A 144,179-nucleotide genomic window follows, 5' to 3' on the forward strand; every position below is an offset into this window, starting at 1 on the left:
TGTGTTGGCATCTCTTGTCTGGAGGGGGGATGGGAGGATAGAGAGAGAGGGAAGCTGGCGAAATTGTCAGGAAAGGAGAGACTGAAAGGGCTGACTTAATAGGGGGAGAGCAAGTGGGAGTACGGAGTAAGATGTATGTAAACTTATATGTGACAGACTTGATTAGTAAACGTTCACTTGAAGCTTAATAAAAGTTAATAAAAAAAAAAAAAGAATTTGGGGTCTGCAACCCACTGCTCTCTTGCTCCCTCAGGGTTTCTCTGTTGTGTTTCCTGTCAGAGCAGTCATCAGTGGTAGCTGGGCACCATCTAGCTCTTCTGGTCTCAGGCTGCTGTAGTCTCTGGTACATGTGGCCCTTTCTGTCTCTTGGAAACCCTGGTAGCATAGCGGTTAAGTGCTACAGCTGCTAACTTAGAGGTTGGCAGTTCGAATCCGCCAGGTGCTCCTTGGAAACTCTATGGAGCAGTTCTACTCCACCCTATAGGGTCGCTATGAGTCGTAATCAGCTTGACGGCACTGGGTTTGGTTTTAGGTTTTCTGTCTCTTGGGCTCATAATTACCTTGTGTCCTTGGTGGACTTCATTCTCCTTTGATCCAGGTGGGTCGAGACCAATTGATGCATCTTAGATGGCCGCTTGTTAGCATTTAAGACCCCAGAGGCCACTCTCCACAGTGGGATGCAGAATGCTTTCTTAATAGCCTTTATTATGCCAATTGACTTAGATGTCCCCTGAAACCTCCGTCCTCAAACCCCCGCCTCTGCTACGCTGGCCTTCAAAGCATTCAGTTTATTCAGGAAACTTCTTTGCTTTTGCTTTAGTCCAGTTGCGCTGACCTCCCCTGTATTGTGTGTTGTCTTTCCCTTCACCTAAAGTAGTTCTTATCTACTACCTAATTAGTGAATACCCCTCTCCCACCCCCCTCCCTCCCCCCCGTCATAACTGTCAAAGAATGTTTTCTTGTCTGTTCAAACTATTTCTTGAGTTCCTATAATAGTGGTCTTATTTATCCTTTTCCAACTGACTAATTTCACTCAGCATAATGCCTTCCAGATTCCTCCATGTTATGAAATGTTTCACAGATTGATCACTGTTCTATATCAATGAATAGTATTCCATTGTGTGAATATACCATAATTTATTTATCCATTTATTCATGATGGGCACCTTGGTTGCTTCCATCTTTTTGCTATTGTAAACAGTGTGCTGGAATGAACATGGGTGTGCATATATCTGTTCATGTAAAGGCTCTTATTTCTCTAGGATATGTTCCGAGGAGAGGGATTGCTGGATCTTATGGTAGTTCTATTTCTAGCTTTTTAAGGAAGCGCCAAATCTATTTTCAAAGTGGTTGTACCATTTGACATTCCCACCAGCAGTGTATAGTGTTCTCCACAGGCTCTCCAACATTTATTGTTTTGTGTTTTTGGATTAATGCCAGCCTTGTTAGAGTGAGATGAAATCTCATTGTAGTTTTGATTTGCATTTCTCTAATGGCTAATGATCCTGCGCATTGCCTCATGCATCTGTTAGCTATATGAATGTCTTCTTTAGTGAAGTGTCTGTTCATATTTTTTGACCATTTTTTAATAGGATTATTTGCCTTTTTCTGGTTGAGTTTTTGCAGTATCATGTAGATTTTAGAGATCAGGTACTGATCGGAAATGTCATAGCTAAAAAGTTTTTCCCAGTCTGTAGGTAATCTTTTTACTCTTTTGGTGAAGTCTTTGGGAGAGCATAAATGTTTGATTTTTAGGAGCTCCCAGTTATCTAGCTTTTCTTCTGCATTGATAGTAATGTTTTGCATACTGTCTATGCCATGTATTAGGGCTCCTAATGTTGTCCCTATTTTTTCTTCCATGATCTTTATCATCTTAGATTTTATATTTAGGTCTTTTACCTATGTTGAGCTCGTTTTTGTGCATGGACTGAGGTACTGGTCTTGTTTCATTTTTTGCAGATGGATATCCAGTCATGCCAGCACCATTTGTTAAAAAGACTGTCTTTTCCCCATTTAACTGTTTTGGGGCCTTTGTCAAATATCAACTGCTCATATGTGGATGGATTTATGTCTTGATTCTCAATTCTGATCCATTGGTCTATGTGTCTGTTGTTGTACCAGTACCAGGCTACCAAAATAGACTACTTCGGCAGTATAATATGTTCTAAAATCAGGTAGACTAAGGCCTCCCACTTTGTTCTTCTTTTTCAGTAATGCTTTACTTATTCAGGGCCTCTTTCCCTTCCATAAGAAGTTGGTGATTTGTTTTTCCATCTCATTAAAGAATGTCGTTGGAATTTGGATCGGAATTGCATTAAATCTATAAATCGCTTTTGGTAGAATAACATTTTTATAATGTTAGTCTTCAATCCATGAGCAAGGTATGTTTTTCCACTTATGTAGGTCTCTTTTGGTTTCTTACAGAAGTGTTTTGTAGATTTCTTTGTATAAGTCTTTTACATCTCTGATAAGATTTATTCCTAAGTATTTTATCTTCTTGGGGGCTACCGTAAATGGTATTGATTTGGTGATTTCCTCTTCGATGTTCTTTTTGTTGGTGTAGAGGAATCCAACTGATTTTTGTATGTTTCTCTTGTATCCCGATACTCTGCTGAACACTTCTGTTAGTTTTAGTAGTTTTCTGGAGGATTCCTTAGGGTTTTCTGTGTATAAGATCATGTCATCTGCAAATAGAGATACTTTTACTTCTTCCTTGCCAATCTGGATGCCCTTTATTTCTTTATCTAGCCTACTTGCTCTGGTTAGCACCTCCAGCACAATGTTGAATAAGAGCAGGTATAAAGGACATTCTCATCTTGTTCCCATTCTCAAGGGAAATGCTTTCAGGCTCTCTCCATTTAGAATGATGTTGGCTATTGGCTTTGTATAAATGCCCTTTATTATATTGAGGAAATTTCCTTCTATTCCTATTTGGCTGAGAGTTTTTTTATCATGAATAGGTGTTGAACTTTGTCAAATGCCTTTTCTGCATCAATTGATAAAATCATGTGATTCTTGTTTGGATTACATTAATTGTTTTTCTAAGGCTGAACCATCCTTGCATACCTGGCTTGAATCCCACATGGTCATGGTGAATTATTTTTTGGATATTTTGTTGAATTCTATTGGCTAGAATTTTTTTTTTTTTTTTTTTTTTTGAGGATTTTTGCATCTAAGTTCATGAGCGATATAGGTCTTAATTTTCCTTTTTGGTGGTGTCTTTTCTTCTTTTTGGTATCAAGAATATGTTGACTTCATAGAATGAGTTTGGGAGTATTCCATCCTTTTCTATGTTCTGAAATACCTTCAGTAGTAGTGGTGTTAACTCTTCTCTGAAAGTTTGGTAGAACTCTGCAGTGAAGCCGTCCATGCCAGGGCTTTTTTTGTTGTTGTTGGGAATTTTTTTTGTTACCTTTTCAGTCTCTTCTTTTGTAATGGGTCTGTTTAGTTGTTCTACCTCTGTTCATGTTAGTTTAGATAGGTAGTGTGTTTCTAGGAATTCATCCATTTCTTCTAGGTTTTCAAATTTGGTAGAGTACTATTGTTCATAGTAATCTGATATGATTCTTTTAATTTCAGTTGGGTCTGTGGTAATATCACCCATCTTATTTCTTATTCAGGTTATTTGCTTCCTGTCCTGTTTTTCTTTTGTCAGTTTGGCCAACGGTTTATCAATTTTGTTGAGTTTTTCAAAGAACCAGCTTTTGGTCTTGTTAATTCTTTCAATTGCTTTTCTGTTTTCTATTTCATTTAGTTCTGCTCTAATTTTTATTATTTGTTTTCTTTTGGCGCCCTAGGGTTTCTTTTGTTACTTTCTATTTGTTCACGTTGTAGGGATAATTATTTGATTTTGGTGCTTCTTTTTGGATGTGTGCGTTTATTGATATAAATTGGCCACTGAGCACTGCTTTTACTGCGTCCCAAAGGTTCTTATAGGAAGTGCTTTCATTCTCATTGGATTCTATGAATTTCTTTATTCCATCCTTAATGCCTTCTATAATCCAGTCTTTTTTGAGCAGGGTATTGTTCAGTTTCCAAGTGTTTGATTTCTTTTCCCTGCTTTTTTTGTAATTTATTTCCACTTTTATGGCCTTATGGTCAGAGAAGATGCTTTGTTATATTATAATGTTTTGGATCCTGCTAAGGCTTGCTTTATGACCTAATATGTGGTCTATTCTAGAGAATGTTCCATGGGTACTGGAAAAGAAAGTATACTTTGTTGCTATTGGGTGGAGTGTTCTGTATATGTCTATGAGGTCAAGTTGGTTGATGGTGACATTTAGATCTCTCGTGTCTTCATTGAGCTTCTTTCTAATTTCTTCAGTTGCTTTATCTGTGTGTTCCTTGGCTTGTTCTGCATATTGCCTCATTTCCTTCATGATGTCTTGAAGAATTCTGCATATTAATCTTTTGTATTCTGCCTCTGGTAATTCCAGGAATGCACTTTCATCTAGAAGATCTCTTGGTTCTTTCTTCCGAGAGCTTGTTGAGGCAATCGTGGTCTGTTTATTTATATGACTTGATATCAATTGTTCTCTCCAAGCCATCTATAGGTTATTGTAGTAGTTTATTTTATGTTTGCTTACTGTGTTGTAGCTTCTTGCTTTGTTTTGTTTTGATATGCTCAAATGGGTTGCTTGAGTGAGCTAGCTTGATTATTTTCACCTTTGGAGTTCTGATGTCCTGTCCCCAGATAGCTAGAGGTGTTATCAGGTATGTCAGTCTAGGACTCCATTCAGTGTTCTTGTATGAATTCAGCTCAGGTGTCGAGGTAGCTGATCATCAAGTGTGTGGTACAGGTTCTGTCCTACAGTCTTAGAGGGGTAGGAGTGACTGGTGTAGGTACCAGTATCTGGCTGCAACAGGTGGTCACACTCTGAACAAGGCCAGGGCCTGAGAATCGTACCCCATGTGCCTCTAAGGAAAGCGTGTCCCTGATCCCTAGAGCGTACAGGTGTGTGGTTTCTGCAGACAGACCACGGGCACCCAGTGTTTTTTGTTGTAAGAACTCGGAGATATCAGTTATCCCTGAACCCCTGTCACAGGTGGCTGGGTGACCTGAGTGAAGCCACCAGGGCTTAGGCCCCTGATGTGGGTAGGTGAGGACCCTGTTTAATAGGCAAAGAAGTGTCAAACACCAAACGCCCAACTCTCTGCCACACAGCCGAAGTGGTTGGAGTCTGCCAACATGGGCCTATTTTCCTGAAATAGGCCCACACAGGTCCATGCAGAGGGGAAAGGTACTCAAAGTCCACGGACCATTTATGCCTGGACAGGAGCCACTTTGTCCTAAACTTGCCCCTTTAGTGGAGCTGGCAAATTATCTTTTCCCCCAATTGCAAATTTATTCCTTCTCCAAGTCCGGGAGAATGGCTTTAGGCACTCAACAGGGCCTACCTCAGGCCCAGGGAATTCAGCCATCAAATCTGACTTGGGGGTGGGGTAAAAACATATGAAAGTACTTAGCTTTGCCGAGAGTGCCGTTCTTCTCTGGTTCTGGAGGTGTGAGTAGGCTGTGTAGCTGGCTGCTTCTCCCAGAGGAAATTGCGGCCTAATGCTAGTACCAGCCGGATGCCACCACTCTGGGAACAATACCTGAGGGCTCCCCGCAATTCAGGTCTGATAATTCCTCTCTGCTTCTGAACCATCCCTTCCTCCCCTGCCCCTCAGTTCGTTTTCTAAGCTTGCCTTTGATGATCAGGGCTCCTAAAAAAAAGCTTGTCATAAATATACTCGTTTCACTTGTTTTTTCAGGTCTTTGTTGTAAAGAGGGCTTGCCAGAAGTGTCTGTCTATTCTGCCATCTTGACTCCACCTCCCCTCAACAAATATGTCTTGAGCATCTATTATGTACCGAAGTACTTGTTAAGTGGAGTCCTTGGGTGGTGCAAGTGGTTAACATGCTTGGCTGCTAACCAAAATGTTGGTGGTTCAAGACTCGAGTCTACCTAGAGGTGCCATGAAAGAAAAGCCTGGTGATGTATTTCTGAAAATTGACCATTGAAAATCTTATGGAGCACAGTTCTACTCTAATACACATGGGTTCACCATGAGTTGGAGTCAACTTGACCACAACTGGTTTTACTGTGCTAAGTGTTTGGGCTGTAATACTGAAAAATGTACAGTCCCTCTTTTGCCTAAAAAAAAAAAAATTTAAGAACTACAACACAAAAATTCAGCTCACTATTAGACTGTTATGACGAGCATCAAATTTGGTCTTTGGGATAGGGAAAGCTTCCTTGATGAAGAAACCATATCATGATACACGGATAATTATAATGATGGTAGAGAGATAAGTTGAAGTAGAGGGATATGAACAAGTTACTATAAGAATGGAGGAATCATCTATAAAATCTTTGCACAGTATCCTTCTGTGAGTCAAACTTGAGACAGAATAATCTGTTTAAAGATGCTGGCAAATGGCACGAGGGCAATAAAACATCATTACATTCGCCAGCTCCCAATGATCTCTGTCTTCCCTGGGACTTGAAGCAATCACTACAAGGCAGAAGGGAGACGTTCACAAAGTTAATGGTCTTTTCACAGGAATTACACAGCACAGTTGGAATAGCTATGTCAGGAAAAATGCAAAAGAGACCTCTGCATGGTGTGGAACATCTGTTTTAAAGACAAGTCACTTCAGGTAGTAATGGCAGAAGTAGTGTGGCATTTAAGATATCTAGGTCAATGGAGGCATTGGTGGCTCAACAGCAGAATTCTTGCCTTCCATATGGGAAACTTGGGTTGAATTTCTGACCAATACACCTCATTGCAGCTACCGCCTGTCTGTCAGGAGTGGCTTGAGTGCTACTAAAATGCTGAACAAGTTTTAGTGGAGCTTGCAGACTAAGATGGGCTGGGAAGAAAGACCTGGACACCTACTTTCCAATACCAGCCAATGAAAACCCTATGGATCACTTGTCGTTGTTCTTAGGTGCTGTCAAGCTGGTTCTGACTCTCAGCGACGCTATGTACCACAGAACGAAATACTGCCTGGTCGTGCGCCATCCTTACAATCACTGTTATGCCTGAGCCCATTGTTGTAGCCACTGTGTCAATCCATCTCTTTAAGGCTCTTCCTCTCTCCCGCTGACCCTGTACTTTACCAAGCATAATATCCTTCTCCTGGGCCTGACCCCTCCTGACAGCATGTTCAAAGTAGTTAAGATGCAGTCTCGCCATCCTTCCTTCTAAGGAGCTTTCCGGTTGTTCTTCTTCCAAGACATATTTGTTCACTCTTTTGGCAGTCAATATTTGTCACCAAAACTGCAATTCAAAGGCATCAATTCTTCTTCGGTCTTCCTTATTCATTGTCCTGCTTTAGCATACATATGAGGTGATTGAAAATACCATGGCTTGGGTCAGGTGCACCTAAGTCTTCAAGGTGACATCCCTGCTTTTCAACACTTTAAAGAGGTCCTTTGAAGCAGATTTGCCCAGAGCAATGCATCTTTTCATTTTTTAACTGCTTCCATGGGTGTTAATTGTGGATCCAAGTAAAATGAAATCCTTGACAACTTTAATCTTTTCTCTGTTTATCCTGATGTTGCTTATTGTTCAGTTGTGAGAATTTTTGTTTTCTTTATGTTGAGGAGAATTCCACACTGAAGGCTGTGGTGTTTGATTTTCATTAGTAAGTGCTTCAAGTACTCTTCATTTTCAGCAAGCAAAGTGGTGTCATCTACATAACCAAGGTTGTGAATGAGTCTTCCTCCAATCCTGATGCCCCATTCTTCTTCATATAGTCCGGCTTCTCGTATTATTTGCTCAGCATACAGATTGAATAGGTATGGTGAAAGAATACAGCCCTGGCGCACACCTTTCCCGACTTTAAACAACTCAGCATCCTCTTGTTCTGTCCAAACGAGTGCCTCTTGATCTATGTACAGTTTCCTCATGAGCACAATTAAGTGTTCTGGAATTCCCATTCTTCTTAATGTTATTCATAATTTGTTATGATCCACACAGTCGAATGCCTTTGCAAAGTCAATAAAACAGAGGTAAATATCATTCTGGTATTCTCTACTTTTAGCCAGGATCCATCTGACATATGCAATGATATCCGTGTCTCCACATCCTATTCTGAGTCTGGCCTGAATTCCTGGCAGTTCCCTGTCAATATACTCCTGCAGCCGCTTTTGAATGATCTTCAGCAAACTTTTGCTTGTGTGTGATATTAATGATATTGTTCGATGATTTCTGCATTCAGTTTGATCACCTTTCTTGGGAATAAGCATGAATGTGGATCTCTTCCAGTCGGTCGGCCTGGTAGCTGTTTTCCAAATTTCACGGCATAGACGAGAGAGAACTTTCAGCGTTGCATCACTTTGTTGAAACATCTCAGTTGATATACTGTCGATTCTAGGAGCCTTGTTTTTCATGAATACCTTCAGTGCAGATTGGACTTCTTCCTTCAGTACCATCGGTTCCTGATCATATGTTACCTCTTGAAATGTTTGACGGTTGACTAATTCTTTTTGGTATAATGGCTCTGTTTTCCTTCCACCTTCTTTTGATGCTTCCTGAATCATTTAATATTTTCCCCATAAAATCCTTCACTATTCCAACTCAAGGCTTGAATTTTTTCTTCAGGTGTTTCAGCTTGAGAAACGGTGAACGTGTTCTTCCCATTTCCTTTTCTATCTCCAGCTCTTCGCACATGTCATTATTAAACTTTATCTTCTTGAGTCGCCCTTTGAAATATTCCATTCCATTCTTTTAATTCAGCAGTTCTTCATTTTGCTTTAGCTGCTCCACATTGGAAAGCAAGTTTCAGAGTCTCCTCTGACATCCATCTTGGTCTTTTCTTTCTTTAGTGTGTTTAGTGACCTCTTGCTTTCTTCATGTATGATCTCCTTGATGCCATTCCACAACTTGTCTGGTCTTTTTTTTTTTTTTGGTCATTAGTGTTCAAGGTGTCAAATCTATTCTTCAGATGGTCTCTAATTTCAGGTGGGGTATACTGAAGGTCATGTTTTGGCTCCTGTGGATTTGCTCTGATTTTCTTCAGTTTCAACTTGAACTTGCACTTGAGCAATTGATGGTCTGTTCCACAGTCGGCCCCTTGCCTTGTTTTGAGCTTTTACATCATATCTTTCCACATATGTAGTCAATTTGATTCCTGTGTATGCCATCTGACAAGGCCCATATGTATACTCGCCATTTATGTTGTTTAAAAAAGGTATTTGCAGTGAAGAAGTCGTTGGTCTTACCAAATTCTATCATTTGATCTCCAGCATTGTTTCTGTCACCAAGGCCATATTTTCTGATTACCAATCCTTCTTCTTCGTTTCCAACTTTCCCGTTCCAATCACTATAGGCGGCATTTTGTTTCATGGGGTTGCCAGGAGTTGGACCAACTTGACGACAGTTAACAACAAAAAAGGTCAACTAAAGAAAACAAACTCTTTAGGTAAAACATAAGGCTTTATGATTGGAAGAGTTTTAAATGTATGGCACATTCCCATCTTGTCATTGTTTTAACATTATTCTCGTCTGTTTGCAGGCAATTTCCGTGAGTTATATGGAATCAAGAAATCAAACAGCTATTTCAAAATTCATTCTCCTGGGGCTTTCAGAAGATATGGACCTGCAGCCCCTCCTCTTTTGGCTATTTCTATGCATGTACCTGGTCTGTGTTATAGGAAACCTGCTTATCATTCTGGCCATTAGTTCAGACTCCCATCTCCACACTCCCATGTACTTCTTCCTCTCAAACCTGTCCTTCACTGACATCTGTTTCACCTCCACCACCATCCCCAAGATGCTGGTGACTATTCAGACACAGAGCAAAGTTATCACCTATGAAGGCTGCCTTACCCAGATGTATTTTTTCATGATTTTTGCTGAACTGGATGATTTGCTACTGACAGTGATGGCTTATGACCGGTTCGTGGCTGTCTGCCACCCTCTGCACTACATGGTCATCATGAACCCACTCCTCTGTGGTCTCCTGCTTCTGCTTTCTTGGTTAATCTGCCTGATATGCTCTTTGCTGCAAAGTTTGATGGTTTTGAGGGTCTCCTTCTGCAGAGAGACAGAAATCCCCCACTTCTGCTGTGAACTTGCTCAGATCCTCAAGCTTGCCTGCTCTGACACCCTTATCAACAACATCCTGTTATGCTTTGTAACTGGCCTGCTCGGTGTTATTCCCCTGACTGGGATACTCTTTTCTTATTCTAGAATTATTTCCTCAATAATGAGTATTTCATCTGCTAGAGGCAAATATAAAGCATTTTCCACTTGTGGGTCTCACCTCTCTGTTGTCTCCTTATTCTATGGTGTAGGCCTTGGGGTCTACTTCACCTCTGGAACGGTCCATCCCTCTAGAAAAAGTTCAATAGTCTCAGTGATGTACACTGTGGTCACCCCCATGCTGAATCCATTCATCTACAGCCTGAAGAATAGGGACATGAAGGGGGCTCTAAGGAAACTTTTCAGCAGAGGATCTTGCTCTCAGTGAGATAGCAAAAGTTAAGAATAGACAACAGAGATCCAAAGTGCCAGAAACAGGTGTCTTGAATATATAATCTGAAGAGGTAGAAAATAAATGTTGCTCATATTATGCTAGAAGAAAATATTCCTGAACAGAAGACAGACTTGAAGCAGCATGTCAAAAGTTTCATCATCTACCAAGGAAAATGAGTGATGCTGAACTAATACGTAATACTTCTTATGAAAATCTGCTATTCCAAAGATATGAACTCCTTCCTACAAACCTCAAGGGAAGAGAAAGCACTCAGTGAATGCAGCAAGGGAGAAGAGAGGACAAAAGCAACAACAAATAGTTCACATGTTATTGGTTCATCCATATCTCTCTTGAATATGTTCTAGCTTCTAAGACCATGCTTGCTGGACCACACTTTTCTCTGGTCTCTGTCTAAACACTGTGTAAACTTAAGTGTCTCATACTGGCTCTTCTCCCCCCCCCCAAAAAAATTGTACTTATCGAACCTTTCTTTGGTGGTTGCCATTGACCTATCCTGAGGATTTTCATATTAGACAACTTATTGTAGTTTCTACTTTAAGATAAAGAAAACTCTAGTCTTTGTCAGTTCATTTGAGTCAGCACACCTGAAATAGATACCCAAAGAAACCTGCTTGCTCTCTTCCCTGGCTAGTCATATTACCCTAAAATCTTCACATTCTTGGCTCCTTCTCACAGTTTAGGCTTCAAATCAAAACTGTCAACTCTTCAGAGAGGCCCAAGCTGAAAATCATCCTCCTAAACATTCCAGTTTTTATTCTTTTCATAGGACTTATAATATTTTGAGAGGAACAAAGCATCATGGCTCTGGGTTCAAATCCAACTTTATCATTCAGTAATGGTGCAATTTTGGACAGGCTATTTAACTTCTCTGTACCTCTCTGTAAATTTTTTTATTTAACTTCTCTGTACCTCTATGTAATTATTGTATGATAAGGATGGTGACACCTTTCCTGAAGAGTTCTGGGGGATTAAATGATCTAAAAGCTCAGAATACCATCTCTCATAATGTCATTGCTGTCAGCTGCCATCGAGCAGGCTCTGACTCAAAAAGCCCTAGTGGAGCAGTGGTTAAATGCTTGACGCTACCTGAAAGTTCAGTGGTTTAAACCCGCCAGCCACTCCATGTGGCAGTCTGCTTCTGTAAAGATTACAGCCTTGGAAACCCTATGGAGCAATTCTACTCTGTCCTATAGTGTAACTATGAGTTGAAATTCATTGACGGCAATGAGTTTTGGTTTTAGGCTCTGACTAATGAGAGCCCATGTATAGCAGAACAAAGTGTTACCTAGTCCTACACCATCTTCATGATATTTGATATGTTTGAGCCCATTGTTGTGGCTATTGTATCAATCCATCTTATTGAGTAGTTCCCTCATTTTTGCTGAACCTCTATCAAACATGATTTCCTTTTCTAGTAATTGGTTTTTCCTGATGACGAGTCTCAAGTAAGCAAGGTGAAGTTTTGTCATCCTCGCTTCTAAGGAGATTTCCAGCAGTATTTCTTCTAAGACTGATTTTCTTCTGGCAGTCCATGGTATATTCAATATTCTTTCCTAACACTACAATTCAAATGCATCATTCTTCTTTGTCTTCTTCGTTAATTGTCCAGCTTTCACATGCATTACCCCATTGCAGTCGAGTCAATTCCAACTCATAGCAACCCTATACGACAGAGTAGAACTGCCCCATGGGGTTTCCAAGGCTATAACCTTTACAGAAGCAGGTTGCCACATCTTTCTCTAAGAGCCACTGGTGCATTCGAATCACTGATCTTTCAGTTAGTAGCCAAGCATTTATGCCAACAGTGTTACTTTTTGCATGCATATGGACCTAACAAGCACTCAATATATATTAGCCATCATAATAATACCAATGAGGGCTGTCATCATGCTTACATCTTTGTTTACATCCTTTCCTTGCCCTATCCTCCTTCTTCTGCTTTACTTCTTTCCTAGACCATTGCTCCAAAAATCATTTAATAAGCACCCTTGCTTCTATGGAACTGGACCAGAGAAACCGAGTTTAGTTTGCCAAATAGCACAGAGCTACATAAAGAGAAAAACCAAGTTTCAACCTCAAGTTCAAATGTGTTGTTAGTAAGTGCTATTGAGTCAGTTGCAACTCACAGTAACCGTAGGTACAACAGAACGAAATACTGCCTGGTCCTGCACTATCCTCATAATTGTTGCTATATTTGAGTCCATTATTACAGCCACTTGTCAAACGATCTCACTAAAGGTGTTCCTGTTTTTCACAGACCCTCTGCTTTACCAAGTATGATGTCCTCCAGGGATTGGTCCTTCCCCATAACACGTCCAAAGTAAGTGAGACGAAGTCTTGCCATCCTTGCTTCTAAGAAGCATTCTGGGTGTATTTCTTCCAAACAGATGATTGAAAATACCCTGCCTTGGATCAGGTGCACCTTAGTCTTCAAACTGACATCTTTGCTTGTTGATACTTTAAAGAGGTCTTTTGCAGCAGGTTTGCCCAAAACAATACATCATTTGATTTCTTGTTTACTGCTTCTATGGGTGTTGAAACAAATGATTCAGAAAAAAAAGGTACACATATACATTATGAACCTAAGTAAATATTCAAATATATCCCTCTACTTGCTTTTTCCCTCCATCTCTCTTCTCTTTCTTCCCTTTGCTCCTTCTAGAAGTTCAAATATTAATTGATTGCCCATTGGATTTCACACATTTTACCAAGGTGTGAGGATGAAATAAAGAATAAGATATGGCCTTTTCCCTTCAAAATTATTTCTTGCCTTCAAAAGAATAAAATTATGAAATCTGTTTTTAGAGCTATGGTTATCAAACTTTGGAATGCTTCAGAATCATTTAAAGGGCTTGTCAATGATGACGTAGTTTATACCGTCACCACCATCAACCTGGGAGTACACTTAGGAAAGGTGGTGTTATGTCAGACACAAAGTACAAACTGAGTATGTAGCAGGGATTGCATCTGAGCTCAGATTATCTGATCGAGTTGATTCTCTTGACCTCTCTCTGTTAATGCCTCTGGAGAGTAAACAATCGACATCTCTAAATAGTCACTCAGATTTTATAATTTCCCTTAAAAATTTTAGTATCATCTTCTGAAAAAAGTCTTTGTCTCCTGGGTATTTCCACATCTGTCATCGAAGTTAGTATGTAGCAGGTAGAGGGCATCCAACCAGATCCATGCTTTGGATCTGAGGTAAAGAACAAAAAATGTTATCGATAAACCTAAGCTCAAAAAATTCCTCATGGAAATGTAAGTCAGCTGCATTAGTGATTGATTTTAAGAGAAGCTAGGCAACTACATCAACGAGATTCTCTCTTCCCCCAGTTATGTAATGGTTAAAAAGTTCTTTCCATGACATGATAGATGACATATCATTTGGGGGGGGGGAGACCAATTTCACCAATGAGGATATTTAAATGTCCAACAAGCACACAAAAATACTCTCAAAGTCATTATACATTATTATACAAAAACAAAACAAACTCATTGCCTTCGAGTCAATTCCAACCCATAGCTACTCTATAGGACAAAGTAGAGCTATCCCATAGAGTTTCCAAGGAGTAGCTGCTGGGTTTGCACTGCCAACCTTTTGGTTAGCAGTCAAACTCTTAGCCACTACTCCATCAGGGCTCCCATTATACATTGTTGTTTTGTTGTTGTTAGGTGCCATCAAGTCAGTTCCAACTCATAGTGACCCTAAGTACAACAGAAAGAAAAACCGTCCAGTCCTGCAATATCCTGACAATCACTGTTATGCTTGAGCCCACTGTTACAGTCACTGTGTCAGTCCATATCCTTGAGGGTCTTCCTCTTTTTCACTGACCCTCTAGTCTACCAAGCATGACGTCCTTCTCCAGGAACTGGTCGCTCCTGATAACATGTCCAAAGTATGTGAGATGTATTCTCACCATCCTCCCTCCTAATGACCATTCTGGCTGTACTTCTTCCAAGACAGATTTGTTCTTTCTTTTGGCAGTCCATGGTATATTTAATGTTCTACGTGAACATCATAATTCAAAGGAATCATTACTTTTTTGGTCTTCCTTATTCATTGTCCAGCTTTCACATGCATATGAGGCGATTGAAAACACCACCACTTGGGTCAGGTGCACCTTAGTCCTTAAAGTGACACCTTTGCTTTTTAACACTTTAAAGAGATCTTTCACAGCAGATACGCTCAACGCAGTGCATCGTTTGATTTCTTGACTGCTGCTTCCAAGATTGTGGATCCAAGTAAAATGAAATCTTTCACAACGTCAATGTTTACTCTAATTATCGTGATGATCCTTATTGGTCCAGTTGTGAGGATTTTTGTCTTATTTATGTTGAGATGTAATCCATATTAAAGGCTGTAGTTAGTCTTTGATCTTCATTCAGTAAGTGCCCTCTTCCCTTTCAGCAAGCAAAGTCGTGTCATCTGCATAATGCAGGTTGTTAATGAGTCTTCCTCCAGCCCTATGTACTGTTCTTCTTTATATAGTCAAGCTTCTTGGATTATTTTCTCAGCATATAGATTGAGAAAGTATGGTGAAAGGATACAACCCTAATGCATACCTTTCTTGACTTTACACCACACAATAACCTCTTGTTGTATTCAAATGACTGTCTCTTGGTCTATGTACAGGTTTCTCATGGACAAAATGAAGTGTTCCGGAATTTCCATTCTTCATAATGTTATCCATAATTCGTTATGATCCACACAGTGGAATACCTTTGCATACTCAATAAAAAACAGGTAAACATCTTTCTGGTATTCTCTTCTTTCAGCCATGATTCATCTGACATCAGCATTGATATTCCTTGTTCCACATCCTCTTCTGAATCTGGCTTGAATTTCTCACAGTTCCCTGTCGATATACTGCTGTAACCGCTTTTGAACGCTCTTCAGCAACATTTTACTTGTGTGTGATATTACAGATATTGTTTGATAATTTCTGCATTCTGTTGGATCCCCTTTCATTGGAATGAGTACACATATGGATCTCTTCCCGTTGGTTGGCCAGGTAGCTGTCTTCCAAATTTCTTGGCACAGACAAATGAGCACTTCCAGCACTGCATCTGCTTCTTGAAACATTTCAATTTCATATTACATCAGTGTCTGGAGGCTTGTTTTTCACCAATGCCTTTAGTGCAGCTTGGGTGTCTTCCTTCAGTGCCATTGTTCTTGATCATAAGCTAGCACTTGAAATGGTTGAATGTTGACCAAATGTTTTTGGTACACTGCCTCTGTGTATTCCTTCCATCTTCTTTTGATGCTTCCTGCATCGTTAAGTCTTTTCCCTATGGAATTCTTCAATATTACAACCTGAGGCTTGAATTTTTTCTTCAGTTCTTTCATCTTGAGAAATGCCGAGTATGTTCTAACCTTTTGGTTTTTATTTACAAGTCTTTGCATGTTTCATTATACTTTGTCTTCTAGAGTTACCCTTTGAAATCTTCCATTCAGCTCTTTTACTGAATCATTTCTTCCATTTGGTTCAGCTACTTGACATTCAAGAGAAAGTTTCAGAGTCTCTTCTGACATCATTTTGGTCTTTTCTTTCTTTCCTGTCTTTTTAATGGCCTCTTGCTTTCTTCATGTACGATATCCTTGATGTCATTCCACAACTCCTCTCATCTTCAGTCATTAGTGTTCAATGCGCCAATTTATTCTTGAGATGGTCTCTAAATTGAACTGATATATACTCAAGGTCATAGTTTGTCTCTTGTGGATTTGTTGTAATTTTCTTCTTCTTTAACCTGACCTTGCATAAGAGCAATTGATGACCTGTTCTGCAGTCTGCCCCGATCTTGTTCTCACTGCTTATATTGAGCCTTTCCATCGTCTCTTTCCACACGTGTTGGATTTGATTCCTCTGTATTCTCTCTGGCAAGGTTCACATATATAATCCAGTCTGTCAGTTTGTCCTGCTGTGGGGGCTTGTGTGTTGCTGTGATGCTGAAAGCTATGCCACCAATATCCAAATACCAGCAGGGTCACCCATGGTGAACAGATTATAGCTGAGTTTCCAGACTAAGACAGAATAGGATGAAGGACCTGGTGGTCTACTGCTGGAAAAAAAAAAAAAAGCCATTGAAAACCTTATGGATAACAGTGGAACACTGTCTGATATAGTGCCAGAAGACAAACCCCTCAGGTTGGAAGGCACTCAAAAGAGAACTGAGGAAGAGCTGCCTCCTCAAAGTAGAGTTGACCTTAATGACATGGATGGAGTCCAGCTTTTGGGACCTTCATTTGCTGATGTGGCATGACTCAAAATGAGAAGAAAGAGCTGCAAACATCCATTAATAATTGGAACATGGAATGTATGAAGTTTGAATTTGGAAAAATTGGAAATCATCAAAAATGGAATGGAATGCACCAACATCGATATTCTAGACATTATTGAGCTGAAATGGACTGGTAGTGGCCATTTTAAATCAGACAATCATATGGTCTACTATGCCGGGAATGACAACTCGAAGAGGAATGGCATTGCATTCATCATCCGAAAGAATATTTCAAGATCTATCCTGAAGTACAATGGTGTCAGTGATACGATAACATCCATATGCCCTCAAGGAAAGCCGGTTAATACAAATATTATTCAAATTTACGCACCAGCCACTAAGGTTAAAGAAGAAATTCAAGTTTTACCACTCTGAAATTGATCAAACATGCAATCAAGATGCATTGATGATTTACCAGTGATTGGAATGGGAAAGTTGGAAATAAAGAAGGACTGGTAGTTGGAAAATATGGCCTTGGTGATTGAAATGATGCCAGAGATTCATTATGTACTGGAGAGATGCAAATCAAAACCACAAGGAGGGAGGCTGTAATCTTCAGGGAAGCACACTGCCATATCTCTCTCCCACAGAGCAGCTGGTGGATTCAACCTGTCAACCTTTGCATTAGCAGCCAATTGCTTAACCGCTGTGCCACCAGGGCTCCTTTTGGATAAACCTAGAAAAGAGTACACTGAGCAAAGTCAGTCCATCACAAAAGGACAAAGACTGTATGATGTCACTTATATAAAATAAGAAAATATAACCAAAGCTTATTAGTGGTTACCAGGGGTGGGAGGGAAGGGGGAAAGAGGAAGTTTTTGCTTAGGGGGCATTGAATGCATGTTCCTGGTGGTGGGATAATTTGGAAAAAAATAGCAAAAATGGTTGCACAACTTGAAGAATGTAATCAAGGTCACTGAACTGTACATGTAGGAATTATTAAATTACTGTACTTTTGGTTGTATATATTTTAACCACAATATAAAATCAAAAAAAGAAAACCTTATGGAGATGTTGCAATGATGAGAAGTGAGTAAGCAAAAAGTACTTGGTACAGTGATCAGCATATGGGGTCCTCACAATGGCATGTCCTACAGTGATTGTGCATGTGTGCATGTGTGTGTTTGACATGAACAATAGCAATTTGCATGTTTTACTCCTTGGACAGAAGTGACCAGTAGAGCAGTTGAGGGAAGAGAAAAAGAGAGAACATTCCTAGCATAATAACTGCAAACTTCAGGGAAGAATTTATATGTTGAAACTCCCACTGGGAATCTTGCTCATGTACAGAAGCAGAAAGAAGAAACACCCTAAATGAACATCAATGATATCAATATTCATTTGGCATGGACAGATGATGAAACACATAGCAATTAAAAGCAATAAATTAGGTCCAGATGAGTCAATGCAAATAATGAAAACCTAGTGGAGAAAACAAAAAATTGGTATGACAAGAAGCCTACAGCATGAGAAAATTTTAAATATATTTTTTAAACCTACACAGGTATTTTTTATTATGGATAATTAAAGCATAATGAAAAGTACAGAGAATAGCAATGAAGGGCTACGCACCCACCAGTCGACACTGTCAATTCCCACACTTCACTACCCTTGCTTTAGGTATTTTTATAGCAACAAAATAATACAGGTATGTTTGAGGCTCCCTACATCATGTATTTTGCACAATATTGATTCTTTTCCTTCCCCAGGGCTAAATACTACATTAACTTGATAGGCAGTATTCTTCTGCACTTTTTACTGTGTTTAATAGTATTCTTCCATAAAATTGCACTGTTTGCATTTTTAAAAGCTTTATATAAACAGGGTCACACCGTAAATGTCATTTTACGATTGGCTCCCTTAACACAATTTTTAAATGAATGTTGAGACATTTAGCTCTGTTTTTTTTTATTTTAACTGCAATAGTAATTATAGTATTCCACTATATTATTACACCATAATTTATTTCTTCATTCACTGATAGTTATTATAGTTATTGACATCTATCATCTATATATCTATTTATCGATCAATCTATCTGCTGCCTTCAATTTATATATATATACACACACACAGATATATACATATAGCATATAAAACCATGCATGGGGATACCATCACATACAAGATGCTACTGCTTCTGGAAAGGAAAGACAGCAACAGAGAGGATTACAAAAAGAATGTTTTTTGTATACAAATTATTTTGTTGCTTAGAAAAAAATACCCTTAGCTGCTACAATAAAATGTCAATGTTAATTCTGGAAAGGTGTAAGAGGTGGTAATTTTTTTTAAACTGTGTATAATGTTCCAATTTTAAATATTTGGTAATTTTATAAAGAGAAACAGATAACCTAGTAAGGCAGCCTGCTAAGTTCTGCCTGGGTCTCGACTTCCTTCCCCAGAGCTCTCAGAGCCTGGCACCAGGGATGATACCCAAGCTCTCCTTAAGATCGTGTATCAGGAACCAGAAATAGGAAGATAAAATGAAGCTCACCAACTCTCCTCCTGATCACCAGCACAAGAATACAAGTCAATGTCAGAGAATTTTGTAACAGTCATCTTGTTTGAGAAGGGGGAGATTTCTGCTCCGGAGGAAAATGATCCTTGCCCTTCTAGAGACAGAGTAAGAGTCTACGGAGTTAATTAAGACCTGCTTGATTTGGGTGCAAAGATACAAGTAAATAAGTCAATAAAATGGGAGACAGGCAGGAGTCCACGAGTTACCTGGCTCTAATCATTTCATGCATGTATTCTCTTCACAGCTTCCTCTGGATGTAGCTGTAGAGGAACACCTGTCCTGATTTCCAAACACTAACCAAGGGACTAGGTTACTTGGCTGGCATCACTGGAAAATAAAGCTGGATATTTTCCCTGGATATTGGATGATATAGACAAAAGATCTGTCCTTAGGAAATGTGAAGGGACTGAGGGAGGCACTGGGCTCTTGGGCAAGAGGATGATCTGGGGGCACAGTCTCAGGTGTGCTGCTTCCTGACTGGAGAAGGGCTGCTGAGTGAGGGGGTCACAGGCAGAGTATTTGCAGACTCTGCATCCCTGGGGTCTCAATATCCAAAGCTCCTCATTAACCATAGGCTTTTATTGCCATTCTGATCCTGGGGTTGTGCAAATCCTGGAAGACCAAGACAATAGTAGAAGGACATTCAGAATGGCTGATTTATTTACCCTTAGAGGCCAGGTGTCTGCCATTTCTTTCCATCTGTTTTAGCTCACCCCCAGTTCACATACCTTGCACACCAGTTTTCTTTTTTTATGTACAACTGAAAGCATCTCTATCTCATCAATTATATCAGCAAGTCTGATTCCAATTTAAAGTGTCAAAATATAGTTTACATATGTGGACATAAATAATATATTTATAATAGCTAAAATATGTGAAATGCAAATACTTGAGGGTTTATCTTTCTAAGAGTCATTGAATGTTTCCTGAACCTTAATCTTCATTCTAAATATTTCATACGGCAGATTTTAATCTATTCTTTGTGGTCGATTCTGGCTGCAATCAGTGTAGTCAGACCCGTTACACCCTCTTTTGCATCCCATATACACTTTTTCCAATTTTGTCCAAATAGTTTCAACATGTATTGTTCTTTAAGCTAAAGGACTATGGGTCAAAAATATGATTCTTCATTTTTAACAGAGTTGGGAGAAATCACAGTTTCAATGACTAGGCACTAGTCTGCAGGTTTATCTATACTCTCAGTAAATTTAGGTAAATGACAACCATTATTTAATAGGTGAAGATGGTGCTCTAAGTTAATATTCAATTAAAAATCTTTCATCTTTTAGTGAATTCAATATTTTCATGTGTTTGCCAATTTATTATACCACATGCTAGCTGTTCCCATATGAACTTTGTTAACCTATGGCCTTCTCCATACATCACTTGAAAACCAAAGATGGCATTGTAATATCACCCTTTGCCATCTTAACACTATTCACTTCAAACACCTGAAATAATAGGTGAAATATAACAAGGCATAGTGGGATCATCTTAGACAAGAGAGAGTGAATACATAGATGGAAAGAGAAAGCAAAAAAAAAAAAAAAAAAAAAAAAAAAAAACCTTCCCATTCAGAAACAATCTGTAAGCTATGATTTAAATAGCCAGGAAGAGAAATACTTCTGAAACAGAGAGCCAACAAAATCAATAATCAACATATGGAGGCCAGCAGAAGTATAACAGAATGAGTGATGGGGAAAATAGAAACATAAAATCAAAGAGGTAGTGCAGGTAGATTGCAAACAGCCTCATGATGGCAAGGACAAATGCAGTGAGACCACAGAAAGTGCTTTTGTAACAGTCCTAAAATGACAGTGGCTTGGACCATGGTGATAACCATGAAGGTGGTGAGATTTGTCTGAATTCTAGATGTATTTTAATGGTGTAGATAACAAGGATATCTGAAAGATTGGCCACAGGGTGAAAGAAGAGAAGGATCAAAGGTGATGCTCAATGACAGAAAACTACCTAACACTTGAAAGAATAGAGTTGCCATCAACTGTGATAGGTAAGGCCCCTGTGTGGTGCAAAAGGTTACGTGCTGAGCTACTACCAAAAAGATTGGTGGTTCAAACTGCGAAGCCAGAGGAACCTCAGAAGAACAACCTGTTTATCTACTTCCAAAAGATCACAGCTATTGAAAACCCTATGGAGCTCAGTCCTGCTTGACACTCATGGGGTTGCTATGAGTTGGAATCAACTTGAGGGAAATTTTTTTTTTTTTTGGTGATAGGTAAGACTGTGGGCAAGGCATAGCCAGTGGGCAGTTGGATATACAAGCCTGGGATTCAGGGGCTAGTTCCTTTCTAAATACAAATTTAGGACTCATTTGTGATCAGATGACTTTTAAATTGATGATGAGTCTGGATGCTATTGCAAATGAATGAATGTAGCTGAAGAAGTAGAGGTCTGAGGATTAAGATAAAAGACCCTCCAGTGCTTGGGTATTGGAAAGATGAGAAGGCACTTTAAAGGAGACAGAAATAGTAGCTAGTGAGGTAGGAATAAAACCAAAATAATGGGTGGTGCTGAAATCCAAGTGAAGAAAGTGTTTCAATGAGTAATAAACTGAGTCAATGTGGCTTACAAGTCAAGTAAGAGAAGGACCGAGCATTAACTGTCCTGGACTGGACTGGACTTAACAAGGTAAGGAACATAGGTGGCTCTTCAAAAGCACTCTTCAGGAAGTGTTGGGGCAAAGGCCTGATTGCATTAACCTCAGAAGAAAATGGAAGAGCTGGAGAGAGTGAGTGGAAGACAGCTCTTTTGAGGAGTTTTGCTATAAAGGGAGCAGAAAAATGAGGCTACCGCTAGAGCAAAATGAGGGGTCCAGAGAGGGTTTTTATTCTTTTTTTTTCAAGGTTTGAGGAATTCAAATACATTGGATGCTATTGAAAATGAACAAGTAAAAGGGAGAAAACTGATGTTGCAAGGGGGAGTTGGGGGAATTACCAGAGTTATAACCTAACGTACACAGGAGAGCTTGAATGCTATGCACAAATGAAAGTGTTGGTCTTAGTTAAATCCAAGTTACCACACTTCTCTCAAGAAGAAATAGAAAGCGAATAATCTTGGAAACTCAAATAAATTAAAGTACTCAATAACATAATTTGTCAGGAAACAGCCTGAGGTACATAGTTTTATAGGCAAGTTCTTCCAAGCACTCAAGGGAGATAATGTAAAGATTAAAGAAAGGAATTCAGAAAACATAAGGGAATGGATACTCTTTATCTCATTTTATAAGGCCAGCACAACCTTTGCTTTTGTGCCCAAACCAGACCATGTTAGCACAAGAAAGAAAAATCTCAGGGTTTAAAAATTATATGGAAGAACAGTGGAGAAACAATATTTACCTTGATGGCAAGTAAGAACAATGTGGAGTATTTGGCTACCAACTATCAAAATGTACCATGGAGCTAAAATAACTAAAATGGTATGGTTCCAGTATAGGATAGAAAAATAGAACTAATAGAATATCCGTCTATATGAAGACTTATTGAGTACAGAGGGGGTAATGTGGCATTGCAGGGAAAGGATGTTATCTGTCTCAGTCATCTAGCGCTGCTATAACAGAAATACCACAAGTGGATGGCCTCAACAAACAAGTTTATTCTCTTACAATCTACTAGAGTAGAAGGCCAAATTCAGAGTGCCAGCTCCAGGGGAAGTCCTTCCCTCTCTGTCAACTCTGGAGAAAGGTGCTTGTCATCAATCTTCTCCAGGGTTAGGAGGTTCTCCATGCAGATCACTCTCCATGAAGTGTTGGGGCAAAGGCCTGATTGCAAAGGACGGGTTCTGCTCCTGGCACTGCTTTCTTGGTGTTATGAGGGAGGTCCCTATGTGTTTTTTGCTCACTTCTTTCTTTTATATTTCAAAAAAAGATCGGCTTAAATTGTATATTAATCTTACAGTTTCAGTTTACAATAACTACCACTAACCCTGTTTCATCAATGTCATAGAGACAGGATTTACAACACATAGGGGAATCATTTCAGGTGACAAAATGGTAGACAATCACACAATACTGGAAATTATGACCTTACCAAGTCCATACTTGTTTTGGGAGGACACAGGTCAATCCATAACAGTATCATTCAGGCAATAGTGCTGAAATCATTGTTTATCCATATGGAAAGAAAATGAAATTGGATTCTCCATCATACCATATTCAAAGATCATTCCAAAGTCTTTTAAATGTAAAAGAAAAAATGGTTAATATGTTTACCAGACAGTATAAGAAAATATTTTTATGAGATTGGAGGAGTTAATCACCACTTAAATGAGATAAAACATGCACAACCCAAAAGGGGAAACACTGATCAGTCCAACCAATTCAAAAATAAGCTATTAAAATGAGTCACTTGACCATCAAAATTCAAAGTTGTTCTTTCAATATAACAAAAAGAAGACAGCAGGACAAATAAGCATCCACTGAAGAGTTTCCAAATGTGGCCTTGCCTACATCATAAGTATCCACTGCTGATAAATATTTGAGTTAATAATAGGCTAAAAGCTGAAGCAAGTGCTAAAAATGTGTGAAAGCAAAAGGAATCAAAAAAGGAGAGAGCACTACTCTTGAAAACACATTGTGCTGGCTCACACATATTGAGTATATTGTATACTTATTAGGTGTCAGGCATTATACTTTTATTTTGTTAGGTGCTGTCAACTCGGTTCCAACTCATAGCCACCCTCTGTACAAAAGAATGAAACACTGCTGGATACCTTGTCATCCTCACCATCGTTGTTATACTTGAGCCCATTGTTGCAGTCACTGTGTCAATTCATCTAATTGAGGGCCTTTCTCTTTTTCACTGACACTTTATCAAGCATTATATCCTTCCCCAGGGACTGGTCCCTCCTGAAAACATATCAAAGACAAAACTCTTGCCATTCTGACTTCTAAGGACCATTCTGGCTGTACTTCTTCCAAGATGTAAGTCCATGGTATATTTGATACTCTTCACCAACACCATAATTCAAAGGCATCCATTCTTCTTTGGTCTTTTTTATTCATTGTCCAGCTTTTGCATGCATATGAGGCAATTGAAAATACCACGGTTTGGGTCAAACCCACTTTAATCCTCAAAGCAAATCTTTGCTTTTCAACACTTTAAAGAGGTACTTTGCAGCATATTTGCCCAGTGTAACACATTGTTTCATTTCTTGACTGCTGCTTCCTTGGGCACTGATTGAGGATCCAAGTAAAATAAAATCATGACAACATCAATCTTTTCTCCATTTATTAAGATGGTGATTACTGGTCTAGTTTTTAGGATTTTTGTTTTCTTTATGTTGAGCTGCAATCCATACTGAAGGCTATAGTCTTTGATCTTCATGAGTAAGTGCTTCAAGTCCTCTTCACTTTCAGCAAGCAAGGTTGTGTCATCTGCATATCACAGGTTGTTAATTAGTCTTCCTTCAATTCTGATGCTGTGTTCTTCTTCCTATAGTCCAGTTTCTCAGATTATTTGCTCAGCATGCAGATCGAATAGGTATGGTGAAAGGATACAACCCCGACACACACATTTCCTGATTTTAAACCACACAGTATTCCCTTGTTCTATTTGAACCACTGCCATTGTTCTATGTACTGTTTCCTCAGGAGCACAATTAAGTGTTTTGGAATTCCCATTCATTGCAATGTTATCCATAACTTGTTATAATCCACACAGTTGAATGACTTTGCATAGTCAATAAAACAGAGGTAAATATCTTTCTGGTATTCTCTGCTTTCGGGCAAGATCCGCATTGTACACCACTCGTCTGTCAGTTTGTCCCACTGTGGTGGCTTGCATGTTGCTCTGATGCTGGAAGCTATGCCATTGGTATTTCAAATACCAGCAGGGTAACCGATGGTGGGCAGATTTCAATACAGCTTTCAGACGAAGACATACTAGGAAGAAAAGCATGGTGAACACCTTATGAATAGCAGGAAAACATTTTCTGATATAGTGCCAAAAGATGAGCCCCCTAGGTTGAAGGCACTCAAAATATGGCTGGAAAGACCTGCTTCCTTAGAGCCGACCTTAAGGATGTGGAGGAATCAAGCTTTTGGGACTTTCATTTGCTGATGTGGCAAGACTCTAAATGAGAAAAAACAGCTGCAAAAATCCATTAATAATTGGAATGTGAAATACATGAAGTACGAATAATCTAGGAAAATTGGAAGCTTTCACAAATGAAATAGAATGTATAAAGATGATATCCTAGGCACTAGTGAGCTGAAATGGATTGGTATTGGCTGTTTTGAATCAGAAAATCACATGGTCCACTATGCCAGGAATGACAAAATGAAGAGGAATGGCATTGTACGAAAGACTTGTAATCATTATAGCACTTGATCCCACACCAGACTTTTCTAATCAGAGAATTCATCTAATCCTTCCAAGGTAATGAAATTCCTCTTGCCAGTAATCAGTTTTAGAAGGGTCATATGCCCCAGCTCAGGCTGACGATATAGGATGTGTTCTGGATGACTCCTTGGAAAGATTATTTCTTGATTACAGAGACTCGTTAAGAAGCAGTTAGTTTTCTGTCTCTGGCTATTGTATCTTAAATGATCCCTGTGCCACTGCAGCCACTGGTGACCATCACGGGAACAGCTTTAGGAAGAAGCCATTGCATGGAGCTGTGAAATGCAGCCCTGTGGTTCTATAGGTTCTGGACCTACGCTGCCTCTGAAATCTTTGTGTTGTTTGATCCTATGTGAGTTGAGACTTTTCCTGTAGTATAGCTGAAGGCATCCTCATTCACAGAGTTAAAGTCTTTCAAATCTATATGAAAAAAAAATATGAAGGAATACAAATATGCCAAATTTATAGATGAGTAAACTGAACTTATTGTTGTTACTAGTTGCTATCAAATTGACTCAGACTCATGGTGACTCCATGTGTTATAGAGTAGAACCACACCATAGAGTTTTCTCAGCTTTAATCTTTACAAAAACAGATTGCAGACCTTTTCTTCCATGGTACCTCTGGGTGGATTTGAACGATCAACCTGTAGGTTAGCAAACTATTTGTGCTACTTAAGGACCTTTAAACTAAGCTTTTAAAGGTGAAATAAATATTCAATGTCCACACAGCTAATACATAGGAGAGGTAGAATTCAAACCCAAGTGGTAGCATTATCATCCTTAACCATTTAGATCTCCGGATTTCTGCTATTCAAAGAGCTTATTCAGGTTTTCTTAATCACTATTGTTTATTTCCCTTTGGCATATTTAAACAGTGTCATGGATTGAATTGTGTCCCCAAAAAATATGTGCATCAATTTGGCTAAGCCATTATTCCCTGTATTGTGTGATAGATTGTTCACCATTTTGTTATCTGATGTGATTTTCCTTTGTGGTACAAATACTATCTTTATGGTGCTGATGAGATGGAATTAGTGGCAGTTATGTTAATGAGGTGGGACTCAATCTATAAGATTAGATTGTATTTTAAGCCAATCTCTTTTGAGTTATGAAACAGAGAAGCAAGCAGAGAAACTGAAAGACATCCGACCACCAAGAATGTAGTACCAGGAGCATAGAGCGTGCTTTGGACCCAGGGTCCCCCTGCAGAGAAGGTCCTCAACCAGGGGAATATTGATGACAAGGACCTTCTTTCAGAGCTGACAGAGAGAGAACACTTTCCCCTGGAGTCGATGCCCTGGATTCAGACTTCCAGCTGATTAGACTCTGAGAGAATAAACTTCTGTTCGTTAAAGCCATTCACTTGTGGTATTTCTGTTATAGCAACACTAGATAACTAAGACAAACAGCTTAACACCGAAGCAGGTGACATATTAATGGAAAGAAGATATTTTAGAGATGAGTTTCCTCAAAGCGCCCACCATGTCCTTGTTCCGCAGGCTGTAGATGAAGGGGTTCAGCATGGGTGTGACCACGGTGTGCACCACTGATGAAACCGCACTCTTCCTAGAGGATAGAGTTGCTGTAGAGCTAAGATACACCCCAAACCTGTCCCGTAGAACAAGGAAACAACAGAGAGGTGAGACCCACAGGTGGAAAAAGCTTTATACATTCCACCTGTTGACGGCATTTTCAGGAGGCAAGAGACAATTTGCACGTATGAGAAAATAATCCCCAAGAAAGTTCCACAACCCAAAATGCTAGTTATAAAATGTAGCAAGATGTTATTGAAGAGTGTGTCAGAACAGGCAAGCTTGAGGACCTGGGGAAGTTCACAGAAAAACTGGGGGATTTCTAGGTCTGTGCAGAAGGACAGACGCAGCACCATCAGGCTGTGGAGAAGGGCATTCGTGATGCTAATAAACAAGGACAGTAAAATCAGCTACAGAGGCGGGGGTTCATGATGACTGTGTACCTCAGTGGGTGACAAATGGCCACATAGTGGTCATAGGCCATTGCTGCAAGGAGACAATTTTCCAAACAAGCAAAAACAAGGACAAAGCAGATCTGGGTGAGGCAACCTGTGTAACTGATGGATTTGCTCTGAGTCTGAATGTTCACCAGCATCTTGGGGACCGTAGTGGTGCTGAAACAGATGTCACTGAAGGACAGGTTGGAGAGGAAGAAGTACATGGGGGTGTGGAGGTGGGAGTCTGAGTTGACAGCCAAGATGATGAGCAGGTTCCCAAGCACAGTGACCAGGTACATGGTCAGGAACATTCCAAGGAGAAGAAGCTGCAGTTCTGGATTCTCTGAGAGGCCTAGGAGGAGGAATTCTGCTACTCCTGTTTGGTTTTCTGATTCCATGTAGTTGATGATTCTGATGGAAAGAACAGAGATGGAATACACAGCAGAGTTCTAAGATCCCGTATTTTAGAGAAACACTTTAATCTATATTGTGAAACGAAATGAATACTATAAATCTTTCCTGTGGTTCTCTGTCTCTGTCTCCCTCTCGCCTCCTCCTCTTTCTCCTCTATCCTTTTCTCTCTCCCTCCTTCTCTGTTCTCTTTGCTCCTACACTCTCATTTCTCTCTGTCCTTCTCTGACTTCCACTACCACATCTTTGCAAATTTTAAGTCCCTACTCTTTTTTCACATTTGTCAACTAACATGAATACAATTTGAAATGATACATGATTTTTTTCTGAAGAATTTTCTGAACGTTGTAAATTAGCAGAAAAATCAAAACCATATGATATTAAATATGTGTTTTAGAGCAATGGTTCTCCAACTTCCTTGCATCAGAGTCAGCCGGAGGTCCTGCTAAAATGCAGATTGCTGGGCACTACCCTCAGAGCACTGGATTCAGGAGGTTGGGCATCAGAGCTCCAAAATGTTCCTTTCTAACAGATTTCCGAATGTGGCTGCTGTTCAACTGGGAACCACACACTGAGGACCAATATTCTAGGATACAGAATTGGAGCAGGCCTGGTGCACTTCCTGAGGAGATAATGAACTGGCTCATCAGTGCGCTACAAAGTGGACTGGGAGCTCAAATCCATGACTCAGCCCATTTTCAGTGGGTCTTCACAATTTGTGCTTTTAATTATTCACTTCCATTTCAATATTCCATTCATTGGATTCTTATCACAAACTGTTGCCTAATTGTTTTAAATAATAGTAGTATTAACAAGAGACCTTGGCTGGTGCAAAAAGTTAAGCTGCCAAGGAAAACGTTGAAGGTTCAAGTGTATCCAGAGGTACCTTAGGAGAAAGGCCTGATGATCTACTTCTGAAAAACCAGCCATTGAAAACCCTATGGAGCACAGCTCTACTCTGACTCATGTGGAGCTGCCAGAGTTGGAAGTGACTTGACAGCAACTGATTTGGCTTTTGTTTGGTTAGCAGATAACATAGTAACAAATATGATAACTATTATAAACTTCTACAGCCAGGCCACTAACAGAGAGCTCTGTGTGTTGTCATACAGAATTCTTGGCATTTATATGAATTAATTTTATTCTCCCTACAGATCCGTGACTCAGATGCTTCTTTCATCCCTCATTTTACCCATGATCTCATGTAGGTAACATGAGGTTAAGTTATACATACACGATACATGGTCTTCTTGTAAGAATTGCTGGAAGAATTTGAACTCAGATTGACAGATCAAACTGGGCCTCTTACCGCCATATGATATGACCTCTGAGGAGCACGGGCTCAGGCATCAGAAGGGTCAACAGGTTCCATCACTTGACTCTTGAAAACTTCTACCTGAAAATGAACCAAGTGCTTTCCCTGAACTTCAAGGTCATCTACTCTCTGACCACACAGGTGGTATATAGCAGATAATAACGTCGAAGCAGGACCCACATTCAGGACTTGAGGTCAATATTAGAATAGATTCCCTGAAACCTCAAGCTGTTATGGCTACTTGTTGATAAGATTCTCTTTTCTCTCAGTACTTGAAGATTAAAACATTACTCCCTAAAATTATATGTAGCACATTTTTCCCCCTAAAACACAGAAATTGGAGAAAGAATGAAATGTACTGTCTTTAAACCACTGAAAAAAAGAGTAACAATTTGTTAGTGTATCCTAAGTGGAATTTTAGCATAAGAAAGACACAATCTAATAGCACAAGCTTCCAAGGTGCTTATCAGGCACGTCCCTACAGCTCTAGGAAGAGGGCAAGTAGAAGCTTGCCAAGTCAGTCTTAAGAGGGAAAAAGGAACTTGAGCAAAGTACACCTAGATAACTGAAACGCTTTTATGGTTGTAAGACTTAAACATTGAATCAATACAAATGGCCCAGTAACTAGCCTGGCAGCTGGTAAACATGGGAAGTACTTACCAGTTAAGGTGTGAAGTCCTTGTTATATTCAGATGATCATGACAATTGGACAAGACAGTAAGACCTTAATTTTAGGAATTCCTTATCTTGTATATATGACACACAGAAAAGTAGGAAGTAAACACATACACATTTTTCTGTTTAATTGCCACCCACATTTGTACATGAAAACAATAGGAAAAAAAAAACATACAATTTCAAATGTTAAACTAATAACCCACTGCCGTCGAGTCGATCTTGACTCATAGCAACCCTGTAGGACAGAGTAGAACTGCCCCATACGAGTTCCAAGGAGCACCTGGTGGATTTGAACTGCTGACCTTTTGGTTAGCAGCTATAGCTCTTAACTACTACACCACCAGGGTTTCCATTAAACTAATAGGAGTCATAATTAATTTCCATTAACAGATTATTGTTTCTATATTTATTTTCCATTTTCTTTACTCACTTCCAAGATATTCCATTGACATCTGTCCCTCCCTTCCTTTCTCCCTTAACTTGGCAGATTATAGGAATAATTAACCCCTTGACACTCAGTAGCTTGATCCAGTCCCTATTCCTTTTATGGTTTGACTCGATGTTTCCATTGTATAACTAGCAGATAAAGGGAGAGAAAGAAACAAAAATAAATAAATAAATCATGAAATTTCACATCCTCCTTCTTTTTATTTCTGGTTAAGCTCATCAAAGCCTGGGTCAAACAGCCTTGGGAACTGGTTCCTATAGGAATCTCAAAGTTGTGTACCAGGATCAAGTCCAGGATACTCCCATTTTCTATGTTAAGGTGAGGTCGTGAGAATATGGTCACTGGATCCTCAGCAACAGGCAAGAGTTGATTGTCTAAGTCCTAGGCACATTTATGTATTTACCCATTATTCTTATGAACCAATGATTTAGAAAAAGTTTCTAAACGAGTCCCCAGGATGAACAGCTCATCAGAATCCTTGTGTTCAGAGTAAATACCCCTGGACAAACACTGCTTCCCCGACAAGAAAATCTGGGGCCCTAAACATAGGATTATGACAACAAGCAACTCTAACAATCAATCATTTGCTGGAAGATTTGGAATCAGACACCTGGGTTTATTGCCAGCTTTAGCACTTGCTTTGTGAATAAGGAAACTTTTATAACTGCTCAAGAAGCCTCAAATATCTCCTTTGTATGATGGAAACCATCATAAAACCTTATAGGATCTTGCAAAGATTGGAAATGAATAGAAAATCATCAAGCGGTGTTCAACATATCACATCCTCTCAATATTTTCTATTGTGATATATTTTTCGTGGGCACAACATGGTGTTGTTCATAATAGAAAGGAAGAGTGACAGGTGGAGCCAGATGAAGGTGGATCAAAGAAAGATAGAACATTCCTAGTATGATATCTGAAAATTTTAGGGAAGAAAGAATGTGGCAAAACTTTATTGGGAATCTTGCTCATCTAGAGAAAGAGGAGAGAATGAGCCGAATGAAAATCATTGCTATCAATATAAAAAGAGCCTGGTGATGCAGTCGATAAGCACTTGGCTGCTAACTGAAAGGTTGGTGGTTTGAATTCACCAGGCACTCAATGGAAGGAAGATGTGGCAGTCTGCTTCTGTAAAGATTTCAACCTTGGAAATCCTATGGGGCAGTTCTACTCTGTCCTACAGGGTGTCTGTGAGTTGGAACTGACTCCATGTCAAGGGGTTAAAGGCTTATCAGTGTTCATTTGACATGGACATGTGATGAAATATCTAGCAATAAAAATAAATAAATTAGATCTAGACAGACCAACAGAAATAATGAAAACTTAAAAGACACAAGTAATTTCTCTAACAAGACATCTATAGTATGGGAAAATTGAAATAAGTTTTAAAATTATACAGACATAAATTTTCATTTTTTATTATGAAATATTTCAAGCATACTGAAAAGTACAGAGAAAAACAGTAAAGGTGTAATTATCCAACACTCAGCACCATCAAATTAAAATACATTACCATAATTGCATTAGGTACTTTTTAAAATTATGATTATTTCCCTTTACTCCTGAGCTTCAATATTTTATTTTACACATTTAATTATTTTTAAAATCGAGGTGTATTCTGTATTTTTAAAACAAAAAAAAATATTTGAATGCTTCCACCTTTAGTTTTTCACAACCTGTCTTTTTCTCTCCGTAAGAGGAACCACAACACAGAACTTGGTATACATTATTCTCTGGTATTTTCACTACTTTCAGTCTGATTCTCTGAATAAACAATGCTATTGTTTTACATTTTAATACTTTATATACTGTGAATGTCATTTTGCAATTGGTCTCTTAAAATAATACACTCAGAGGTGAAGCCAAGATGGCGGAATAGACAGATGCTTCTGTCGATGCCTCTTTACAACAAAGACCCAAAAAAACAAGTGAATGAGTATATTTGTGACAAGCTGAGAGCCCTGAGCATCAAAGACAAGCTTAGACAACCAACTGAGGGGCAGAGGAAGGAAGAGACTGTTCAGAAGCAGAGAGGAGTTACCGGATCTGAATCGCAGGGAGCCCTCAGGCACCATTCCAGGAGCGGCGGCGGCACCGGCAGCAGCGGCGGGCTGGCACTAGCTTTCAGCCGCAGTTTCCTCAGGGAGAGTCAGCAGCCACACAGCCCACTCACACCTCTGGAACCTGAGCAGAAGGGCGCTCTTGGCAAAAGCTAAATACTTGCATATATTTTACCACACCCCCCAACCCCCAACCCAGCTTCAGCGGCTGAATCCCTAGGCCTGAGATAGACCCTGGTGAGCACCTGGAGCTGTCCTCCCGGCCTTGGGAAAGGAAAAAAATTACAACTGGGAGGAAAAGATAATTTGCCAGCTCCATTAACTGGGGGAGCTCAGGACAGAAGTGGATCCTGTCCAGGCATAAACCGTCCATGGACCTTGAGCACCTTTCCCTTCTGCAAAGACCTGCGTGGGCCTATTTCAGGGGAATAGGCCCTTGTTGGCAAACTCCAACCATTTCAGCTGTGCGGTGGAGAGGTGGGTGTTTGACATTTGACATTGCTTTGCCTATTAAACAAGGTCCTCACCTACCCACAACAGGGACCTAAGGACTGGTGGCTCCACTTGGGTCGCCTAGCCACCTGCAACATGGGGGGTCCAGGGATAACTGGTACCTCCCAGTCCTTACAACAAAAACTTTGGGTGCCCATGGTCCCTCTGCAGAGCCCACCCATCAGCACACTTTAGGGAACAGAGATGCGTTTTCCTCAGAGACACTTGGGAGTTGGTTCTCAGCCCCCTGCCTTGTTCAGAGCGTGACCCCCTGCTGCAATCAGATACGGGTATACACATCAATCACCCCTGCCCCTCTAAGACTGTAGGGCAGAGCCTGTACCACACACTTGATATCAGCTACCTAGAAACCTGAGGTGAGTTCATACAAGAAAACTGAATGGACTCCTAGACTGACATACCTAATAACAGCTCTAGCCAGCTGGGGACAGGACACCAAAGCTCCAAAGGTGAAAATAATCCATCCAGCTCACTCAAGCAACCCATAGGGGTATACCAAAACAAAACAAAGCAAGCAGCTAAGACACTGTAAGCAAGCATAAACTGAGACAATAACTAATAGATGGCTTAGAGACAACAGTCAATATCAAGTCACATAAAGAAACAGGCCATGATCACCTCAACATGCTCTCAAAACAAAGAATAAAGGGATCTTTTAGATGAAAGTGCATTCCTGGAATTACCAGATGCAGAATATAAAAGTTTAACATACAGAACCCTTCAAGACGTCAGGAAGGAAATAAGGCAATACACAGAACAAGCCAAGGAGCACACAGATAAAGCAACTGAAGAAATCAGAAAGATTATTCAAGAACACAATGAAAAGTTTAGTAAGCTGGAAAGATCTATAGTCAGACAGCAATCAGAAATTCAGAAGATTAACGATAAAATTATAGAACTAGATAACTCAATAGAAAGTCAGAGGAGCAGAATTGAGCAAGTAGAAGCTAGAATTTCTGAACTTGAAGATAAATCACTTGGCACTAATATATTTGAAGAAAAACAAGATAAAAGAATTTAAAAAAATGAAGAAACCTTAAGAATCATGTGGGACTCTATCAAGAGAAATACTCTACGAGTGATTGGAGTACCAGAACAGGAAGGGATAACAGAAAATACAGAGAAAACTGTGGAAGATTTGTTGGCAGAAAACTTCCCTGATTTTGTGAAAGATGAGAAGATATCTATCCAAGATGCTCATAGAACTCCACATAAGGTAGGTCTTAAAAGAAAGTCACCAAGACATATTATGATCAAGCTGGCCAAAACCAAAGACAAAGAGACAATTATATGAGGAGCAAGGGATAAAAAAAAAAAAAAAAAGGCACCTACAAGGGAGAGCCAATAAGAATAAGCTCGGACTACTCAGCAGAAACCATGCAGGCAAGAAGGCAATAGGATGACATATTTAAAAAATTGCCTGCCAAGAATCATATATCCAGCAAAACTGTCTCTTAAATATGAAGATGAAATTAAGACATTTCCAGATAAACAGCAGTTGAGGGAATTCGTAAAAACCAAACCAAAACTACAAGAAATACTAAAGAGAGTTCTTTGGTTAGAAAATCAATAATACCAGGTATCAACCCAAGACTGGAACACTGGACAGAGCAACCAGAAGTCAACTGAGACAGGAAGATCAAAAAAAAAAAAAAAAAAGGAAGATTAAAAAGAAGAAAAAAAAAAAAAAAAGCCCAACACAGGGTAACTGCGATCTTATTATATACAAGAAGACAACAATAAAATAATAAAGAGGGACTAAGAAATGTAATCATACACCTTCCATATGGACGGGAAGATACAAAGAAATAAAAGTTAGTTATCACTTTAGAAATATAGGGGTAAATAACAAGGTAACCACAAAGGAGACAAACTATCCTACTCATCAAAACAAAATACAAGGAAAAAATACAGACTCAGCAGAAACAAAATCAACAACAATAAATATAAGGAAAGGACAATATACAAAGAAAATCTACTCAGCACATAAAATCAAGTGGGAAAAAGAAGCTGTCAACACACAAAAAAAAGACATCAAAATGATAGCACTAAATTCATACTTATCCATAATTACCCTGAATGGAAATGGACTAAATGCACCAATAAAGAGACAGAGAGTGCCAGAACGGATTAAAAAACAAGATTCGTCTATATGCTGCCTACAAGAGACACACCTTAGTCTTAGAGACACAAACAAACTAAAACTCAAAGGATAGAAAAAAATATATCAAGCAAACAACAATCAAAAAAGAGCAGGAGTGGCAATATTAATTTCTGACAAAATAGACTTTAAAGTTAAACCCATCAGAAAGGATAAGGAAGGACACTATATAATGACTAAAGAGACAATACAGCAAGAACATATAACCATATTAAATATTTATACACCCAATGACAGGGCTGCAAGATACAGAAAACAAACTCTATCAGCATTGAAAAGTGAGATAGACAGCTCCACAATAATAGTAGGAGACTTCAACACACCACTTTCGGTGAAGGACAGGACATCCAGAAAGAAGCTCAATAAAGACATGGAAGATCTAAATGCCACAATCTACCAACATGACCTCGTAGACATATACAGAACACCCCACCCAAAAGCAACCAAGTATACTTTCTTTTCTAGTGCACATGGACCATTCTCTAGAATAGACCACATATTAGGTCATAAAGCAAGCCTTAGCAGAATCCAAAACACTGAAATATTACAAAGCATCTTCTCTGACCATAAGGCCATAAAAGTGGAAATCAATAGCAGGAAAAGCAGGGAAAAGAAATCAAACACTTGGAAACTGAACAATACCCTGCTCAAAAAAGACTGGATTATAGAAGACATGAAGGATGGAATAAAGAAATTCGTGGAATCCAATGAGAATGAAAACACTTCCTATAAGAACCTTTGGGACACAGCAAAACCAGTGCCCAGAGGCCAATTTATATCAATAAATGCACACATCCAAAAAGGAGAAAGGGCCAAAATCGAAGAACTATCTCTACAACTTGAACAAATAGAAAGAGAGCAACAAAAGAAACCCACAGGCACCAGAAGAAAAAAAAAATAAAAATTAGAGCTGAACTAAATGAAATAGAAAACAGAAAAACAATTGAAAGAGTCAACAAGACCAAAAGCTGGTTTTTTGAAAAAATCAACAAAATTGATAACCCATTGGCCAAACCGACAAAAGAAAAACAGGAGAGGAAGCAAATAACCCTAATAAGAAATGAGATGGGCGATATTACTACAAACCCAACTGAAATTAAAAGAATCATATCAGATTACTATGAAAAACTATATTCAAACAAATTTGAAAACCTAGAAGAAATTGATGAATTCCTAGAAACACACTCCCTATCTAAACTAACCAAACAGAGGTAGAACAACTAAAGAGACCCATAACAAAATAAGGGATTGAAAAGGTAATCAAAAAACTGCCCCCCCCCCCAAAAAAAACCCTGGTCTGGAGAGCTTCACTGCAGAGTTCTACCAAACTTTCAGAGAAGAGTTAACACCACTACTACTAAACGTATTTCAGAGCGTAGAAAAAGATGGAATATTACCAAACTCATTCTATGAAGCCACCATATCCCTGATGCCAAAACCAGGTAAAGACACCACAAGAAAAGAAAATTATAGACCTATATCCCTCATGAATGTAGACGCAAAAATCCTCAACAAAATTCTAGCCAATAGAGTTCACCAACATAACAAAAAAAAATAATTCACCACGACCAAGTGGGATTCATACCAGGTATGCAGGGTTGGTTCAACATTAGAAAAACCACTAATGGAATCCACCACGTAAATAAAACAAAAGACAAGAATCACATATTTTATCAACTGATGCAGAAAAGGCATTTGACAAAGTTCATCACTCATTCATGATAAAAACTCTCAGCAAAATAATAATAGAAGGAAAATTCCTCAACATAATAAAGGGTATTTATACAACATCATTCTAAATGGAGAGAGCCGTAAAACATTCCCATTGAGATTGGGAACCAGACAAGGATGCCCTTTATCACCACTCTTATTCAACATTGTGCTGGAGGTCCTAGCCAGAGCAATTAGGCTAGATAAAGAAATAAAGGGCATCCAGATTGGCAAGGAAAAAGTCAAAGTATCTCTATTTACAGATGACATGATCTTATACACAGAAGACCCTAAGGAATCCTCCAGAAAACTGCTGAAACTAATAGAAGAGTTCAGCAGAGTATCTGGATACAAGATAAACATACAAAAATCAGCTGGATTCCTCTGCACCAAAAAAAAGAACATCGAAGAGGAAATCACCAAATCAATGCCATTTACAGTAGCCCCCAAGAAGATAAAATACTTAGGAATAAATCTTACCAGACATGTAAAAGACTTATATAAAGAAAACTACAGTACACTTCTGCAAGAAACCAAAAGAGACTTACATAAGTGGAAGAACATACCTTGCTCATGGATAGGAAGACTTAACATTATAAAAATGTCTATTCTACCAAAAGCGATCTATACATTTAATGCAATTCCAACTCAAATCCCAAGGACATTCTTTAATGAGATGGAGAAACAAGTCACCAGTTTCATATGGAAGGGAAAGAGGCCCTGGATAAATAAGGCATTATTGAAAAAGAAGAACAAAGTGGGAGGCCTTTACCTGATTTTAGAACCTATTATACCACCACAGTAGTCAAAACAGCCTGGTACTCGTACAGCAACAGATACATGGACCAATGGAACAGAGTTGAGAATCCAAACATAAATCCATCCACATATGAGCAACTGATATTTGACAAAGGCCCCAAAACAGTTAAATGGGGAAAAGACAGTCTTTTTAACAAAGGCTGCTGGCATAACTGGATATCCATCTGCAAAAAATGAAACAAGACCCATACCTCACTCCATGCACAAAAACTAACTCAAAATGGATCAAAGACCTAAATATAAAATTTAAAACAATAAAGATCATGGAACAAAAAATAGGGACAACATTAGGGGCCCTAATGCATGGCATAAACAGTACAGGAAACATTGTAAAAGACACAGAAGAAAAACTAGATAACTGGGAGCTCCTAAAAATCAAACAGTTATGCTCATCCAAAGACTTCACCAAAAGAGTAAAGAGATTATCTACAGACTGGGAAAAAGTTTTTAGCTATGACATTTCTGATCAGCGCCTGATCTCTAAAATCTACATGATACTACAAAAATTCAACTGCAAAAAGACAAATAACCCAATTAAAAAATGGACAAAAGATATTAATAGACACTTCACTAAAGAGACATTCGGGTAGCTAACAGATACATGAGGAAATATTCACGATCGTTAGCCATTAGAGAAATACAGTTCAAAACTACAATGAGATTTCATCTCACTCCAATAAGGCTGACATTAATCCAAAACACACAAAATAATAAATGTTGGAGAGACTGTGCAGAGACTGGAACACTTCTACACTGCTGGTGGGAATGTCAGATGATACAACCACTTTGGAAATCGATTTGGCACTTCCTTAAAAAGCTAGAAATACAACTACCATACGATCCAGCAATCCCACTCATTGGAATATATCCTAGAGAAATAAGAGCCTTTACACGAACAGATATATTCACACCCATGTTTATTGCAGCACTGTTTACAATGGCAAAAACATGGAAGCAACCAAGGTGCCCATCAACAGATGAATGGATAAATAAATTATGGCATATTCACACACTGGAATACTACGTATTGATAAGGGACAGTGAGGAATCTATGAAACATTTCATAACATGGAGGAACCTGGAAGGCATTATGCTGAGTGAAATTAGTCAGTTGCAAAAGGATAAATATTGCATAAGACCACTAGTATAAGAACTTGAGAAACAGTTTAAACTGAGAAGAAAACATTCTTTTGTGGTTACAAGAGGGTGGAGGGAGGGAGGGTGGGAGAGGGGTAGTCACTAACTAGATAGTAAATAAGAACTACTTTAGGTGAAGGGAAAGACAGCACACAATACAGGGGAGGTCAGCACAATTGGACTAAACCAAAAGCAAAGAAGTTTCCTGAAAAAACTGAATGCTTCCAAAGCCAGCGTAGCAGGGCCAGGGGTCTGGGGACCATGGTTTCACGGGACATCTAAGTCAATTGACATAATAAAATCTATTAAGAAAGCATTCTGCATCCCACTTTGAAGAGTGGCATCTGGAGTCTTAAACACTAGCAAGCAGCCATGTAAGATGCATCATTTGGTCTCAACCCACCTGGATCAAAGGAGAATGAAGAACACCAAGAACACAAGGTAATTAAGAGCCCAAGAGACAGAAAGGGCCACATGAACCAGCAACTACATCATCCTGAGACCAGAAGAACTAGATGGTGTCCGGCTACAACTGATGACTGCCCTGACAGGAAACACAACAAATAACCCCTGAGGGAGAGCAGTGGGATGCAGACCCCAAATTCTCATAAGACCAGACTTAATGGTCTGACTGAGACTGGAAGGACCCCGGTGGTCGTGGCCCCCAGACCTTCTGTTGGCCCAGGACAGGAACAATTACCAAAGCCAACTCTTCAGACATGGATTGGACTGGACAATGTGTTGGAGAGGGATGCTGGTAAGGAGTGAGCTTCTTGGATCTGGTGGACACTTGAGAATATGTTGGCACCTCCTGCCTGGAGGGAAGATGAGAGGGTGGAGGAGGTTAGAAGCTGGTGAAGAGGACAGGAGAAGAGAGAGTGGAGGGAGAGAGCAGGCTGTCTCATTAGGGGAAGAGTATTTGGGAGTGTGTGTATATGGGTTTTTGTGTGAAAGACTGACTTGATTTGTAAACTTTCACTTAAAACACAATAAAAATTATTAAAAAACATAATAATAACCTCAACCTTATCAGTCTTGATGCATTTCAGTCTGGTTCATTAACTTAAACTAACTTAAGGTATTTCACTCTGTTATTCCACCAGAATTTCTTTTTCCCTTCTCCAACTGAAAGACATTTTTATCGTGGTACACACATACAAACACATGAGTAAAAAATACTTTAAATAATGTCTGGGTAACTACCAAATATAAGATTGGTTGCCCTTGGGAAGCAAAAGAGACCAAAGGATGGAAATGGAGTGGAATAAAAAGGGTATATATATCATCCTTATGTATACTATTTTGTTACTTTAAGAATAGAACTGTTATGGCACAATATCAATATTTATGAATTCTGAACTCATTGATACATGGGTATTTGTCGTATTATCCTGGGCTATTGTCTTAAAGTATTTCATAGGTTAATAAAGAGACACAGGTAGATACAGGTATGTAGCCTGTGGGGTCAGGCTGGTTCTCCACTTCCTCTCTTTGAGCCTTCATAGCCAGGTTATATCATAACTAGGTCAAAGATCTCCCCTGAAAAGGCAGTATCAAGAACCAGGTAAGGAGAAGCTGACCAGACACCCCTGCCCCTGCCTGAGAGATACAAGCAAAATTTTGAGAATTCTAGAAAATTTATCAAAATTGAGCAAAGGTATATTTTAGTTGAAGACAGAAAAAGTCCCTGGAAAATTAGACTCAGAAGAGGTGATTAGCAGAATGAGAGCTCAAGTATTTGTGTAAAGGCGCAATGAAACATGTCAAGAAGATGATGGACAATTAGGCAGGCATCTCACACACATCTCCATCCTGCTCATCTTTTGCATGTACTCACCTCTCAGCTGCCCCCAGATGGACTGGAAGACAAAGGCCTATCCCTATTCGCAAAAGATACATTAGGGGACTTCAGATTACCCGACTGCCAGCATTAAGATATGACATTCAGTTCTCCCCTGAAGGTTGAATAATAAAAACAGAAGCTCTGGACTCACAGAGCACAGAAGACAGAGAACGACCAGGCTCCTATGGAAAGTGATGGGGACAATGCTTGGGTGTGCTGCTCCTGCCTTCTGACCTGGGTAAAGCTGTTGAGTGGGTGGTCACTGGCAGTCTATTTGTAGTCTCTGAAGCCCGTTGGATTTCAATAATCAAACTTCCTCATTACTCAAATTATTTTGCTGTCATTCTGCTCCCAGGGTAGTATAAACCCTTAAGGAGCAAGGCTCAGAGAAGGAATAATTTATGTTGAATGATTACATCACCTTAAGAGCACAGGGGTATGCCATCTTATTCATCTCATCTACTTCTGCTCACATCCATTTCAAGTGCCTTGTACACATGAACACATCTACCTTCTGTAATTATATTAGTCTTCTTTCCTTATGTTCAAAGGTGCCCCTATCCTAACAACAACATCAGGAAGACTGACACCATGTTTAGGATAAGAATATATACTTTGTTATATGAGGATATGTATCCTATATAAATACAAGTGATAATATAATAAATTTATCTTAAAATGGAGGTTCTGAGGGCTGATTCTATGTATGGTTCTTTGATCCTGTTTCTGCACCTAGTATTCAGCAGTGTCTAAGTCTGTAATCAAACAGAACTGAGCATGTTACAGGCATTTTGCCTCCTTTTTAGAGTTCCACTAAACCTTTCCCAAGTTTACAGTAGTAACTTCAATATCCCACCACGTTGTCTGTCAGTTTGTTATATTGTGGTGGCTTGCACAATCCAATGGAACATGCAAAAGCTGGAGTTAGAAAACCAAAAGGGTAGAGCACCCTCAGCATTTCTCCAGCTGAACAAACTCAAGAGAAAGTTCAAGTCTCAAGGTGGAATTTTGAAGGGTTCTGTGGGCCAAATATTGAATGACGCAGGAAGCATCAAAAGCAGATGGAAGGAATACACACAATCACTGGACCAAAAACAACTGGTTGATGTTCAACAATTTCAGGGGGTATTATATGATCTAGGAGAGACAGTATTGAAGAAAGAAGTCCACGCTTCACTGGAGGCACTGATGAGAAACAAGGCTACAGGAATTCACAGAATACCAATAGGAATGTTTCAACAGATGCAATACTGAAGGCACTCACTTGTCTATGCCAAGAAATTTGGAAGACAGCTACCTGGCCAACCAACTGAAAGAGATCCATATTTGTGCCCATTTGAAGGGAAGGTGATTCAACAGAATGTGGAAATTATAGAACAATATCATTAATATCACACGCAAGTAAAATTTTGCTGAAAAATCATTCAAAAGTGATTGCAGCCATACATCGACAGCTTATTGCCAGAAATTCAAGCCAGATTCAGAAAAGGACATGGAAGGAGGAATAACATTGCTGACATCCGATGGATCCTGACTGAAAGCATAGAATACCAGAAAGATGTTCACCTGTGTTTCATTGATTATGCAAAGGTATTAGACTGTGTGCATCATAACAAATTACACATAACATTGTGAAGAATGGATATTTCAGAACACTTAATTGTGCTCATGCAGAAACTGTACATAGACCAAGAGAGAGTTGTTTGAACACAGCATGGGGAAAGTGCATGGTTTAAAGTCAGGAAAGGTGTTCATCATGGTTGTATCCTTTCACCATACTTATTCAATCTGTATGCTGACCAAATACACAGAACATGGCATCAGCATTGGTGGGAGGCTCATTAAGAACCTGCATCATGCAGATAACACAATCTAGCTTGCAGAAAGTGAAGAGGACTTGAAGCGCTTACTGATGAAGACCAAGCCCTATAGCCTTCAATGTGGATTACACCTCAATATAAAGAAAAAATCTCAGATCTGGGCCAATTAGCGACATCATGATAAATAGAGAACAGATTGACATTGTAAGGATTTCATTTTACTTGACTCCACAATCAACACCCATGAAGGAGCAGTCAAGAAATCAAATGACATACTGCATTGGGCAAATCTGCTGTAAAAAGAACTCTTTAAAGTGTTAAAAAGCAGATATGTCACTTTGAGGACTAAGGTGCACCTGGCTCAAGCCATGATATTTTCAATTTTCTCTTATGTATGCTAAAGCTGGTCAAGAATAAGGAAGACGGAAGAATTGACACCTTTGAATTACGGTGTTTGGTGAAGAATATTGAATATACCATGCATTGCCAGAAGAACGAACAAGTTTGTCTTGGAAGAAATATAGTAAAAGGGCTCCTTGGAAAAGAGGATGGTGAGACTTCATCTCACGTACTTTGGACATGTTATCATGAGGGGACCAGTCCCTGGAGAAGAACAATATGCTTAGTAATGTAAAAGGTCAGTAAAAAAGAGGGAGACCCTCAACAAGATGGACTGATATAGTGGCTTCAACAATGGGCTCAAACACAGCAATGATTGTGAGGATGGTGCAGAACCAAGCAGTGTTTCATTCTGTTTTATACTGGATCCCTGTGAGTTGGAACCAACTTGACTGCACTGAATAACAACAACTTCAATATCCACCACCTGTCTGGCAGTTTACATACTTGTGTGTTGCTGTGATACTGGAAGCTAATACCACTGGTATTTTAAGGAACAGCAGGACCCTTGATGGACAGGATTCAGCAGCAGAGCATTCAGAATAAGACAGACTAGGAAGAAGGATGTGGTGATCCACTTCTAAAAAATTGTCCAGGGAAAGCCTAAGGAACAGCAGCAGAACAAGGTCTGATATGGTGGCAGAAGATGAGCTGCTCAGGTTGGAAGCACTCAAAATATGACTGGGGAAGAGCTACCTCCTCAAAGTAGAGTGTATCTTAATGATGTAGATGGAGTAAATCTTTCAGGACGTTCATTTGCTGATGTGGCATGACTCAAAATGAGAAGAAACAACTTTAAACATCCATTAATGATTAGAATGTGGATTGTACAAAGTATGAAGCTAGGAAAATTTGAAGTTGTCAAAAATGAAATGGAACACATAAAAAAAATTTTTTAAGCCATTAGTAAGCTGAAGTAGGCTGGTATTGGCCATTTTCAATTAGACAATCATATGGTCTCCTATGCTGGCAATGACAAATTAAAGAGCCATGGTATCACATCCATCATCAAAAAGAACAATTCAAGATCTATCCTGAAGTACAACACTGTCAGTGTTAGGATAATATCCATACGGTTACAAGGAAGACCAGTTAATACAAGGATGATTCAAATATACACATCAACCACTAATGCCAAAGATGAAGAAACTATAGATTTTTATGAACTTCAGCAGCCTAAAATTGATCAGACGTGCAATCAAGATGCATTGATAATTCTGATGATTAGAATTCTAAAGTCGGAAACAAACAAGAAGGATTGGTAGTTGGAATACATGGCCATGATAAGGGAAATGATGCTGAAGATCTCATGATAGAATTTTGCAAGACCAGCAACTTCCGCATTGCAAAGATCTTTTTTCAACAACATAAATGGCAATGATACATGTGGACCTCACTTGGTGGAATACACAGGAATCAAATCAACTACATCTGTGGAAAGAGACTGTGGAAAAGCTCAATAACATCAGTCTGAACAAGGCCAGGGACAGACTGCAGAACAGACTATCCATTGATCATACGCAAGTTCAAGTTGAAGCTGAAGAAAATTTTAACAAGTCCATGAAAGCCAAACTATCACCTTGAATATATCCCACCTGAATTTAGAGGCAATCTCAAGAATAGATTTGATGTTTGAACGCTAATGACTGGAGACCAGATGAATTATGGGATAACATCAAGGACGTCATACATGAAGAAGGCAAAAGGTTATTAAAAAGACAGGAAAAAAAAAGAGAAGACCAAAATGGGCATCAGAAAAACCCTGAAACTTGCTCTCAAACATAGAGCAGCTAAAGTGAATGGAAGAAATGATGAAGTAAAAGAGCTGAAGAGAAGATTTCAAAGGGTTGCTCAAGAAGATAAAGTAAAGTATTATAATGAAGTGTGCAAAGACCTGGACTTTGAAAGCCAAAAGAGAAGTACACGCTTGGCATTGCTCAAGCTTAAAGAACTGAAGAAAAAATTCAAGTCTTGAGTTGCAACTGTGAAGGATTCTATGGGCAAAATACAGAATGATGCAGAAAGCATCAAAAGAAGGTGGAAGGAATACACAGAGTCACTGTACCAGAAAGGAGTGGTTGATGTTCTACCATTTCAGGAGGTAGCATATGGTCAAGAACCGATGATACTGAAGGAAGAAGTCCAAGCTGTGCTGAAGGCACTGGCAAAAAACAAGGCTCCAGGAATTGATGGAATAGCAGTTGAGATGCTGCAACAAATGGATGCAACACTGGAAGTGCTCACTCATCTATGCCAAGAAAAACGGCAGACAGCTACCTGGTCACCCATCCAGAAGAGATCCTTATTCGTGACTATTCCAAACAAAGATGATCCAAAAGAATGTGAAATTTATAGAACAATATTGTTAATATCACACACAGGCAAAATTTTGCTGAAGATAATTTAAAAAAAGTTGCCGTAGTTCATTGACAGGGAACTGCCAGAAATTCACGCCGGATTCAGAAGAGGATGTGGAATGAGGGATATCATTGCTAATGTCAGATGGATCTTAGCTGACAGCGGAGAATACCAGAAAGATGTTTAGTTGTGTTTTATTGACTATGCAAAGACATTTTATTGTGTGGATCATAACAAATTATGGATAACATTGCAAAGAATGGGAATTCCAAAACACTTAATTTTGCTCTGGAGAACCTGTACATAGATTGAGAGGCAGTCATTCAAACAGAAAGGAGATACTGCGTGGTTTGAAAAAGGGAAATGTGTGTGTCAGGGTTCTATCATTTCACCATACTTATTCAATCCGTATGCTGAGCAAATAATTCAAGAAGCTGGACTATTTGAAGAAGAACACAGCATCAGGATTAGGGGAATACTCATTCACACTCTGTGATATGCAGATGATACAACCTTGCTTGCTGAAAGCACATAGGACTTGAAGCACTTACTGATGAAGACTAAAGAGTATAACCTTCGGTACTGATTACACTTCAACCAAAAGAAAACAAAAATTCTCACAAGTGATCAAAAAGCAACATCATGATAAGTGGAGAAAATGTAGAAGTTGTCAAGGATTTCAGTTTACTTGAATCCACAGTCAATGCCCATGGAAACGCAGTCAAAAAAATCAAATGATGAATTGCATTGGTAAAACCCATTGCAAAAGACTTGAAAGTGCTGAAAAGATGTCACTTTGAGGAATAAGGTGTGCCAGACCCAAGCCATGGAAACCCTGCTGGTGAAGTGACTAAGAGTTTGGCTGCTAACCAAAAAGTCAGCAGGTTGAATCCACCAGGCACTCTTTGGAAACCCTATGGAGCAGCTTACTCTCTCCTATAGGATCGCTGTGAGTTGGAATCAACTCAATGGCAATGGGTTTGGTAGGGTTTTGGTTTGACCCAAGCCATGGTATTTTCAGTTGCCTTGTACGCACACAAAAGCTGCAGGATGAATAAGGAAGACCAAAGAAGAATTGACTCTTTTGAATTATCATGTTGGTGAAGAGTATTGAATATACCATCGGCTGCCAGAAGAATGAACAAATCTGTCTTGGAAAAAGTACAATGGTCCTTGGAAGCGAGGATGGCGAGACTTTGTCTCACATACTTTGGACATGTTATCAGGAGGAACTGGTCCCTGGAGAATGAAATCTTGCTTGGTAGAGGTTCAGCCACAAGGAGCAAGACTCTAGATGAGATGGACTGACACAATGGCTGCAACAATGGGCTCAAGCATAACAACAATTGTGAGAATGGCATAGGAACGTGCAGTGTTTCATTCTCTTTTACATAGGGTCGCTATGAGTGAGAAGCAACTCGATGGCACCTAACAATAACAACATATGCATTGAAAAGCTGGACAATGAGTAAGGAAGACTGAAGAGGTGATGCTTTTGAAATACGGTGTTGGAGAAGAATATTGAATATACCATAGACTGCAAGAAGAAAGAACAAATCTGTCTTAGAATAAGTACAGCCAAAATACTCCCTAGAAGTGAAGCTGAACCGACTACGTCTTACGTACTTTGGACATGTTATAAGGAGGGACCAATCCCTGGAGAAGGACTTCATACTTTGTAAAGTAGAAAACCAAACCCATTGCCAATTCTGACTCTTGTGGCCCTATAGGACAGAGCAGAACTGTCCCACAGAGTTTCCAAGGAGCACCTGGTGGATTTGAACAGCCCACCTTTTGGTTGGTAGCCCTAGCTCTTAACCACTACGCCACCAGGGTTTCCCAGTAAGGTAGAAGGTCAGCAAAAAAGAGGAAGGCCTTCAAGAAGATGGGTTGACACAGTGGATGCAAAAATGGGCTCAAACATAGCAATGATTTTGAGGATGGTGCAGGACCAGGCAGTCTTTTGTTCTGTTGTATGCAGTGTCACTACGAATCAAAATTGACTTGGTGGCATCTGACAATTGGGTAGCACAAATGGTTAAGCACTCCACTACTAGCCAAGAGTTTGGCAATTTGAACTCACCAGAGCCACCTCAGGAGACAGGCCTGGCCATCTGCTTCCAAAAGGTCACAGCCATCAAAATCCTATGGAGCAGTTCTACTCTGCACACATGGGGTCACCATGAGTTGGAACTGACTCCATGGCAACAAACACCACCAAAGTGAGTAATATTTGTTTTGTGCTCAGTGTGCCAGGCATTATTCTAAGTTTTAACTTGGTTAATCCTCACAACTACTTTAATGAGACAGGTGCTCTTACTATTCCCACTTTGCAAAAAGGTAAATGGTGGCTCAGAATGATGATTCACAGATATCATTGAAGCATTTTTCATTCTATTGTCTGAACATTTCCATTCCTGATCCCCAAGGCGAGCCTTTCCTTTTAATTCTGCCTCCAAGGGGCTACTTTGGTGAAAGATATGCACTTCTCTCACTTACCTCCCTTCTTCTTGGAGGAGATCTGCCCTTAGGTCTGATTCCCAGGATGTGGGAGCAAGGTCCCAGCAGCATCTAAGGTGCAATTTCTTCCACCAGCTGAAGGACTACAGACCATTTGAACAAAGTATTCTGAGTGTGTATGGTCTTGACTCAGGGATGTGTAGTCCGGCAAGAACTACCTCTACGCAGGATAACTTCGCCCTGAATCCCATCCCAAACCACTAGGACAAGCTCAGGAAGAGGAACCCGCAGGGTCAAAAGCCACTGTAATCCAACTCTGGGTCATACTTTTCTACTGAAAAAGACAACATTTCTATGAATTAACCAGAGACGCTGCCATCTATAGTCACTTCCTATCCTATACTATTTCCGATGCCCAAAAAAGGACCTGATATATAATCTGAGCTCTAACCTCTCTAAATAAATAAATGGTTACCCTCATGTATAATATGGCTGGAAAGTGCCTGTCCACTTTGAAACCTGAAAGCACAGGGTTGATGATTAGAGTTTACAGGGTTTACTCTGTCTCAGTAGTAAAGAGGAACCAAGAGAATCAGCCAGATTTATTTACTTTTTTTAGGTCCTTCAGACCTGAGCTGCCTATTCCCAAGGTCTGAGTGGCTCTACAAAGAACATCCGTCTCATAAAATATGGTTCTTTGGTATCTTGTGTGTGCTCAGTCTCTCAGAATCCTAAACCAAATTTCCTTCCATTTTTTTTTTTTTTTCCTGCAGACTTCTATTTCCATCCTCATAAGGACTCCATGAGGCAGCTCCACAGCTTCCACTAGAGGGCTCAATAGTACCTTCACTGTGAGCTGCTTCCCAGAGACAGATGCCTTTCAAAGTAGATAAGGTTGATGCTGAGAAAGATTATGGGTAGAGGAGAACTTGGTTGGAAGTCAGGCTTTGATTGATCATAGGGAAACATGGTTAGATCTGTTCAATAATGGAAAAACCACTGGGAGAGGTGTGATCCACCGCCACTCAAAATGTTCAATTTTTTCCTAATATGAGAACACCAGTCTTAGTGCAACAAAATGGAAAAATCTCAAAATGACCGTGCTGACAGAAGTCAGACAAATGAGTACACACTGTTGTCATTCCATTTATATAAAACTCTAGAAAATGCAAATTAATCTGTAGTAACAGAAAGCAGATCATTGGTTGCCTGGGAGGGATTCCGAAAGGGCATGAGGAAATTTTGGGGTTTGTTATCTTGGTTGTGGTGATGGTTTCATGAGTTTACACATACTCCAAAAGTTATCATATTGTATACTTTTAGTACGTGCAGTTTATTACATGTCAGTTATATCTCAATAAAGCTGTTCCTTCTCACTTGAGTTCTTGCAACAGAAATAACTGACTTTGTGGTAGACTGCAAAGACAGCTGCCATTTTTTTACCTCTCTGTACCCACACCCTCCTATGTAACTCTGAGTGCCCTTCAACTCTGGGCTCATCCACATGACTTACACTGGCCAAATGGCCTGTAGGCAAACATGACAAAAGCATGGGCTGGAAAAGCACTTGTATTCTGGAACTTGTGCTCTTTTGGAATCTTACACCACCATGAGAACAAGTCCCGCTGAAGGAGGAGAGCTTAAGGAGCAGAGAAAGCCCTCCTAGTTGAGGCCTGTCCAAGAGCAAGTAACCCTCATCCAAACTGCATACAGCCAGCTGCAAAGACAAGTAAGCCCAGGCAAGAAAACTTTCCAGCTAAGCACAGCTCATACTGTCAACCAAAAAAAAATAGTATAGTAAATAAAAGGGGGTTATTTTAAACCACTGTTTTAGGTGGTTTGTTACATAATAACAACTAAGAGACACGGGCTCCCTTCATTTCATTCTCCGTTAGGGCAACGGTTACTTTTCTAAATTGCAAAATCTCATTGTGGTGCTTAAAATGTCAATAGATTTTTTTTTTCCAACTTCCAATTAACATTTAAATTGATATATGTGTATCTTAATGTGTTATATAAGCTGAGCCATGTTATCCCTTCAACTTTTATCTCCTACTCCACAGATAACTTTTCTATCTCAAAAGAGATATTCTAATTCTTCTATCCCTTTGCACTCATGATTCCCATGCTTATTCTTCTCCTGAACTCTTAATACACCATATTTAGCTTGTATCACCTCTTCTGTGTGGCTCTGTTGGTTGTCCCAAGGTCAACAGCCCATCCTTTGGGCCTTCTGGATGGATAAACTGGCCATACTATCTTATTTACATGTCTCTTCTTCTAGGCTTGCTCCCAGACTGCTTAAAAGACAGTATCATGTCTTAATGATCTCTGTCTTCCCAAAATCCAACTTGGTTTAAGGCATTCAACTGATATTTGTTGGGCATATCACTGTAGTATGTTCCCTAGAAAGAGAATTACTGAATGCATTGGAGGTTACCCAAGCTTCACACATGATAGCTCTGGTTCTGCCTGAAAATGCCCCCAAAATTGAAAGCCACAGTTGAGACAAGAAAACTGGGCTACAGTGTAATTAGAAGTCTCCTCCAAGGAGACTGCATATTATGCCTGTCCCCAGAATTGGCAGGAAAGTGCAATCAGATGCAAAGACCCTGGAACTGCTTCAGTATTATCAATGTGTTGGAGGAATTGGACATAGTCAGGGTAGTTGTGCTGAATTCCCATGGCTCCCAATTAAAATAAATGACCCTGTTTTACTCAACACTGAGAGAAAGCACTCTCTTCCCCTTAGGATTGGCCTCGTAGGACACATCGCTTTTTCAAATTAGGCAAGAGCCAGCCAGCGATTAGTTTCATCACTGAGCCGAGGAAAACATTTGGACAAAGCCTACAGACACCCAGCACCTGGACACACGGATATGCAATTACCACCTACCACACACACAAAGACCTGAATGGGAGCACTGCAAGTAGAAGGGAAGGTTTGCAGGAATTTTAGGAAATCAAATGGACATTGGAAGCCCTGTGGCCATGCTCCCCACCCATCATGCACCTTGAGCCCAGCTGATCCATCCTGTCAAGTTGATGGCAGCATGAGAGACAATGCAGTCAAGAGGTGGAGGAGGGCTGACTGTCAGAGCAAAAATTGATTAATTACCTTGTTTCCAGCTGGTAAACCGACTCTTTTCACCTGTCTCTTCTTCTCCAGGATAATGACTGCTTTCAGTAGTGTTGGGAGGGCTGGAGTTAATCCATGTAAAGTGCTCAAATCTAACATCTTCTGGGTAAGATACAGAAAGGACTATTAAGAAATCACTAAGATTAGGTCAAAACAATTGTCAAGGCCCAAAGTTGGAATATTCTTTGGTAAGCAGATTTATTTTGAATCTCAAAGACTAACTTTAAAAATAAGCTTTTGTTCTGAATTCAGGAAAGTAGCAACGGTCTAGTTAAAAGATAAATAAAGGAACTCATGTTGCTTAAGATGAAGGCTGAACAGGGTTTCCTTGGAGGCCAAATCAATAGAAGTGAATGGAATTCAAGAAAATTCATATCTAACTGCCCTTGAAAATAGGGATGGAGGAGTCACATATTGAGAGCAAAATGAGAGGCAGGGCTCCACAGAGCAAGTTGGAATTACTCTTAAAGCAAATGCTTTGTTGACTCATCAATAAGCATTCCCAAACGTCTCATTTTCCCACACACAAAAAAAAAAAAAATTTTTTTTTTTCACTCCAGAGGCTGGGAAGCTGGAATATACACAGTAGTAGTCTCTTGGGATTTCTGTGAAGGGTTGGTTTCCTGAGAAGATGGAGTAGCCAAAAACAATTATGTACCATAGACAGCACAGGTCTGGGGGTTGTTATGGGTTGATTGTGAGGACGGTGCAGGAATGGGAAACGTTTTGTTCTGTTACCCATAAGGTCACTGTGAGTCAGAAACTACTCAACAGCACCTAACAGCATTGGATTGAATTGATCTCCACAAAATGTGTTGTGATTCTTAACCTCTATACCTGTGTATGAACAGTAATCCCACTTGATAATAGGTGTTTCTTTGTTATGTTAAACTGTATCAGTGTAATGGTGTGTCTTAAGCCAATTACCTTTGAAATATAAAAAATGTAGATTAGGCAGAGAGAAGGAAGCACAAATGGAGGGGAAGACAGATACCACATGAAGATTGCCAAGAAAGAGTTAAAAAGAGACACAGACCTTCCCCTAGAACCTGTACCCTGAATTTGGGCTTCCAGCCTCCTAAACTGTCAGAAAATAAATTTCTGTCTGTTAAAGCCACCGACTTGTGGTATTTCTGTTATAGCAGCACTAGATAGCTAAGACAGGTTTAATCTCACCTGTCTATTCCCTTATTCTGCTCTATTTTTCTACACAGCACTTATCACATCATTATCTAGTTACTTGTACTCTGACTTCCCACATGTAACATAAAGGTCTGTGTGAACATAAACCTGTCTGCTTTGTTGACTGCTACATTACCAGTTCCTATGAAGTGCCTGGAAGCAGATAATAAATATTGAGTTGACTTACATACAGGAATTTAACATGACAAAAGTGGCATTTTAATTAAGTTGGTAAAAGTAAGTTGCTTAATAAACGACACAAAATGGGCTATCCATCCCAGCAAGGAGCATGACACACCTCACTACCAAATTAACAATAATCCTTTGAGCTTCTCAAGAAACACAAACAACCCACATTCACAGCTCCAAAGGGATTGGCGATCTGTGGTCCAAGAAACCCATGGCCAAACTCACACACGTACCTGAAACCTTCCTCACCCCCAACGTTTTTTACAAGGCAGAAAGGTCAGTGCAACACACAAATTTCCATTTGCAAGTAAACTGCCCCACTAGAAACCCTAGGAGGGAACCTGTTTGTCTTGTTGGCCACTCTACTCCAAATCTCAAACCCAGTCTGCAGGACACACAAGGTGCAGTGGTTAAGAGCTTGGCTGCTAACCAAAAAGTCAGCAGTTTGAATCTACCAGCCATTCCCTGGAAACTCTAGGAGGCAGTTCTCCTCTGTTCTGTAGGGTCACTGAGTCAGAATGGGCTCGACAACAACAGATTTGGACTTTTGGTGTTTAGGTGCAAACTCAGAAATGATGGCTGTGGTACTTGCTATAGGCCCTGCAGCTCTCCAGTCATTTTCCACTGTTGTCTGAGCAGAACCCTTGTGGCTAGTGACCGATCCCCATAACTGCACACACCTCTGCTTGCCTGGCCCAGTGCCATCCCCCACACTACAAACACAACAGATAGAGGCATCAAAAACCTGAGTCGGCCCTATGCCACAGATGGGTGAAGGCATAGGGCTCTGCCACCCTTAAGAGGGCTTTATGAACCCCTGGCCCCTGATACTCATTTTTGCCCACTACAAGGACTGCTAATCTTCAAAGCCACAACTAGGTCAACCCTGGGATAGGGAGGAGGGAATTCAGGCCCTGGATTTCAGTATGGAGACGGTGGGCACTGAGACAGGTAAAGCCCTTCTTTTTGATGTTGGAAGAGAGGGAAGGAAGCAAGGAAACAGGTAGGGCAAAATTTCTGAATGAATGCAAAACTGACCACCAGTGAATGTGACAAATCCAAGCACATCTCTCAGTAAATAATAGATCAGACAGACAAAAATTAGCAACTACATTGAGAGCTTAGAAAACATTAATAAAGATTGATTCAATGCAGCAATTCCTTAGAGCAGGGTTCACTGATGCCCGCTCATCCTGTCCCCTGCATTTTGTAACACAGCCCATGCCCTACTGTTTCTGTATCATCTATTTGCTTTCCTGGTACAACAGCTGTTAGGCAGTTCCGTAGTTGTGGCAGAAATGACTAGTTTCAAGAGAAGCTGACACAGGATTTTCCTCCAGAGCCGACTGACAGCCATTTCCTAGAGCCAATCCCCTGAAATCAAACTTCTAGCCTCCTAAACAGTGAGAAAAACAAATTTGTGTTTGTTGAAGCCACACCCACTTGTAGTATTTGTTACAGCAGCACTAAGAAACTTAAGATACATGCACAGGAGTTTCCTGTGGCCTTTGAACTGCCAGGGTTGCTCCTTCCCAGATTGTGATACAGCTCGCACTTGCAGTTCACTTACATCCCTGCTCAAAAGTTTCCCTACCCACCGACAGCTCCAGACCTCCACATCATCACCAACCCTACTTTTTTTCCATTGCATTTCCCACCACCTGACATACAATATATATACTTGTTTATCAGGGGAGCCCTGGTGGCACAGGGGTTAAAAGCTCACCTGCTAACCAAAATGTCAGCAGTTCCAATCCACCAGCTGCTCCTTGGAAACCTGGGTAGTTTTACTCTGTCCTATTGGGTCGCTATAAGTCAGAATTGAATCTACTGGACAGCAATGGGTTTTGTTTATCACGTACCCCGCACTCAACAAGAACCTAAGGCACCATGATGGCAAAATTCTGTTTCACTGTCTAGACCATGGGCATAGAACAGTACCTGACAAAAGGACGTATGGACTTGAGCCAGACACCATGTTTCAAATCCAAGCACTACTCCTTGCTAACAGATTGATCTCAGGTAAGTCAACTAAGGTTTCTTGTCTTTGATTCCTCATATGCAAAATGGAGATGCTGGTAATATCTATTTCCTAGAGTTTCTGTGACAACTGATACAACTTTTAGTAGACAACATTTGAAATACAATTTAACAGCTTGGTCTAAAGAATTAAAAACCCCATATCCAACAATTAAGGACCCCTTGTGGTGCAGTGGTTAAGTGCTTGGCTGCTAACCAAAAGGTCAGTGGTTCGAACCCGCCAGGTACTCCACAGGAGAAAGATGTGGCAATCTGCTTCCATAATGATCACAGCATTGGAAACCCCATGAAGCAGTTCTACTTGGTCTTATAGGATGGCTATGGTTCGGATTGACTGGTTAACAATGTGTTTTTTCTCCAACAATTAAGTATGTGCAGTTTATATCCACACATGGAGCAGTTATAAAAACTGACCAATGACCAGGTATATGGGTTAGGGACGGCATCCAGGTGAGTATAGCAGAACACACCCCAAATAAATAAACTAAACTGAAAAATAATGACATCTCCACAGCCACTGAAAGCAACAGTTTATTTTTCCCACGTAACAGGAAGTCAGGAAATAACAAGACCAGGGCTAGTGCAGACACCCAAAGAAGACACTGGGAAGGCCAGGAGCATTATGACTTTTCTGCACCATCTTCCTTATCCCTTTTTCAAAAATTTTTCCAGAAGCCCACACAGTGACTCCTGCTTGTCAGTGGCCTGAGAGGAGGCATATGGATGCTATGAGTTGCAAGAAAACCTACAAGATAGAAACTTAAAAAAAAAAGCATGCTTTATTAATCTGATAAACACCAGATGCTCTTGTTATGGAGGAAGATGAGAGTGGATATTGGGGAAGCAACTAGAAAGCATATGCCACTGCTGCCTGAACAGTAAGTCACAAACACACCAGAGGGTCCATGTGATGTAATAAATATCATGCTCTGCTCACAATGCTTTTGAATTAGACGCCAGTAACAAACACCAGGACTGGCGAAAGACTCATTAACAACTTGTGATATATCGATGACACAACCTTGCTTGCCGAAAATGAAGAGGACTTGAAGCACTTACTGATGAATATCAAAGACTATTTTTTTTATAGCCTTCAATGTGGATTGCACCTAGTAAAGAAAACAAAAATCCTCACAACTAGACCGATAAGCAATATCATGATAAACAGAGAAAATACTGAAGTTGTCAAGGATGTCATTTTAATTGGACCCATAATCAATGCCCATGGAAGCAGCAATTAAGAAATCAAACCACATATTACATTGGGGAAATCTGCGGCAAAAGACCTCTTTAAAGTATTAAAAAGCACAGACATTACTTTGGGACTAAGGTATCCTGACCCACGTCATGGTATTTTCAAATGCCTCATATGCATGCAAAAGCTGGACAATGAGTAAAGACTGGAGAAGAGCTGACACCTTTGAATCGTGGTGTTGGCAAAGAATACTGAATGTACCAATGACTGCCAAAAGAATGAACAAATCTGTCTTGGAAGAAGTACAACCAGAATGCTCCATAGAAGCAAAAATGGTGAGGCTTTGACTCACATACTTAGGACATGTTATCAGGAGGACCTGGAGAAGAGGGTCAGTGAAAAAGATGGAGTGACACAGTGGCTGCAACAATAGGCTCACGCATAACAACCATTCGTGAGCATGGAGCAGGACCAGGAAGTGTTTCACTCTGTTGTACACAGGGTCACTGTGAGTTGGCACTGACTGGGTGGCACCTATCAACAACAACAACAACAACAAACAGGTACTAAAAATACCCACACGTTACACAGTACAAACATACTTCTGAATATTACACGGGTCAAATGAGTTATCCAAAAGTTAATTAGATATATCAAAAATGAAGTTTGTATATAATAAAAATACTATATACAAACCTTTTGTGATTAGGCTTAACGGTTAGTTAGAGGAACATAACCTGAAAGGAAAAGACTAAAAATTAACAAGCTGGGGGATCCATTTTCATGATAAAAGACTAATAATTTTTTTTTTCACTCACTGGAAAATTCATTCTCCGCCAGTATGAATTTTCATCTGCACAAGAATTGAGGCACTGTGGCTGAGTGCATCTCCACTTTGACTATGTCCACACTAATTATCTGCAGTGAGTTTTCATGTCTCCTGAAAGAGAAATCACAATAATTATATTTAAAAGTTTTAAAAGCAGCTCAAGTTAGCACTCACATGTTTTACAAAAACTGAGTGATTACTCTAAACCAGAGTTTCTCCACCTCAACAATACTGACACTTTGAGATGCATGATTTTCTGCTGTGGGGGGCTCCTGTGCATTGTTTTTATTAGTTGCCATTGATTCCATGTCAGTGCGACCCCATGTATGCAGAGCAAAACTGCTCCAAAGTATTTTCGAGGCTGTCACCTTTCGGAAGCAGATCGCCAGGCCTGTCTTCCAAGGAGCCTCTCGGAGAGTTTGAATCGGCAAACTTTTGGTTAGTAGTTGAGCACTTAACATTGGCACCACCCAGGGACTCTTTCCTGTGCGTTGTAGGACATTTAACAGCATCCCTGAGGTCTTCCCACTAGATACTAGCAGCACTTCTCCCCCTAGTTGTAAGAACCAAAACTGTCTGCAGATGTTACCCAATGTCTCCTGGACTACAAAATCACCCCCTGTAGAGAAGCGCTGCTGTACACCAAGGATTGGCAAAGTTTTTCTGTAAAGGCCAGAGAGCAAGTATTTCAGGCTTTGTGGGCCACATATGGTCTCTGTCACATCCTTCTTCTTTAAAAACGTAAAAAACCACTCCTGGCTTGTGGGCCATACAAAAACAGGGCATAGCCCGTAGTTCACTGACCCCTGCTGTGGACTTTCCCACAATTCTTTATATATATGGATTTTTCTCTTCAGTGTGATTTCTGTCATGAGGAATACAGTGTGACACCAGGGAAGTTTTCCCAGCAGTTGCATTTATGGAGATTCTCCCTAATGTGTGTATTGTTATATACAAAAAGTGAGAGCTGGTGCTAAAAATATGTCCACGTTAAATACCCAGCAAGGGTTTCTCTTCAAACATTCTCATTTTTGATAACAGCCGCATGTACACTGAAGGCTTCTCCATACTGCAGATAAAATTTTCTCCCCAGCACAATTTCTCACAGGTCTCCTAAGTGGCGAGAAACAACTCAAATCTTCCCACAGTTATTACACAAATTGGGTTTCTCCCATGTTACATGTATTCTCTGTCCTATAGGGTCACTATTAGTCAGAATTGACTCGATGGCACTGAGTTTGGTTTTTTTTTTTTTTTTTGGTATGGAAGGAAAATACCCAAATGCTAATGGTTGCATATTTAGAGGTAATGGGATTCAACATAATTAATTTTTGTTTTCCCTATATTTTCATGGAAAACTATTCTAAGGTAAAATATCTATTTTAAGTAAAAGAAATTAGAAAATACGTAATTCATTATCATTAGAAGTAAATAAAAAATGTTTTATAAGTTAAACCTTTATAAAAAAAGATATAAAGAACTACAAAGTAAACTTAAGAAGAGTAAAGAAAAGAATAGAACTTCTTATAAAAATATACAAACAATTGACGGCTAATTCCTGGGGAAAGTACTCAAACACCAGGCAAGTGTTATCAAGAAAAAAAAAGAATACCTAAATATATAAACTAACAATAATAGCAGAGGTAGGGGAAATTTTTTTTTAATATCAAAAGAAAATTAAGTAATAAGCTATTGAAAATTTGAATATCTCATGGAAATAAGTATAGTACTAAAATTGACTCAATAATATGTAGACTGCACCAAAAATAAAGGAAGATAGTAAATAAATTTTAAAATTTTCTTTAAAGCTGGTGTCTGGGAGAGTCAATCATCAGTTTAAGAAACTAAAACTAAGTCAATAGAAATTGGTCCAACATTGATCATTCTTCAAGATTAGACACTAAAATAAATGTGGCAGCCAAGAAGGTGTGACATCTGGCTCTTTCTTTAAGAAAGAATTCTAAGGGGTCGCTATAAGTCAGAATCGACTCGAAGGCAAGGGGTTTGGTTTGGTTTTGGTTCAGCTGCAAAAAGTCTGGTTAGATGACAGCCTTAGTTAGTGCTTTGAGGTTTTGGTTCAGCTTTCAAGATTATGCTGCTCCCAGAGTAATAGGGCCTGGCCATTTCTACCAAACAGAGACTCCTCCAAAGGGCAAATGCTTGCTCCAGGGGGTTCACCATCTGAGGGTGGTGCCTAATCCTGCCTTCTCCTCTCTCCCCTTTCAGAGGTGTCAGATTTGTACTGTGGTCCAAAGGCTCTCCCTGGTCAATCCTGCTTCTTTTCCTCTTTATTTTACACAGGTGCCACCCCCATATAACCCATAATTCTCTTATACTCTTAACTCCATCATAGCATCTCCTTCCCAAATGACACAATTGGTGTAACAGGCACACACTTGAAAGACTAATCATGATAGGAAAGTGACATTACAAGTACATCAGCTTATTTAACATAACATCACTAATGCAATAAACTGAGAGTTAGACCCAAAATTGCAAAAATTAAAGATGCTACCATGTTTGAAAATTGTAAGGGAAAATATCCTGGGACACAAAAATTTCCAAGATTGGTACAATATACATACATACACACCTTGTCTCTTGTGGATTTAATTATTTACCCAAACTTGGGTATCTACAGTGTTTATTTAGAAGAGAAAAAAAAAAAAACAACAGGGTTTTCATCTCCTGTTTCTTCTTAGTATCCTGAATGTTGTCATCAGTCCTGAGAAAATCATTTAGATGAAACAGTGACAGCCCTAAGTAATAAAAAATATCAGTAAATCAACCAATTACATATCAAGGAGACAGATTTTTTAATTTCTGCCATCAGTGTGGGTAGGAAAAGAAGAAAGAAAGCTGTTATCAAATGTTACATAAAGAGAATTAAATCACACGGAAGTTGGTAGAGGCGCTTCCTGACTCTGCCTAAGAAAGGACTTGTGCGCTCTAGTGCTGGCCACTGACAGAATGCTGGCATCCATGAATCCACCATGCTTCTAAAAACACAGCCAGAGTCTTAAAGAACATGCTTGCAATGAGATAAAATCAATTCTAGTCTATTGGGAGACCTCTTCCTTCCTCATACAGAATCTCACAAGGATTTGATTGTTTTCATATGGGGAGAAAAGAAAAGCAGAGCTGAACTGACAAAATTTGGGGGCCTGAGTGAGTGAGTGACCTGGAAAGTGGCACACCTCACACGTGAAAATCTGAATAAATATTTCCAAGTGATTTATTTTACTGTGATAAATATAGACATAAAATTTGCCATTTTAACCCTTTTCAAGTGTACAATCCAGTAGCATTAATCACAAACATCACTGCTCCTTGTTTCCAAAAATTTTCATCACCCCAAACAGAAACTCTGTACCCATTAAGCAATAACTCCCCATTTTCCACTCCCCCGGCCTCCTGGTAACCTCTAGTCTACTTTCTGTCTCTATGCGTTTTTCTATTCTAGATATTTCATATAAATGGCATCATATTTATTTGTGTCTGGCTTATTTCACTTAACATAATATTTTCAAGATTCATTCATGTCATCATATATTAGAACTTAATTCCTTTTTATGGTGGAATAACTTTCCACTGTATATATTTACCACATTTCGTTTTTTTATTCATCAGTTGATAGACATTTTGGTTGTTTCTACCTTTTGGCTATTGTGAGTGATGCTGCAATGGACCTGGTATACAAGGATCTGTTTGAGTCCCTGGTTTCAGTTCTTTGTGGTATACACCCTGGTGTGGAATTCCTGGTCATATATTCATTCTAAGTTTATCTTTTTGAGGAAGCACAAAACTGCTGTCCTCAGTGGCTGCACCATTCACTTTCCTACCAGCAATGCCAGAGCACTAATTTCTCTACATCCTCACCAACTCTTATTATTTTCCATTTTTCTGATAATAGACATCCTAGTGGGTGTGAAGTGGTATCACATCGTGGTTTTGATTTGCATTTCCTACTGACTAATGAGGTTGGGAACCCTGGTGGTGCAGTGGTTAAGAGCTACAACTGCTAACCAAAAGGTCAACAGTTCGAATCCACCAGCAGCTCGCTGGAAAACTTATGGAGCCCTGGTGGTGCAGTAGTTAAGAGCTCAGGCTGCTAACTGAAAAATGAATAGTTCAATTGCACCATCCTTGGAAACTCTGGGGCAGTTCTGCCTTGTCTTGTAGGGTTGCTAGAGTCAGAATCAACTTGATGGCAACGTTTTTTTTTTTTCTTTTTTCTTTTTAATGAGGTTAAGCATGTTTTCATGTGCTTATTGGCCATTTATTTATCTTCTTTGGAGAAATGTCTACGCAAGCCCTTTGCTTTTTAATTGGGTTGTCTTTTTTTGTTTTTGAATTGTAGGAGTTCTTCACATGTTCTGAATATTAAACCCTTATCAGAAATATGACTGCCAAATATTTTCTTCCATTTTCTAGTTTGCCTTTTCATTTTTTTCATCATATCCCTTGATACACAAAACTTTTAATTTTGATAAAGTTCCATTTACCTGCCTTATCTTTTTTGCTCGTGCTTTTGGTTTCTTATCTCAGAATTCATTGTTAAATATTATATACTGAAGGCTTACTCCTAAGTTTTCTTCTACAAGTTCCATGGTTTCAGTTCTTACATTTGGGTCCTTCATCCATTTTGAGTTAATTTTTATATATGGAGTGAGGCTCAGATTCAGCTTTCTATTTTTGTATGTGGAAATTCAGCTATCCCAGCACCATTAATTAAAGTGGCTATTTCAGAGATGAGTAACTGCCTATTTTTTTGGAACTATCATTCTTGATGACACCTCTGGACAGTCCCAGAAAAAAAAAATTAAACCTCATAAATAACAACTCTTATTCTATTGTACTCATTATTACATGTTTTAGGACCCTGGGGATTTAAAGCCACAATGATGGAAAATAAAGGTCAGGAGGAAGAAGGAAGGAAGTATGAAAGGAAATAAGGAGAGAAATGAAGGAAGGAAAGGACCAAAAGAATAAAAGCTACACGCAGGAGTTATCCTAGGTAGGATATTACTACGAATTATCTGAACAAACCAGCTTTTAAATCTTGATTGTCACCCTTGAAGCTGAAAATTGCAGCACTATGCTTACAAAAAGAAGGATAGCAAAGTTAGAAAGTGGGCTCAACATCAATTTATTGAGTTTGAATACATTCCAATCTTAATCTTTTCATCTGAAAACTGGGGTAATTGTGAGAATATATCTCAAAAATGTTGCAGATGAAGGGGTTCAGCATGTAGCTGGTGTGTCTGTCACAGAAGGAGGCCAGAGCAAATTTCAATGATGTTGCAAACACATGGTTATGACTATTGCATAATTTTAAATCCATTTCACTGAAAGAAAAACACATACACAACCAAATTAAGGTGAAGAGCATCAATGTTGAGGGGTTAATTTTTGGAGAAACTGTGTCAGTACTTGACATAATAAATGCTTCAAATATAAGGTTGTAAATTTCAGAAACGGCTAAAAGAAAGCTGACCAAAGACAGAAATTTTTAGACAACACGTAGGGAAGAGAAATCAAAAGGAATTACCAAAATAGGAGTGCAGCAAAAACAGTACAAAAACAAGTAGAGATCGAAGTCATGGATGTTTTGGGAATAATAGAAATGAAGCGTGTCTTTGGTGGGAGAAAAACAATCAGAATCTTTAATTAATGGCATTTGCTTTTGGAGCCAACAAAGTCCACTTATCCCAAAGGCCAGCCAGGGTCTTATCACTTACAAGAGACTGCTTTACTAAGAAGCCTTCCGAGGGCCCCCTTCATATCCTTATTCCTTAGACTATAGATGAAGGAGTTCAGCATGGGGGTGACCACAGTGTACATCACCGTGGCTACTGAGCTTTTCTGGGAAGAATGGGTCACAGAAGAACTAAGGTAAACCCCAAGACTTGACCCAAAGAACAAGGAGACAACAGAGAGGTGAGACCCACAGGTGGAAAATGCCTTATACTTGCCCCCAGCAGAGGACATCCTCATTAAGGAGGAGACAATCTGAGAGTAAGAGAAGAGGATCCCTGTGAAAGGAAACACACCCAGAAGGGCAGTTGCCACATACAAGAAGATGTTATTGATGAGGGTATCAGAACAGGCCACTTTGAAAATCTGAGCCAGTTCACAGAAGAAATGTGAATTTTTTTTTTTCTATACAGAAGTTCAGCTGTGTTATCAGTAGAATATGAAGCAGAGAGACCCAGAAAATGATGATCCAAGACATCAGAACTGAAAAGACAGAGAGGCGGGGGTTCATGATGACTGTGTAGTGCAGGGGGTGACAGACGGTCACGAACCAGTCATAGACCATCATGGACAGGAGGAAATTGTCCAGTCCAGCAAAAATCATGAAGAAATACACCTAAGTGAGGCATCCTATGTAGGAGATGGCTTTGCTCTGTGTCTGGATGTTCACCAGCATCTTTGGGACCGTGGTGGTGATGAAACAGATGTCAACAAAGGACAGGTTGGAGAGGAAGAAGTACATGGGGGTGTGGAGGTGGGGGTTAAAGCTGACAGCAAGGATGATAAGCAGGTTCCCAAGCACAGTGACCAGGTACATGGACAGGAAGAGTCCGAAGAAGAGGGGCTGAAGTTCAGGATCCTCTGAGAGGCCTAGCAGGAGGAATTGTGAAACTTTGGTTTCCTTCTTCCATGCAGCTGGTGTTTCTGCTAGAGGAGAATGCACGAGTAACATTCAACAAATAGCCAACTGGCATCTCAAGTAGTCATCACCTTTACAATACCACCTCTATTGAGTCCTTTCAATGACAGTGACTGTCTTTGTCACGGGTAGCCCTTTTCCATTTTTAAGTGTGCATGGTCATTCTGACTTTCTTTCATTTAGCAGAAACCACTCTGTTTTCTATTCTCTGGTTCTAACTCTTCTTTTTGAATCAATGCAATAAAGCAATGTTTTCTTTGATATGACCTTTCCAAACTAATTGGAGATATTTTGTGTGAACACTTAGTGTTTTTTCCTGTATGATTCCCATACTTTCTTCAGTCTGATAGCTCTACAATAGTGATGAATGGTCATCTGAGTTAACAATGCATCCCTTATTCTGTGAACTGACACTTCGTACAGATATGACCATTAAACTTATAGTGCCTTATTTTTTTTCTTTTCAAAAATAGGTTTATTACTATTGCCTTCTTTGTAAGGTTTAGAAATCCCTTTGTGCACAAGAGGATCTCAAAAAAATCATAATAATTATTATTATCAAATTGCTTTATGACAAGTATTTTGATTATATAACTTCCCCAAGGTACAGTATAGAGCTGTGATTTTTAAAATGGGTATTTGAATCATACTGCCTGGATAAATTTGGCTCCACCAAGTTACTACCTGTGTGACCTTAAGAAAGTTCCTTAAGCTTCTTAGCTTCAGATACCTCACCTTTGCAATGGGAGTAGTAAATATTTCCTTTCACAATGAGATTGATGAGTGAATTAACTGAGATAATGCATGTACATTTCCTAGTGTGGGGCCTGTAGCATACAGCGGGCACCGGATAATTGTGAACTTCTGTTTTTATCATCACAATAAATCTGTCTTACATGGCTATCATTTATCAATATCTCCATGAAATGTGGGCTGCCATCCAGGATGGAAAATAATCATTGTAAATAAAATAGGCCTGTTACCTCTTTTAACCTCCATGCAGCAATTCTAATTAGTGAAGATTCCTATGGCTTCCTCTTTCAGAGATCGCCAGCCAGAAGGATTCTTCCAAGAGGTGTAAAGGGCATGTAGACTATGTAGAAAAGAGGAGGAAATGAAAACACACGACCATTACTATAAAATACAGGCATGTCGTGGGGTTGTTAATCAATGTCATGAAACAGTCTGTGTGCTGTTTAATGAGAAGCTGTTTAATGAGAAAGTACAACTAAAAAAAAAAATTAGTGGAGTGAATTACAAAGAATATGATGAATAAATTTGATTAAAAAAACTTTTAAAAAACTTCTGTAGAGCAAATCGTACTAAAGAAAATTAGAATTCATGCTTAAGATTTGAAAATAAATGTTTACATTCTCCATGACAGAAAAACAAACAGTATTATTCATGCATAAATAAAATCTGTTGCCATCAAGTCGATTCCAACTTATAGTGACTCTACAGGACAGAGTAGAACTGCCCCTAGGGCTTCCAAGGCTGTAATCTTTACAGAAGTTTTTCCCCTGTTGAGCAGCTAGTGGATTTGAACCATCAGCCTTTCGGTTAGCAGCCAAGTGGTTTAAACACTGCTCCACTAGGGCTTTTTCAAGTGCAAAGAATGTTAATTAATTAAAAAGAAATAATTGAGGACACAATTTAGTCTGGGGAGGTGGTTAGGGAAGGCTTCTCTGAAATAGGATTATATGAGCTGAGAGAGGAAGGATGGGTAATTGTCAGTCAGAGGAAGTAAGGAAAAGACAAGCATTGTAGACTAAGTAAGAGGACAGAAGTTCAGTTGCCCTGTGGATGGTGAGTTTGATAATGGAAGGAATTTGAGAGTCCAGGGACATGGAGACCAGAGAATGAGAACCAGGAAGGACAGAGCTTGTGAGATCCATAAGTAGAGCACCCAGGACTGCTCCTAGATGTACCTTTCATGTTGGTAATTTTACGTTTATTTGTGGGTCATAGATTGTGACTCTGTTTGCTCACCATTGTCTCTTCAGGAATTTACTATGTGTCAGACGTGTAGTAGATGCTCAACAAATATGAATGTTAGATGCATAATAGGAATTGAGACCAAATGGCCAACTATATCACAAAAAGAAAATAGGCTCATCACATGCCTAAATATAAACACAAAATTTAATAGTAAAATGCATTCGTATCTATTTTAACATAATACATCATGAACAAGTAGTATCTACTCCAGTAATGGGAATCTGGTTTAATTTTAGAATTTTCGTCAACATAATTTAACACAAAAATATGTTAGTGAAAAGAAATCATAACCAGAATCACAACAGAAAATGCATTTGATAAAATTTAACAGCCATTGTCATGGTTAGCAGCCAAGGAAGAGCCTCTAGGTAAACAAGAAAATTAAAGACAATTTCTTAACCCAATAAAGACTCACTGTTTTGAAACCATAGCCAACAGAATACTCTATATTAAAACACTAAAATATTTCTGTTAAATTCATGAACAGATCAAGGCAATTGACTCCCATGTCAATCCTTCCACTTCCTTCTGAACATTTTAAAGAGATTGGTAAGATAAGAAAAGAAAATGGACCTGAGCACAGAAATGGAGGAAATAATTATATTACTTATAGTTGATATTGTGGACACTAAGGAGAATAACAAAATAAACTATTAATTGCTATCAGTAAGGCAGCTAGATATTAAACAAATATTTAGAAACCAATAGCTTTCATCCGAGGTAAAATTAGTTAGGAAATGTACAGAAAAATCCAATCTAATGTCTAAATACACAATACCTTGTACATAATAGACGTTCCTTGAATAGTTAGTGAATCAATTTTGAATGTAGGAAATGTAACGGCAACCTACAATTAGTGGAAGACAGTGAAGTGGTGTTTGGTAAAAAAGATAAGATAAAATGTAAAAGTCGCTGAGATGGAGCCTCTTTGGAAAATAACACAATCAAGAAATGGCCATTTCCAACTCTTCTTGGAGAGAGAATCCAGATTCCAGAAAGACAAAGAAGGAAACAGAAGAGAGCTGGAAAGACTGGCAGCAGTGGAAGCTAAGGTACCTTCTACATACAGGGACTTCACCTTCATAAACTAAATAAATACAGGACTGTCCCAGTCTCATTATCATGGAGGTGTGACCCAGTACCCACTTTCTGGTCTCTTTTCCTTCTTATACCCCAACCCTGATCAGGACTCATTGATTGTCTCCAATTGTATCACTGAAGCTCTTTCTCTTCTCTGTGGTCTGTCTCTGGGAAGACCAATTGGGTTTTCCTTAGTCTGGGATCAGAGAATTACAGGTGAGGGGCAAAGAGAACAAACATGTTTAATGTTTCCAGAGTCTCTGGGGTTGAATTCTTAGAGCTTCTCATTAAATAAATTGTTCCGTTGTCTTCTATTCTCCAAATCATTCATGTCCCTTGGGTACAAAAAAAGGTAACAGAATGGTTGTCTCTTTGTAGGCAGCTGTGTGGGGAGGTGGATTTATTTCCTACAAGGGGGAACTCAACTTTGTTTGCCTTGATTTAAAACCTACAAGGTATCCCCTAAAGAAAGTTTAACTTTTTCAAAGAACCAAACCCAGGAACCATTGCCCTTAGTGTGGAATTCCACCCTGTGATGTGTTTGCCTTAAAGAACCTTTGGAGATTTTGTGGGTCACTTGGTGTTCACAATGTTATGGAGGCAGAGAGGTCGTGTCTGACTGAAGACAAGCAAAGCAGTCAATAATTTTGATGCTATTAAAGAACTAACAAGATGAGGAATTGGCCTGCCCCTGTACCCTGCTCAGTCAGTGACCGGGAGCAGCCCAGAAGTGATACCTCAGCACAAACTCATTGGTGGATTCAGGGGATTGTTAGTTGGTTATGCTTCCCACAACAAGAGATCTGAGGGGTGTGACCTGGGATGAGGCAGGTTACTTTGGCTGAGGCACTGCTCAAAGAAGGCTGAAGGCTGAGGCCTCTCAGATAGCCATACTCCCCACACCTGGAAGAATAATTATTTAACCCTGAAGGAGGATCTTGATGACACAGCACAGCATTCACTACAGTCCACCCCTTGGGCCATTTGGATAGACTTCTTTGTATAAATTCTGAGCATAGGTCCTCCATGGTTCCTATGGTACTTTTTTAGGGAAGACAAATTATGAGGGGGGTCAGTGGAACAAATTAGAGCTTCTGCTACTGCAGGTGGTCTCAAGGCTGATTCCCAGCATCTTCCTCCTCTACTATCCATTCTCAGTTCTCTTCGCCCTTCAAAAGTGTCTCTGCTAGTCTGGGTGGTATACCTGGTGGGATGATCCTGATCTTCCTCCCTGATGGATTTGAGCCTCTAGTCACCATTTCTTTCTCAGGCCATAGTGGCGGCATTTGACCATTTACTGTCAAAAGTGAAAAGCGCATACCAAAAGATACACGAGTGGATGATCTTTTCACCTGCTCAATTGTACGGCCCTCGTACTTAACCATATGATCCTCCAGACCCCTGTGGAGCTTATGCATTCTCCTAGCAGAAGAATCACAATGCAGGCCTTTGGGATTCTAGATTAAGGGCATGTTACCCACAACAGATGTTTATATGTCTTTTTCAGAAATAGCTTCTGGAAAGTATTTTCTAGATTATTATTATTATTGGTAAGCATTTACCTTCACATAGGGGTAGAGACAAGACTGAGTGATAGTTATCTGGAGCAGACAAGTATAGTTGCACTAAGAGTTAATACATTTTTTTTCTTTTAGTAAATAGCTCCTCCCTGCAGAGTCCCAAATGTTTCACAGGTCCCGTGAACCTCCCAATAATCCAGAAACTAAAAGAAGTCTCCAGAACCTGGATAAGCCTGTACCCACACCAGGTTGTTAAATACTTTGAATGTTACATACTCTCATAGTTTAGTAATTTGCTTTCTCACAATGTACAATGTGAAATACCCCCAGTGTGTTGGATGCCTGGAAGTCTTGCTTCTCGGGTTCAGCCCTCCTCGCAGTCATTGGCTGGCTGGGCTGAGCAGGGCTGTGCTCCTAGGTGGAAGAGCCCCTTTTCCACCCCCCCAGTGCTGTTGCCACTGCTCCTATCATCTGTGATGAGAAGAAATGGAAGGAAATGGGAGCCTCCAGCTTGGGGACTACACTTCCTGGACCCTCTGGGTCTTCCCCTTCACTCTTTCCCCACAGTGATGTTGCAGGATGACTTTCTCCTTGTGCCAAGTCCTGCCACAGTGGCCTTGCACTTTAGCAATTCTGGTCTCTAAATAACATATAACTTGCTTCTTGTCTAAAACAACACTAACAGCTCTCACAAACATTATAGCAAGACGCATGACTCTATGTACTTTACCAATATTAACTCATTTAAATTTCACCATAACTCTAGATAGCAGGTACTATTTTAACGTCCGCTTTAAAAAAAAAAAAATTTTTTTTTTTTTTAAACTGAGGAGCTCTGCTGGTGTAGTGGTTAAAAGCTCGGCTGCTAACCAAAAGGTCAGCAGTTCAAATCCACCAGCCACTCCTTAGAAACCCTATGGAGCAGTTCTACTCTGTCCTGTAGGGTCACTATGAGTTGAAATCGACTTGATGGCAATGGGTTTTTTTTTGTTTTTTTTGTTTTTTAAATTTTTATTAAGCTTCAAGTGAACATTTACCATTCCAATCAGTCTGTCACATGTAGGTTTACATACATCTTACTCCCTTCTCCCACTTGCTCTCCCCCTATTGAGTCAGCCCTTACAGTCTCTCGTTTCGTGCCAATTTTACCTTCTTCCCTCTCTCTCTATCTTCCCATCCCCCCTCCAGTCAAGAGTTGCCAACACACTCTCCCGTGTCCACCTGATTTAATTAGCTCACTCTTCATCAGTATCTCTCTCCCCCCCACTGACCAGTCCTTTTCATGCCTGATGATTTGTCTTCGGGGATGGTTCCTGTCCTGTGCCATCAGAAGTTCTGGGGAGCATTGTCTCTGGGATTCCTCTCGTCGCAATCATACCATTAGGTGTGGTCTTTTAATGAGAATTTGGGGTCTGCATCCCATTGGTCTCCCGCTCCCTCAGGAGTTGTCTGTTGTGTTCCCTGACAGGGCAGACATCGATTGTGGCCGGGCACCAACTTGTTCTTCTGGTCTCAGGATATTGTAGGTCTCTGGTTCAAGTGGCCCTTTCTGTCTCTTGGGTTCTTAGTTGTCGTGTGACCTTGGTGTTCTTCCTTTGTCTTTGCTCCCGGTGGGTTGAGACCAATTAATGTATTTTAGATGGCTGCTTGTTGGCATTTAGGACCCCAGGTGCCACAATTCAAAGTGGGATGCAGAGTGTTTTCATAATAGAATTGTTTTGCCCATTGATTTAGAAGTCCTCTCAAACCAAGTTCCCCAGACCCCAGCCCCTGCTTCGCTATCCTTTGAAGCTTTCATTTTATCTCGGAAACCTCTTTACTTTTAATCCTGTCCAATTAGGCTGACCTTCCTTGTTTTGAGTGTTGTCTTTCCCTTCACCCAAAGCAGTTCCCATCTACAGATTGATCAATAAAAAGCCCTCTCCCTCCCTCCCTCCCTCCCTCCCTCCCCCCTTTGTAACCACAAAAGTATGTGTTCTTTTCCGTTTTTTCTATTTCTCAAGATCTTATAATAGTGGTCTTATACAATATTTGTCCTTTTGCAACTGACTCATTTCGCTCAGCATAATGCCTTCCAGATTCCTCCATGTTATGAAATGTTTCAGAGATTCGTCACTGTTCTTTATCGATGCGTAGTATTCCATTGTATGAATATACCACAATTTATTTACCCATTCGTCCGTTGATGGACATCTTGGTTGCTTCCAGCTTTTTGCTATTGTAAACAGAGCTGCAATAAACATGGGTGTGCATATATCTGTTTGTGTGAAGGGTCTTGTATTTTTAGGGTATATTCCGAGGAGTGGGATTTCTGGGTTGTATGGTAGTTCTATTTCTAACTGTTTAAGATAACGCCAGATGGATTTCCAAAGTGGTTGTACCATTTTACAATCCCACCAGCAGTGTATGAGAGTTCCAGTCTCTCCGCAGCCTCTCCAACATTTATTATTTTGTGTTTTTTGAATTAATGCCAGTCTAGTTGGTGTCAGATGGAATCTCATCGTAGTTTTAATTTGCATTTCTCTAATGACTAATGATCGAGAGCATTTTCTCATGTATCTGTTGGCTGCCTGAATATCTTCCTTAGTGAAATGTGTGTTCATATCCTTTGCCCACTTCTTGATTGGGTTGTTTGTCTTTTTGTGGTTGAGTTTTGACAGAATCATGTAGATTTTAGAGATCAGGCGCTGGTCTGAGATGTCATAGCTGAATATTCTTTCCCAGTCTGTAGGTGGTCTTTTTACTCTTTTGGTGAAGTCTTTAGATGAGCATAGGTGTTTGATTTTTAGGAGCTCCCAGTTATCGGGTTTCTCTTCATCATTTTTGGTAATGTTTTGTATTCTGTTTATGCCCTGTATTAGGGCTCCTAGGGTAGATCCTATTTTTTCTTCCAAGATTTTTATCGTTTTAGTCTTTATGTTTAGGTCTTTGATCCACTTGGAGTTAGTTTTTGTGCATGGTGTGAGGTATGGGTCCTGTTTCATTCTTTTGCAAATGGATATCCAGGTATGCCAGCACCATTTGTTAAAAAGACTATTATTTCCCCAATTGACTGACACTGGTCCTTTGTCAAATATCAGCTGCTCATACGTGGATGGATTTATATCTGGATTCTCAATTCCGTTCCATTGGTCTATGTGCCTGTTGTTGTACCAGTACCAGGCTGTTTTGACTACTGTAGCTATATAATAGGTTCTGAAATCAGGTAGGGTGAGGCCTCCCACTTTCTTCTTCTTTTTCAGTAATGTTTTGCTTATCCGGGGGTTCTTTCCTTTCCATATGAAATTAGTGATTTGTTTCTCTATTCCCTTAAAGTATGACATTGGTATTTGGATTGGAAGTGCGTTGTATGTATAAATGGCTTTTGGTAGAATAGACATTTTTACTATGTTGAGTCTTCCTATCCATGAGCAGGGTATGTTTTTCCATTTAAGCGTGTCCTTTTGAATTTCTTGTAGCAGAGTTTTATAGTTTTCTTTGTATAGGTCTTTTACATCCTTGGTAAGATTTATTCCTAAGTATTTTATCTTCTTGGGGGCTGCTGTGAATGGTATTGATTTGGTTATTTCCTCTTCGGTGTTCTTTTTGTTGATGTAGAGGAATCCAAGTGATTTTTGTATGTTTATTTTATATCCTGAGACTCTTCCAAACTCTTCTATTAGTTTCAGTAGTTTTCTGGAGGATTTCTTCGGGTTTTCCATGTATACGATCATGTCATCTGCAAATAGTGATAGCTTTACTTCCTCCTTACCAATCTGGATACCCTTTATTTCTTTGTCTAGCCTAATTGCCCTGGCTAGGACTTCAAGTACGATGTTGAATAAGAGCGGTGATAAAGGGCATCCTTGTCTGGTTCCCGTTCTCAAGGGAAATGCTTTCAGGTTCTCTCCATTTAGAGTGATATTGGCCATTGGCTTTGCATATATGCCCTTTATTATGTTGAGGAATTTTCCTTCAATTCCTATTTTGGTGAGAGTTTTTATCATAAATGGGTGTTGGACTTTGTCAAATGCCTTTTCTGCATCAATTGATAAGATCATGTGGTTTTTGTCTTTTGTTTTATTTATGTGATGGATTACATTAATGGTTTTTCTGATATTAAACCAGCCTTGCATACCTGGTATAAATCCCACTTGATCAGGGTGAGTTATTTTTTTGATGTGTTGTTGGATTCTATTGGCTAGAATTTTATTAAGGATTTTTGCATCTATGTTCATGAGGGATATAGGTCTAAAATTTTCTTTTTTTGTAATGTCTTTACCTGGTTTTGGTATCAGGGAGATGGTAGCTTCATAGAATGAGTTGGGTAGTATTCCGTCTTTTTCTATACTTTGAAATACCTTCAATAGTAATGGTGTTAAGTCTTCTCTGAAGGTTTGGTAGAACTCTGCAGTGAAGCCATCTGGGCCAGGACTTTTTTTTGTTGGAAGTTTTTTGATTACCGTTTCAATCTCTTTTTTTGTTATGGGTCTATTTAGTTGTTCTACTTCTGAATGTGTTAGTTTAGGTAAGTAGTGTTGTTCCAAGAATTTATCCATTTCTTCTAGGTTTTCAAATTTGTTAGAGTACAATTTTATGTAGTAATCTGATATGATTCTTTTGATTTCATTTGGTTCTGTTGTGATGTGGTCCTTCTCGTTTCTTATTCGGGTTATTTGTTTCCTTTCCTGTTTTTCTTTAGTCAGTCTAGCCAATGGTTTATCAATTTTGTTAATTTTTTCAAAGAACCAGCTTTTGGCTTTGTTAATTCTTTCAATTGTTTTTCTGTTCTCTAATTCATTTAGTTCAGCTCTAATTTTTATTATTTGTTTTCTTCGGGTGCCTGATGGATTCTTTTGTTGCTCACTTTCTATTTGCTCAAGTTGTCGGGACAGTTCTCTGATTTTGGCTCTTTCTTCTTTTTGTATGTGTGCATTTATCGATATAAATTGGCCTCTGAGCACTGCTTTTGCTGTGTCCCAGAGGTTTTGATAGGAAGTATTTTCATTCTCGTTGCTTTCTAAGAATTTCCTTATTCCCTCCTTGATGTCTTCTATAACCCAGTCTTTTTTCAGGAGGGTATTGTTCATTTTCCAAGTATTTGATTTCTTTTCCCTAGTTTTTCTGTTATTGATTTCTAGTTTCATTGCCTTGTGGTCTGAGAAGATGCTTTGTAATATTTCGATGTTTTGGATTCTGCAAAGATTTGTTTTATGCCCTATTATGTGGTCTATTCTAGAGAATGTTCCATGTGCGCTAGAAAAAAAAGTATATTTTGCAGCAGTTGGGTGGAGAGTTCTGTATAAGTCAATGAGGTCAAGTTGGTTGATTGTTGTAAGTAGGTCTTCCGTGTCTCTATTGAGCTTCTTACTGGATGTCCTGTCCTTCTCCGAAAGTGGTGTGTTGAAGTCTCCTACTATATATGTGGAGGTGTCTATCTCACTTTTCAATTCTGTTAAAATTTGATTTATGTATCTTGCAGCCCTGTCATTGGGTGCGTAAATATTTAATATGGTTATGTCTTCCTGATCAATTGTCCCTTTTATCATTATATAGTGTCCTTCTTTATCCTTTGTGGCGGATTTAAGTCTAAAGTCTATTTTGTCAGAAATTAATATTGCTACTCCTCTTCTTTTTTGCTTATTGTTTGCTTGATATATTTTTTTCCATCCTTTGAGTTTTAGTTTGTTTGTGTCTCTAAGTCTAAGGTGTGTCTCTTGTAGGCAGCATATAGATGGATCGTGTTTTTTTATCCAGTCCGTGACTCTCTGTCTCTTTATTGGTGCATTTAGTCCATTTACATTCAGCGTAATTATAGATAAGTAAGTTTTTAGTGCTGTCATTTTGATGCCTTTTCATGTGTGTTGTTGGCCATTTCATTTTTCCACATGCTTTTTTGTGCTGAGACGTTTTTCTTAGTAGCTTGTGAGATCCTCATTTTCATAATGTTTAACTTTGTGTTTATTGAGTCGTTACGTTTTTCTTGGCTTTTTTCTTGAGTTATGGAATTGATATTCCTTTTTGTGGTTACCTTTTTATTTACCCCTATTTTTCTAAGTAAAAACCTAACTTGTATCCTTCTATTTCGCCTTGTATCACTCTCCATCTGGCAGTTCAATGCCTCCTATATTTAGTCCCTCTTTTTGATTATTTTGATCGTTTATCTATTGATTTCCATGATTTCCTGTTGTGTGTATTATTTTGTTTATTTATTTATTTTTTAGAATTAGTCTTAATTTGTTTGTTTTTGTGCTTTCCCTGTTTTAGTTGCGTTGATATCAGGACGTTCTGTTTTGTGACCTTGTATTGTGCTGGAACCTGATATTATTGGTCATCAGGCCAAACAATCTCCTTTAGCATTTCTTGCAGTCTTGGTTTAGTTTTTGCAAATTCTCTAAACTTGTGTTTATCTGTAAATATCTTAATTTCTCCTTCATATTTCAGAGAGAGTTTTGCAGGATATATGATCCTTGGTTGGCAGTTTTTCTCGTTCAGTGCTCTGTATACGTCGTCCCATTCCCTTCTTGCCTGCATGGTTTCTGCTGAGTAGTCTGAACTTATTCTTATTGATTCTCCCTTGAAGGAAACCTTTCTTTTCTCCCTGGCTGCTTTTAAAATTTTCTGTTTGTCTTTGGTTTTGGCAAGTTTGATGATGATATGTCTTGGTGTTTTTCTTTTTGGATCAATCTTAAATGGGGTTCGATGAGCATCTTGGATAGATATCCTTTCTTCTTTCATGATGTCAGGGAAGTTTTGTGTCAGGAGTTCTTCAACTATTTTCTCTGTGTTTTCTGTCCCCCCTCCCTGTTCTGGGACTCCAATTACTCGTAAGTTATCCTTCTTGATAGAGTCCCACATGATTCTTAGGGTTTCTTCATTTTTTTTAATTCTTTTATCTGATTTTTTTCCAGCTATGTTGGTGTTGTTTCCCTGGTCCTCCAGAAGTCCCAGTCTACATTCTAGTTGCTCGAGTCTGCTCCTCTGACTTTCTATTGCGTTGTCAAATTCTGTAATTTTATTGTTAATCTTTTGGATTTCTACATGCTGTCTCTCTATGGATTCTTGCAACTTGTTAATTTTTCCACTATGTTCTTGAATAATCTTTTTGAGTTCTTCAACAGTTTTATCAGTGTGTTCCTTGGCTTTTTCTGCATTTATCCTGATTTCATTTGTGATATCTTTAAGCATTCTGTAAATTAGTTTTTTATATTCTGTATCTGATAATTCCAGGATTGTATCTTCATTTGGGAAAGATTTTGACTCTTTTGTTTGGGGGGTTGGAGAAGCTGTCATGGTCTGTTTCTTTATGTGGTTTGATATGGACTGCTGTCTCCGAGCCATCACTGGGAAACTAGATTTTCCAAGTAGTCAGCTGGTGCGCTGGCTCCTAGTTCTGAAAACAGTCGCTGTCTGCCCGTATTTGTTCGTCCTCCGTCTCTAAGTCTGTGCTTGTTGTTCAGAGTTCATAGATTGTTATGTATGTGATCGATTCCCTTGTTTTTCCGAGTCTTTGTTGCAAGAGGGATCCGCGGGAGCGTCCACCTAGTCCGCCATCTTGGCCCCCCTCCCTGGCAATGGGTTTTTAACTGAGGCACAGGGATATCAGATGACCTGCCTGAGGTCACACAGCCAATAAGATTTGCATTTGAGATCCAGAGCTCAGCATCTGAGTGCCAGAGCCTACTGTGCACTTTGTATGTGCCTCACATAAACAAAATTCCAAAGTTCAACAAGTATTAAACAGTGTGCAATTTTACTCAAAGTAACAGTAAATAAAAACAAAAATGAAGTTCTTTTAACACTGATTAAACCAGTTCCAGCTTGCAGTGGTCAAATCAGGAAATAAAGTTTTCACTTTGAATATACCATGGACTGACTGCCAGAAGAACAAACAAGTCTATCTTGGAAAAAGTACAGTCAGAATGCTCCTTAGAAGCAAGGATGGTGAGACTTTGTTTCACATACTTTGGACATGTTATCAGGAGGGACCAGTCCCTGGAGAAGGACATCATTCTTGGTAAAGTGGAGAGTATGTGAAAAAGAGGAAGACCCTCAATGAGATGCACTGACACAGTGGCTGCAACAATGGTCTCAAAGCACAGTGATGATTGTGAGGATAGCCCCAGACTGGGCAGTGTTTTGTTCTGTTGTACATACGGTGCTATGAGTTGGAACTGACTCGAGCACACCTAACAACAACAACATTTAAACACATAAATGCAGGTGGATAGATGGCCATGAGCAAATGCATTAAAATGTAAATTTTACTTATCCTTTGAGTTTCCCATGATAGCTCTTATGATTAGCATTTTTCAAGTTTTCTAGTATCAATAATGTGTTGCTTCCTTCTCATCAGTTAAAGTGTTAAAAGGTTTTTAAATATTGAAAAATAATAACTGACTAAGAAAATTAATCAAATAAAAGAATCAGGCAGTACATGATTGAAAATAAAAGTATAATAAAAGAATTTTAAAAACATGAAAATATTCCTATCATGCCCTTGTTCTTTTAACTTGTCATGAAATTCCTTCCCAGGCTCTTTGAAAAGTAAGTAAATCAAGGAAGTTTCCTCAAGGACCTGGGACCCATCTCTTCTGAAAAGTAATCATCAAGGAAGATCACAGCCCTACCTCCCAGTTTCCCAGATTGAGATTAGCATAACTTCAGATTTCCTGCCATAAAGATTTTAAAAAATTACCAGTTTTATCTTGAAAACATGAAAGCAATGGATTGTATCCACTTCGTGATGTAAAGGGTCAGATTCCTTTCTGTCTTTGCAATCTCCCTAGAGAATAGTCTGTGATGCATCAAATCCTTAATCAACAATAAAATTTTACTGCACAGGGCGGAGCCAAGATGGCGGAGCCAAGATGTCTGAATAGACAGACGCTTCCATCGAGCTCTGTTTACAGCAAAGGCCCCCAAAAACAAGTGAAATGAGTATATTTGTGACAAGCTAGAAGCCCCGAGCATCAAAGGCAAACTTAGACAATGAACTGAGGGGCAGGGGAAGGAAGAGACCATTCAGAAGCGGAGAGGAGTTACCAGACCTGAATCGCGGGGAGCCCTCAGGCAGCATTCCTGTAGCGGCGGTGGCGGCGGCAAGGGACTGGCCCTAGTGTTCAGCCGCAGTTTCCTCAGGGAGAAGCAGCAGCCACACGGCCTACTCACACCTCCGGAACCTGAGGAGAAGGGCGCTCTCGGCAAAAGCTAAGTACTTGCATATATTTTACCGCCCCCCCCCCGCCCCCAAGCCAGCTTCAGCAGCTGAATCCGTAGGCCTCAGATAGACCCTGCTGAGCACCTGGAGCCGTCCTCCTGGCCATGGGGAAGGAAAAAATTTGCAACTGGGGAGAAAAGATAATTTGCTAGCTCCATTGACTGGGGGAGCTCAGGACAGAAGCGGCTCCTGTCCAGGCATAAACCGTCCATGGACCTTGAGCACCTTTCCCTTCTGCATGGACCTGTGTGGGCCTATTTTGGGAGAATAGGCCCTTGTTGGCAAACTCCAACCATTTCAGCTGTCCAGTGGAGAGGTGGGTGATTGATGTTTGGCATTTCTTTGCCTATTAAACAAGGTCCTCACCTACCCACAACAGGGACCTAAGGACTGGTAGCTCCACTTGGGTTGCCCAGCCACATGCAACAGGGGTCCAGGGATAACTGGTACCTCCCAGTCCTTACAACAAAAACTTTGGGTGCCCATGGTCCCTCTGCAGAGCCCACCCACCAGCACACTCTAGGGAGCAGAGATGTGTTTTCTTCAGAGACACCTGGGGGTCGGTTCTCAGCCCCCTGCCTTCTTCAGAGTATGACCCCCTGCTGCAATCACATACCAGTATATACGCCAATCACCCCTGCCTCTCTAAGACTGTAGGACAGAGCCTGTACCACACACTTGATATCAGCTACCTGGAAACCTGAGCTGAATTCATACAAGAAAACTGAATGGACTTCTAGACTGATATACCTGATAACAGCTCTAGCCAGCTGGGTACAGGACACCAGAGCTCCAAAGGAGAAAATAATCAAGCTAGCTCACTCAAGCAACTCATAGGGGTATACCAAAACAAAGCAAGCAGCTACGACGCAATAAGCAAGCAAAAACTAATACAATAACTTATAGATGGCTAGGAGACAACAGTCAATATCAAGTCACATAAAGAAACAGACCATGATCACCTCAACAGGCTCTCAAAACAAAGAATCCAGGGATCTTCTAGATGAAAGTGCATTCCTGGAATTACCAGATGTAGAATACAAAAGTTGAATATACAGAACCCTTCAAGACATCAGAAAGGAAATGAGGCAATACACAGAACAAGCCAAGGAACACATAGATAAAGCAACTGAAGAAATCAGAAAGATTATTCAGGAACATAATGAAAAGTTTAATAATCTGGAAAAATCCACAGGCAGACAGCAATCAGAAATTCAGAAGATTAACAATAAAGTTACAGAATTCGACACCTTAGTAGAAAGTCTGAGGAGCAGAATTAAGCAAGTAGAATCTAGAATTTCTGAACTCAAAGATAAAGCAATTGGCACTAATATATTTGAAAAAAATCAGATAAAAGAATTTTTAAAAAAATGAAGAAACCTTAAGAATCATGTGGGACCCTATCAAGAGAAATAACCTACAAGTGATTGGAGCACCAGAACAGGGAGGGATAACAGAAAATACAGAGAAAACTGTTGAAGATTTGTTGGCAGAAAACTTCCTTGATATTGTGAAAGATGAGAAGATATCTATCTAAGATGCTCATTGAACTCCACATAAGGTAGATCCTAAAAAAAAGTCACCAAGACATATTATAACCAAGCTTGCCAAAACCAAAGACAAAGAGAGAATTATAAGAGCAGTGAGGGATAAAAGAAAAGTCACCTACAAGGGAGAACCAATAAGAATAATCTCAGACTACTAGGCAGAAACCATGCAGGCAAGAAGGCAATGGGATGACATATTTAAAAAATTGAAGGAAAAAAATTGCCTGCGAAGAATTATATATCCATCAAAACTGTCTCTTAAATATGAAGGTGAAATTAAGACATTTCCAGATAAATACAAGTTGAGGGAATTCGTAAAAGCCAAACCCAAACTACAAGAAATACTAAAGGGAGTTCTTTGGTTAGAAAATCAATAATATCAGGTATCGACCCAAGACTAGAACACTGGGCAGAGCAACCAGAATTCAACCCAGACAGGGAAATCCAAAAAAACAAACAAACAAAGCAAGATTAAAAAAAAAAAAAAAAGGCCAACACAGGGTGATGGCAATGTTATTGTATAAAAGAAGACAACATTAAAATAATAAAGAGGGACTAAGAAATGTAATCATATACCTTCCATATGGAGAGAAAGATACGGTGATACAAACAAATAAAACACGATAAAAGTTATTTTAAAAAATGGATGAATTCAAGGTATTGTTTCCTTTTGATATCTTATGGTAACCTCTCTTCAAAGGTGGCATTTTCTTCTTACTATTCAAACATCAAGACATAGAATAAGTGATAAAAAAAAAAATCACTTAATGCTATAAATGGGGAAAAGCCTGGAAGGAAATATGTCAGTTTCCTAACGGTGATCAGAAAGTGGCTTACTTATCTTTGATATGGAAGAGGAACCACAAGTTATGGAAAGGGTATGGGATTTGGTGACACACTCCTAACCAGATCTTGGCTTGTAAACTGGACAATCTTGGCAACTCAGCACACCTCATTGATCCTCAGAGTCCTCATTATCAAATTGCAATCAATAGTGCTAATATTCCAAGGCCGTTGTAACGACTACATGTAATGTCAAGATTGGATTAAACAGTAGTTTCCCATCAAATGGCAGTCCTTAATACCACTTTAGAGAAGTTCATTTAAGTGTGCATCCCAAGAATTCAAAAAGAACTTGATACTACAAACTGTAACTTCATGCATAATATAAAACATGATTCTGTTTAACTTCATCTCTATGGTTGTGATGCGAAAACACTTATCTGAGAGAGTAGTTAAGAAGAGGCAATCAAAAGTACTGATTAGAACTGTGTTTAGTACCTATAATGGATCAATAAGTGGAAACTATTTAATGTAGTCACCACACATTAACTACACAGAAAAATTAGAACTGTTTCTGTCATTCAAATTAGCAAAAACATAAATTGTCAATGCTTAAAACTCCAAGCAAATGCAAGGGCTATAGAAAGGAAGATTGAAAGTTGGAAGTTTTACTTCATGACACAAATATTAATTCCTGTAATGAAAATAGCATCAGATTCTTGGTATAGAAGACCTGCTGTTGTTGTTAAGTGCTCTAGAGTCGCTTTCAACTCACATATTTTTTGTGACATTTGTCGCCACTCTCACGACATGTCAGCCCTCACCCCTTCTCTCCTGGGGTTCCCTATTACCAGCTTTCCTGTCCCCTCCTGCCTTCTCATCCTTGCCCCTGGGCTGGTGTGCCCATTTAGTCTTGTTTTGTTTTATGGGCCTGTCTAATCTTTGGCTGAAGTGTGAACCTCGGGAGTGACTACCATACTGAGTTAAAAACGAGTCCTGGGGCCATTCTCTCAGTGTTTCTCCAGTCTCTTTTTTGTTTGTTTGCATGTGAGTTAGAATTTTGTTCTACGATTTTCTCTAGCTCTGTCTGGGATCCTGTATTCTGATCCCTCTCAGAGAAGTCGGTGGTGGCAGCCAGGCACCATCTAGTTGTGCTGGACTCAGTCTGGTGGAGGCTGTGGTAGTTGTGGTCCATTAGTCCTTTGGACTAGTCTTTCCTCTGTGTCTTTGATTTTCTTCATTCTCTCTTGTTCCAGTCCGGGTGACACCAGTGGAGTATCTTAGATGGGCACTTGCAAACTTTTAAAATCCCAGACGCTACTCAGCAAAATAAAATGCGGAATATTTTCTTTTAGGAGGAAAAATATTTTATTTTTAAATAGCCTCAATATTTACAATGGGATTTGTGCACCTGTTGGGCACTGCACAACTTCTCAGGTCTTGGAATCATACCAAACATGCTCATTTCCAGATTTCACGTGGTATTTGCTTTTTCTCATGGCAACCTCCAAAAATTTAGCTTTGCAAAAATATGATGTCATAAGAGAGAATGTATTATGTTGTGATTCACTGTAGAAACTGTGAACTATCTCAAGAAAATAGTTCACCTGGTGCCCAGTGGATGTCACTGTGCTTCCCTCAAAAATGTAAAATACTTTGTGACACCCCTGTGAGTTCACTATGACACCCAAGGGTGACAATGTACAGTTTGTAAACCATAGCCATATGGAATTTTTTTTTAATTTTATTGTATTTAGATTAAGGTTTACAGAGCAAACTAGTTTCTCATTAAACAATACTCATGTTGTTTTGTGACATTGGTTGCCAGTCCCACGACATGTAAGCACTCTCTCCTTCTCAACCTTGGGTTCCCCATTACCATCTTTTCTGTCCCCTCCTGACTTCTTGTCCTTGCTCCTGGACTCTTTTGCCCATTTAGTCTCATTTTGTTTTATGGGAGAATCTAATCTTTGGCTGATGGTGAACCTCAGGAGTGACTTCATTACTAAGCTATAAGGGTACCTGGGAGCCACACTCTCTGGGTTTCTCCAGTCTCTGTTGGACTAGTAAGTCTGGTCTTTGTGTGTGTGTGTGTGTGAGTTAGAATTTTGTTCTACATTTTTCTACAGCTCTGTCTGGGACCCTGTATTTGGATCCCTTTCAGAGCAGTTGATGGTGGTAGCTGGGCACCGTATAGTTGTGCTAAACCCAGTCTGGTGGAGGCCATGGAAATTGTGGTCCATTAGTCCTTTGGACTAATCTTTCCCTTGTGTCTTTGGTTTTCTTCATTCTCTCTTGTTCCAGACAGGGTGAGATCACTGGAGTATCTTAGGTGGCTGCTCACAAGCTTTTAAGACACCAGATGCTACTCACCAAAGTAGAATGTATAACATTTTCTTCGTAAATTATGTTATGCCGGTTGAGCTAAATGTTCCCCGAGACCATGGTCCTCACAGCCCTCAGCCCAGTAATTCGGTTCTTCAGGGAGTTTGGATGTGTCTATGGAGCTCCCATGACCTTGCCTTGTACAGTTTGTTCTGACTTCCCCAGTATTGTGTACTGTCTTACCCTTCACCAAAGTTACCACTTATCTACTGTCATTTAGTGTTTTTTGCTTCCACTCCTCCCCTCTGCCTTAATCATCAAAGATGGTTTCTTTTTGTGTGTAAACCTTTTCATGAGTTTTTTATAGTAGTGGTCACATACAGTATTTGTTCTTTTCTGACTGACTTATTTCACTCAGCATAACGCCCTCCAGATTCAGCCTTTTCGTGAGATGCTTTGCAGATTCATCATTATTCTTTATTGTGTAGTATTCCATTGGGTGTATGTTGCATAGTTTGTTTATCCATTCATCTATTGCTGAGCACCTAGATTGTTTCCATCTTTTTCTTATTGTGAACAGTGCTGCAATGAACATGGGTGTGCCTATGTCTATTCATGTGATGGCTCTTATTTCTCTAGGATGTATTCCTAGGAGTGGAATTGCTGGATCATACGGTATTTCTAACTTTTTAAGGAAGCACCATATCATTTTCCAGAATGGTTGTACCATCTGCATTCCCACCAGTGCATAAGAGTTCCAATCTCCCCACAACCTTTCCAACATTTGTCATTGTCTGTTTTTTTCATTTGTGCCAGGATTGTCAGGGTGAGATGGTACCATATTATGGTTTGATTTGCATTTCTCTAATGGCTGGTGATCATGAGCATTTCCTCATGTGTTAGTTGCTGGAATGTCTTCTTTGGTGAGGTGCCTGTACATATCCTTTGCCCATTTTTAAAATGGATTTTTTGTCTTTTTGTTGTGGAGCTGTTGGATTTTCCTGTAGATTTTAGAGATTAGACCTTCGTTGAAATTTTCATAGCCCAAATTTTTTCCCAGTCTGTAGATTCTCTTTTTACTCTTTTGGTGAAGTCCTTTGATGAGTGTGTTTTATTTTTAGAAAATCCCAGTTATCTAGCTTATCTTCTAGTGTTTGTACATCGTTAATTATGGCTTGTATCCTGTTTATTGGGGCCTTTAGCTTTGACCCTGTTTTCTCTTGTATGACCATTATAAGTTTTGGTTTTATATTTAGGTCTTTGATCCATTTTGAATTAGTTTTTTTGTGTATTGTGTGAGGTATGGGTCCTATTTCATTTTGTTTTGCAGACAGACATCCAGATTTGTCAGCATCATTTGTTAACAAGACTGTCTTTTCCCAATTAATGGACTTTGGGCCTTTGTCAAAGGTCAGGTGACCTTAGGTGGATGGATTTAAGTCTGGGTTCTTGATTCTGTTCCATTGATCAGTGTATCTGTTGTTGTACCAGTACCAGGCTCTTTTGACTGTTGTAGCTGAATAGTAGGTTCTGAGGTCAGGTAGTGCAAATCCTACTTTATTCTTCCTCTTCCATAGTGTTTTACTTATTCAGGGCCTCTTTCACTTCCATGTAACGTCAATGATAACTCTTTCTAACTCGTTAAAGAATGCTGTTGGTATTGGGATCAGGTTGCATTGCATTTGTAGATTGCTTTGGGTTTTTTGGGTAGAATTGACATTTTCACAAAGTTAAGTCTACCTATTCATGAGCGTGTTTTTCCATTTATGAAGGTTTCTTGGCTTCTGACAGTAGTGTTTTGTAGTTTTCTTTGTATAGGTCTTATACATTTCTTGTTAGATTCATTCCTAAGAATTTTATTTTTTTTAGGGGCTATTATAAATGGTTTATTATAAATGGTATTGTTTTCCTGATTTCATTTTCATAGTTCTCTTTGTTGGTGTATTGGAATTCAACTGATTTTTGTATGTTTATATTGTATGTTGCTACTCTGCTGAATCTTTCTGTTAGTTCCAATAGTTTTCTCATGGAGTCTTTTGGGTTTTCAATGTATAGTATCTTATCATCCACAAATAGGGACAGTTTTACCTCTTCTTCACCAATTCATATGCATTTTATTTCTTTTTCTTGCGTTATTGCTCTAGCTAGGACTTCCAGCTCAGTGTTAAACACGAATGGTAATAAAGGGCAACCTTTTCCTTGTTCTCAAGGGGAATGTTTTCAGCCTTTCTCCATTAAAATGATGTTGGCTGTTTGTTTTGTATAGATGCCCTTTATTATGTTGAGAAATTTCCCTTCTATACCTATTTTATTGAGAGTTTTTACCAGGAATGTGTGCTGGATTTTGTCAAATGCCTTTTCTGCATCAATTGAAATGGTCCTGTGATTCTTTTATTTATGTGGTGGATTATGTTGATTGATTTTCTAATGAACCATCCTTGAATACCTAGTATGAATCCCACTTGGTAGGGGTGTATTATTTTTTGATATGATGCTGAATTCTATTGGCTAGAATTTTGATGAGAATTTTTGCCTCTATATTCATGAGAGATATTGGTCTGTAATTTTCTTTTTTTGTGGTGTTTTGGCCTCGTTTTGGAATCAGGGTTATGCTGGCTTCATAGAATAAATTTGGAAGTATCCCTTCCTTTTCTGTGTTCTGAAATCGTTTGAGGAGTACTGGTATATGCTCTTCTCTGAATTTCGATAACATTCTCTAGTGAAGCCATCTGGGTCAGGTTTTTTTTTGTTGTTGTTCTGATTTTTTGTTTCCTTACCTTTCAATCTCCTCTCTTGTTATGGATCCGTTCAGACATTTCCTCTAGGTTTTCACATTTATTGGAGTATAGTTTCTCATAGTAGTGTGTTATGAATCTTTTTTTTTCAGTTGGACCCGTTGTAATGTCCCCCATTTCATTTCTTATTTGGGTTATTTGTGTCCTCTCCTGTTTTTCTTTTTTTCAATTTGGCCAATGGTCTGTCACTTTTGTTGATTCTTTGAAAGAACCAACATTTGGTTTTGTTGATTCTTTCTATTGTTTTTCTAGTCTCCATTTCATTTATTTCTCCTCTGATTTTTTTTCTTAATAATTTTTACTGTGCTTTAAGCGAAAGTTTACAAATCAAGTCAGTCTCACACAAAAACTCATATAGATTGCTACACACTCCCAATTACTCTCCTGCTTAATGAGACAGCCTGCTCTCTCCCTCCACTCTCTCTTTCCGTGTCCATTTCACCAGCTTCTAACCCCCTCCACCCTATCCCCTCCCCTCCAGGCAGGAGATGCCAACATAGTCTCAAGTGTCCACCTGATCCAAGAAGCTCACTCCTCACCAGCATCCCTCTCCAACCCATTGTCCAGTCCAATCCATGTCTGAAGAGTTGGCTTCGGGAATGGTTCCTGCCTGGGGCAACAGGAGTTTTGGGGGGCCATGACCACCGGTGTCCTTCCAGTCTCAGTCAGACCATTAAGTTTGGTCTTACGAGAATTTGGGGCCTGCATCCCACTGCTCTCCTGCTCCCTCAAGGGTTCTCTGTTGTGTTCCCTGTCAAGGCAGTCATCGGTTGTAGCCGGACACCATCTAGTTCTTCTGGTCTCAGGATGATGTAGTCTCTGGTTCATGTGTGCTTTTCTGTCTTTTGAGCTCGTAATCGCCTTGTGTCCTTGGTGTTCTTCATTCTCCTTTGATCCAGGTGGGTTGAGACCAATTGATGCATCTTAGATGGCCGATTGCTAGCGTTTAAGAACCCAGATGGTACTCTTCAAAGTGGGATGCAGATTGTTTTCTTAATAGATTATATTATGCCAATTGACTTAGATGTCCCCTGAAACCATGGTCCCCAAACACCTGCCCCTGCTACTCTGGCCTTCAAAGCATTCTGATTACTCAGAAAACATCTTTGCTTTCGGTTTAGTCCAATTGTGCTGAACTCCCCTGTATTGTGTGCTGTTTTTCCCTTCAGTTAAAGTAGTTCTTATCTACAATCTAATAAGTGAATGCCCCTCTCCCACCCTCCCTCCCTCGCCCCTGTTGTAACCACAAAAGAATGTTTTCTTCTCAATTTAAACTATTTCTCAAGTTCTTGTAATAGTGGTCTTAGACAATATTTGTCCTTTTGCAGCTGACTAATTTCACTCAGCATAATGCCTTCCAGGTTCCTCCATGTTATAAAATGTTTCACAGATTACTCACTGTTCTTGATCGATGCGTAGTATTCCATTGTATGAATATACCATAATTTATTTATCCATTCATCCATTGATGGGCACCTTGGTTGCTTCCATGTTTTTGCTATTGTAAACAGTGCTGCAGTGAACATGGTTGTGCATATATCTGTTGGTGTAAAAGCTCTTATTTCTCTAGGATATATTCCAATGAGTGGGATTGCTGGATTGTATGGTAGTTCTATTTCTAGCTTTTTAAGGAAGCGCCAAATCGATTTCCAAAGTGGCTGTATCATTTGACATTCCCACCAGCAGTGTAGAAGTGTTCCAATCTCTCCACAGCCTCTCCAACATTTATTATTTTGTACGTTTTTGATTAATGCCAGCCTTGTTGGAGTGAGATGAAATCTCATTGTAGTTTTGATCTGCATTTCTCCAATGGCTAATGATCGTGAACATTTCCTCATGTATCTGTTAGCTACCTGAATGTCTTCTTTAGTGAAGTGTCTATTCATATCTTTTGCCCATTTTTTAATTGGGCTATTTGTCTTTTTGCAGTTGAGTTTTTGCAGTATCATGTAGATTTTAGAGATCAGGCACTGATCAGAAATGTCATAGCTAAAAACTTTTCCCAGTATGTAGGTAGTCTTTTTACACTTTTGGTGAAGTCTTTGGATGAGGATAGGTGTTTGATTTTTAGGAGTGCCCAGTTATCTAGTTTTTCTTCTACATTCTTTATAATGTTTGTATACTGTTTATGTCATGTATTAGGGCTCCTAACATTGTTCCTATTTTTTTTTCCATGATCCTTACCGTTTTAGATTTTATATTTAGGTCTTTGATCCATTTTGAGTTGGTTTTTGTGCAGGGAGTGAGGTATGGGTCTTGTTTCATTTTTTTTTGCAGATGGATATCCAGTTATGCCAGCAGTATTTGTTAAAAAGATTGTCTTTTCCCCATTTAACTGTTTTGGGGCCTTTGTCAAATATCAGCTGCTCATATGTAGATGGATTTCTGTCTAGATTCTCAATTCTGTTCCATTGGTCCATGTATCTGTTGTTGTACCAGTATCAGGCTGTTATGACTACTGTGGCGGTATAATAGGTTCTAAAATCAGGTAAAGTAAGGCCTCCCACTTTGTTCTTCTTTTTCAGTAATGCCTTATTTATCCAGGGCCTCTTTCCCTTCCGTATGAAATTGGTAATTTGTTTCTCCATCTCATTAAAGTATGTCATCAGAATTTGGATCGGAATTGCATTAAATGTATAGATCTCTTTTGGTAGAATATACATTTTTATAACGTTAAGTCTTCCTATCCACGAGCAAGGTATGTTCTTCCACTCATGTAAGTCTCTTTTGGTTTCTTGCAGAAGTGTACTGTAGTTTTCTTTGTATAAGTCTTTTACATCTCTGGTAAGATTTATTCCTAAGTATTTTATCTTCTTGGGGGCTACTGTAAATGGCATTGATTTGGTGATTTCCTCTTCGACGTTCTTTTTGTTGGTGTAGAGGAATCCAACTGATTTTTGTATGTTTATCTTGTATCCCGATACACTGCTGAACTCTTCTATTAGTTTCAGTAGTTTTCTGGAGGGTTCCTTACAGTTTTCTGTGTATAAGATCATAGCATCTTCTGCAAATAAGAGGTACTTTGACTTCTTCCTTGCCAATCTGGATGCCCTTTATTTCTTTATCTAGCCTAGTTGCTCTGGCTAGGACTTCCAGCACAATGTTGAACAAGAGTGATGATAATGGGAATGCTTTTAGGCTCTCTCCATTTAGGGTGATGTTGGCTGTTGGCTTTGTATAAATACCATTTATTATATTGAGGAATTTTCCTTCTATTCCTATTTTGCCGAAAGTTGTTATCATGAATGAGTGTTGAACTTCGTCAGATGCCTTTTCTGCATCAATTGATAAAATCATCTCATTCTTGTCTTTTGTTTTATCTATGTGGTTTTTTTCTAGTGCCATAGATTACATTAATTGTTTTTCTAATGTTGAACCATTCCTGCATACCCGGTATGAATCCCACTTGGTCATGGTGAATTATTTTTTGGATATGTTGTTGAATTCTATTGGCTAGAATTTTGTTGAGGATTTTTGCATCTACATTCATGAGGGATATAGGTCTATAATTTTCTTTTCTTGTGGTGTCTTTACCTGGTTTTGGTATCAGGGATATGGTGGCTTCATAGAATGAGTTTAGTAGTACTCCGTCCTTTTCCATGCTCTGAAATACCTTTAGTAGTAGTGGTGTTGACTCTTCTCTGAAAGTTTGTTAGAACTCTGCAGTGAAGCCCTCCGGACAAGGGCTTTTTTTTTGTTGAGAGTTTTTTGATTACCTTTTGAATCTCTTCTTTTGTTATGGGTCCATTTAGTTGTTCTACCTCTGTTTGTTTTACTTTAGGTAGGTAGTGTGTTTCTAGGAATTCATCCTTTTCTTCTAGGATTTCAAATTTGAGCATAGTTTTTCATAGTAATCTGATATAATTCTTTTAATTTCAGTTGGGCCTGTTGTAATATCGCCCATCTCATTTCTTATTTGGGTTATTTGCTTCCTCTCCTGTTTTTCTTTTGTCAGCTTGGCCAGAGGTTTATCAATTTTGTTGATTTTTTCAAAAAACCAGCTTTTGGTCTTGTTAATTCTTTCAATTGTTTTTCTGTTTTCTATTTCATTTAGTTCAGCTCAAATTTTTATTATTTTTTTTCTTCTGGTGCCTGAGGGTTTCTTTTGTTGCTCTCTTTCTATTTGTTTAAGTTGTAGAAATAATTCTTTGATTTTGGTCCTTTCTTCTTTTTGGATGTGTGTATTTATTGATATAAATTGGCCTCTGAGCATCGCTTTTGCTGTGTCCCAAAGGTTCTGATAGGAAGTGTTTTCATTCTCATCGGATTCTCTGAATTTCTTTCTTCCATCCTTCATGTCTTCTATAAATCAGTCTTTTTTGAGCAGGGTATTGTTCAGTTTTCAAGTGTTTGATTTCTTTTCCCTGCCTTTCCTGTTATTGAGTTCTACTTTTATGGGCTTATGGTCAGAGAAGATACTTCGTAATGTTTCAATGTTTTGGATTCTGCTAAGGCTTGCTTTATGACCTAATATGTGGTCTATTCTAGCGAATGTTCTATGTGCACTAGAAAAGAAAGTATGGTTGGTTGCTGTTGGGTGGAGCGCTCCGTATATGTCTGTGAGGTCAAGTTGTGGCATTTAGATCTTCCGTGTCTTTATTGAGCTTCTTTCTGGATGTCCTGTCCTTCACCGAAAGTGGTGTGTTGAAGTCTCCTACTATTATTGTGGAGCTGTCTATCTCACTTTTCAATGCTGATAGAGTTTGTTTCATGTATCTTGCAGCCCTGTCATTGGGTGCATAAATATTTAATATGGTTATATCTTCTTGGTGTATTGTCCCTTTAGTCATTATATAGTGTCCTTCCTTATCCTTTCTGATGGATTTAACTTTAAAGTCTATTTTGTCAGAAATTAATATTGCCACTCCTGCTCTTTTTTGATTGTTGTTTGCTTGATATATATTTTTCCATCCTTTGACTTTTAGTTTGTTTGTGTCTCTAAGTCTAAGGTGTGTCTCTTGTAGGCAGCGTATAGACAGATCTTGTTTTTTAATCCATTCTGCCGCTCTCTGTCTCTTATATTGGTGCATTTAGTCTATTTACATTCAGGGTAATTATGGATAGGTATGAATTTAGTGCTATCATTTTGATGTCTTTTTTTGTGTGTTGACAGTTTCTTTTCCCACTTGATTTTATGTGCTGAGTAGATTTTCTTTATATATTGTCCTTTCCTCCTATTTGTTGTTGATTTTGTTTCTGCTGAGTCTGTATTTTTCACTCGTATTTTATTTTGATGAGTAGGATAGTTTGTCTCCTTTGCGATTACCTCATTATTTATCCCTATTTTTCTAAATTTAAAACTGACTTTTATTTCTTTGTATCACCGTATCTTCCTCTCCATATGGAAGGTGTATGATTACATTTCTTAGTCCCTCTTTATCCCTCTTTATTATTTTAATATTGTCTTCTTTTATATAATAACATCGCCTTTACCCTGTGTTGGGCTTTTTTTTTTTTTTAATCTCACTTTGTTGTTTTTTTTTTTTATTTCCCTGTCTGGGTTGACTTCTGGTTGCTCTGCCCAGTGTTCTAGTCTTGGGCTGATACCTGATATTATTGATTTTCTAACCAAAGATCTCCCTTTAGTATTTCTGGTAGTTTTGGTTTGTTTTTTACAAATTCCCTCAACTTGTGTTTATCTGGAAATGTCTTAATTTCACCTTCATATTTAAGAGACAGTTTTGATGGATATATGATTCTTCGCAGGCAATTTTTTTCCTTCAATGTTTTAAATATGTCATCCCATTGCCTTCTTGCCATCATGGTTTCTGCCGAGTAGTCCAAGTTTGTCCTTATTGGCTTTCCTTTGTAGGTGACTTTTCTTTTATCCCTCACTGCTCTTATAATTCTCTCTTTATCTTTGGTTTTGGCAATCTTGATTATAATATGTCTTGGTGATTTTCTTTTAAGATATTCCTTATATAGAGTTCAATGAGCATCTTGGATAGATAACTCCTTGTCTTTCACAATATCAGAGAAGTTTTCTGCCATCAAATCTTCAACAGTTTTCTCGTATTTTCTGTTATCCCTCCCTGTTCTGGTGCTCCAATCACTTGTAGGTTATTTCTCTTGATGGAGTCCCACATGATTCTTAAGGTTTCTTCATTTTTTTTTAAATTCTTTTATCTGATTTTTCTTCAAATATGTTAGTGCCAATTGCTTTATCTTTGAGTTCAGAAATTCTAGCTTCTACTTGCTCAATTCTGCTCCTCTGAGTGTCTATTGAGTTGTCTAATTCTGTAATTTTTTTGTTAATCTTCTGAATTTCTGATTGCTGTCTGTCTATGGATTTTACCAGCTTATTAAACTTTTCATTATGTTCCTGAATAATCTTTCTAATTTCTTCAGTTCCTTTTTCTATGTGTTCCTTGGCTTGTTCTGTGTATTGCCTCATTTCCTTCCTCATGTTTTGAAGGGTTCTGTATATTCAACTTTCGTATTCTGCATCTGGTAATTCCAGGAATGCACTTTCATCTAAAAGATCCCTGAATTCTTTGTTTCAAGAGCCTGTTGAGGTGATCTTGGTCTGTTTCTTTATGTGATTTGATATTGACTGTTGTCTCCAAGCTATCTATGAGTATTTGTATTAGTTTATGCTTGCCTACTATGTTGTAGCTGATTGCTTTGTTTTGTTTTGGTATACCCCTATGGGTTGCTTGAGTGAGCTAGCTTGATTATTTTCGCCTTTGGAGCTCTGGTGTCCTGTACCCAGCTGGCTAGAGCTGTTATCAGGTATATCAGTCTAGAAGTCCATTCAGTTTTCTTGTATGAATTCAGCTCAGGTTTCCAGGTAGCTGATATCAAGTGTGTGGTACAGGCTCTGTCCTACAGTCTTAGAGGGGCAGAGGTGATTGGTGTATATACCGGTATGTGATTGCAGCAGGGGGTCATACTCTGAAGGCAGGGGGTTGAGAACCAACCCCCAAGTGTCTCTGAGGAAAACGTGTCTCTGTTCCCTAGAGTGTGCTGGTGGGTGGGTTCTGCAGAGGGACCATGAGCACCCAATGTTTTTCGTTGTAAAGCCTGGGATGTACCAGTTATCTTTGGACCCCTGTCTCTGGTAGCTGGGTACCTGAGTGGAGCTACCAGTTCTTAGGTCCCTGATTTGGGTAGGTTTAGACCTTGTTTAATGGGCAAAGCAATGTAAAACGTCAAACACCCACCTCTCCACCGCACAGCTGAAATGGTTGGAGTTTGCCAACAAGGGCCTATTCTCCCAAAATAGGCCCACACAGGTCCATGCAGAAGGGAAAGTTGCTCAAGGTCCACGGACAGTTTATGCCTGGACAGGAGCCGCTTCTGTTCTGAGCTCCCCCAGTTAATGGAGCTAGCAAATTTTCTTTTCCCCCCAGTTGCAAATTTTTTCCTTCCCCATGGCCAGGAGGATGGCTCTACGTGCTCACCAGGGTCTATCTCAGGCACAGGGATTAGGCTGCTGAAGCCGGCTTGGGAGTGGGGGGGCACAGTAAAATATATGCAAGTACTTAGCTTTTGCCAGGAGCGCCATTCTCCTCAGGTTCCGGAAGTGTGAGTGGGTTGTGTGGCTGGCTGCGTCTCCCTGAGGATACTGTGGCTGAACGCTAATACCAGTGCACCGCCGTCGCCACTCCAGGAATGGTGCCTGACGGCTCCCCACGATTCAGGTCTGGTAACTCCTCTCCATTTCTGAATGGCCTCTTCCTCCCCCTGCCCCTCAGTTCCTTGTCTATGCTTGCCTTTGATGCTCGGGGCTCCCAGCTTGTCACAAATATACTCATTTCACTTGTTTTTTCAGGTTTTTGTTGTAAAGAGGACTCACTGGAGGCATCTGTCTATTCTGCTATCTTGGCTCTGCCTCCTTCTGATCTTTTTTATTTCCTTTGTTCTGGTGTCTCTGGGCTTCTTTTGGTGTTCCCTTTCTATTTTTCTGAGTTGTGTGGGTAATGTTTTGATTTTGTCCCTTCTTTCCTTTTTGCTGTGTACATCTTCCTTTAAGTTGACCTCTAAGGACTTTGTTTGTGCCAAAAGTTTTGGTATCACGAGTTTTCATTCTCATTTGATTCTAGGAAATTTTTATTCTATCTTTGATTTCTTCTATTTCCCAAACGCATCATATGCACGTGACAGCTGGACAATGAATAAGGAAGACTGAGGAATTGATGCCTTTAAATTGTGGTGTTGGCAAGAATGTTGACTATGACATGGACTGCCAAAAGGACGAACATATCTGTCTTGGAAGCAGCTCAGCCAGAATGCTCCTTAGAAGGAAGGATGGTGAGAGTGCATCTTACATACTTTGGACATGTTATCAGGTTGAATTTGTCCCTGGAGAAGGACATCATGCTTGGTAAAGTACAGGGTCAGTGGAAATGAGGAAGACCCTCAAAAAGATGGCTTGATGCAGTGGCTGCAACAATGGCTCAAGCACAACGATTGTTTGCATGGCTCAGGACCAGGCAGTGTTCTCTTCAGTGGTACATAGGGTCACTATGAGTCAGAACAGGCTCCACAGCACCTAACAACAATAGCAACAACATTGCCCAGTGGTTTTTAAGCACAGTGTTATTCAGTTTTCATGTAGTTGATTTTTTTCCGTTGGTCTTCTTGTTATTAATTTCTGCTTTCATGGCGTGATGAGAGAAGATATCTGTGTTATCTCAATGTTTTGGATTTTGTTGAGGATTGCTTTGTGACCTAAGATGTGGTCTATTCTGGAGAATGTTCCATGTGCATTGGAAAAGAATGTGTACTTTGCAGTAGCTGGGTGGAGTGTTTTATATATGTCTATGAATTCAGATTGGCTGATTGTGGCCTTTAGATCCTCTATATCTAGAGGTTTTGTCCTTTACTGAGAGTGGTATGTTGAATCCTCCTACTGTTATTGTGGGACTGTCAATATCTCTTTTCAGTGCTTTTAGAGTTTGTTTTACGCATTTTGGAGCCCTGTCTTTGGGTGCGTAGATATTTACTATGCTTATGTCTTCACGATTAGTCGTCCCGTTAATCATTTTATAGTGTTCTTCTTTGTCTTTTCTGGTAGATTTTGTTTTAAAGTCTATTTTATCTGGGATTAGTATTGCCACTCCAGTTCTTTTTTGGTAGGTAGCTGTTTTCTTGATACATATTTTTTCCATCTTTTGATTTTCAATAGATTTATGTCTTTATTTCCAAGGTGTGTCTCTTGTAGACAGTATATTGATGGATCCTGTTTTTTTAATCCATGCTGTCACTTTTTTCGAGCTGCTTCCAGGATTCTTCCTCTGTCTTTGTTTTTAGTGTGTGTGATTATGATATGCTTTTGTGATTTTCTTTTGGGGTCTGTCCTATATGTGGTTTGTTGAGCTTCTTGGATGGTCAGCTATGATAGTAGGGAAGTTTTCTGTCATCGATTCTTCAATGATCTCTGTGTTTTCCGTTTTCTCCCCCTGTTCTGGAACTCTGATCACTTGCACAGTTTTGATTTTGATTGTATCCGACATCATTCTCTGAGTTTCTTCATTTTTCTTTGCTCTTTTTTTCTGATTTTCTTCAAACAATGTGGCATCCAAGTATTTGTTTTATATTTCCCTGATCATGTCCTCCATTGTTCCTAACCCGCTTCTCTGATGTTCTATGTCATTGTCCATTTCTGAACACTCATTGTTTATCTCTTGGATTTGTAATCGTTGTTTTTGTATGATTTGTAGTTGTGAATTATTTGACAATTTGTTCCTGTGTTATTTTCCTGAATTCTTCCATTTTTTGGTCTATTTTCCATGAATTTTTCTGCCTTTTCATGCATATTTCTGTTTTTTCTCATTTTCGTCTGCTTTTTGCTTCAACTCTTAGACACCTATGAATATAGAGATTTGAATTCCCTATTAGGTAGTCCCAGTACCTTTTCTTCTACTGGAAAGTTATCTGGTGTTTTATTTTGGATGTCTACTGGAACCATCCTGTCCTTTTTTTTTTTTATGTTTTGATATTTTCTGCTGTCATCGGGATATTCAGTAGTTATTTGTTATTGATTGTAGATTTGTTAGTTTTGTCCTGCTTTTTGTTTGTTTGTTTGTTTTATTTGGTTACGTCTGAGCAGGAAGGCTATGTGTTACTTGTTTGCTCATCTGTGGGCATGATATTTTTCACGTCCTCGTCCAATGGGCATGGCCAGTTGCTCAGCTATGGTGCAACAGGGCAGGAAGGGGAGGGTCTGGGATGGGTTGTTTGTGGAACATACTGGGAGTGACAAGATGGGCTGGAGATCAGTGCAGGGCAGGCTCTGGTAGTCTGTGCCTGTCTTGATCAGGGGTGGCATGTTCAGCAAATGGTGCAAATAGGCAGGATGGGGGGCGAGGGTGTGATGTGTGGAACTAGGTTGGGTAGGGGAAAGAAGAGAGAGAGGAGAGAGAGACTGGAGCCAAAAAAGAAAAAAAAGTGCTGAGGTAGACTTGCATTGGTGTGGAGAAAGGAGAAACTGAGAAATGAAGAGAAAACAAATGGAAAACAGGAAAAAAAAATTGTCTCCGGGGATCCCACCAACTTGGTGGAGCAGATCGGGAAAGAAGTACCCCAGCAGAGTGGCATTTCACAGCCTGTCAAGAAGAAGCAAAGATGGCACATGCAGTCACATGTTTGAGAGATAGGAGAGGGCGGAGGTGAGAGGCAGCGAAGAAACCAGAAGAGGCTGAAAAAAGCAACAGAAGCAACAAAGAAATGGCACTGAAGGAGCTGGGTGGTGTGGGTGGAGCAAATACTCAAGGCATGGAGGCGACACCTCCCAAACCTCGGTTGCTCGGCCCCCTGGGTTGCGGTGGATCGACCCCCTGGGAAGCAGCAGATTGGCCCACTCTGAAGTGGGGGAGGCTGAGTAGGGGGAGGAAAGGTAGGGTGTGGGAAAGCATGTATGGCTGGTTACCATATACTCTGACTCCTACTGGGAGCTCTGTGAATCTGCTTTCCCTTACTCCCTGTCTGCTGATCTCTGACAGGAATCCAAGATGGTGAATCTTTTCTGTTAGCTGATAGGGCATCTCCACTTGTATCTCTCCTCCTGCTCTTTTCTCTGTCAGTTTCTTATTTCATTCAGTGCCTGGTTTAGTTCTTTATCTCTTCATTTGATGCTTGGGGTTCCAGGATTGACATTCTCTCTGTTTACTTAGTTTTTTGGGTCTTTGCTGTGGAGCGATGGAGTGATTCTGTCTATAACCCCACGTTGGTTCTGCCTCCACGTTTTTTTTTTTTAACTTTCTAAGTGGTTACCTTGAAATTGACCCCATTGTCCCAAGACTAAACTGGTTTTTATTACTTGATAATACCTAGATTTCCCCTTCATTTGCAAGTTCTATTCCTACACCATTTTTTTCCTTCTTTTATTGTTCTAACGTTGTTATTTACTGATTCATCTCTCTGTTGTAAATTTTTTAGTTTTCTTTTTTTTTCCTTCAGATTTCATTATGCAGGTTGGTCTGGCTGATGCTGTCTTATTTGCTAGATTCAGGTTTTTGTCTGATGTTGTTGTTCTCTAACTGAAGAATTCCCTTTAATGATTTTTTTAAGTTTGGTATGGTTTTTATGTATTCCCTTAATTTCTGTTTATCGGGAAATTCCTAATTTCACCATCATATCTGAGTTAGAGTTTTGCAGGATATGTTATTCTTGATTGTAATTTTTTTTTTCTTTCAAGATTTTACATATGTCATTCCACTACTTCCTTGCCTGCATGGTTTCTGTCGAATAATCAGAGTTTTAGTCTTACTGTTTTCCCTCTGTATGTGGCTTTTCATTTTTCTGGAGCTGGTCTCAGGATTATTTTTTTGTCTTTGGTTTTAGCGAGTGTGATTGTGATATGCCTTTGTATTTTTCCTTTCGGATCTATCCTATATGGGATTTGCTGAGCTTTTCGGATAGTTGACTTTTTGTCTTTCATGATATTAATCAAATTTTCTTTCAGCAATTCTTCAGTGATTCTCTTTATGTTTTCTGTTTTATCCTGCTGTTTTGGACTTTAATCACACACAAATTTTTGCTTTTGATTGTATCCCACATCGTTCTTAGGGGTTTTTCATTTTTATTTGTTCTCTTCTCAGATTTTTCCCCAAACAAAGTGGTCCTGCTTTTTTTGTTTTATTTACTTATGTCTGGGCAGGTGGGCTGGGTATGTTTTGTTACTTGGGCTACAGTTACCAAAGAACTCAGAGAGAGAGAGTACAGGAAGGCTAGATGTGGGCTGATTTAAAAGTAGAAATTAATAACAGGAAGAACAAGGAAAAAAATCTTTAATGTTTTTAGGGATGTTTTCTGTCAGTAAATCTTCAGTGATCCTCTGTATTTTTCATTTTCTTCTGTTCAGGAACACCTATCACACTCAAATTTTGCTTTGCATTGTATCCCACAATGTTCTTAGGGTTTCTTCATTTTTTCGTTATTCTTTTCTCTAATTTTTCCTGAATTAAATTGCGATCCAAGGATTTGTCTTTGATTTTGGTGATCCTCTTTTCCATTGTTTCAAATTTGCTCCTAAAACCTTCTATTGCACTGCCCATTTCTGAAATTTTGTTGTTTATCTTTTGTATTTCTAATAGCTGTTTTTGTGTGGCTTGTAGTTTATTTTGATATTATGTTACTGTTTCATTTTCTTGAATCCTTCCATTGTTTTGTCTGTGTTTTCCATGATTTCATCTATTTTTTCCTTATTTTTTGTTTTGTGTTTTCCTTCATCTCTTGGAGGACCATGGGTATTAGAGTTTTGAATTCCCTGTCAGGTATTTTCAGTGTCTTTTCTTATACCAGAAGGTCACCTGGTTTTTTATTTTGGATGCTATCTCAAGCCACCCGGACCTGTTTTTAGATGTTTTGATATTGTCTGCTGTCTTCAGGATATTCAGGAATTATTTTCTTCATCTATTTGTTGTAGATTTGTTTGTTTCCTCTTGCTTTTTTGCTTTATTTGGTTATGTGTGGGCTGGTGGGCTAGAGCTTCTTTGTTGTTTGCTTGTCTGTGGGCATGATACTTCTCACCACCTTGTCTAGTTGGGCAAGGCTGGTCCCTCAGCTGTGGTGCAGCAGGTCAGGTCTGTTGGAGGGGGAGGGGCCAGGATGAGATATTTATGGTACATACTGGGGCTGACAGGGTGGGGCAGGGCAGCAGTGCAGCATGTGGACTGGTGGTTGGCACCTGTGCTACTCAGGGTGAGCACCCAGTACATGGTGCAATTATGTGGGACTGAAGGGGGGATGTGATGAGTGGAGCTAAGTGGGTGTGGGAGAGAAGAAAATGAAACAGCAGTAAAAAAATGGTGCTGATGGAGCCTGCTGGCTTTTTATAGAGTACTTAATCCTCCCTAAATTACGTGAATCATTCAATAGGTTTGAGGATATTAAATTATATGCTGATGTTTTAAATTGAAAAAACGTGTCTGATTTTTATGTTATTATCTGCACAACTTTGAAGTTAGAAATACCGGTGAGCTTCCTCCTTATAATGGGAGGGCCCAGATACCATGGACATTCATTTTCTACCTCTACTGTTACATTAGTATTTAGAACTCTTCAGACACTGGAATAACATGAACCAGTTTGGCTAATCATGTACTCTGGGCACTGAGCTTCAAGGCCACATAGGTGTAAATACCATGCCTGTTCCCATCTGACCAGTGAGCTAAATATGCATGTCTCTCTTCTAGAGTGGTGGTCTGCCTAATGACATCCAAGTCTGATTCTCTCTTCCTGTCAGTCCTGAGGAAGGAGCCTCAGACATCAAGCCTATCAGGGAGGATAAGAATGCTGGACCCATACTCCTTGGTCATGCCCCAGCAGAGACCCACTGCAATCCAGTGAGTGCCATGGGAAACAGTGGACACAGAGGAGTGGGGAGCATTGTTTCCTCCTCATCAAGACAAGCAGCGAACTTGAGATGGCCAGATAAGGAGCTCTGAAAAGCTAAGTTTCACCTCAGAGTTCTGTGAAGTTTCTATTTCTGGTTATTGTACAGGTCCAAGAAAACTCATTTAGTGTTCTAATTTCTTCTACGTTGGTTCTAGCTCCCATAGACCTTTCCCCACCAGAGCAGAAAATGGGCCCCTCTTACCTGTTTCCAAACACTTCAATATGAACTTGTAGATGAGGATGATAAGCACAATGATTAGCATGATGACAGTAATCACAGTATCATGAATGTTTATTGAAGCCCGCCCAGTGCAAGGATCTGAACTAAGTTTTCTATGTAACTTGTTTTGATTTTGTGCACAGCCACACCCAGAAAAGAGCAACATGGAGTTATTGTCATTTCACAGAGGAAAAGAGCACAGAATTTTTTTTTTTTTTTTTTTACTTAGCGCACCTAAATCTCAGAGACATAAAGATAGGATCTTAGGTTTCATTCCTTGTCAGGAAGCTGTAAGACTTAAAAGTGTAACTTAGATGTATGTTTGGTTAAGTCTCCTAGACTTCTGCTTTCAATATTTTGAAATATGAGGAAAGAAAGTTAAGATGGTTAGTGTATGAGCCTTAGTGACTTACAGTTTATTTGTGAATCCTGTCTGCTCTACTTATGATCTGTGTCATGGGGCAAGTTCTGAGCATCTCTCAGACTCTACATTGCCATCTGAATTGATCCACAGTTGATAGGGAAAGAGATCCATATTGCTCTAAGGATTGAAGAGATAATGGATATTATGTGATTAATTCTTCATGTTGTTGTGAGGTGCCTTTGAGCCAGTTCCAACTCAGCTGCCCTATACAGAAGAGAAGGAAACACTGCCTGGTCTTGCCCCATCCTCACAATAGTTGCTATCCTTGAATCCATTGTTGTAGCCACTGTATCAGCCCATCTCATTGAGGGTCTTCCTCTTTTTTGATGACCCTCTACTTTACTAAGCATGATGTCCCTGTCCAGGGACTGATCCCTTGTAATAACATGTTCAAAGTATGTGACACATAGTCTTTCCATCCTTGCTTCTAAGAAGCGTTCTGGTTGTATTTCCTCCAAGATAGATTTGTTTGTTCTTTTGGCAGTCCATGGTATATTCAATATTTTTCTCCAACACCACAATTGAAAGGCATCAATTCTTCTTCGGTCTTCCTTATTCATTGTCCAGCTTTCACATGCATATGAGGCAATTCATAACACTGTGGCTTGCATAAGTTTCACCTATTCCTCAAGGTGACATCCTTCCTTTTCAACTTTTCTAAGGGGACTTTGCAGCAGATTTGCCAAATGCAACACATCTTTTGATTTCTTGACTGCTGCTTTATGGGTGTTGATTGTGGATCCAAGTAAAATAAAGTCCTTCACAACCTCAATCTCCTCTCTGTTTATTATTATGTTGCTTATTTGTCCAGTTGTGAGGATTTTTGTTTCCTTTATGTTGAGGTGTAATCCGTACTAAGGCTGAAGTCTTTGATCTTCATCAGTAAGTGCTTCAAATCCTCTTCCCTTACAGAAAGCAATGTTGTGTCACCCGCACAACGCAGTTTGTTAGTGAGTCTTCCTCTAATCCTGATGCCCTGTTCTTTTTCATATAGTCCAGCTTCTGAAATTATTTGCTCAGCACACAGATTGAATAGATATGATGAAAGGGTGCAGTCGTGACACACACCTTTCCTGACTTTAAACCATGCAGTATCCCCTTGTTCTGTTCCAACGACTGCCTCATGATCAGTTTACAGATTTCTCATGAGCGCAATTAAGCGTTCTGGAATTGCCATTCTCCACAGTGGTATCTATAATTTGGTATGATCCACACAATTGAATGCCTTAGCATAGTCAATAAAGAACAGATAAATGCCTTTCTGGTATTCTCTGCTTTCAGCAAGTATCCATGTGCCATCAGCAATGATATCCCTTCTTCCACATTTTTTTCTAAATACGGCTTGAATTTCTGGAAATTACCTGTCAATATACTGCTGAAGCTGCTTTTGAATGATTTTCGGCAAAATTTTGCTCGCACATCATATTAATGATATTGTTTGTTAATTTCCACATTCAGTTGAATCACCTTTCTTGGGAATAGGCATAAATATGGATCTCTTCCAGTCGGCTGGCTGTAGCTGTCTTCCAAATTGCTTGGCATATTCAAATGAGCACTTCCAGCACTGCATCCTTGTGTTGAAACATCTCAATTGGTATTCCATGAGTTCCTTTAGCGTTGTTTCTCACCAGTGCCTTCAGTGCAGCTTGGACTTCTTCCTTCAGTACCATCGGTTCCTGTCATATTTTACCTCCTAAAATGGTTGAACTTCGACCAATTCTTTTTGTATAGTGACTCTGTGTATTCCTTCGGTCTTCTTTTAGTGCTTCCTGCGTTGTGTAATAGTTTCCCCATAGAATCCTTCAGTATTGCAATTCAAGGCTTGAATTTTTTCTTCAGTTCTTTCAGCTTGAGAAATGCTAAGCGTGTTCTTCCTTTTTGGTTTTCTATCTCCAAGTCCCTGCACATATCATCATAACACTTTACTTTGTCTTCTCAAGATGCCCTTTGAAATCTTCTGTTCAGCTGCTTTACTTCCTCATTTTTTCCTTTTACATTATCTACTCGGCCTTCAAAAGCAATTTTCAGAGTCTCTTCTCACATCCCTTTTTGGTCTTTTCTTTCTTCCTGTCTTCTCAATGACCTCTGGCTCTTTTCATAGCTGATGTCCTTGATGTCTTTCAACAAATTTTCTGGTCTTTGGTCATTAGTGTTGATGCGTCAAATCTATTCTTGAGATGGTGTCTAAATTCAGGTGGGATATACTTGAGGTTGTACTTTCACTCTCATCGACCTTTCTAATTTTCGTCAGTTTCAATTTGAACTTGCATATGAGCAATTGATCAGCTGATCTACAGTCAGCCCCTGGCCTTGTTCAGACTGATGATATTGAGCTTTTCCATCTTCTCTTTCCACAGGTGTAGTTGACTCGATTCCTGCGTATTCTATCTGGCGATGTCCATGTGTATAGTCACCATTTATGTTGGCGACAAAAGGTGTTTGGAATGAAGGAGTTGTTGGTCCTGCAAAATTCAATTACATCATCTCCAGCATCATTTCTATCACCAAGGCCATATTCCAACTACTGCTCCTTCTTCTTTGTTTCCAACTTTCAAATTCCAATCACCAGTAATTATTAATGAACCCCAATTGCAAGTTTGATCAATTTCAGACTGCACAAGCTGGTGAAAATCTCCAATTTCTTCTTCTTTGACATTAGCAGTTGATGTGTAAATTTTATTAGTAGTTGTATTAACTGGTCTTCCTTGTAGGTGTATAGATATTATACTATCACTGACAGTGTTGTACTTCAGGATAGATCTTGAAATGTTCTTTTTGATGATGAATGCAATGCCATTCCTCTTCAAGGTGTTATTGCCGGCACAGTAGACCATATGATTGTCTGATTCAAAATGAGTAATACCAGTCCATTTCAGCTCACTAATGCCTAGGATATTGATGTTTGTGCATTCCATTTCATTTTTGATGATTTCCAATTTTTCTAGATTCATACTTCATACATTCCGAGTTCTGATTATTAATGGATGTTTCCAGCTATGTCTTCTCATTTTGAGTCATGCCACATCAGCAAATGAAGTTCCCAAAAGCTCAATTCCATCCAAGTCATTAAGGTTGACTCTACTTTGAGGAGACAGCTCTCCCGCAGTCCTATTTTAAGTGTCTTCCTACCAGAGGGCTCATCTTTTGGCACTATATCAAGCAATGTTCTGCTGCTATTTATAAAGTTTTCACTGGTTATTCTTTTCAGAATAGACCAACTAGTCCTTCTACCTAGTCTGTCTTAGTCTGGGAGCTCAGCTGAAACCTGTCTTCCATGGGTGTCCCTGCTGGTATTTGAATACCGATGGCATAGCTCCCAGCATCACAGCAACAAAGAAGCCCCCACAGTAAGAGAAACTGGCAGATGCATGTCATCTGAGTTGATCCACAGTTGATAGAGAAAGAGATCTGCATTGCTGTAAGGACTGAACAGATAATGGATATTATATATGTGATTAATTCTACATATTATTATAATTACTATAAATTAGCTTAAGCTTCATGCCACTCAACTAAAGTATCCTGTGATCTGAAGGTTTTGCTTTGTCTGGATCCGTGTAAGAGCTTTTTATTTTCATTTTTATACAAGAATGTATAAGAATGTTTAGAAGAAAACAACTGACTGTCATTAATTTCTCACTGCCCAGAAATATCCATGCTTGGGACTGAGTAAGTTACAGCCACCACCACTACAAGAAACCTATACTAAATATGGAATAGACCCTTGTTCCTTTGCTCATTGTTTCAGAGAATCAGAGTGTTGGCTGTATTGTATACACTGAGTGCTTTCCTGTCTGTCCTGTCATCCTTCTAAGGATGTCCCAGCATAGTAGATACAAAATAGGGCATGAATATGTCTATACCATGCATTCTCAATGGGACCTATTTAATTAATGTAGTGTACAACATTCAATTATTTTCAAAAAAAATTATGGATATTTTCATAAAAATGAAAATCTAAAAGGAAAAACAGAGGAAAAGAAGGGAAAAATAAATCTTATTGTGTGAATATAGACACATTTTATGATTTCAATATATTCTATGCTTGAATTTCCTGGCACATATTAGGCTTCTATCCTTCCCACATAATCAAATAAAACTGGGATTGTATTTCAACAATAAAACCACTACTCTTATATTGATTCAAATTCTGATTAAAAAAATATGTGTAAGTGTTTATTAAGTACCAAACCTTTGTTAGTTACCACATGATCTTTAAACCACTGTTTTGATTTCTCATCTGGCTTTATTGTTAAGTTCTTCAAATAATTTAATAAAAGTCACTACACCCTAATAAGCTGACACTTTCCTTATACCTGTTTCCTTAGTCCTTGATTAGATACCTTCTTTCTGTACTTATTGTGTATTGCCACATTGCTAGTTTTTGCCTTTCAGTCCTTGTATAACTGTTTTTTTTATTAACTTTTATTGAGCTTCAAGTGAACGTTTACAAATCAAGTCAAACTGTCACATATAAGTTTATATACACCTTACTCCATACTCCCACTTGCTCTCCCCCTAATGAGTCAGCCCTTCCAGTCTCTCCTTTCCTGACAATTTTGCCAGCTTCCAACTCTCTCTATCCTCCCTTCCCCCGTCCAGACAGGAGATGCCAACACAGTCTCAAGTGTCCACCTATTACAAGTAGCTCACTCTTCATCAGCATCTCTTTCCTACCCATTGTCCAGTCCCTTCCATGTCTGATGAGTAGTCTTCGGGAATGGTTCCTGTCCTGGGCCAACAGAAGGTTTGGGGACCATGGCCGCCGGGATTCCTCTAGTCCTCTCAGACCATTAAGTATGGTCTTTTTGTGAGAATTTGGGGTCTGCATCCCACTATTCTCCTGCTCCCTCAGGGGTTCTCTGTTGTGCTCCCTGTCAGGGCAGTCATAGGTTGTGGCCGGGCACCAACTAGTTCTTCCGGTCTCAGGATGATGTAGATCTCTGGTTCATGTGGCCCTTTCTGTCTCTTGGGCTTTTAGTTATCGTGTGACCTTGGTGCTCTTCATTCTCCTTTGATCCAGGTAGGTTGAGACCAATTGATGCATCTTAGATGACTGCTTGTTAGCATTTAAGACCCCAGACGCCACATTTCAAAGTGGGATGCAGAATGTTTTCATAATAGAATTATTTTGCCCATTGACTTAGAAGTCCCTTAAACCATGGTCCCCAAACCCCCGCCCTTGCTCCGCTGACCTTTGAAGCATTCAGTTTATCCTGGAAACTTCTTTGCTTTTGGTCCAGTCCAGTTGAGCTGACCTTCCATGTATTGAGTGTTGTCTTTCCCTTCACCTAAAGCAGTTCTTATCTACTAACTAATCAGTAAAAAACCCTCTCCCACCCTCCCTCCCTCCCCCCCTCGTAACCACAAAAGTATGCGTTCTTCTCAGTTTATAATATTTCTCAAGATTTTATAATAGTGGACTTATACAATATTTGTCCTTTTGCCTCTAATTGCACTCAGCATAATGCCTTCCAGGTTCCTCCATGTTATGAAATGTTTCACAAATTCGTCACTGTTCTTTATCGATGCGTAGTATTTCATTGTGTGAATATACCACAGTTTATTTAACCATTCATCCGTTGATGGACACCTTGGTTGCTTCCAGCTTTTTGCTATTGTAAACAGAGCTGCAATAAACATGGGTGTGCATATATCTGTTTGTGTGAAGGCTCTTATTTCTCTAGGGTATATTCCGAGGAGTGGGATTTCTGGATTGTATGGTAGTTCTATTTCTAACTGTTTAAGATAATGCCAGATAGATTTCCAAAGTGATTGTACCATTTTACATTCCCACCAGCAGTGTAGAAGTGTTCCAATCTCTCCACAGCCTCTCCAACATTTATTATTTTGTGCTTTTTGGATTAATGCCAGCCTTGTTGGAGTGAGATGGAATCTCATCGTAGTTTTAATTTGCATTTCTCTAATGGCTAATGATCGAGAGCATTTTCTTATGTATCTGTTAGCTGCCTGAATATCTTCTTTAGTGAAGTGTGTGTTCATATCCTTTGCCCACTTCTTGATTGTGTTGTTTGTCTTTTTGTGGTTCAGTTTTGACAGAATCATATAGATTTTAGAGATCAGACGCTGGTCGGAGATGTCATAGCTGAAAATTCTTTCCCAGTCTGTAGGTGGTCTTTTTACTCTTTTGGTGAAGTCTTTAGATGAGCATAGGTGTTTGATTTTTAGGAGCTCCCAGTTATCTGGTTTCTCTTCATCATTTTTGGTAATGTTTTGTATTCTGTTTATGCCTTGTATTAGGGCTCCTAACATTGTCCCTATTTTTTCTTCCATGATCTTTGTCATTTTAGTCTTTATGTTTAGGTCTTTGATCCACTTGGAGTTAGTTTTTGTGCATGGCGTGAGGTATGGGTCCTGTTTCATTTTTTTGCAAATGGATATCCAGTTATGCCAGCACCATTTGTTAAAAAGACTATCTTTTCCCCAATTAACTGACACTGGGCCTTTGTCAAATATTAGCTGCTCATATGTGGATGGATTTATATCTGGGTTCTCAATTCTGTTCCATTGGTCTATGTGCCTGTTATTGTACCAGTACCAGGCTGTTTTGACTACTGTGGGTGTATAATAGGTCCTGAAATCAGGTAGAGTGAGGCCTCCTACTTTCTTCTTCTTTTTCTGTAATGCTTTACTTATCCGAGGCTTCTTTCCCTTCCATATGAAGTTGGTGATTTGTTTCTCCATCACATTAAAAAATGACATTGGAATTTGGATCGGAAGTGCATTGTATGTATAGATGGCTTTTGGTAGAATTGACATTTTTACTATGTTAAGTCTTCCTATCCATGAGCAAGGTATGTTTTTCCACTTAAGTAGGTCCTTTTTAGTTTCTTGTAGTAGTACTTTGTAGTTTTCTTTGTATAGGTCTTTTACATCTTTGGTAAGATTTATTCCTAAGTATTTTATCTTCTTGGGGGCTACTGTGAATGGTATTGATTTGGTGATTTCCTCTTTGATGTTCTTTTTGTTGATGTAGAGGAATCCAAGTGATTATTGTATGTTTATCTTATAACCTGAGACTCTGCCAAACTCTTCTATTAGTTTCAGTAGTTTTTTGGAGGATTCCTTAGGGTTTTCTGTGTATAAGATCATGTCATCTGCAAATAGAGATAATTTTACTTCCTCCTTGCCAATCCGGATGCCCTTTATATCTTTGTCTAGCCTAATTGCTCTGGCTAGGACCTCTAGCAAAATGTTGAATAAGAGCGGTGATAAAGGCCATTGTTGTGTGGTCCCGTTCTAAAGGGAAATGCTTTCAGGCTGTCTCCATTTAGAGTGATGTTGGCTGTTGGCTTTGTATAGATGCCCTTTATTATGTTGAGGAATTTTCCTTCAATTCCTATTTTGGTGAGAGTTTTTATCATAAATGGGTGTTGGACTTTGTCAAATGCCCTTTCTGCATCAATTGATAAGATCATGTGTTTTTTTGTCTTTTGTTTTATTTATATGGTGGATTACATTAATGGTTTTTCTAATATTAAACCAGCTTTACATACCTGGTATAAATCCCACTTGGTCATGGTGGATTATTTTTTTGATACGTTGTTGAATTCTATTGGCTAGAATTTTGTTGAGGATTTTTGCATCTATGTTCATGAGGGATATAGGTCTGTAATTTTCTTTTTTTGTGATGTCTTTACCTGGTTTTGGTATCAGGGAAATGGTGGCTTCATAGAATGAGTTAGGTAGTATTCCGTCATTTTCTATGCTTTGAAATACCTTTAGTAGTAGTGGTGTTAACTCTTCTCTAAATGTTTGGTAGAACTCTGCAGCAAAGCCATCCGGGCCAGGGCTTGTTTTTGTTGGGAGTTTTTGATTACCGTTTCAATCTCTTTTTTTGTTATGGGTCTATTTAGTTGTTCTACTTCTGATTGTGTTAATTTAGGTAAAAAAAAAAAATTTTTTTTTTTTTTTTTTTTTTTAGGTAGTGTTATTCCAGGAATTCATCCATTTCTTCAAGTTTTGCAAATTTGTTAGAGTAGAATTTTTCGTAATAATCTGATATAATTATTTTAATTTCAGTTGGGTCTGTTGTGATGTGGCCCATCTCGTTCCTTATTCGGGTTATTTGTTTCCTGTATTTCTTTAGTCAGTCTGGAAAATGGTTTGTCAATTTTGTTAACTTTTACAAAGAACCAGCTTTTGGCTTTGTTAATTCTCTCAGTTGTTTTTCTCTTCTCTAATTCATTTAGTTCAGCTCTAATTTTTATTATTTGTTTTCTTCTGGTGCCTGATCGATTCTTTTGTTGCTCACTTTCTATTTGTTCAAGTTGTAGGGACAGTTCTCTGATTTTGGCTCTTTCTTCTTTTTGTCTGTGTGCATTTATCGATATAAATTGGCCTCTGAGCACTGCTTTTGCTGTGTCCCAGAGGTTTTGATAGGAAGTATTTTCATTCTCGTTGCATTCTATGAATTTCCTTATTCCCTCCATAATGTCTTCTATAACCCAGTCTTTTTTCAGGAAGGTATTGTTCAGTTTCCAAGTATTTGATTTTTTTTTTTTGCCTAATTTTTCTGTTATTGATGTCCACTTTTATGGCCTTGTGGTCTGAGAAGATGCTTTGTAATATTTCGATGTTTTGGACTCTGCAAAGGTTTGTTTTATGACCTAATATGTGGTCTATTCTAGAGAATGTTCCATGGGCTCTAGAAAAAAAAGTATACTTTGCAGCAGTTGGGTGGAGAGTTCTGTATAAGTCAATGAGGTCAAGTTGGTTGATTGTTGTAATTAGGTCTTCCGTGTCTCTATTGAGCTTCTTACTGGATGTCCTGTCCTTCGCCGAAAGTGGTGTGTTGAAGTCTCCTATTATAATTGTGGAGGTGTCTATCTCACTTTTCAGTTCTGTTAAAATTTGATTTATGTATCTTGCAGCCCTGTCATTGGGTGCATAAATATTTAATATTGTTATGTCTTCCTGGTCAATTGTCCCTTTTATCATTATGTAGTGTCTTTCTTTATCCTTTGTGGTGGATTTAAATTTAAAGTCTATTTTGTCAGAAATTAAGGTTGCTACTCCTGCTCTTTTTTGCTTATCGTTTGCTTGATATATTTTTTTCCCTCCTTTGAGTTTTAGTTTGTTTGTGTCTCTAAGTCTAAGGTGTGTCTCTTGTAGGCAGCATATAGACGGATCGTGTTTCTTTATCCAGTCCGAGACTCTCTGTCTCTTTATTGGTACATTTAGTCCATTTACATTCAGCGTAATTATAGATATGTGTTTAGTGTTGTCATTTTGATGCCTTTTTATGTGTGTTGTTGACAATTTCATTTTTCCACTTTCTTTTTTGTGCTGAGACGTTTTTCTTTGTAAATTTTGTGTTCCTCATTTTTATAGTATTTGACTTTATGTTTGCTGAGTCATTACGTTTTTCTCGGGTTTTATTTTGAGTTATGGAGTTGTTATACCTCTTTGTGGTTACCTTAATATTTACCCCTATTTTTCTAAGTAAAAACCTGACTTGTATTGTCCTATATCGCCTTGTATCCCTCTCCATATGACAGTTCTATGCCACCTGTATTTCGTCCCTCTTTTTGATTATTGTGATCTTTTACATATTGACTTCAATGATTCCCTGTTTTGAGCGTTTTTTTTTGTTTTAATTAATCTTAATTTGTTTTTGTGATTTCCCTATTTGAGTTGATATCAGGATGCTCTGTTCTGTGACTTTGTGTTGTGCTGGTATCTGATATTATTGGTTTTCTGACCAAACAATTTCCTTTAGTATTTCTTGTAGCTTTGGTTTGGTTTTTGCAAATTCTCTAAGCTTGTGTTTATCTGTAAATATCTTAATTTCACCTTCATATTTGAGAGAGAGTTTTGCTGGATATATGATCCTTGGCTGGCAGTTTTTCTCCTTCAGTGCTCTATATATGACATCCCATTGTCTTCTTGACTGCATGGTTTCCGCTGAGTAGTCTGAACTTATTCTTATTGATTCTCCCTTGTAGGAGACCTTTCTTTTATCCCTGGCTGCTTTTAAAATTTTCTCTTTATCTTTGGTTTTGGCAAGTTTGATGATAATATGTCTTGGTGTTTTTCTTTTTTGATCAGTCTTAAATGGGGTTCGATGAGCATCTTGGATAGATACCCTTTCATCTTTCATGATGTCAGGGAAGTTTTCTGTTAGCAGAACTTCAACTATTCTCTCTGTGTTTTCTGTTATCCCTCCCTGTTCTGGGACTCCAATCACCCGCAAGTTATCCTTCTTCATAGAGTCGCACATGATTCTTAGGGTTTCTTCATTTTTTTTAATTCTTTTATCTGATTTTTTTTTCACCTATGTTGGTGTTAATTCCCTGGTCCTCCAGATTTCCCACTCTGCATTCTAATTGCTCGAGTCTGCTCCTCTGACTTCCTATTGTGTTGTCTAATTCTGTAATTTTATTGTTAATCTTTTGGATTTCTGAATTCTGTCTCTCTATGGATTCTTGCAACTTATTAATTTTTCCACTATGTTCTTGAATAATCTTTTTGAGTTCTTCAACTGTTTTATCAGTGTGTTCCTTGGCTTTTTTTGTAGATTGCCTTATTTCATTTCTGAGGTCATCACTGATGTCTTGAAGCATTCTGTAAATTAGGTTTTTATATTCTGTATCTGATAATTCCAGGATTGTAACTTCATTTGGGAGAGATTTTGATTCTTTTGTTTGGGGGTTGTAGAAGAAGTCATGGTCTGCTTCTTTATGTAGTTTGATATTGACTGCTGTCTCCGAGCCATCACTAAGATATTGTAGTGATTTATTCTATATTTGCTCACTGAGTCTTATCTTGTTTTGTTTTCTTTCAATATATGTGGGTGGGCTACTAGATTGTGCTGTCTTCATTGTTGTAGCCCTTGAATCACTAATGTCCTATTACCAGCTGGTTTGGGCTGTTACCAGATATATATGCCTGAGTCCATTCACTATTCTTGAGTAGAATATGATTTTGGGTCACCAAGTGTGTGATGCAACCTGTCACCTATCCACCTTGAGAAGTAGTGGTGACAGTTGTGTGCACCAGATTCTAGTAGCAGCTGGGGTTCACACTCCAGGGTGGGCAGGATGCTGATAGGCTTCCCCCAAGTGTCAGTGATGTAGGTGTGTCTCCATTCCTAAAGCACCTTGGTGGGTGGGCTCTGCAGCTGTACCTTAGGCCCCCAATGCAAGTACCGCTAGAGATCGGTCAGTTTCACCCTCCTTAAACCCCTAAGGCAGGAGGCTATGTGGTCTGGGGGGAGCTTCAGCCTTTAGTTCCCTGTTGTGGGTCAGTGAGGGCTCTGTTGAATAGGCGAGATATCAGACCTGGGAAACTTGTCTTTCCAGTAAATCCGCTAAAAAAAAATGCAGTCAGATCCCTATCAGAAATGCCTTTGCATTATAATAGCCACCTTGTTCCCTGTAGGGATGAAAGCTGGAGATTGTGGATCACATATGCTTGGCTGGAGCTGGTTCTGAATTTTTAGTCCAATTAGGAAAGGATTTTTGGTCCCTGGGTTTTTTGTGGTTGCTTCTCTCAGGCCTGAAGAATTGCTTAGGAAAAGACCAAAATAAATAAATAAATAAAAGAAAAAGCACGGAGCAGTTCTCCCTCTGGCTCAGGAAATTCCAATGTTAATGAAGTCGCCTGGGAAGGGGAGGGGGGTTCAGAAAAACAGGAGAGAGTAGGACCCTGGAATATAGACAAAGTTACTCATCTTGCTTGGGGTGACTGTTTTACCTGAGATTCCCGAGGGGCGCGTGGCCTGTGTGTGCTGGCTGGGTAGAGATTGCCCCCGAGGGTCAGGCCGACGTCCCGTACTTGCGCTGTCTCAGAAGCTGCGGTCAGTTCCTCTGCTGCCAATCCAAAGCCCAGCATCAAGGTTCCCCGGCTGGGACGCTGCACTCCCAGCTCCAAAAACTGTTGCTGCCTCCCTGTGACTTCTCCTCCCACCAGCCACATCCCGCACCGCCTGCGCTGACCAGTTGGGCCACCCCCCCAGGTCAGTTCAGGGGGTTGGGGCTGCACCCCATGTTTGCACTGTAACAGGATGTGGTGCTCAGCTCCCCTGCGCCCAGTCCAAAGCCCCGCACCAAGGTTCCCCGGCTGGGATGCTGCACTCCCGGCTCTAAAAACAGTTGCTGCCTCCCAGCGATTTCTCCTCCTGCTAGCCGCGTCGCCGCGCCGCCGACGCGGACCAGCTGGGCCCCCTCCCAGGGTCAGTTCAGGGAGGTAGGGCTGCGCCCCCTGTCTGTGCCGTCAGAGGATGTGGTGCTTAGCTCCCCTGCGCCCAGTCCAAAGCCCCACGCCAAGGTTCCCCGGCAGGGATGCTGCACTCCCGGCTCCAAAACCGGTCACTGCCTCCCAGTGACTTCTCCTCCCGCTAGCCGCCTCGCCGTGCCACCCGTGCTGACTGGCTGGGCCCCCTCCCGAAGTCAGTTCAGGGGGGTAGGGCTGCCCCCCGTGTTTGTGCCATCACAGAATGTTGTGCTCAGCTCCCGTGCACCCAGTCCAAAGCCCGGCGCCAAGGTTACCTGACTGGGATGCTGGCTCCAGGCTCCGAAAACAGTCGCTGCTTCCCTGTAGTTGTTCATTCTCCGTCTCTGTCACTCAGGTCAACTCTTTAAATCTGTGTTTGTTGGTCAGGGTTCGTAGATTGTCATGTATGTGATCGATTCACTTGTTTTTCCGAGTCTTTGTTGCCGGAGGGATCCAAGGCAGCGTCTACCTAGTCAGCCATCTTGGTCCCCCTTGTATAACTGTTTTATCAGTTTCCTGTATGAAATAATTTTCTTGGTGTTTTCCCTTTTCTTTATTGAATATTGACTGATAAATTATGTTTGGGGAATAAAGGTATTTGTAAAGTGTCTAAAATTGGAATGTACAAAGAACGTTTAGGAAAAAAAGGTGAATATAGATTATGTATCTTGGTCAAGGTTTTACAACTGAGGATTAAAGTGCTGGAAACATCTCTCTGATTTTTGTGGCTCTGTTGCTATTCTAAGATCATTCATTCACCAAGTCATCATGAATAAATTATATTTTATCTTATTTTTCATTAGTCTAGGATAGCAAACGGCCATGTTTTCCCTAAAGGGCAGCTCTAGACTTTCGCTTGCAACATTTTGATGAAACCTTATTGTTATGGTGTTTCCTTATCTTTGGGCTTTTTCTCTGTTCTAGTATATGGTAATGCACATGTCCTTTACATACATCACATAATTTCTGAGGGAGCAATTTGGGATGTTCTGATAACCTGCCCAATCAATAGATTAATTTACTGTCTTTTATCACTGAGTTAAATCACCTACAAATGTTCCTGATGAGAAATTTGGATAGTGGAGAATGGAAAGCACTGGACAGAGGATGACACCTTACCAGTTCGTGGGAAGAGACTTTGTTGTTGTCAGGTGCCCTCGAGTTGCTTCTGAGTCATAGCGACCTTATGTACGACAGAACGAAACACTGCTGGGTCCTGCACCATCTTAACCACCATTGTTATTCTTGACCCCAGTGTTTCAGCCACTGTCAATCTATCCTGTTGAGAATCTCCCTCTTTTTTGGTGACCCTCTACTTTACCAAGTATGATATCCTTCTCCAAGGACTGATTTCTCCTGATTACATGTCTGAAGTATGTGGGATGTAGTCTCGTCATCTTTGCATCTAAGGAGCATTCTAATACTTTTTCCGAGACAGATTTGTTCGTTCTTTGGCAGTCCATGGTATATTGAATATTCCTTGCCAACACCACAATTCAAAGGCATCGATTCTTCTTTGGACTTCCTTATTAATTGTTCAGCTTTTGCATGCACATGAGATGACTGAAAATACCATGGCTTGGGTCAGGCACACCTTAGTCTTCAAGGTGACGTCTTTGCTTTTCAACGCTGTAAAGAGGTCCTGTGCAGCAGATTTGCCCAATGCAACACTTCTATTGATTTCTTGACTGCTGTTTCCACTGGTGTTGATTGTGGATCCAGGTAAAATGAAATCCTTGACAACCTCAATCTTTTCTCTGTTTATCGTGATGTTGCTTATTGGTCCGTTTGTGAGGATTTTTATTTATTTATTTTGAGGTGTAATCCATACTGAAGTCTGTGGTCTTTGATTTTCATCAGTAAGTGCTTCAAGTCCTTGTCACTTTCACCAAGCAAATTGTGTCTGCATAATAAAGGTCTGTAATGAGTCTTCGTCTAATCTGTGGGAAGAGATAGCACTGACTGAAAATCAGGAAAGTAGTGTTCTGATTCTGTAGTTATGGCTCACTGCAAAATCAGTTCCATCTGTCCCAGAACTAAGTTTCATATCCTTTTCTGCAAACCTAGGAGTGACTCCAAAAAAAAAAAAAAAAAAAAAAAAAGATGTATTCAAGGTATTGTTTCCTTTTGATGTCTCCTGGTAGACTGTCCTCAGTGGTAATATTTTCTTCTTCCTCTTTAAATTTCAAGACTTAGATTGAGTAATACTTATTGACTGTGAATGAGGAAAAGACTGGAACGAAGTATGCCAGGGTTTCCTAATGGCTATCAAAAAACGGTGTACTCATCTTTGATATGGAATTGGAACCACAGATAAGAGAAAGGGTGTGGCATTTCGTGACACACCTCCAACCACATCTTGGGTTATAAACTGGATCATTTTGGCAACTCAGTGCACCTCATTGATCCTCAGAGTTCTCATCAAATTGTGATGAATAGTGCTAATCTTCCAAGGCCATTATAATGACTAAATATAATGTTGTCAAGGTTGGGTCAAATAATAGTTTCCCATCTACTGCTAACCCTTAATATCACTTTAATGAAGTTCATTTTAAGGGTGCATTCCAAGTATTAAAAAAGAACTCGATATTACAAATTGATTTTAGGCATAATATAAAACAATAAGGACATCAGACATGAAGAAAGGAAGAGGTCATCGATAAGACAGGAATGAAAGAAAAGACTAAGATGGATGTCAGTGGAGACTGAAACTTGCTCTCAAACATCGAGCAGCTAAAGCCAAAGGAAGAAATGATGAAGTAAAAGAGCTAAACAGAAGATTCCAAAGGCAGCTCGAGAAGACAAAGTAAAGTATTATAATGACATGTGGAAAGAGCTAGAGCTAGAAAACCAAAAGGGAAGAGCACGCTCAACATTTCTCAAGCTGAAAGAGGTGAAGAAAAAAAATTGAAGCCTCAAGTTGCAATACTGAAGGATTCTGTGGGGAAAATATTAAGCGACAGAGGAAGCATCAAAAGAAGATTGAAGGAATACACAGAGTCATTATACAAAAAGGAATTAGTCGACATTCAACCATTTCAAGAGGTAACATATGATCAAAAACTGATGGTTCCGAAAGAAGAAGTCCAAGCTGTACTGAAGGCACTGGTGAAAAGCAAGGATGGAATGTCAATTGAGATGTTTCAACAAAGGGGTGCAGCACTGGAAGGGCTCACTTTTCTATGCCAAGAAATTTGGAAGACAGCTACCTGGCCAGCCAATTGGAAGAGATCCATATTTATGCCTCTTCCCAGTAAAGGTGATCCAACTGAATGTGGAAATTATTGAACAATATCATTAATACCACATGCAAACAAAATTTTGCTGAAGATCATTCAAAAGCAGCAGCAGCAGCATATCAACAAGGAAGTGCCAGAAATTCAGGCAGGATTCAGAAATGGATGTGGAACCAGGGATATCATTGCTGATGTCTGATGGATCCTGGCTGAAAGTGGAGAATACCAGAAAGATGTTTACCTGTGTTTCATTGAGTAGGCAAAGGCATTCTACTCTGTGGATTATAACAAAATCTGAATAACATCGTGAAGAATGGGAATGCCAGAACACTTAATTGTGCTCATGAGGAACCTGTACACAGATGAAGAGGCAGTTGTTTGGACAGAACAAGGGTTCTGTTAAAGTCAGGAAAGGTGTGTGTCAGGGTTGTATCCACTCGCCATACCTATTCATTCTGCGTGCTGAGCAAATAATCTGAGAAGCTGGAGTATATGAAGAAGAATGGGGCACCAGAATTGGAAGAAGACTCATTAACGACGTATGTTATGCAGATGACATAATCTTGCTTGCTGAAAGTGAAGAGGACTTGAAGCACGTAGTGATGAAGATCAAAGACAGCCTTCGGTATGGATTACACCTCAACATAAAGAAAACAAAAATCCTCACAACTAGACCAATAAGCCACATCACCATAAATGGAGAAAAGTTTGAAGGTGTCAAGGATTTCATTTTACTTGGATCCGCAATCAATACCCATGGAAGCAGCAGTCAAGGAATCAAAAGACGCATTGTATTGGACAAATCTGTTGCAAACCCACTGCCGTTGAGTCGATTCTGACTCAGTGACGTGTAGGACAGAGTAGAACTGCCCCACAGAGTTTCCAAGTAGTGCCTGGTAGATTTGAACTGCCAACATCTTGGTTAACAGCTGTAGCACTTAACCACTATGCCACCAGGGTTTCTATCTTTTGCAAGGGTCACCTTTAAAGTGTTGAGAAGCAAAGATGTTGCCTTGAAGACCAAGGTGTCCCTGACCCAAGCCATGATGTTTTCAATCACATCATATGTATGTGAAAGCTGGACAATGGATAAGGAAGAGCGAAGAAGAATCGATGCCTTTGAATTGTGGTGCTGGCAAAGAATATAGAGTATATCATGAACTACTGAAAGAGCTAACAAATCTGTCTTGGAAGAAATACAACTAGAATGCTCATTAGAAGCAAGGATGGTAAGACTGTATCTTACTCACTTTGGACTTGTTGTCAGGAGGGATCAGTCCCTGGAGAAATAAATCATGCTTGGTGAAGAAGGGGGTCAGGGAAAAGGAGGAAGACCCTCAACGAGATGAAACAACACAGTGGCTGCTAAAACGTAACAAGATTTGTCAATGACTTTGGAAACTGATCCTGTCTTTCCATTATGTTTAATATTAAATATTTGCAACTCTCCAAGGACAGTGCTTATCATCTATGTCTCCAATCCACCTTTACACATTTTCCATTTGGTCTCCCCAAAATTATTCTCAGCCATTTATCCTAAGACGGCATCCATTTGTCCACATTCAGTTTTCCTTGGTGTATGTTCAAAATTTCCACATAGCAGTTAACGACAAGTTATTCTCCTAGTTCTTCAGAACAGAGAAGGTTTAGTCAGGTAGCTACATGGGTAGGATGTAAAAGGTCGAATACATCATCATTCCACATTATCTACTAGAGAAAAACAAACAAGAAAAAAAAAACTACATAATTATAAAGCACTTTTTGTTGAAGATTTCAAGAGTTCTGAACATAAGGAAATCTAAGGAAAATTGCATTCTGGAGCGAAGTGAGCCCTTTCTAGTGAAGCGAAAATTAGAAGCTACTGGGAATAATTTTTGAATTTGTTCATGGAATGGTTGTGACTGGCCCAATATTGGTGGAAGGATTCTGCTGACATTAGAGAAACAGGAGGGGCTTCTGACTGCAAGACCAGAAGTACAAGGTGGATTTTGTAGGAATTCTGCTATGTGTCCTTTTTTTCTCCAGAGAATGTTTGCTGAGAGCATGGTGGTGCAATGGATTGTGACTATACTGGAAAGCAGAGGGACCTCTCTAGCTTCTGGTGGTGCTTAGAGCCACTGTCCTTATAGAGCGTGAAACTCTTGTAGTGTGTAGCTTCTACGATTCTCCCAACAAACCTCACTGACCTCTTGTATTCATGTTCTTGTTGATAACCATCCGCTAGAGTGTGTACTGAACTCAGTTAATTGCTTCCGTCAAAGAAAATTTGGAAAACTACTGGAATATCACTTCCAACAATGGGGTGTAAAAAAGAATCTGGCTTTCATCTTGCCAGCCCTCTCCTGCTCTCTGGCCAGCCTATTCTTATGAAAATCAGCGTTCATGTTGTCAGCTGCCTGATGGAGAGGCCCACGTGGTCAGAAGTGAAAGGAAGCCTCTGGCCAACCACCTGTGAGGAGCAAATCCTGCCAACTGACTTCTGAGTAATCTTGGAACTGAATATATTTCCAGTCAAACCTTGAGGTGACTGGAGCCCTTGCTGACATTGTGAATGCAGCCTTCCCTGAGGCCCATAGAGGTATTTGGGTGAAGGATCAAGTTACCAAATAAGTACAACAAAATAAATAGTTTTCTAAAGTACCAACATATATAAACCACAGAAAAATTAGAACTGGCAAAATTTGAAATAGAAAAAATATAAAATGCCAACACATTAAAATCCAAACCTCATGCAATGGCTACAGAAAGAAGATAGGATGTTCTCCTTCATGACATAAATATTACTTCAGAAACTGAAAATAGTTTCAGATTCTTGACGTAAAAGATCTCTTGTTGTCATTGTTATTAGGTACTTTCAAGTACTTCTTCTCTTAATGACCCCATGTGATGGAGCAGAACTGCCCCATAGAGTTTTCTATGCTGTAATCTTTATGGGAACAAATCTCCAGCTCTTTCTCCTGTGGCATTTCTAAGTGGCTTCCAACTGCCAAACTTTCTGTTAGCAGCCGAGCACTTAAGTGCTATGCCAACAGGGCTTTTATAGAATATTTAATCCTCTCTAAACTACTTGATTCATTTAATGGGTTTGAGGATATTAAACCACACATTGATTGTTTAGATTGAAAAATTGAACAAAAAAGTGTCTGATTTCTATGTGAAGATCTGTACAACTTGGTAATTAGAGGTGAGGAATGTAGTTGAGCTTCCTCCTTAGAATGGCAGGGCCCAGACACTAGGGACATTCACTTTCTACTCTTCCTGCTTCATTAGTACTAACAAGTCTTCAGAGATTGGAAAAATATGAACCAATTTGGCTAATTGTGAGCTCTAGGCATTGAGCTCCCCAAGCCATACAACTGTAAATATCCCACCTGTGCACTCAAGTCCTTCAGTTTGCTTTCCCAGTGCAGCAAGGTCCATAACTATGTCTCTCCTCTGCATTGGTCCTTTGAATCAGGAGGTCCACACCTGAACCTCTCTTCTGGTGAGTCCTGAGGAAGGAGCCTAGACCATCATCACTTATTAGGCAAGACAGTGGTGGTGGACCCACACTCCTTGGTCATGCCCCGGCAGAGACCTGGCACAATCCATTAAGTGCCATGGAAGTCAGTGGACATAGTGGGGCTGGAAAGCAGGTTCCTCCTCATCAGGACAGTTAACACAATTGAGATGACCATAGGGAAGGCCGTGAAATGCTAAGTTTCAGATCAGAGGCCTGTCGGGTTTCTATTCCTGGTTTTGGTATAGGTCTGAGAAGGCATCTTCAGATTTTTAATTTCTTCAACATTGGTTCTAGCTCCCACAGGCACTTCCTTACTGAACAAGAAATGAGTGCCTCTCACCTGTCCCCTAATACTTCAACTTGATTTAGTTGATGATGATGATAGCCATGATGATGAGGATGATGGTAGTAACCATAGCATGGTGAAAGTTTACGGAAGTTTGCCTAGTGCCAGGATCTGAACTAAGTTTTCTGTGTAACTTGTTTCCTTTTTCTGCACAACCATGACTAGAGAAGAGAATACACTTTCTGTCATTTCATAGAAGAGAAAATGAGCAGTCTTTTTTTGTAACTTGTTTCAGGTCTTGGGCCAGAAAATGTTGAAGCCAGGTTTGAATGCAGGCAGTGTGACACCAGACACAGGGCACCTGGCCATATTCTCCCCTGCTATTATCACCATGTCATTTTGCCTCCTTGGTCTCTCCACACAAAGAACCCCTGCTCACTGTTCTCTTTAGTGGGGGGTTCTGCTCTACCACAATGGACAGTGGTGGGTGCCTTTTGGTGTCTCCACTGTCAGAAAGCTAGTTAAGAACACAGGAGAAGATCACATCATGAGTTGGCAGATGGTAATTAGGACAGAACTCTCTCTTGCCTCTTCTCCCTGAATTTAACTTGATTGTCATTTAACGTATGTCAGTCTTGAAGTCAGAAAAACTGAATCTTAGGTTTCATTCCCAGTCAGGATTCTGGAATAAGTTTAAAGGTGTAAGTTAAGATGTATCTTTTGTTAAGTCCCCTGGACTTTTGCTTTAAACACTTTAAAATCTTAGGAAACAGGGTAAAGGTGGTCGGTGCGTGGGCCTCAGTGACTTACAATTTAATGTGAACCCTGTCTGCTCTACTTATGATCTGTGTGCCATGGGATAAGTTCTTAGTATCTCTCTGCCTCTACATTGCAATCTGTGTCGATCCACAGCTGATAGAGAGATATGCATTACTGTATGTATTGAACAGATAATGCATATTATATATGTGATTAAATATGTGATGGTTATAGTCAGGGCACATTAATTTTACATATTATTATTATTAATATGAATTAGATGAAGCTTCATACCGTTCAACTAATGTATCCTGTGATCTGATGGTTTTGTTTGTCTGGATCCCTATGAGAGCATTTTATTTGCATTTTTATACAAGTAGATATGGAATACATGGAAGTGAACACTGAGTCTCATTCCTTTCTGATTCCCCAGAGCCTATCCCGTGCTTGGCACAGAGTAGACTACAATCAAAAGGACAATAACAAATTTGTGTTAAATATGGCTTGGTTCCTTTGTGCCTTGTTTCACAGCATCAGAGCATAGGCTGTATTGCTTACAGGTTGAGCGGTTTCCTGCCTATGCTTTCAACCCTCCAAGCATGTCTCACTAGTTGTGAACTAGAGACAAGAAAAAATAGGGAATGATTATGTCTGTATCATGGACTATCCAGGGGACATATTTATTTAATAGAGTGTAGAACTTTCAATGATTTTTTAAAAAATTGTGGAGATATTAATAAAGATGAAAACTAAAAAGGAAAAACAGAGAAAGAGAAAGGGAATGTACATCTTACTATGTGCACCTAGGTATATTTTATTATTTCAAATACATTTTATGTTTGAATTTCCTGGGACATATTAGGCTTCCATCTTCCCCAATCAAACAACAACAACGAAAAAAACTGGGATTTTATTTCAACAATAAACCCACTACTGTTATATTAATTCAAATTCTGATTAAAAATCAATGTCCAAGTATTTATTAAGTGCCAAACCTTTGTTAGCTGCAACATGCATCCTAATGATGGGTATGATTCTGCCTATTTCCAGGTAAGAGAGGCTGAGAGATTTACCTGCACTCCACATTTAGTGTGTGACAGATATGGGATTTGGACCTTGCCCTCCTGATTCCTATCCCAGGGCTCTGTCTCCTCCAGCAGACCTGAATGATTGTGTTTCTTGTCAAATGAGCAAATGGAGACTGAACCATTGATTCTTCCTCTTACAACTCGGTGAGCTGATCTGTGAATTAAGAGAATGGGCCAGATGTTTTATAGGGAACTTTATAGTGTGAATCTCGTGGACTGTAGGGTTTTCTATGAATAGTAATGCATTTTATTGCATACTCAGGAAATCTGAACTATGGGAATATTATTTCCTATATTTAAAAAATGAAAATAGTTTGTTGTCGAGTTGGTTCTGACTCATAGTTAGACCATACGATAGAGTAGAACTGCCCCGCAGTGTTTCCAAGGAGCATCTGGTTGATTTGAAGTGGTGCCATTTTGGTTAGCAGCCAAACACTTAACCACTGTGCCTCCAGGGTGCCATTATTCCCTATGCTGGATGGTAATTTTCATGTGGATCTGTCATAGAATGACCATTACCAGACAACTTTCATGGGTATTAGATTCCATACCTTGAAATAAGAGCATGTATTTGTGTCTGACTTTCTATTGGTAAACAAATGTTGGCAAGTAATAGTAAATTTGAACATGCATTAATTTTACACCGTCAACAACTATGCTCCATGCACATAAAATATAGAAATTCTCAATTGTGACTAATAAATTAATACATCATTAATGATATGTAAATAAATAAGAAATTTTCAGTGGTGAATAATATGTACATTGGAGGAAGAATTTTACTATGATGGTCTTAATAAGAAATTGACATAAAATGATCCTTTGCTTAGTAATACCATGCACCATTTAAAGCATTTGAAATAGATGTGTGTACTTTCCCAGAGACAGTTAAAACACAATGTTGTGGTAGATGATAACTTCCATGAGACAATATGTGTAGGATTATACTATTTAGGTAGATTTTCAGGAAAACTGGTTATGGATACATAAATTAATACTAATATTATAAAATTATTGAGAAGAAAATGTACCCACAAAATTTATGACAGAGATTGTTTTTGGGGACCAGGTGTGTGGAGAAATAGGATCATACACTGAGAGCAAGAAAACCCAAGTTTTAATGGTAATATTTTAAATCTCTGAAATAGGAGTTATGAAGTAAATATTATTAAATGCTTATATAATTAATGTTGGCAGTAGATATTAATGATAAAAATAGTTCACATTGATGAAGCACTTACAAAAGTCTGACAATCATGTAAAGCAGTTGTTCTCAACCCTGGCTGTTCTTCAGGATGACCGAGGGACTCTCATGTAGAGTCTGATTTAATGAGTTCTGGAATGTGGCCAGCTGGTCAGTATTTTTTAAAAGATCCATAGACAATTATAATGATCCACTAGCATAGAAACCACTGGCATAAGGACTTTATATGTATTATTTAATGTAATTTCTTTCTACAACGCTAAATGTCAGGTTTAATTAGTACATATATTTCAGCAAATTACCTATGTGTTATTTCATATTATCCTCTGTTCTTTTCAGTTTTATGGATTCCCAAATGAAGTCATATTGGACCTACTAATAGAAATGAAGAAATGAGTTGCCATCAGGGAGCTGAAATGAAGAGAATTTCAATCCCCTCATTAAGGAAGGATTGACTTGGAAAGCTCTTAAGTAGGCCTAAGATGACTGGGTTCCAAATCTGGCTCTTCGGTTATGACTATTTCATTTTAATTTAGAATCCAGCTAATGAGGTCCCCAGGTGAAGCAAACAGTTTCAGGTCAACTACTAACCTAATGGTTGGTGGTTCAAACACACCCTTCAGCTCCATGAAAGAAAGGTCTGGTGATCTGCTTGTGTAAAGATTGTTCTTGGTGTTGCTGGGTGCCATCGAATCTGTTTCAACTCATAGAGACCTTATGTACTACAGAATGAAACACTGCTCAGCCCTGCGCCATCCTCACAATCATTGTTACACTTGGCTCACTGTTGCAGCCACTATGTCAATCCATCTGTTTGAGGGCCTTCCTCTTTTTCACTGACCCTCTACCAAGCATGGTGTCCTTCTCCAGGGACTGATCCCTCCTGATAACATGTCCAAAGTATGTAAGACACAGTCTCACCATCCTTGCTTCCAAGGAGCATTCTGATTGTACATCTTCCAAGACAGATTTGTTTGTTCTTTTGGCAGTGCATGGTATATTCAATATCCATTGTTGACACCACAATTTGAAGGAGTCAATTCTTATTTGATCTTCCTTACTCATTGTCCAGCTTTCACACTCATATGAGGTGATTGAAAATACTGTGGATTGGGTGAGGCACACCTTAGTCTTCCAGGTGATATCTTTGCTTTTCAACACACTAAAGAGGTCTTTTGCAACAGATTTGCCCAATGCAATGCGTCTTTTGATTTCTTGACTGCCATTTCCATGGGTATTGATTGTGGACCCAAGTAAAATGAAATCCTTTACAACTTTAGTCTTTTCTCTGTTTATCATGATGTTGCTTATTGGTCCTGTTGTGAAGGTTTTTGTTTTCTTTATGTTGAGGTGTAATCCATACTGAATGAAAGCAGTGGTCTTTGATCTTCATCACTACGTGCTTCAAGTCCTCTTCACTTTCAGCAAGCAAGGTTGTGTCCTATGCATAATGCAGGTTGTTAATAAGTCTTCCTCCAATCTTGATGCCCTGTTGTTCTTCACAGAGTCCAGCTTCTTGGATTATTTGCTCAGCATAAAGACTAAATACACCAAAACCCATTGCCATCAAGTCGATTCCGACTCATAACAACCTTATAAGGCAGAGTAGAACCACCCCAACAGTTTCCAAGGATTGCCTGGTAGATTCGAACTGCCAGACTTTTGGTTAGCAGGCATAGCTCCTAACGACTATACCATCAGGGTTTGCACAGATTGAATAGGTATGGTGAAATGACAAACCCTGGTGCACATCTTCCCTGACTTTAAAACATGTGGTACCCCCTTGCTGTGTTCCAACAACTGCCTCTTGATTTGTGTACAGATTTCTCATGAACACAACTAAGTATTCAGGAATTCCCATTCTTCCAAATGTTATCCATAATTTGTTATGATGCACAGAGTTGAATGCCTTTGCATAGTCAACAAAACACAGGTAAACTTCTTTCTGGTATTTTCTGCTTTCAGCCAGGATCCATCTGACATCATCAATGATATCCCTGGTCCCAAGTCCTCTTCTGAATCAGGCCTGAATTTCTGGCAGTTTCCTGTGGATATACTGCTGCAGCTGCTTTTGAATGATATTCAGCAAAATTTTGCTTGTGTGTGATATTAATGATATCATTCCATAATTTCCGCGTTTGGTTGGATCACCTTTCTTGGGAATAGGCACAAATATGGATCTCTTCCTGACAGTTGGCCTGGTAACTGTCTTCCAAATTTCTTGGCATAGACAAGTGAGCACTGCTAGCACTACATCCATTTGTTGAAACATCTCAATGGATATTTCATCAATTCCTGGAGCCCTGTTTTTCACCAGTGCCTTCATTGCAACTTGTTATTCCTTCATTACCATTGGTTCCTGATCATATGCTACCTCCTGAAATGGTTGAATGTCAACCAATTCTTTTTGGTGTAGTGACTCTGTGTATTCTTTCCAGCTTCTTTTGATGCTTCATGCCTCGTTTAATATTTTCCCCATAGAATTTTTCACTATTGCAACTTGAGGCTTGAATATTTTCTTCAGTTCTTTCAGCTTGAGAAATGCCCAGCATGTCCCTCCCTTTTGTTTTTCTATCTCCAGCTCTTTGCACATTTCATTATAATACTTTACTTTTTCTTCTCTATCCACCATTTGAAATCTTCTGTTCAGTTCTTTTACTTTATCATTTCTTCCTTTTGCTTTAGCTATTTGGCATTCAAGACCAAGTGTCAGAGTCTTTTCTGACATGTATTTTTGTCTTTTCTGTCTTTTTAATGACCTCTAGCTTTCTTTATGGATGGTGTCCTCAATGTCATAACACAACTCATCTGGCCTTTGGTCATTAGTGTTCAAGTCATCAAATCTATTCTTGACATGGTCTCTAAATTCAGGTGGGATATACTCAAGGTTGTAGTTTGACTCTCATTGACTTGTTCAAATTTTCCTCAGTTTTAACTTTTACTTGCATATGAGCAATTGATGGTCTGTTCTGCATTCGGTCCCTAACCTTCTATGGCAGATGATATTGAGCTTTCCTGTTGTCTTTTTTCACAGATGTAGTCAATATGATTCCTGTGTATTCCATCTGGCAATGTCTATATGTATAGTCACCTTTTATGTTGGTGAAAAAAAGGTATTTGCAATAAAGAATTCATTGGTGTTGCAAAATTCTGTGATGCAAGCTCCGGTATTGTTTCTATCACCAAAGCCATATTGTCCAACTACCTATCCTTCTTCTTTATTTCCAGCTTTTGCATTCCAATCACCAGTAATTATCAATGCATCCTGATTGCATTTTTCGATCCATTTCAGACTGCAGAAGCTGGTGAAAATCTGCAATTACTTTGTCTTTGGCCTTCGTGGTTGGTGAGTAAATTGAATAACTAACTGGCGTTCCTTGTAGGCGTAAGGATATTATTCTATCACCGATGGCATTGTACTTCAGGATAGATCTTGAAATTTTCTTTTTGAAAATGCGTGCAATGCCGTTCTTCTTCAAGTTGTCATTCGTGGCATGGTGGACCATAGGATTGTCCAATTCAAAATGGCCAGTACTAGTTCATTTCAGCTCACTAATGCCTAGGATATCGATGTTTATGTGTTCCATATCAGTTTTGATGACTTCCAGTTTCCCAAGATTCATACTTTGTACGTACCACCTTCTGGTTATGAATGGATGTTTGCAGCTGTTTCTTCTCATTTTGAGCCATGGCACATCAGCAAATGAAGGTCCAAAAGCATGACTTCATCCACATCATTAAGGTCGACTCTACTTTGAGGAGGCAGCTCTGCCCCAGTGGTATTCTGAGTGCCTTCCAATCTGTTGGGCTCATCTTCTGGCACTATATCAGACAATATTGCCCTGCTATTCATAAGGTTTTCCACTGGCTCATTCTTTTTAGAAATAGACTGCTGAGTCCTTCTTCCTAGTCAGTCTTAGTCTGGAAGCTCAGCTGAAACCTGTCCGCCATGGATGACCCTGCCAGTATTTGAATATTGGTGGCATACCTTCCCCCACATGTCTGTCCATTTGTGATATTGTGGGAGCTTGTGTGTTGCTATGATGCTGGAAGCTATGCCACCTGTATTCTGTAAAGCTTAAGGACAAGAAAATCTTGTGGAGCAGTTCTATTCTGTAATGTATAGGATTGCCATGAGTCAGAATCCACATAAAAGCATTTTTTAAAAATGTGTTCCTATCACTTAATTGTTGTTTTTTAAAGATTCCAGATCAAGGAAATTCATTGCACAGTACTTGGATAAAATAAAGTACATTTGACTACTTTTAAAAAGTAGTTGCCGTTAAGTGGATTCTGATAGGTATCGACACTATGTGTGTCAAAGTAGAACTGTGCTCCATGGGGTTTTCAGTGACTGATTTTTCATAAGTAGATCACCAGGCCTTTCTTTTGAGGTGCCTCTGGGTGGGCTTCCACCGTTTGCTTAGCAGCCGAGTGTGTTAACTTCTTGCCTACCCTGGGACTGCAAGTGTTTCCTAGTGTCCTTTAATTGAAATAATTTTTTTTATTAAAAGAAGGATATTTCTTACTGCATATATTTCCCTCATAGAGGGATCTGATATATTGCTCCTTCTATAAATTTTTTATTTTAAAAGGTCCTTGCCATCCTAATATTCTTTAGGCCAACATCTCTAAAGTTGGGTTGAGTATAGAAACAGGAGAAAAACAAGGAAGTAGTTCCGAGAAGTACAGTAGAGGGGCTTGCTACTACAGAGTAATTTTGCTGCAGTAATTAGAATATGAGGTCCATAATGTGAACACTTGTGAATTTGTCTACTTTACGTGTGCATTTCTTGAATTTGAAATACAGACACAATAACAATCCTCTTTTCTGTTTCCAAAAGCTCTCTCAGGTATATGGAGCCAAAGAATCTAACAGATGTCTCAGAATTCCTCCTCTTGGGCCTCTCCGAGGACCCAGAACTGCAGCCCCTCCTCTTTGGGCTGTTCCTGTCCATGTACCTGATCACTGTGACTGGGAACCTTCTCATCATCCTGGCTGTCACCTCTGACTCCCATCTCCACACCCCCATGTACTTCTTCCTCTCCAACCTGTCCTTGACTGATATCAGTGTCATTTCCACTACAGTCCTAAAGATGCTAGTGAACATCCAGACACACAGCAAATCCATCACCTATGCAGGCTGCCTGACACAAGTGTCCTTTTTCTATCTCTTTATATGCCTGGACAGTCTGCTCCTCACTGTGATGGCTTATGACCGGTTTGTGGCCATCTGTCACCCCCTGTACTACACAGTCATCATGAACCCCCGCCTCTGTGGCTTGCTAGTTTTGGTATCTTTTTTCATCAGCCTTTTGGACTCCCTGCTGCACATTTCTATGATGTCACAACTTACCTTCTGCACAGATGTGAAAATTCCTCATTTCTTCTGTAACCCTCCTCAACTCTTTCAATTTGCATGTTCTGACACCTCCATCCATATCTTATTAGTATATTGTAGTGGTACCATCTTTGGTGGTGTTCCAACCTCAGGGTTCCTTTTCTCTTACACTTGAATTACTTCTTCCATTCTGAGAATCTCATCGTTAGGTGGGAAGTATAAAGCCTTTTCCACCTGTGGCTCTCACCTTACAGTTGTTTGCTTATATTATGGAACAGGTCTTGGAGTGTACTTCAGTTCAGCTGCCACATCTTCCTCCAGGATGTGTGCAGTGTCCTCAGTGATGTACACCGTGGTGACCCCCATGCTGAACCCCTTCATCTACAGTCTGAGAAACAGGGACATCAAGAAGGCCCTCTGGAGGCTCCTCAGCAGAAGTGTCTAATATTAAAACTTGTGCTATCTTTTTTGACATGTGGATTGGAAAAGATGGCAAAACCTAACATCTGCAATCATAAGTCTTACCTCTTAGTTACATAAGTTTTGTAGCTCTCAGAGGTTTCAGCATGGAGATCTCGTATATGAACATTGCTTCCCTTGTCACATGCTTACTGGGATAGTGGGAGTATTCTGGGATATGTCAATCAGCTTGATGGATCAAATCCCGTTGTAGTTATGGAGCCTTCTGTAGCTTCTCATCTATGACCCACGATTTCCGGTATAATGCACAACTCTATTTTTATGTACTTAGAATCTTCAGCCTTTACTTTGTATCTAACAGAACAGTATATGCAGGTTATGTGTGAGAATGCATGTCACTGGTCCTAAGCCTTGACTTCATAATGGAATCATCTAGGAAGCTAAAAAATATTGATGCTTTGGTCCTACCACTATGGATTCTCGTTTAATTGGAACACTATGTGGTTTGAGCATCAGAATTTTAGTGCATCACAGGTGGTTTTGATGTTCAGTGTGAGAACTACTAATCTTTTCAGACTTTTTTCAAAGATGACCATGTTTTGGGGGGTCTTTTACTCCTCCTGAGCAAATGCTCAAGATCTCAAAGTGATCAGAGCTCACAATGGGCTAGGTATGAGAGAATTTACCCTAACAACCAGTAAGTGATTTTCCTCAATATTGGTGATATTTCTCCTCTTATCTTCTCCCTGTATATCATGTTGCTGTGAGCTGCCTCCCTGACACATGGTGACCACAAGCACAACAGAAGAAAATACTACCTATCCTGCACCTTCTGCATAATCCATTGTGGATCAGACCCTTGTGATCCACAGGGCTTTCACTGACTGATTTTTTTAAGTAGATCACCAGGCGTTTTTTTGTAGTCCACCTTAGCATGGATTCTCTGCTGAAACCTAGTCAGCATTTTAGCAGAATGCATGCCTCTGTTGACATGTGGTTGCTGCACAAAACGTACATCGCATGGGAATCAAACCTGGTCTTCCACATGGAAGGTGAGAATTCTACCAATGAACCACCACCGCTTTTGCCCTGCACACAATAAAGTTGGTCATGTGTGCTTATTGATAAGCTATTGTCTCCCTTCTCCAGATTCACCCTTCTTTATTCTGTGATGCTGGGGCTGGAGAGGGAAGGATCTGTAAACCACTGTTCTGATTTCCCATCTGGTTTTATTGTTAAGTTCTTCTAATAAAGATCAGTAAACATTACCACACACTGATAAGCCCAACATTTCCTTATACCTCTTCCCTTAGACCCTGATATGGTAGCTGCTTTCCACATAACTATTTCTGCATTGCCGCATTGCTCCTCTTTGTCTTTCAGTCCTTGTTTAACTATTTTACCAGTTTCCTGTATGAAATGCTCTTCATGGTGTTTTCAATTTTCTTTATTGAATCCTGACTGATAAATTGTATTTGAGGAATAAAGTTATGTGTGAAGTGTCTAAAATTGGAACGTTAGAAAGTATGCTTAAGAAAAAAAGGTAGATGTAAATGGCATGCCTTGGTCGAGGTCGTACAACTGAGAATTAAGGTGGTGATATCATATTTCCAATTACTGTGGCTGTGTTGGTGCTCTAGGATCATCAATTCATGGAATCATTATGAATAAATTAAATTTTATCTTATTTTTCATTAGTCTAGAATAGCAGAGGATCACGTTTTCAGGAAAGGAGAGCCCTTGTTTTTCCTTGTAAGAGACTGATGAAGACATGACTGTGTTAGCAGCTTTCCTTGTCTTTGGGCTCTTTCTGTGTTCTAATACATGGGTGTGCAATGTCCTTTAGAAATAATGGCATAATTTCTGAGGGAGGAATTTTGGATGCTCAGAAAAAGTGCCTAACCAATAGCTTAATTTACTCTGTCTTTTACCACTGAGTTCAATCCCCTACAAACTTTCCTGATGAGAAGCTTTGATAATGGAGAATCAGAGTGCACTTGCCAGACGATGAGACCATACCAGTTTGTGGGAAGAGATAGTCCTCATTAAAAAAACAGGGAAGTAGTATTATGATTCTATGGTTATGCCTAACTGCAATGAGACTTAGGAGTCCCATCTACCCTAGAACTAAGTCGTATATTCATTTCTGCAAACCGATGAACGGTGAAAAAAATCGATGAATTCAAGATATTGTTTCCTTTTGATATCTCATGGTACTCTCTCCTCAAAGGTAGCATTTTCTTCTTCCTATTCAAGCATCAAGACTTAGAATGAGTGATACTATTACATTAATGGTATAAATGAGGAAGTGCCTGGAAGGAAATATGTCAGAGTTTCCTAATGACAGAAAGGGGTGTACTTATCTTTGATATGGATGAGGAACTGCAGGTTGTGGAAAGGGCGTGGGATTTGGTAACATACTTCCAATCAGACCTTGGCTTATAAACTGGACAATTTTGTCAACTCAGTGCACCTCATTGATCCTTAGAGTCCTCATCATCAAATTGCAATTAATAGTGGTAATCTTCCAAGGCCTTTGTAATGACTACATGTAATTTTGTCAAGGTTGGATTAAACAGTAGTTTCCCATCAAATGGCAGTTCTTAATACCACTTTAGAGGAGTGCATTTTAATCGTGGATTTCAAGAATTCAAAAAGAACTTGATACTACTAGCTGTGACTTTAGGCATAATATGAAACATGATTCTGTTTAACTTCTTCATCTCTGTAGTCGTGATACCAAAGCACTCATCTGAGAAAGTAGTTAAGAGGAGGCAATCAAAAGTGCTAATTACAACCCTGTTTAGCACCTACAATGGATCAGTAAGTGGAAACTAATGTAGTCACTCTATGGTTAGGCCAATAGAGTAGCTTAGCTAATGGGATTTGCAGGGAAACTGTCTGATTGTCCACATTATTCTTCTAACTCATTAGCTTTGTGGAAATGGACTTGCTACTTAAATCTCAAGGCTGTTGATTCTTCATTTTCTATATTATTTAGCAGATGGCATTGTTAGGATTAAGCAGATAATACACATCATGCTTGGTAAGAACTCAGTAAATATAGACGTTATTGTTGTTGTCATCTACTGTAATGCAGAAGCCATTCGAATAAATTATTGAAGTCTATATGTTCTTTACCTTGGATGACTGATGACCATTACAATTTATCTTTACATGACAAGACCCTGAGATGTTCAAGGGCAGGTTTTGGATATCATTTATATATATCTACAAATCTATTGTATTAAGACTGGAGTTTAGTCCCATCTCTAATTTTTACAATGTTCACTAAATTATTCATTGCCTTTTTTATGTGACATCCTTACACCCAGTATCTTTCGTCCTCCTTGGAACATTATATCTTTAATGGAGACCTTTAAGAACTCCTGAAGGAAGAAGTGTATGGTTTGTTTGTTTTTGTTATCGTGGGCATTTGATGGGATGTGTTATTCACCATTTAATTGTATGTGCAAGAATAAGAGTCGTAGAATGAAGGGTAGGGTTTGATATGTTCTGTAAATTACATAATGATAAAAAATTGAGGGTAGATGTTCCTCAGTTGGACAACTAAGAAGAGAATGCAGGAATGTAGTGTCTTTCCTTTTCCTTTAAGGATATTCATCCAGAGAGAGAAGTGGGAAAAGCACAAAGCAAATCTCTCTTTTTACCACAAGAACAGAACTCTCGTTGGTTTTCATACACCTGTCCTCTACACTTGGCTTTGACAATGACTCTAGGATTCTAATCCCCTCTTTCCATATGTTTAATATTAAAATTTTACCACTGTCCAAGGATGCTGAAAGCTCTCAATGCTTATCCTCTACTTCTCCATCCACCTTTACACACCTGCCATTTGATATCCCCAAAATTATCCTCAGCCATTTACCCACACATAGGTAAATAACATCCTTTTGTCCATGTTCAATGTTATTGGGTATATATTCCAGTTTTTCTTCATATTGGCTAATGACGAACCGTTCTCTGAGTCCTTCAGAACAGAGAACCCTCACCCAGGAGGCCACAAGGACAAAATGTAAAAGGTGCAACACACCATTATTCCACTTCGTCTACTAGGAAAACAAACTAGATAAGCCATAAGCACATTTTATTAAAGATTTGAAAAGTTCTGAACACAAAGAAACGTAAGGAAAATTACATTCTGGAGTGAAGTGAGCCCTTTGTAGTTAAGCAAATATCAGTTGTTGTTGGGGATATCTGTTGAATTTGTGCATGGAAAAGCTGAGACTGGCCTAATGGAAGGACTCTGTTGCTACTAGAGAAACCAGAGGACTTTTTGACTTCAATTCAGCGGCATCATGGTGGGGTTTGTAGGAATTCTACCATGTGGCCATTTTTCCTCAGGGAATGTTTGCTGCGTGCATGGTGGTGCTATGGACTGGGATTATGCTGGAAAGCAGAGGGACCTCTCTAGAGTGTAGTTGTGCTTAGAGCCACCATCCTTATAGAGAGTGAAGCCTGCATAGTGTGTCGGTTCTAAGATTCTTCCAACGACTCCCAGCTCCTGTATTCACACTCTTATGGATAATCATCCTCTTAAGTGTGTGCTTGACTCAGTTAATTGCTTCCATCAAATAGAATTTGGAAAACTCTTGGGATACCACTTCCAATACTGGGATGTTAAAAGAATTTAGCTTTCATCTTGCAGGCCCTCTCCAGCTTCCATGTTGCCAGCTGCCTGATACCTAGGCCCATGTGGTCAAAAGTTAAGGGAGGCCTTTAGCCAACATCCCGTGAGGAACAAATCCTGCTAACTGATGCCTGAGCGACCTTGGAATGGGATCCACTTCCAGTCAAGCCTTGAGGTGACTACAGCCCTAGTGAAGAGTTTGAATGCAATCATTTGTGAGGCCCATAAGGGTATTTAGGGGAGGGATTGAGTTATCAAATAAGTATGACAAAAATAAACAATTTTCTAATGTAACACCACCCATTAACTACACAGAAAAATTACAACTGTTGCTGTTATTCAAATTAGCAAACAAAATATAAATTGCCAATGCATAAAACCCCAACCATATGCAAGGGCTATAGAAAGGAAGATTGGAAGTTTAAAATTTCCCTTCATGACACAAAAGGTAATTCAAAAAATGAAAATAATGTCAGATTCTTGGTATAGAAGACATACTGTTGTTGTCAGGTGCTGTCGAGTTGCTTTCAACTCATATTGACACCTGTGGCAAAGCTGAACTGCCCCTTAGAATTTTCTAGACTATAATCTTTATGAACGCACATTGCCAGGTCCTTCTCCTGCAGAGTGGCTGGGTGAATTTCAACCACCATCTTTTCGGTTAGCAGCCAAGGTATTTAACCACTGTGCCCTAGGTTTTTTCTTTCTTTCTTTCTCTCTTTCTCTCTCTCTTTCTCTCTCTCTCTCTCTTTCTCTCTCTTCCTTTCTGTATTTTAGATGTGGGTTTACAGCACAAATCAGTTTCTCATTAAACGGTTAACACAGATATTTTTTGTGACATTGGTTGCCACTCCCACGACATGTGAACCCTCAACCCTTTTCTACCTGGAGTTCTCAATTACCAGCTTTCCTCTCCTGACTTCTCATCCTTGTCCCTGGGCTGGTGTGCCCATTTAGTCTCATTTGTTTTATGGACCTGCCTAATCTTTGGCTGAAGGGTGAACCTCAGAAGTGACTCCAGTACTGAGTTAAAAAGGAGTCCAGGGATCATACTCTTGGGTTTTCTCCAGTCTCTCTCAGACCAGTAAACCTGTTCCTTTTTGTGTGTGTGTGTGTGAGGCAGATTCAACAGCACTGGGTTTTTGGAGGTAGGTTTTGTCCTACATTTTTCTCTAGCTCCTTCTGGGATTCTCAATTCTGATCCTTGTCAGAGCAGCCGGTGGTGATAGCTGGGCATCGTCTAGTTGTGCTGGACTCAGTCTGGTGGAGGCTGTGGTAGTTGTGGTCCATTATTCCTTTGGACTAATCTTTCCTCTGTGTCTTTGGTTTTCTTCATTCTCGCTTGCTCCAGACAGGGTGAGTCCAGTGGAGTATCTTAGATGGCTGCTCACAAGATTTTAAGACCCCAGATGCTACTCAGCAAAGTAAAGTAGAATTTTTTTTTTCTGTAAGAAATATATTTTATTTTTAAATAGCCACAATATTTCTGATGGGATTTGTGTACCTATTGGGCACTGCACAACTTCTCAGGCATTGGAATCATACTTGACACCCTCATTTCCAGATTTCCCATTTTATTTGCTGTTTTTCATGGCAAACTCCAAAAACTGAGCTTTGCAAAAATATGATGTCATCAGAGAGAATGCATTATGGTGCAATTCACTGTTGAAACCCTGAAGTCTCTCAAGCAAATAGTTCACTTGGTGCCCAACAGATGTCACTGTGCTTCCCTCAAAAATGTAAAATACTTCATGGCACCCCTGTGAGTTCACTATGACACTGAAGGGTGACTTGATGTACAGTTTGTAAACCACAGCCACATGAAAAAATTATCTTTTAAAAAAAAATTTTTTTTTATTGTACTGTGAATGAAGGTTTACAGAGCAAACTAGTTTCTCATTAAACAATTAATACACATATTGTTTTGTGACATTGGTTGCCACCCCCAGGACATGTCAGCACTCTATCCTTCTTAACCTTGGTTCCCACATTACCGGCTTTCCTGTTCCTCTCCTGACTTCTCATCCTTGCCCGTGGGCTGGTGTGCCCGTTTAGTCTTATTTTGTTTTCTGGGCCTGTATGATCTTTGGCTGACAGGTGAACTTAAGTAAGTGACTTCACTTACTGAGCTATAAGGGTTTCTCGGAGCCATAATCTCAGGGTTTCTCCAGCCTATCAGACCAGTAAGTCTGCTTCTTTTTTTATTTTTTGTGAATTAGAATTTTGTTCTACATTTTTCTCCAGCTCTATCTGGGACCCTGTATTCTGATCCCTGTCAGAAGAGTCAGTGGTGGTAGCTGGGCACTGTCTAGTTGTGCTGGACTCAGTCAGATGGAGGCTGTGCAAATTGTGGTCCATTAGTCCTTTGGACTAATTATTCCTTTGTGTCCTTGGTTTTCTTCATTCTTTCTTGCTCCAGACAGGGTGAGGCTGGTGTAGTACCTTAGATGGTTGCTCACAAGCTTTAAGACGCCAGATGCTACTAATCAAAGTAGAATGTAAAACATTTTCTTTGTAAACTATGCCAGTTGAGCTAAATATTTCCCAAGACAGTGGTCCCCACAGCCTCAGCTGAGTAATTTGTTTCCTCAGGGAATGTGGATGTGTCCATGAAGCTTCCATGACCTTGCCTTGGAAAATGTGTTCTGCCTTCTCGAGTATCATGTACTGTCTTACCCTTCACCAAAGTCACCACTTATCTATTGTTATTTAGTGTTTTTTGCTTCCCACTCCTCCTCTCTGTCTTAATCGTCAAAGTTGGTTTGTGTTTTTGTGTAAGTGTTTTTATGAGTTTTTATAGTAGTGGTCACATACAATATTTGTTCTTTTCTGACTGACTTATTTCACTCAGCATAATGCCCACCAGATTCAGCCATTTGGTGAGATGCTTCCCCGGTTCATTGTTATTCTTTATTGTGTAGTATTCCATTGTGTGTATGTACCGTAGTTTGTTTATTCATTCATGTATTGAAGGGTGCCTAGGTTGTTTCCATCTTTTTGCTATTGCGAACAGTGCTGCAATCTCTTCTCTTGTTATGGGTGTGTTCAGGGTTTCAACTGCAATTTGTGTTAATCTGGGTAAGTAGTGTGTTTTTAGAAATTTATCCAATTCATTTAGGTTTTCCAATTTGTTGGAGTATAATTTTTCATAGTAGTCTGTTATAAATCTTTTCGTTTCAGTTGGGTTTGTTATAATGTCCCCCATTTCATTGCTTATTTGGGTTATTTGTGTCGTTTCCTGTTTTTCTCTTTTTTCAGCTTTGCCAATGGTTTGTCAATTCTGTTGATTCTTTCAAAGAACTGACTTTTGGTTTTGTTTATTCTTTCCATTGTTTTTCTGTTCTCTATTTCATGGATTTCTGCTCTGATCTTTTTTCTTTCCTTTCTTCTTGTGGCTCTGGGCTTCTATTGCTGTTCTCTTTCTATTTGTCTGAATTCTGTGGCTAATGTTTTGATTTTGTCCGTTTCTTCCTTTTTGAAATGTACATCCATTGCCCTAAATTGACCTCTGAGTACTTCCTTTGTTGTGTGCCAAAAGTTTTGGTATGATGTGTTTTCATTCCCATGTAATTCTACGAATTTTTTGATTCTATCTTTGAATTCTTCTATTTCCCAACAGCATTATATGCATGCGAAAGCTTGAGAATGAATAAGGAAGACTGAAGAACTGATGCCTTTAAATTGTGGTGTTGGCAAGAACGTTGAATTTGCCATGGACTGCCAAAAGAATGAACATATCTGTCTTGGAAGAAGTGCAGCCTGAATGCTCCTCAGAAGCAAGAATTGTGAGACTGCGTCTTATATACTTTGGACATGTTGTCAGATGGAATCCGTCCCTTGAGAGGGACATCATGGTTGGTAAAGTATAGGGTCAGTGCAAAAGAGGAAGAACCCCAAAGAATTGGATTGATGCAGTGGCTACAACAAAAAGCTCAAACATAACGATTGTGAGCATGGCGCAGAACCAGGCAGTGTTTAGTTCTGTGGTACATAGGGTCACTGTAAGTTGGAACCAACTGGACAGCACCTAACAACAACAGCAACAGCATTTCCCAGTGGTTTTTAAGCAGGGTGATATTCACTTTTCATGTATTTCATTTTTTTCCCTTGTTCTTCTTGTTATTAATTTCTACTTTTATGCCACTGTGATCAGAGAAGATACTTTGTGTTATCTCAATGTTTTAGATTTTGTTGAGGATTGCTTTGTGACCCAAGACATGGTCTATTCTGGAGAATGTACCATGTAGATTGGAAAAGAATATGTACTTTGCAGTAGTTGGGGGGAGTGTTATACATATGTCTATGAGTTCAGGTTGGCTGATTGTAGCCTTCAGGTCTTTTATATCTTTGATGAGTTTCTTTCTAGATGTTCTGTCCTTTACCAAGAATGGTGTGTTGAATCCTCCTACTATTAATGTGGAACTGTCAATTTCTCTTTTTAGTGATGTTAGAGTTTATGTATTTTGGAGCCCTGTCATTGGCTGTCTTGATATTTGTTATGGTTATGTCTTCATGATGGGTTGTCCCTTTAATTGCTTTATAGTGCCCTTCTTTGTCTTTTATGGTGGATTTTTTTTTTTAAAGTCTATTTTATCTGAGATTAGTATTGCCACTCCTGCTCTTTTTTTTTTCATAGCTGTTTGCTTGATATCTTTTTTTCCATCCTTCGATTTTCAGTAGATTTACATCTTTGTTTCTAAAGAGTGTCTCTTGTAGACATAATATTGATGGATCCTGTTTTTTAACCCATGCTGTCACTTCTTTCAAGCTGCTCTCAGGATTCTTTCTTTGTCTTTGGTTTTAGCAAGTGTGGTTATCATATGCCTTTGTGATTGTCTTTTGATGTTTGTCCTATATGGGGTTCATTGAGCTACTTGGGTGGTCATCTCTGATACTAAGGAAGTTTTCAGTCATCAGTTCTTCAGTGATCTTCTCTGTGTTTTCTGTTTTCTCCCTGTGTTCTGGAACTCCGATCACTGGCAAATATTTGCTTTTGATTGCATTCCACATCTTTCTCTGGGTTTCTTCATTTTCTTCATTTTTTTGGGGGGGGGTGGATTTTTCCTCAAACAAAGTGTTATCCTAGTATTTGTCTTAAATTTCCCTCATTCTGTCTTCCATTGTTCCAAACCTGCTTCTCCGACCTTCTATGTCATTGTCCATTCCTGAAATCTTGTTGTTTATCTCTTGGATTTCTAATCATTTTTTTTTTAATGATTTCTTGTTGTGAACTTATTTTACACTTTGTTCCTGTATTATTTTTTTTGAATTCTTCTGGTTTTTATCTGTATTTTCCATGAATTTTTCTGTGTTTTCCATGAATATGTCTATTTTTTTCTGCTTTATGCTTCAAGTCTTGGACAGCTCTGAATATTAAAAGATTTGAATTCCCTTTCAGATAGCTCCAGTATCTTTTCTTCTACTGGAAAGTTATCTGGTTTTTTATTTTGGACTTCTACTGGAACCATTCTGTCCTGTTTTTTAAATACATTTTGATATTTTCTTCAAGACATTCAGTAGTCATTTTATTTGTTTATTGATTGTAGATCTTTTTGCTTTGTCCTGCTTTTTTCTTTTATTTGGTTATGTCTGAGCAGGAGGACTATGCTTTCTTTGCTCCTCTGTGGGCATGATATTTTTCACCTTCTTGTCCAATAGGTGGGGCCAATTGCTCAGCTGTGGTGCATCACGGCAGGTCCAGCTGAAGGGGAGGGGGTTGAACAGATTGTTTGTAGAACCTACTGGGACTGACAAGATGGGCTGTAGGTCAGTGCAGGGCAGGTTCTTTTAGGCTGTGATTGTGTTGCTCAGTGGTGAGATGTTCAGCACTTGGTGCAGATAGGCAGGAGGGGTGAGCATGTGGTCTGTAGAACTAGGTTGGGTAGGGGAAAGAAGAGAGAGAGGAGAGTGAAACAAGAACCAAAAAAAAAATTGCTGAGGGAGCCTTTCTTTGGAGTGGAGAGATGAGAAACTGAGAACTGAGGAAAAATGAGTGGAAAACAGAAAAAAAAAAGTCTCCAGGGATCCCAGCAACTTGGTGGATCAGACTGGGAAAGCAGTTCTCCAGCTGAGCAGTACTTCACAGCCTGTCAAGAAAAAGCAAAGATGATACACAGAGTCAGGTGTTTGAGAGATAGTAGGGGGAGGAGGTGAGAGGCAGGGAAGAAACCAAAAGAAGCAGAAAAAAGCAACACCAGCAAAAAAAAAAAAAATGGCACTGAAGGGGCTGTCTGGTGTGGGTGGGCCAAATATTCACGGCATGGAGAAGGCATCTCCTGGGCCTGGGTTTCTCAGCCCCCCTGGGTTGCAGTGGATTGACCTCCTGGGTAGTGACAGATCAGCCCGCTGGGAAGTGGCAGAGGCCAAGCATGCGGAGGGAAGGTAGGGGTAGTAAAGCATGCATCGCTGGTTACTGGGTGTTCTGTCTCCTGCTGGGAGGTCTGTGAATCTGCTTTTCCTTATTCCCTGTCCTCTGATCTCTGACAGGAATCCAAGATGGTGAATCTGTGCTGTTAGCCCATAGGGGACCTCCACTTGTATCTCTCCTCGCTCTCTGTTCTCTGTCAGTTTCTTATTCCATTCAGTGCTTGGTTTAGTTCTTTTTCTCTTCATTTGATGCTAAGGGTTCCAGGATTGAAGTTGGTCTCTGTTTTACTTAGTTTTTTGGGTCTTTACTGTGGAGGGATGGCATGGTGCTTCTCTCTATGGTCCCATGTTGGCTCCACATCCAGGTTTGTTAACTTGCTTTGTGGTTACCTTGAAATTTACCCATCTTGCCAAGATTAAACCAGTTTGTATTACTTGATAAAGCCTTGAATTCCCCTCCATTTGAAAGTTCTATGCCTACACCATTTATTCCCTCTTTTACTGTTCCAATGTTGTTGTCATTTTACTGATTGATCTCTTTGGTTCTCTGTTGTAAATTTTGTGTTTTCCTTGAGAGTTCATTATGTAGGTTGGTCCAGCTGATCCTGTCTTATGTGCTAGATTCAGGTTTTTGTCTGATGTTGTTTGTTCTGTAACTGAAGGACTCCTTTTAATGATTCTTGTAAGGTTGGTATGGTTTTTACGTATTCCCTTAATTTCTGTTTATCTGGAAATATCGTAATTTCACTATCATATTTGAGTTAGAGTTTTGCAGGATATGTTATTCTTGATTGGCAGTTTTTTTTTTTTCTTTCAAAACTTTATATATGTCATTCCATTACTTTCTTGCCTGCATTGCTTCTGTCAAGTAATCAGAGTTTAGTCTTATTGTTTTCCCTGTGTGACTTTTCATATTCTCGAGCTGGTCTCAGGATTCTTTCTTTGTCTTTGGTTTTGGTGAGTTTGATTATGATAAGTCTCTGTATTTTTCTTTTGGGGTTCTGTCCTATATGGGGTTTGTTGAGCTTCTTGGATAGTCGACTTTTCATCTTTCATGATATTAGCAAACTTTCTTTCAGCAAATCTTCAATCATCCTCTTTGTGTTTTATGTTTTATACCCCTGTTTTGGATTTTGATTGCATACAAATTTTTGCTTTTCATTGTATCCCACATTTTTCTTAGGGTTTTTTCATTTTTATTTGTGCTTTTCTCAGATTTTTCCTGAAAGAAAGTGGTCCTGCTTTTTTGGTTTATTTGCTTATGTCTGAGAAGGTGGTCTGGGTTTGTTTTGTTATTTGGGGAAGAGTCGCCAAAGAACTCAGAAAGGGAGTAAGGGAAGGCTAGATGTGGGGTGATTTAAAAGTAGAAACTCTTAATAGAAAGAGAAAGGAAAAAATTCTTTCACATTTTTAGGGATGTTTTCTGTCAGTAAATCTTCCATGAACTTCTCTGTATTTTCCATTTTCTCCTCCTATTCTGAATCTCCAATCACACACAAAGTTTTGCTTTTTGTTGTATTGCACATCTTTCCTGGGGTTTCTTCATTTTTCTTTATTCTTTTCTCTGATTTTTCCTGAAGTAAATTGCTAGCCAAGGGTTTGTCTTCGATTTCGCTGATCCTGTCTTCCATTGTTTCAAATTTGCTCCGAAAACCTTCTACTGCACTGCCTATTTCTGAACACTTGTTATCTTTTGTATCTCTAATAGCTGTTTTTGTGTGGCTTGTAGTTTATTTATTTTGATATTCTGTTACTGTTTCATTTTCTTGAATTCTTTCATTGTTTTGTTTGTCTTTTCCATGATTTTGTCTATTTTTTCTTTATTTTTGTTTGTGTTTTCCTTCATTTCCTGGAGGACCGTGAATATTAGAGTTTTGAATTCCCTATAAGGTGTTTCCAGTGCCTTTTCTTGTACCAGAAGGTCATCTTGTATTTTATTTTGGATGGTATCTCGAGGCATCCTGACCTGTTTTTTGTATGTTTTGGTATTGTCTGCTGTCTTCAGGACATTCAGGAATTATTTTCTTCATTTTTATTTATTTGTTTGTTTGCTCCTGCTTTATGCTTTGTTTGGTTATGTGTGGGCTGACAGGCTGGATGTTCTTTGTTTCTTTTTTGGCTGGGGGAATGATACTTTTCACCACCTTATCTAGGTAGGCAAGGCCGGTCCCTCAGCTGCAGTGTAGCAGGTCAGGTCTGTTGGAGGGGGAGGGGACATGATGAGGTATTTATGGTACATACTGGGGCTGACAGGGTGGGGCAGGGCAGCAGTGCAGCATGTGGAGTGGTGGTTGGCACCTGTACTATTCAAGGGTGAGCACCCAGTACGTGGTGCAATTATGTAGGATTGAAGGGAGGATGTGATGAGTGGAGCTAAGTGGTTGTGGGAGAAAAGAGATAGAAGAGAATGAAACAGGAGTAGAAAAAAATGGTGCTGATGGAGCCTGCTGGCTTTTTATAGAGTACTTAATCCTCCCTAAATTACATGAATCATTCAATGGGTTTGAAGATATTACATTATACACTGTCGTTTTAAATTGAAAAAAAGTGTCTGATTTTTATGTTAAAATCTATACAACTTTGAAGTTAGAGGTGAGAAATACCGGTGAGCTTCCTCCTTATACTGGGAGGGCACAAATACCATGGACATTCCCTTTCTACCCCCACTGTTACATTCATATTTAGAACTCTTCAGACACTTGAATAACATGACCCAGTTTGGCTAATGGTGTACTCTGGGCATTGAGCTTCAAGGCCACATAGCTGTAAATACCATGACTGTTCTCATCTGACCAGTAAGCTCCATATGCATGTCTCTCTTCTAGAGTGGTGGTCTGCCTAATGACATCCAAGTCTGATTCTCTCTTCCTGTCAGTCCTGAGGAAGGAGCCTCAGACATCAACACCATCAGTGAGGATAGGAGTGCTGGACCCATACTCCTTGGTAATGCCCCAGCAGAGACCCAGTGCAATCCAGTGAGTGCCATGGGAGACAGTGGACACAGAGGAGTGGGGGGGGGAACATTGTTTCCTCCTCATCAAGACAAGCAGCAAACTTGAGATGGCCAGATAAGGAGCTCTGAAAAGCTAAGTTTCACCTCAGAGTTCTGTGAAGTTTCTATTTCTGGTTATGGTACAGGTCCAAGAAAACTCATTTAGTGTTCTAATTTCTTCTGTGTTGGTTCTAGCTCCCATAGACCCTTCCCCACCAGAGCAGAAAATGGGCCCCTCTTACCTGTTGCCAAACACTTCAGCATGAAGTTGTAGATGAGGATGATAAGCACAATGATTAGGATGATGACAGTAATCACAGTATCATGAATGTTCATTGAAGCCTGCCCAGTGCGAGGATCTTAACTAAGTTTTCTATGTAACTTGTTTGGATTTTGTGCACAGCCACACCCAGAAAAGAGCAACATGGAGTTATTGTCATTTCACAGAAGGAAAAGAGCACAGAATTTTTTTTTTTTTTTTTTTTTACTTAGCACACCTAAATCTCAGAGACATAAACATAGAATCTTGGGTTTCATTGCTCGACAGGAAGCTGTTTAGATGCATGTTTGGTTAAGTACCCGAACTTCTGCTTTATATATATTGAAATATGATGAAACAGAGTTAAGATGGTTAGTGTATGAGCCTTAGTGACTTACAGTTTATTTGTGAATCCTGTCTGCTCTACTTATGATCTGTGTCATGGGGCAAGTTCTGAGTATCTCTCAGACTCTACATTGCCATCTGAATTGATCCACAGTTGATAGGGAAAGAGATCCATACTGCTCTAAGGATTGAAGAGATAATGGATATTATGTGATTAATTCTTCATGTTGTTGTGAGGTGCCTTTGAGTCAGTTCCAACTCAGCTACCCTATACAGAACAGAAGGAAACAAAGCCTGGTCTTGCCCCATCCTCACAATAGTTGCTATCCTTGAATCCATTGTTGTAGCCACTGTATCAGCCCATCTCATTGAGGGTCTTCCTCTTTTTTGATGACCCTGTACTTTACCAAGCATGATGTCCCTGTCCAGGGACTGATCCCTCGTAATAACATGTTCAAAGTATGTGACACATAGTCTTTCCATCCTTGCTTCTAAGAAGCGTTCTGGTTGTATTTCCTCCAAGATAGATTTGTTTGTTCTTTTGGCAGTCCATGGTATATTCAATATTTTTCTCCAACACCACAATTGAAAGGCATCAATTCTTCTTCGGTCTTCCTTATTCATTGTCCAGCTTTCACATGCATATGAGGCAATTCATAACACTGTGGCTTGCATAAGTTTCACCTATTCCTCAAGGTGACATCCTTCCTTTTCAACATTTCTAAGGGGTCTTTGCAGCAGATTTGACAAATGCAACACATCTTTTGATTTCTTGACTGCTGCTTTATGGGTGTTGATTGTGGATCCAAGTAAAATAAAGTCCTTCACAACCTCAATCTCCTCTCTGTTTATTATTATGTTGCTTATTTGTCCAGTTGTGAGGATTTTTGTTTCCTTTATGTTGAGGTGTAATCCGTACTAAGGCTGAAGTCTTTGATCTTCATTAGTAAGTGCTTCAAATCCTCTTCCCTTTCAGAAAGCAATGTTGTGTCACCTGCATAACGCAGTTTGTTAGTGAGTCTTCCTCTAATCCTGATGCCCTGTTCTTTTTCATATAGTCCAGCTTCTGAAATTATTTGCTCAGCACACAGATTGAATAGATATGATGAAAGGGTGCAGTCGTGACACACACCTTTCCTGACTTTAAACCATGCAGTATCCCCTTGTTCTGTTCCAACGACTGCCTCATGATCAGTTTACAGATTTCTCATGAGCGCAATTAAGCGTTCTGGAATTGCCATTCTCCGCAGTGGTATCTATAATGTGGTATGATCCACACAATCGAATGCCTTAGCATAGTCAATAAAAAACAGGTAAATGTCTTTCTGGTATTCTCTGCTTTCAGCCAGTATCCATGTGCCATCAGCAACGATGTCCCTTCTTCCATATCTTTTTCTAAATTCGGCTGGAATTTCTGGCAATTACCTGTCAATATACCGCTGAAGCTGCTTTTGAATGATTTTCAGCAAAATTTTGCTTGCATGTCATATTAATGATATTGTTTGTTAATTTCCACATTCAGTTGAATCACCTTTCTTGGAAAGAGGCATAAATATGGATCTCTTCCAGTCAGCTGGCTGTAGCTGTTTTTTAAATTTCTTGGCATATTTGAGTGAGCACTTCCAGCACTGCATCCTTGTGTTGAAACATCTCAATTGGTATTCCATGAATTCTTTGAGTGTTGCTTCTGGACAGTGCCTTCAGTGCAGCTTGGACTTCTTCCTTCAGTACCATCTGTTCCTGTCATATTTTACCTCCTAAAATGGTTGTATGTTGACCAATTCTTTTTGTATGGTGACTCTGTGTATTCCTTCGGTCTTCTTTTAGTGCCTCCTGCGTTGTGTAATAGTTTCCCCATAGAATCCTTCAGTATTGCAATTCAAGGCTTGAATTTTTTCTTCAGTTCTTTCAGCTTGAGAAATGCTAAGCGTGTTCTTACTTTTTGGTTTTCTATCTCCAGGTCTCTGCACATATCTTCATAACACTTTTTCTTCTCAAGATGCCCTTTGAAATCTTCTGTTCAGCTCTTTTACTTTGTCATTTTTTCTTTTTACATTGTCTACTCAGCCTTCAAGAACAATTTTCAGAGTTTCTTCTGACATCCCTTTTTGGTCTTTTCTTTCTTCCCATCTTTTCAATAACCTCTGGCTTTTTTCATGTCTGATGTCCTTGATGTCTTTCAACAAATTTTCTGGTCTTTGGTCATTAGTGTTTGATGCATCAAATCTTTTCTTGAGATGGTGTCTAAATTCAGGTGGGATGTACTTGAGGTTGTACTTTCACTCTCATGGACTTTTTCTAATTTTCTTCAGTTTCAATTTGAACTTGCATATGAGCAATTGATCAGTTGATTCACAGTCAACCCCTGGCCTTGTTCTGACTGATGTTATTGAGCTTTTCCATCGTCTCTTTCCACAGGTGTAGTTGATTGGATTCCTGCTTACTCTATCTGGCGATGTCCATGTGTAAAGTCACCATTTACGTTTGCGACAAAAGATGTTTGGAATGACGGAGTTGTTGGTCGTGTAAAATTCAATTACATCATCTCCAGCATCATTTCTATCACCAAGGCCATATTTTCCAACTACTGACCCATCTTTGTTTCCAACTTTCAAATTCCAATCACTAGTAATTATTAATGATTCCCAATTGCAAGTTTGAACAATTTCAGACTGCAGAAGCTGGTGAAAATCTTCAATTTCTTCTTCTTTGGCTTTAGTGGTTAATGTGTAAATTTGAATAGTGGGTGTATTAACTGGTCT

At 39.4% G+C, this 144,179-nt stretch overlaps 2 protein-coding genes and 1 pseudogene across 2 annotated transcripts; 2 read left to right on the forward strand and 1 right to left on the reverse strand.

The window, feature by feature from the left end:
* Window positions 1–9,621: 9,621 nt before the first annotated feature.
* Window positions 9,622–10,461, forward strand: LOC126071129 (olfactory receptor 7D4-like). The gene is made up of 2 exons (XM_049875398.1): window positions 9,622–9,973; window positions 10,259–10,461. The coding sequence occupies exons 1-2, from the start codon at window positions 9,622–9,624 to the stop codon at window positions 10,459–10,461; spliced, it is 555 nt and encodes a 184-aa protein (XP_049731355.1).
* A 16,618-nt stretch (window positions 10,462–27,079) lies between these two features.
* Window positions 27,080–63,030, reverse strand: LOC126071130 (olfactory receptor 7G3-like; annotated as a pseudogene).
* Window positions 63,031–125,899: 62,869 nt separating this feature from the next.
* LOC126071131 (olfactory receptor 7D4-like) lies at window positions 125,900–126,829 on the forward strand. The gene is made up of 2 exons (XM_049875400.1): window positions 125,900–126,264; window positions 126,580–126,829. The coding sequence occupies exons 1-2, from the start codon at window positions 125,900–125,902 to the stop codon at window positions 126,827–126,829; spliced, it is 615 nt and encodes a 204-aa protein (XP_049731357.1).
* The last annotated feature ends 17,350 nt before the right edge of the window (window positions 126,830–144,179 follow it).

Source organism: Elephas maximus, chromosome 3 (genome assembly GCF_024166365.1).
Source record: "Elephas maximus indicus isolate mEleMax1 chromosome 3, mEleMax1 primary haplotype, whole genome shotgun sequence".
Classification (NCBI taxonomy): Eukaryota; Metazoa; Chordata; class Mammalia; order Proboscidea; family Elephantidae; genus Elephas; species Elephas maximus.

What these genes read in the sequence shown, in the direction of transcription:
- LOC126071129 (XM_049875398.1), top strand. Translation starts at nt 9,622, where the DNA reads ATGTACCTGGTCTGTGTTATAGGAAACCTGCTTATCATTCTGGCCATT. An exon ending in GCTTCTGCTTTCTTGGTTAA is followed by an intron (nt 9,974 to 10,258) that starts TCTGCCTGATAT and finishes GGTCTCACCTCT; the next exon opens with CTGTTGTCTCCTTATTCTAT.
- LOC126071131 (XM_049875400.1), top strand. Translation starts at nt 125,900, where the DNA reads ATGGAGCCAAAGAATCTAACAGATGTCTCAGAATTCCTCCTCTTGGGC. An exon ending in ACTGTGATGGCTTATGACCG is followed by an intron (nt 126,265 to 126,579) that starts GTTTGTGGCCAT and finishes TTCCATTCTGAG; the next exon opens with AATCTCATCGTTAGGTGGGA.